This window comes from Dendropsophus ebraccatus, chromosome 1 (assembly GCF_027789765.1).
Source record: "Dendropsophus ebraccatus isolate aDenEbr1 chromosome 1, aDenEbr1.pat, whole genome shotgun sequence".
In the NCBI taxonomy this organism is placed as follows: domain Eukaryota; kingdom Metazoa; phylum Chordata; class Amphibia; order Anura; family Hylidae; genus Dendropsophus; species Dendropsophus ebraccatus.
Window position 1 is genome coordinate 84,781,994 of NC_091454.1, and position 144,179 is coordinate 84,926,172.

General features: G+C 44.0%; 2 protein-coding genes across 3 annotated transcripts; both read right to left on the reverse strand.

Annotated features, from left to right (window-relative positions):
* Positions 1 to 23,248: 23,248 nt before the first annotated feature.
* EPYC (epiphycan) lies at positions 23,249 to 93,343 on the reverse strand. Of its 2 annotated transcripts, none has more exons than XM_069955744.1 (7): positions 93,285 to 93,343; positions 58,987 to 59,154; positions 33,266 to 33,431; positions 28,234 to 28,392; positions 27,030 to 27,232; positions 25,742 to 25,837; positions 23,249 to 23,822 (listed from the first exon to the last, which is right to left on the reverse strand). In XM_069955744.1, exons 2-7 carry the CDS (start codon positions 59,143 to 59,145, stop codon positions 23,652 to 23,654), a joined length of 954 nt encoding a protein of 317 aa, XP_069811845.1. In that variant the 5' UTR covers positions 59,146 to 59,154; positions 93,285 to 93,343; the 3' UTR covers positions 23,249 to 23,651. The 2 variants fall into 2 exon arrangements, with proteins under 2 accessions (XP_069811845.1, XP_069811842.1); XM_069955741.1 differs by lacking the exon at positions 93,285 to 93,343 and adding an exon at positions 60,774 to 60,839.
* A 5,723-nt stretch (positions 93,344 to 99,066) lies between these two features.
* Positions 99,067 to 110,092, reverse strand: KERA (keratocan). Its single transcript, XM_069955754.1, has 3 exons — positions 110,035 to 110,092; positions 107,799 to 108,691; positions 99,067 to 99,746 (listed from the first exon to the last, which is right to left on the reverse strand). Exons 2-3 carry the CDS (start codon positions 108,682 to 108,684, stop codon positions 99,577 to 99,579), a joined length of 1,056 nt encoding a protein of 351 aa, XP_069811855.1. The 5' UTR covers positions 108,685 to 108,691; positions 110,035 to 110,092; the 3' UTR covers positions 99,067 to 99,576.
* Positions 110,093 to 144,179: the final 34,087 nt, after the last annotated feature.

The following is a 144,179-nucleotide window of genomic DNA, read 5'->3' on the forward strand; positions in this document are numbered from 1 at the left end:
CATGAATGAGTTCATGGAACTCCTTAGTAATTTAAAATATTCCTATAAAACACTTGCCTAATATTGCATAGTATCTGCCTGTACCACCAGACTGAGGCATGGGATTCACTTGAACTTTGAAGGTATCCTGTGACAGGGGCATACAAGCAGGTCTCATACCATATTTGTTGTACTTTCCTTGATAGCTTTAAATCCTGGCATAACACTGTTTAATCCTTGGGGAGAACTGTGACTAGTCATTTGGGTGCTGTCCAGGGTGTGACTAGTCACAGCCTTTTGCCTGTTAGCATGCTCTTTGGGGGTGATTGACAGGCAAAAAGGGTGGTTAAAGGATGGGGGAGAAGATCTGCAGGCACTGTGAAGATCATAGCCTTTTGCCATGACCATCCATGGTGAATGTGCATCACTATACCCATCAACAAGCTTCTGAGGGTAGCAAGTATATTTACTGTATATACAGTGTATAGTTTTAGGCTATGTTCACACTGCGTAAAATAACAGCCGTTATTTTCAACGGACATTAATTTTGATTCCTAGCATGATTACAAATGGGATGAAACAGGTTATTTACTTTAAATACTGCGCCCAGCCCGAGAAACCACTCAAAATTTTTTGTACATCAAAATCAAGTTTAATTCAGCAGATATAAGTTTTACATTCGCTGCCGCATTGAAAGCCATGGCCGTTGTTGCAGTATTACTGTCCGGAAATAATTGACATCGGCCGCTATCTGATACGTAGTGTGAATTCCATGGCCGTAGTTACATTGCATTGCAGTCATTAAAGGAAACCTCAAAACAATGGCTATAGTTTTGTGGCACGGACAACGGCCGTTATTTTATGTAGTGTGAACATAGCCTTAATGTGTATTTGTATCATGTATGAATTTTGTATTTGTTATGTGCCCATGTGTTTAGTGTGTGTACAGAATGTTTTGGATTTGTATAATGTGTTTTTATGGCTGTGTTAGTCTGTGTGTGTGGTGTATTTATTAAGGACTAGAAAATGTACCCGGCGCTGCCCGGGTATAAAGTGTCAGTGTGTTAATTAGATTTGTTCTAAGGTGCCCAGGAGGCCAAGCTAAAGGTATTGTTTCATCTGAGTTAATCAGTGGAATTAGTTTATACCTGTAGTGCATAGTTGGAGGGGTTCTGTATACCCACAATGTATAGTTTTTAGGGGTCTCGCATATCTGTAGTGCATAATTGGGGGGCTGTATACCTATAGTGTATAGTTGAGGGAGGTCCTGTATACCTGCAGTGTACAGTTGGTGAAGGTCCTGTATACCTGTACTGTATAGTTCGGGGATCCTGTATACCTGTAGTATATAGTCAGGGCCGTATTTGCCACTAGGCACCCGTGGGCCGGTGCCTAGGGCGGCGCCCTGCGGGGGGCGGCACCCGCAGGACACATTTCTTTTTTTATTTATTTTTATTTTTTTTACCCCCTCCGCCGCCCCGCCGCTGACATCCGCGCCCGGGTGGTGCGGCGGGGGGGGGGGGCATGGTGGGTCTTGTGATCAGTCGGCCGGGGGATCAGTCGGGCGGCAGGAACAGAGGCAGGCTGGGAAGGAAGGTCCCCCTATGCAGGGCCGGCGTGAGCTTCCGGCACAGACTGTCACACAGGCCGGAAGCTCACAGTGCAGCCCCGCGATGCCCGAACTTCCCTGCTCAGCAGCGGAGTGATGACATCACACGCACGCTGATGAGCAGGGAAGTTTGGGCATCGCGGGGCTGCAATGTGAGCTTCCGGCCTGTGTGACAGTCTGTGCCGGAAGCTCACGCCGGCCCTGCATAGGGGGACCTTCCTTCCCAGCCTGCCTTTGTCCCTGCCGGCCGGCTAATCCACCGCCCCCCCCCCCCCCCGCTGGTCCCTCTGCCCCCCTCCAGCTGGTCCCTCTGCCATCCCCCCCCCCCGCTGGTCCCTCTGCATCCCCCCAGCTGGTCTCTCTGCACTGGTCCCTCTGGCCCCCCGGCTGTTCCCTCTGCCCCCCCCGGCTGCTCCCCTGCCACCCCAGCTGCCCTCCCATCTTCTCCCCCTGCTCCCCCTCCCCCTGTCGCCCCAGCTGCTCCCCCTGTTACCCAGCTTCTCCGCCTTTCCCTGCCACCCCTAGCTGCTCCCCCTCCCCCTGTCGCCCCAGCTTCTCCCCTTGTTCCCCAGCTTCTCCCCTCCCTGTTAACCCGACTGCCCCCCTGTCGCCCCAGCTGCTCCCCCTGTTCCCCAGCTTCTCCCCATTCCCCCCAGCTTCTCCCCCTGTTCCCCACCTTCTCCCCTCCCTGTTAACCCGACTGCCCCCCTGTCGCCCCAGCTGCTCCCCCTGTTCCCCAGCTTCTCCCCATTCCCCAGCTTCTCCCCCTGTCGCCCCAGGTTCTCCCCCTGTCACCCCAGCTTCTCCCCCTGCCACCCCAGCTGCCCTCCCATCTTCTCCCCCTGCCACCCCTAGCTGCTCCCCCTCCCCCTGTCGCCCCAGCTGCTCCCCCTGTTCCCCAGCTTCTCCCCCTCCCCCTGTCACCCCAGCTTATCCCCCTCCCCCTGCCACCCCATCTGCCACCCCATCTTCTCCCCCTGTCGCCCCAGCTTCTCCCCATTGCCCCAGCTGCCTTCATCGCCCCAGCTGCTCCCCCTGTTCCCCAGCTTCTCCTGCTCCCCCTGTCACTCCAGCTACTCCCCAGCTTCTCCCCCTCCCCCTATCACCCCAGCTGTTCCTCCTGCCATCCCCAGCTGCCTCCTTTCCCCAGTTACCCCCAGCTGCCTCCCTTCCCCAGTCACCCTGCTCTGCCCGCCTGCAGACGAGTTGTGGTCGGAGAAGTCATCATGATGGCTGCACCAGATGGAGAAGAAAGAAAAAAGTGAGCAACGGCAATCGGAGAAGACGTCACCTGTGAGTCATTAGTAACTGCACTGTAATCACTTCTATAGTGTGCAGAGCCTGTGTACCATTGGGGTCTAAATGGGTCAGTGTATGGTTTGCGGTAGTGTACTGACAGCCCTGCGGTCACTACAGTACACTAGCACAAACTTTTAAACTAGAATGCAACTACAACAGCTGCAGGTACTAAAACTCCCAGCATATCCTGAGGGCTGCAGACTTTCAGTACATGCTGGGAGTTGTAGTGCCTGCAGCTGTTGTAGTTGGGTCCTATACACTAGGTGCTTTGTGGGAGATCAGAATACATAGATTTGTGGGGGCTCAGTGCAGGGAAGTGACCCCAGAACATCACTAATGGGGGATAGAACAAAAACATCTCCCCCTATCCCCTATTAGTGATGTTCTGGGGTCACTTCCCTACACTGAGCCCCCACAGATCTATGTATTCTGATCTCCCACAAAGCATCCAGTGTATGATGCACCTAGGACCCAACTACAACAGCTGCAGGCACTACAACTCCCAGCATGTACTGAGTCTGCAGCCCTCGGGATATGCTGGGAGTTGTAGTGCCTGCAGCTGTTCTAGTTGGGTCCTAGGTGCATTATACGACATATACATAGATCTGTGGGGGCTCAGTGCAGGGAAGTGACCCCAGAACATCACTAATAGGGGATAGGAGTAGATGTTTTTGTTCTATCCCCTATTAGTGATGTTCTGGGGTCACTTTCCTGCACTGAGCCCCCACAGATCTATGTATTCTGATCTTCCACCAAGCCTCCTAGGACCTAACAGCTGCATGCACTACAACTCCCAGCATGTACTGACAGTCTGCAGCCCTCAGGATATGCTGGGAGTTGTAGTAAAGTAGTACAATCCTATGATAACTGCGGCTGTAGACAGATGTATTGCTGGACCTTCAGGGCTGATGGTTGTCACCCACAGATTGCAGCCACCAGGAGACTCTGCACACAGTGATTTATTAAAGGGTTGTCCTCTCAGAGACTACAAATCCCAGCATACCCTGAGAGCTGTATAAATGGAGGGTGTTCTGAGATTTGTCACAGATACAGATAAATCCAGGAAAGGAGCGGGTCAGCATGTCGCGTTTCACTGGTTCTATATTGGTGGGCCCCAGGTGCCCCAGTCCGACACTGGACAGAAGCTGTCCCCAAATTAAGTCCCCGCCCTCCTTCCTTCCTCCATCACGTCTGATGATGAGAAGAGCGGGCATCAAGCAAAAGGGCACCCCAGTACTACTGACAGTCGGGGGGTGCCGCTCAGTAGTACTGGGTGCTGGAGTGCCGGCCTGCCAGCTGTGCCAGGGTATACACCATGCATGTAACCTGCCAGTGCCGAGGGGAAGGGGGCACTAGTTCGCCGGGGGGGGGGGGGCGCCTCGGCATGCAAAGTGCCTAGGGCAGCATGAACTCTAAATACAGGCCTGCATATAGTTGGTGCTGTATACCTGTAATGTATAGTTGGTGGAGGTCTTGTATACCTGTAGTTTATAGCTTGAGGGTCCTGGATACCCGTAGTGTATAATTGGTGGAGGTCTTGTATACCTGTAGTATATAGTTTGGGGGTCCTGTATACCTGTAGTAAATAGTTTGAGAGTCCTGTATAACTATAGTATAGAGTTGATGGAGGTCCTGTATACCTGTAGTGTATAGTTTGGGGTCCTATATACCTGTAGTATATAGCTGGTGGAGTTCCTGTATACTTGTAGTATATTTGGGGTCCTGTATACTTGTAGTATAGAGTTGGTGTAGGTCCTGTATACCTGTAGTGTATGGTTTTGAGGTCCTGTATACCTGTAGTGTATAGTTTGGGGTCCTATATACCTGTAGTATATAGTTGGTGGAGTTCCTGTATACCTGTAGTGTATAGTTTTGGGGTCCTGTATACCTGTAGTGTATAGTTTGGGGTTCTGTATACCTGTAGTATATAGTTGGTGGAGGTCCTGTATACCTGAAGTATATAGTTGGTGGAGGTCCTGTATACCTGTAGTATATAGTTTTGGGGTCCTGTATACCTGTAGTATATAGTTTTGTGGAGGTCCCGTGCACTTGTAGTGTATAGTTTTAGGGTCCTGTATACCTGTAATGTCCTGTATACCTGCAGGGTTGTATTTACGTATGGCAGTGTTATTCAGTCACAGTGTGTCGGTATTGGTCATGTCTCGTATTTGGGTGTTATCCAGTCATAGTATAGCGGTATTGGTCAGGTCTGGTGTGGCGGTGTTATCCAGTCACGGTATGGTGGTATTGGTCAGGTCTGGTATAGCGGTGTTATCCAGTCACAGTATGGCATTATTGGTCAGGTCTGATATGATGGTGTTATCCAGTCACAGTATGGTGGTATTGGCCAGGACTGGTGTGGCAGTGTTACCCAGTCACAGTTTGCCGGTATTGGTCAGGTCTGGTATGGCAGTGTTATCCAGTCACAGTATGGCGGTATTGGTCAGGTCTGGTATGACAGTGTTATCCAGCACAGTATGGCGGTATTGGTCAGGTCTGGTATGGCAGTGTTATCCAGTCACAGTATGGCGGTATTGGTCAGGTCTGGTATGACAGTGTTATCCAGCAAAGTATAGCGGTATTGGTCAGGTCTGGTGTGGCGGTGTTATCCATTCACAGTATGGCGGTATTGGTCAGGTCTTATATGACAGTGTTATGCAGTCACAGTATGGCGGTATTGGTCAGGTCTGGTATGACAGTGTTATACAGTCACAGTATGGCGGTATTGGTCAGGTCTGGTGTGGCAGTGTTATCCAGTCACAGTATGGCGGTATTGTTCAGGTCTGGTATGGCAGTGTTATCCAGTCACAGTATGTTGGTATCAGGTCTGGTATAGCAGTGTTATCCAGTCACAGTGTGGCGGTATTGGTCAGGTCTGGTATGGCAGTTTTATCCATTCACAGTATGGTGGTATTGGTCAGGTCTGGTGTGGCGGTGTTATCCAGTCACAGTATGGCGGTATTGTTCAGGTCTGGTATGGAGGTGTTATCCAGTCACAGTATGGCGGTATTGGTCAGGTCTGGTATGGAGGTGTTATCCAGTCACAGTATGGCGGTATTGGTCAGGTCTGGTGTGGCAGTGTTATCCAGTCACAGTATGGCGGTATTGGTCAGGTCTGGTATGACAGTGTTATCCAGCACAGTATGGCGGTATTGGTCAGGTCTGGTATGGCGGTGTTATCCAGTCACAGTATGTTGGTATCAGGTCTGGTATAGCAGTGTTATCCAATCACAGTGTAGCGGTATTGGTCAGGTCTGGTGTGGCAGTGTTACCCAGTCACAGTATGGCGGTATTGGTCAGGTCTGGCATGGAGGTGTTATCCAGCACAGTATGGCGGTATTGGTCAGGTCTGGTATGGAGGTGTTATCCAGTCACAGTATGGCGGTATTGGTCAGGTCTGGCAGTGTTATCCAGTCACAGTATGGCGGTATTGGTCAGGTCTGGTATGACAGTGTTATCCAGCACAGTATGGCGGTATTGGTCAGGTCTGGTGTAGCAGTGTTACCCAGTCACAGTTTGGTATACCTGTTGTGCCCTGTATATACATGTACTGTATGGATGGAGTAGGGAGTCCTATATATACATGTACTGTATAGATGGAGTAGGGGGTCCTGTATATACATGTACTGTATAGATGGAGTAGTGGGTCCTGTATATACATGTACTGTATAGATGGAGTAGGGGGTCCTGTATATACATGTACTGTATAGATGGAGTAGGGGCTCCTGTATATACATGGAGTAGGGGGTCCTGTATATACATGTACTGTATAGATGGAGTAGGGGGTCCTGTATATACATGTACTGTGTAGATGGAGTAGGGGGTCCTGTATATACATGTACTGTATAGATGGAGTAGGGGCTCCTGTATATACATGTACTGTATAGTTGGAGTAGGGGGTCTACCAGTTATTACTGTGGATGTTGTGAGGCAGCTTCCCTAGCAACTATTGCTCCCTGTGAAAATGAAAGCAGTAATCCTATTGGTTGCTAAGGCTCCAACTGCTGTGTCTGCTGCAGCTAATTATATCACCTGTGTTTGCAGTGAGGAGATTTTCCCATTCATCTCTATGGGGCGCCTCTCTTTCCCCTCCCCCTCCCCTCCTGTACATCTGGCGGGGACGGGACCTTTGCAATAACCTTCCCGGGCACCCAATGTATCTGTGTGCCAAATTTGGGGTCAAACGGTTCAGGCGTTTGGAAGTCTATAAAGGACAGACAGACAGACAGAAGGACAGACAAACAGACAGACTTTGATTTTTATGATATAGATGAGCAAAGCAAATCCAGCAAAGCTTTGGTCAGCCGCAACAACTACAGTGTCAATAATGTCATCCCCCTGCTTTATGTCATGGAGACCCCACTGAGGAACATTATAGCCGACTGGACTTAGAGCAGTGTTATGGTCTATAAAGTCAACCTGAGACCAGAGATGGACAAATGGGGGTCGAGGAGGAGGCGTTATATGGCATCTCTGGCCTGGTTGAATAGAATCACCCCAGAAACCAGTCAGCCCCAAACTCAGGTCTCAGTCTGTCAGCAGATGAAGTTCCAGGTGAAGTCATACTTGGAGTTACTCTTGCACCTATATGTTTCTGTGCAGTTCTGGGAAGAGAAGGTCAACATCTGGCTGCAGTTTGAAGAGTTCGCTCTCATCTTGCTGTCAATTGTGACACCCAGGAGGATGAGGCTGTCTTGCACTAGTGTGGAGAGGTTTACACTTATCAAGTTGAACCAAGCCTGGATAGGACTGTATTTCTCCACCCAGTGCCTGATGTTATTGACTGAAACATCAGGCTGCAGTCAGCACTCAGGCACATGACAGTGTCCATGCATGAAAAGTCCCCATTAAAATATCTGCCCACCATAAGTAACCTTTTTCTTTTTAATAAGTAATGTTCCCCCCTTACACCCCAATAAATATGATGATTCCGTGGCAATTACTCATAGTCAATTTGAATACATTTTAAGTTAGTTAGATGGCGCACAGTGGTTCCCGATAGCTTGATTTTTAACCACCCTTAGTCCTACAGGGCTGGCAGAAAATACAAAGTTCATCACTGAATTACCTAGTCCCACACTGAAACTGCGTATTTTCGAAAGGCAACATAGTACTGAAGGGCATAAAGATCCACACACGTTACCTTGCACTTTGTTGGCATATTAAATGGTTTCAATATGTATGCATTAGAGATAAGCGAGTAGTGAAATATTCGACTTTCGAGAATTCGAATCGAATAGGCATTGATATTTGACTATTCAAACGAATATTCAATTCCATTATAGTCTATGGGAAAAAAATTCTCGGCACTTGGAAATCCAAATTCGACCAGTTGGAGGTCACCAAGTCCCCCATGAAACCTCCCTAAATGATGCCAACACCTCCGGAATGACAATGTGACATCAGGGGGAGCATGCCTGGGTGCACCCAACACCCCAAAATCACATTATAATGCCACTCTCCGCAGTTGTGAAGGAAAAATATTTGCGAACGCTTTACGAATGTTTACAGCAATGTTCACACATTTTCTTCGTATTTTGTGCGCAGCGTTTCATACAAGATTCCAATGTGCGTCCATAGAGCATCACGTTATTCGCACGTATCACACATTACACTGTACGAACGCTAGGCCGCAGCAGAGCAGAGATTAGGAGAGAAAAAAATGTCCAGGCGATCGTCCCCTTTTGGCGATGAACAGCTGAAGCTCATGGTCCAAATCATGGATCGAATGGATTATGGCCTAGAACGTGTCCCTGTCACTAACCCCAACACACATAAAAGGCGGATAATAAAAAAAGGTGGTACGTGCCCTCCAGCAGGATCTCAACAAGAGAAGGACCCCCGCCCAAATCCAAAAAAAATGGTCGGACCTAAAATAAAAGAGTCCCCGGAAACTTGCAGAGATACGACACGGTGAGTAATATGCTGTGAGCCTGATCGTGGGATGTGTAATATACCGAAGTTGTGATACTAGGATGTGTAATATACTGGATTCCTGAGAATGGATCTGCTATTGGAGTGTGTAATATACTGGGGACTTTCACGACCTTTTTACTTTGTACTCACAGAACCCCCAACCGATTGCCAACACATAGGCCCACATATCATATGTTCCCTCCACCTGTCATGTGCAGCCCACAGCATATGGCCCTCCTCTCATAATATAAGTATTGAGCTTTTTAGGAATAAAACAGCTTACGATGCTGCTGCTGCTGATGACTTCTATACCTTTTTCTTTTTTTTAAAGATCCAATGGAAGAACGAAGGCGGCGGCTGTTCGGCCCACAGCGGATGAAAGTCGGGAGTTAGGACCGTCTAGTAAGTGAAAACATTTGCATGTGTATATATACGCTATGTTCACACAATGTAACAGGACTTGCAGCCGGTGTCGGACTGGGGTACCTTGGGCCCACCAGGGAATATTTTATTCTAGGTGCCCACTCTACATACACCAGATATACCCAACGCCAAACCTTTTACATTACTATAGTGACTTTGCACAGTGCTGTGTATGTGACCGGCAATTCTCGCTCACCGTTACTAACTGGTCAGACACCCCAGGGAAGGGGACCTGGACAGCCGAAGGCTGTTGAAGTTTTGCCACAGCTGGAAGGCCGAAAGTTCCCCATCCTTGTTCTAGTGTATAGGAGCTGTCCAGGCATTATGGGAGTTGTCGTTTTGCCACAGCTTTAAGGCTGAAGGTTCCCCATCCCTGTTCTAGTGTATAGGAGCTGCCCAGGCATGATGGGAGTTGTAGTTTTGCAATTGATGTAGGGTCGAAGGTTACCCATCCCTGCTCTATGCAAAAAGCACAGCCATCCACTTAATTTTCTTGAAAGGTGAAGTCCAATGAAACTAACTGGGGGATTATATGTCATCCTGAAGCTGCTAAACAGGGATACAGACCTCCTGCTCAGGGGCCCACAAATGGGTAGGGCCCACCGGGGGATTCCCATGCTCCCCTGTGGGCCAGTCCGAGCCTGATTGCAGCGCAGGCCGAGTGCGTTACACACCACATGTGCTCGGAGGGAGAAAGGGAGAACCGCCGATACGGGGGAGCGTGTGGCAGGTCTTTGTTTTTATTTATTTGTTTTGGATAGTTCACACAACACCAAGCCCAGCCCCTCTGAACCCATCGCCAGCAAGGACCCCATCTCCCCAGAGGACACCTCAAGCATTGAGCTCGTCTTCAAATGGTAGGTAAAGTAACATGTGATACAGATTGAATTTCTTTCTAGAAAACAAAACATTGGCTAATTTGCGCTTTTATTTTTTAGCTCCGACCCTCGGGGACTGTCCGGGGTGTTTTTCCCCAGAGCCAATGGAAGCAAGGCCCTTATCAGCGAGCTGTAAGAACCTTCCCCTAGTCCTCCAAACTCCTCTAGCATATAGTAAGGGAAGAAACTTGAGAAACTACAGGAGGGAAATGATCGCTTTCCATCACCTGTATAAGTTTTCTAATCGTCATATAAATCTTTTCTACCTCAACAGTAATAGAGACTCTCAACCAGCTGGCGGAGGAGACAGACAACAGGCAGCAGAAATCTGAAGGGCCAGATCGACAAGTTGCGCCAAAGGTGTTGATGTGGTTTTTTGTTCTGTTTATTTCTGTTTTCATTATTTGTTTTCCTAATTTTATAATTAACCCCTTAAGGACAGAGCTTGAAATGGCCTTAATGACAGAGACAAATTTTATGAATATGACCTGTGTCACTTTATTCATTAATAACTTCGGGATGCTTTTACCTATCCGGCTGATTCTGAGACTGTTTTCTCGTGACATATTGTACTTTGCATTTCTGGTAAGTTGGAGTCGATACTCATAATGAATCTTTATGAAAAAAACCCAAATAATGTGAAAAAATGTGAAAAACTGCATTTTTACAACTTTGAAACTTTTTTGCGTATACAGAAATTGGCTATACCACATAAATTATATATTAAATAGCATTAGCAACATGTCTACTTTATGTTGGCAGCATTTATTAAACGATCTTTCATTTTTTTTAGACGATAGGAAGCTTAAAACATTAGCAGCAAATTTCCAAATTTTCAGTAAAATTTCAAAATCAGATATTTTTAGGGACCTGTTCAGGTTTAAAGTGTATTTGAGGGGCCTGTATCTTAGAAAGCCCCACAAAGCACCCCATTTTAGAAACTGCACCCCCCACACTCTGCAAAAGCATATCCAGAAAGTGTTTTAACCCTTTAGGGGAGTCACAGAAATAAAAGCTAAGTGTGTAAGAAATTTGAAAATTTTAATTTTCTGTGCAGAGATTTTATTGTAATCCAATATTTTTCATAATTATGAACCTATTACCAGAGAAATGCACCCCAATAATTATTGCCCCGTTTCTGCAGTTTATAGAAATACCCCATATGTGGCCCTATTGCGCTATTTGACGCAACCACAAGCCTCAGATACAAAGGAGCGCCTAGTGAATTTCAATGCCTCCGTTATATTTGGTCATTTCTGACTGTACCACTTCAGGTTGGCAGAGGCTCTGGGGTGCCAAAACGTAAAAAACACCCCTAATGGGACACCATTTAGAAAACTACACCCCTCAAGGAATGTAACAAGGGGTGCAGTGAGCATTTGGACCCCACAGGTGCTTCACAGATTTTCCGAACAATATGGCGTGAAAAAAGAAAAAAAAAAATTTTACACTAAAATGTTGTTCTAGCCTTCAATTTTTCATTTTCTTAAAGGGATAAGAGGCAAAAAAAGACACAAAATGTGTAGCGCAGTTTCTCCCGAGTACGGAAATACCCCACATGTGGCGATAAAGTGCCAAGGGGGCGCAGGACGAGCCTCCAAAGGGAAGGAGCGCCAATTGGCTTTTGGAAGCTGAATTTCACTGGAAAGGATTTCAAGGGCCATGTCGCATTTACAGAGCCCTCGTGCTGCCAAGACACTGGAAACCCCCCACAAGTGACCCCATTCTGGAAACTACACCCCTCAAGGAATCTAACAAGGGGCACAGTGAGCATATGGACCCCACTGGTGACGGGCACAAATGTGGAACAATGTGACGTAAAAGTAAAAAATTTTATTTTTTCACTTTCATGGCACAAATGTGCCCGTCATCAAGGGGTCCATATCCTCAGTGCACCCCTTGTTAGATTCCCTGAGGGGTGTAGTTTCCAGAATGGGGTCACTTGTGGGGGGTTTCCAGTGTTTTGGCAGCACGAGGGCTCTGTAAATGCGACATGGCGTTCATCATCCATTCTAGCCAAATCCAACCTCCAAAATCCAAATGGCGCTCCTTCCCTTCGGAGGCTTGCCCTGCGCCCACATTGCGCTTTATGTCCACATGTGGGGTATTTCCAGACTCGGGGGAAATTGCTCTACACATATTGTCTGTTTTTTTCTCTTTTAACCCCTTGTGAAAATGATAAATTCAAGGCTAAACCAACATTATAGTGTAAAAAATGTAATATTTCATTTTCACGCCACATTGTTCCATATTTGTGCCAGTCACCAGTGGGGTTTATATGCTCACTACACCCCTTGTTACATTCCTTGAGGGGTGTAGTTTCCATAATGGGGTCACTTGTGGGGGGTTTCAACTGTCTTGGCAACACAGAGGCCTTTTAAATGCAACATGGCCCCTCGAAATCCATTCCATTCAAATCCAGCCTTCAAAAACGAAATGGCGCTCCTTCCCTTCGGAGGCTTACCCTGCACCCGCATGGCGCTTTATGTCCACATGTGGGGTATTTCCGTACTCAGGGGAAATTGCTCTACACATTTATTGGTTTTTTTATCTTTTAGCCCCTTGTGAAAATGAAAAAATCATGACAAGATTAATAATTTAGAGTAAAAACTTTACAAAAATTACACTAAATGTTGGTCTAGCCTTAATTTTTTCCATTTCCACAAGGGGTTAAAAAAGAAAATGAACACAAAACGTGTAGGGTAGTTTCCCCTGAGTACGAAAATACCCCACATGTGGGCATAATGTGCCATATGGGCACAGGGCAAGCCACCAAAGGGACAAAGCGCCATTTAGAGGCTGGAATGGAGGATGGAGGCCATGTCGCAATTACAAAGCTCCTGTGCTGCCAGGTCAGTAGAAACCCCCGACAAGTGACCCCATTCTGGAAACTACACCCCATAAGGAATCTAACAAGGGGTGCAGTGAGGATATGGACCCCACTGGTGACAGTCACTTACGTAGAACATATGCCGAGAAAATAAAAAATACCATTTTTTTTCATTTTCACGTCCCAAATGTGGCCGTCACCAGGGGGCTATATCCCCGCTGCCCCCCTTGTTAGATTCCTTATGGGGTGTAGTTTTCAGAATGGGGTCACTTGTGGGGGGTTTCTACTGTCCTGGCCGCACAGAGGCTTTGTAATTGCATCATGGCATCCTCTAATGGGAATGGCGGCCATACCTATTTAGCTGGGAAAAGGGACAATTCTAATTTATTTGGGGGTATTAGGGCAATTATTAGTTTATAAGGTTGGAAATGACAGGTGTCCATCAAATTCAACCTGTGTTGATCCAGAGGAAGGCAAAAAAACCCTCGTGAGGCAGACGACAGTAGCCTCATCACAGGGAAAAAATTCCTTCCCGACTCCATAATGGCGATCAGAATAATCCCTGGATCAACGTGACCCCTGAAATAGGAATAAGGGACAGAATTTAGATAATGTAGAACCCCAATGACGTGTAGTGCGCCTTGAAGCGATCCAGTATGCAGAGGCCGGGGTGATCAGGACAGGTGTCACACTGGAAAATTGTGTCCTTACTGATCCCCCTGTTACGCCACACTCTGCACTTCTTCTGGGGTCTCCCTTTCTCCAGTGTGGGGGACGTCACCTGGAAAATGTTGCCCTGGTGCGATCCGGGGTCCTTCATATCCAGAAGCGCTGGGTCCGCTCCATGGCTGCTAAATATTAGGGCGCTATTACTACTTCTGATATGTTCGGATCGTGCCGCAAGCTACAGTAGCTCGGGCAGCGAGGGACCGGAAGAGGGGGTGCTGGTATAAAAGTTATCCCCGTACGGGTGGTAACCTTTATCCAGCAGTGGGAAGATCAGTTCCCGGATGATCTTCCCACTTGTTCCGAGGATGGGGGGGGGGGGAGGGGGCATCTGGGGGCTGGATTCGGGTGTCCCTTCCTACATACACTCTAAGGGTACGTGCACACTGCGGAATCGCGACAGATAACCCTTCGTGCATTCCGCAGTTGGCACCCGCCGGCGGACTGATGCAGGCGCACGTCTCCATCCGTGTCATAGACTCCATTCTATGCACGGGCGGATTCCGCTCTCCGTCCAACGTATTCATTCTTTGGATGGACGACGGAATCCGCCTGTGCATAACATGGAGTCTATGACACGGGTATAGACATGCGCCCGCATCAGTCCGCCGGCGGGTGCCAGCTGCGGAATGCACAAAGGGTTATCCTTCGCCATTCCGCAGTGTGCACGTACCCTAAATCTGTAAGAATACCCTGAGGTACGCTCACAGAGTTTGGAGAATTTCACGCCATACCGTCATCTCTTATTGGGGCGGTACTGGAGGAAAAGACGTGTCTGGGGGGCAGCGTACGCTACGCTACCCCCAGACACGTCACTGGATGATGAGGATGAATGGAGGAAAGAAGGATCCCCCCATTCATCCTCACTGGCTGTTTCGGTGTCGGAGGCAATAATAACGTATGCGTCCGATACCGAAAACACCCTGGGGGCCATCTTTATACGGGGATTGGTATATGGGGTATGTAGTGGTGTAGTGTCAAACTTAATTCAATGTAGTGTGGTGTAATGTAGTGTTTTTTACGTGTTTATTTTACAGTAAGTATAAAAAAAAAACCTACGCCAACAAAGGAGTTGCTGATAAATGCCGCACTTATGTGCGGCACTTATCAGCAGACCGTGGCAGTAGAATATAGAAAAAAAACACCCTACGCCAAAAAGGAGGAGTTGCTGATTAGCAGCGCACTTTCTTGTGATGCTGATCAACACTCAGCGGCGATAGGGTGCAGAAAATAGAAAAAAAAAAATTTGGAAAAAAAAAAAACAACTTTTTCTACATTCTGAACATCCCTATAGTGGCTGATACGTGTATTACACATATCAGCCGCTAGAGGGCAGCAGAGCGCAAATTCCGGAAAATGACGAGGCTGGAGCCGAAAATAGCCGAGAGAAGACGACGGGGACCGCCGGAAAGATCCCAAGACCGAACGGAAAGATGGAGGACGCCGCGAACCCGGAAGACGCCGATCAGGAGCCCGGGACAGGTGAGTAATGTACAAATACCTGCTCTGGACCCCTCCGCTACCTAGCTGAGGGGTCCAGGGCAGGTATTTATTATTTTGTGGGACTCTGATCGCCGTCCTCGGACAGCACCGACCGCCATTTTTTTCCGGGTCATCGGGTCACCGATGACCCGGAAAGGTTCCGATCGCCGCTATTGGCTGATCAATTCAGATCAGCCAATAGCGGCGATCATAAGCACGGGGGGTGTTAACCACCCCCCGTGCCGAGAAGCTAAGATGGCCTGCTATGATTTATAGCAGGCCATCTTCCCCGATCGCTGTGTGCGAACACGCAGCGATCGGGGAAACATCGGGCGTAAATTTACGCCCTGATGCGCCAAGTACCAGGGCGCGAGGGCGTAAGTTTACGCCCGATGTCGTTAAGGGGTTAAAATTTGTTATTATTAAGATCTCGTTTGTATTGATTTCTTCCATTTGTTTTTGAATACACTATACTCAAAGTCAGGCACTTCAGCTCAGCCTTCCAAGAACAAGGTAGCAGGCAGGCACTTCAGCTCAGCCTTCCAAAAATTAGGTTGAGGACCATCAAGCAAGCCGTGGAAAAATGAGGTTGAAGCCCATCAGGTGAGCCCTGGAAAAATGAGGTTTAAGCCCATCAGGTGAGCCCTGGAAAAATTAGGTTGAAGCCCATCAGGTGAGCCCTGGAAAAATTAGGTTGAAGCCCATTGGGTGAGCCCTGGAAAAATTAGGTTGGGGCCCATCAGGTGAGCCCTGTAAAAATTAGGTTGAAGCTCATCAGATGAGCCCTGGAAAATGAGGTTCAGGCCCATCAGTTGAGCCCTGGAAAAATTAGATGGGGGGCCCTTGAGATGAGCCCCAGAAAACATTGGCCATAGTAGGCCCTAAAGGTTTTTCCTTTTGAAAGTCACTTGGGGGCCCTTGAACTGAGCCGCAGAAAAATTGGGTCTAGTAGGCCCTACAGGTGCAGTCAGTGGTTAAGGAGGAAGTAGGAGGTTTAGGAGGAGTACTAGGAGGTAATGTGAGAGGGAAGTGCACAAGGTACTTCCCTTTTGGCTGCTTTGCTGTGGAGTTCAGAACTCTGGGTCTATCAAGTTGTTGTTCATCTTTATAAGTGTCAGCTGGTCAGGTATCACTTGCCTTTTACTGGGCAACTGGCACAATAGGTATCACTTGCCTTTTACTGGGCAACTGGCCCAATAGGTATCACTTGCCCTTTACTAAGCAACTGGCACTATAGGTATCACTTTCCTTTTACTGGGCAACTGGCACAATAGGTATCACTTGCCTTTTACTGGGCAACTGGCACAATAGGTATCACTTGCCCTTTACTGGGAAACTGGCACAATAGGTATCACTTGCCTTTTACTGGGCAACTGGCACAATAGGTATCACTTGCCTTTTACTGGGCAACTGGCACAATAGGTATCACTTGCCTTTTACTGGGCAACTGGCCCAATAGGTATCACTTGCCTTTTACTAGGCAACTGGAACAATAGGTATCACTTGCTTTTACTGGGCTACTGGCACAATAGGTATCACTTGCCTTTTACTGGGCAACTGGCCCAATAGGTATCACTTGCCTTTTACTGGGCAACTGGCACAATAGGTATCACTTGCCTTTTACTGGGCAACTGGCACAATGGGTATCACTTGCCTTTTAATGGGCAACTAGCACAATACCGTTTACGTGCCCTTAGTGGGCTAAACCAGGGACACTATAAGTCACTTGTACTCACAGAGTACTGGAATGAATACAGCTGCTGATGCTGCTGCTGTTATATTATCTATGTCTTAGCACTGAGAAGTGCTTTGGATTTAAAGATGACTTTTTTCGCTGGATATTAGCCTTGACAAGGACTTTTGGGTTTAGTAGTAATCCTGCCTAACCAAAACGCTACTAAAACCTATCTCTCCCTGCTCGAAGATCTCTCCCTGGCTAGGTCGAAAGCGCATCTGCAGCCAGCCAATGAGGGTAGACACCGTTTTGGATCTGTGTGCGTACTCCCAGGGTCCCTCACGGCCTCCCTGCATGGTAATTGGATTAAAAAAAGCGCCAAGTGCGATAGGAGGGCTTACGAATGTTTTCCGCGTATTCATCACACTACACGATTGAATTTGAATCTTTTGAATACCGCAATATTCGATTGAATACCCTCTCGATTGAATCGTATTTGTTCATCTCTAGCATGCATCTTTTGGAAAAAAACCATAGGCCCAGATTCAAAGAGGTTTTTTTCCACATTAATTTGGACATATTTTTTAAACTAGTTTCAGTACAGCAGCAAGCAATTTGGGCCTTTGGGCCAGTTCACACAGAGTAAAAGAGGCGGAATTCTGCGATATAATTCTCAGCTGTTGGATTTACCCTTCAGCCTCTTGGGTTGTCTCTGCTAAAGTTGCTAAAGAGCTATTTTGTACCCTTAAGGGTAGTTAGACCAATACGAGATTTCCAAAAAGAGGGCAAAGCACTTAGGAATAAAACATAACTTTTAATTAGATATTGAGATATTGATTAAAAACTTATACAATGCCACAAGACCAGACACATGGTCTACAATGCCGTCCTAGATATGGTTGTGCGATATGAGAGGGAACGAAGTAGATAACAGGGTACACAGAGGGACACAGTGCATACTGTCCACTCCTAATAGGTTAATTCTGTCCCTGCCTTTTGGGGTGACCCACCTCCTTAACAGGGTGGCCCCAACCACAGTGACGTTCCCTTCTCTATTCTAAGTGCGGAACAAATGACATACAAACATGAAACTGTGACAAAAAATGAACAACACACCACCAATTTCAACAAAATCCAACGCATTTCACCTGTATAATACTAACAGGATCATCAGGGATACCAAGGTGCAAAAACATATAAATACATATACGTAGTGAGATAAGCAATTATGCAAAACCACTTGCACTACCTCAAGTGGATTGCCAACCAATATGTACTACCTAGATAGCACGCAATGATCCACAACATAACATGACCAGAACGATGCCCATTCAGTCCATAAGATCCTGTGGTGATTTATGATAGACACCACTGGGTACACTCTCACGGCTGGTTAAAGTGAGAGATACCTGGGCATAAAGCAAATCCCGAACATCGTGGCATAGATCCCCACAAGCCCACACCTTGGTCCTGCAGGATGATACCGCACAGACCTCTGTGATATATCTGATAAGTATCATTGGTTATCTTATGGTCAGAGCATGATTAATCAGTTTGAGCGATATTACTATACATCTTATGTCTGTTGAGCTATATGGCTATATTGCTATGTTGCTATACCACTGAGCTATATTGCTGTACATCCTATATTTGTTGAGCTCCATAACATATACGGTCTTGTTTGTTTCATGCCTGAGTTCGGGATTAGGAGTGGACAGTATGCACTGTGTCCCTCTGTGTACCCTGTTATCTACTTGGTTCCCTCTCATATCACACAACCATATCTAGGACGGCTATGTAGACCATGTGTCTGGTCTTGTGGCATTGTATAAGTTTTTAATCAATATCTAATTAAAAGTTATGTTTTATTCCTAAGTGCTTTGCCCTCTTTTTGGAAATCTCGTGTTAGGTTTTGTAAGCAGCACAGGAAGAATTGTACCACTCACGTAGGATGTGACCTCCTCTAGTATATATCAGGGTCTCTGTGGAATTTGTAGTTAGAGCAATAGCCACCAAAAGAGACATGGCAGCAGCCTCAAAAACCACCCCAGCATCAAGTCTTGTCCTTTTACCCACTCAGGTTCAACCCATGTATGAAATTGGAGAACCCAAAAGGTCCACCCCTTACAATATAATGACAAATTTGACTTTTTAGATATGAGATCACATGTTGGTCAATTTATGTAATTTATCCAGGTTACAGAAGCAGTGTTCAAGGCTGCATCCTTCTTGCCTGAAGTCAGATATACAGTATCTTCAATATCCTCTGATGCATAACTGAACCACATTTGTGTCTGCTCCCTTACTACAAAAACATGACCACTTTCTTTCAGAGACAGCACCACTCTTGTCTCCAGCTTGGACGGGTTTTTGCTGCTTAGTTCTATTGAAGTGAATGGAGTCTAATTGCAAACCACACCAGAACTGGAGACAAGAGTCATGTTGTCTCTGAAAGAAAGTTGCCATGTTTTTGTAGCACTGGATAACCCCTTAAAGTCTGTGTCATGCCCACCTTCACACAGACTTCTGCTACCCCTTGCCCACCTGTCCACTTCTAGTTCCTTATTGAATTTTCCTATCAAAGATAAGCAACTTTAGATTACAGGGTCACTAGTAAGTCAGAATGGCAGCGGAGGGAATCACAGAAAGTGAATGTGAACTTACTGGTTTCTCTCGGCTTCTCTGTTTCCCCCCTCCCTTCTGAGAACAAAGTCACATGATCTCTTGTCTCTCCTGTTGCCATCTGTAACTCTGCCCACCACTGACATCACACCAAAGAGTGAACACCTGGCCAAAAGGCAGGGAAACAACAGAACAGTGACAACCTCCTGAGCAGTATAGGGTAAAGGAAACTGTTGTTTCAACTGGAGCTGTGTTCCCAGAAGAGACTTCTAACCTACAGATGGATAACCCTGTATCTGAACTGACTGTATTCTAGGAGACTCTACAGGTATGTAATATTTCTGTGAACTTTCATTTGTGCCTTTTGAAGGACTTATTTCTGCTGAAGAAAGCTGTATTTTGTTTGTGGACCCTCTATACTTGGAAATAAAGCTGCTAACACATCAGGGTGACAAGAAACCTGCGTTTAGAGTGTCTTTTTGCTTGAGCTCACCCCCCAAACTGCTACACTATGTAGATGGAAAGATAGTTTTATGAACCGTCAGGACAAGTGAGCCCTGACTGGCACCCCACCTGTGTCTCTGACTGCTTATCTGAGACTGCCCTATATAGCAGCGGGTAACTTGGCGATGGTACCTACACTGGGTAGGTGATACACATGACAATACAAGACAGACTGTAGTGTCCCAGCACAGGTGTGCTACTAAGTTTTATACACCTGTCTAAAGTAACTATCTCAGGTTCACACAAAAGGGCATGAAGGATATTGTAGTGTATTTTTTTCCCACTAGGTGTCACGGTTGTATTTATTATATGTACTGTACTATGCAGAGCTTAAAGTCTAAAGGTTAACTGCTTTATGTCACCTGCTGTGTCTTCTACAATCACAAGTGCAGGCTTGTTTCCCTCACTTTTCTGCCTATCCTATCTTTTCTCTCTTACCCACACACAGCCCCACAAATCACAGGCTAACTAAGGCACCCCTATAAAAAGAGCTAGTTCCTGGTGGAACGGTCTTTGTCTGGAAAATCTTGTCCACGTCAGGGATACCTTCTATAAGATGTAGGGCAGTCACCTGAAGTTAGGTACTGGCCCCAGTAGGACAAATAGCTTTGAGAAAGCTGACGTTTCCTATTGTAACACGCTGCTCTTCTGGGAAGTCTTGGAAAGTCTGCTCAACCCAGCGCAGGGTCCTGGGACCTCATATTACCCCAGCAAGATGGGAAGCTGACACTATAGGGCAAGAGGCAGTCAGATTAGCAAATCTGTACGTGAGTACGAGTATCTTCTACCTTTTCTACTTCTGTTCTCCACTACGCTATACTGGCTGAGTACATTGCTACATTGGACAGGGCCCTCAAGGTGCTCCTCTACTCTACCCTGTTTTTACAGCTCTTGCTACTACCTCCTGCCTGCAGCTGCAGTTGTCCTGGTTAAGCTACTGGACGCTAGTCTATTTTTGAACCTGCACCTATACACCTGTTCACACTTGGGTTATCCAAACCTCAAACGCAGTGCCCGTTTTCCGGAAGTGGGTTCCAACACCACTTCTGGCCAGCATGACAATTGTCTAAGGGACCCTATACACACTCAACTGCCACAACACTGCCAAAGCTACCCTGGCTTACAGCAAGACAAAACACAGTAAAGCAATCCAATAGTCCGAGTCATACACTGACAGGTAGCAAGGGTACTGAATCGCAAAACCAAAAACCGAGTCAAAGTCAGGCAAGAAGGTCAGGGCAGGCAGCAGACTTAAGAGTTAGGAACAGAGGTAGAATTCTCCCTTAGTTCTTCACTACAGATGTTGCGATTGCACTGACCTCAGCATCTATCGGGTTAACTGCAGGGATCTAAGCATGGCAGTTGTCCAACTATCACTGATGGCCAGCACCCACTATAAATAGCATAGGCACAGCTACTGTGCCAGTTTCATCTGCAGATTTAACTGTATGTACTTGAGCGGGAATGCCCACAAAAATGGACGTATAGTCACATCCGTGGTCCTAAAAGGATTAAAAGAGATAGCTGGACAACCCAGTTTAATAAACAACTTGTAAAAAAAGGTGGCCTCCTTCATTCTGGATGTCCTCCGGGACTGGCACAAGTTTGTGTCAGGAGCTTCAGCTCCTTTAGGACCAATTATAAAACAGTCCATGGACCTGCTGTTTTTTGTTTGTAATAAAAATGAGGTATCGCTGTTAGTCTCACAGAGTAGACATATATCAATAGTATTCTGCAATTCTTTGCCACTGTTATAATGTTGGAAATAACAAGTAGGTGATTTGATTGGGCAGGTGCCAGGGTTCTTTTTGGAACCAGTCAGACATAATAGATAATGTCATACCATCACAAAATTAGAACGTTTGTAGTTTAACTGGAAGGCTTGTCTATGAGATGTATATTCATTTCTGTTTCTGAGTAGGTGGTTTATGTAGTTAGGTCAGTGATCATGGATCGGTGATCATGGACAATTTTATAGCCCATTGCCTTCTATTTGGCTATTCACATGTTCCGTTTTTCATGGATCCACAATCCGTTCCAAGAATAAATAGGACATGTCATAACTTGGATGAGATCAGTACACAGATACCCCCATAGAAGTCTATGAGATCCGTGTTTTTCATGGATTGCACGGATCTGACATCTGTGTACATCCGTGCAATCCGTGGAAAAACATGGATGTTATGTAGTCAGTGTAATTAAAAAAGCTTTAGGCCATCGGCAACAACAGCCGTACTTTGTACGGTGTGGAACAGTGCCTATTCTTCTATATTCTCCCATGCGGTGCAGCAAAGAACTGACATGTCAGTTTTCTGCGGCCACAATTCAGTAAATAGCGGCCACAGAAAGACCTGTCAGTTCATACAATAAAGTGAGCGGCTCCGGCTCCAAGTGTCATTGTGTGCTGTGAGAGTTCTGATGCGGGCGCGCGCTGATGCACCCCACATCAGAACACTGCGGCTGCAAAGATCATTTGGCCGGTACTGCAGTACCGGCTGGGATGATCTTTGCAGAGACCGGCCTTTCTGTGACCTGGCCAGGTCACGGAACGGCTAGTCTCTTAGGTAATGTGAACATAGCCTTAAACAGGTCCTTGAAAAACACGAACATGGATGCAAAACAGATACAAAACGGATGTAAAACAGATGGTTTTTCACAGATCACAGAGGTAGATAGCGGACTTCATTCACGGACCTTGAAAATCATTGAACGTGTGAATTCAGCCCTATACACCTAAGCGTGACGCTATACTTTTAACTTCGACATTTTAACTAGGAAAAAAAATCTGTTAACCAATACATTTATACGTTTACTTTGTAAAGTACATAGAACACACTCACATATTCTCTATTTGACAGACAGTACTGCACTGGTTACTGATTTACTGTTAGCATCGATTAAAAAAAGTTTAAAAGTATAAAATCAACAAATCCAGTGAATTCTATTTAAAAACAACACAATTTATGGAGCTAACCCAGTTTTAATGATAATGGCCAGGTGGTGGCAGCAAAGGCAAACTAAACTTTTATATGTGCAGGATCCAGTACATGCAAAACCACTTTTTCTCAATGTTCAATTAAACTATCTTTGAAAGATACTGGGCCCCATAAATATTATTCTAAGGGTTCTAGTACTAGGTTCTAGTACATGCCTGTATCATATAGAGCTATTACAGGGTTGCCAAAATGCTTATTCAAAAGTGGTGATCTTTTCAAGACAATCAGGCTGGGAATGTGGACTATGTTTTAGGGAACGGCACTATATACATTATCTTCATAAAGTTATTTCTTTAAAAGTAAAAAAGCATGATTATAGTGAGATAAAAGAGATCGGGATCAGGGTACAATAAAATAACATACAACCTTTATGTACATATTTAGTCCAGCTGTAACACATTTCACATATACTCCAATTAAAATGAAGTAATTTACCTAGAAATTATTAGGTAGCATATACCAAAAATAGACAAATTCAAGATTACGTACTTTAGTTACAATGTTAGTCAGAAGAGAGTACTTTCTGTACATTCATGAGCATATTATTTTCCAGTTTTTAGTATATTTAATTTCAAACGTCTTTAAGATTGCATTTTATTTAGTGAAAACACAGTAGAAATTGTCATTGGACGTTACATTGTATTTATGTGTTTTATAAAGCCATGTATATATCTTATTTGTAGGTGATTTATGGAGTGTGTGGTCTTCTGACTTAAACAAGTCTGCCAACTGGTATACGAGGTAGACACATAAAGGCCTGTGGTGTTCTACTGAGGTTGATAGGATTTCCATCAAGCCTGATGTCTTCAAGAGCTCTTCTTGCATATGAAAAATCTTTCATGTTACAGAAGGTATCTTCATGCATTTCTTGAATGTTGTTATCCTAAAACAATATGGAAAGATAAGTAAATATAAGATAAGAAAGATAAGTTAATCATTTTAATTGAAGTACCAAACATTAAAGGGGTATTCCGGGAAAAAAATAACTTTTCCCCTATCCACAGGATAGGAAAAAGTAGGAGAGCACCGAGGGGTCTGACCCCCGACCCCTGGCGATCTCCGTATTGGACCCCACCATCTCTATTATGAATAGAGCCTGGGGTCGGCACGTGACCCACGCTCTATTCATTCCTATGGAGCGATGGAAAGAGCCGAGTACAGCACTCTTCTGCCGTAGTTGGCTTTTTCTGTCGCTCCATTCATAATAGAGCTGGTGGGGTCTGATACGGAGTTCATCAGGAGGTTCAGGGGTCGGACCCCCTGCGATCTCTTACTTTTCACCTGTCCTGTGCAATACAGACTGCATTTGCTGAAGTACCTCTTTGTTAAAATGAGAAGAAGTGCTACCTGTCAATCAGTGGCATAGCAAGAGAAGCTTCCTGTGATAGTGCTGTGATAGGCTTATTCCACTGGGAAACTTAAAGGGGTTACCCATGGAGCAGGAAACATACATTATTACCTTTTCTCACTCTCCAGGCAGCAGAGAGTCGGATATATTATCATGATTATTGGTAACCAATGGCCAAATTCATTGACCAATGGCTGCACAATGTTGCCAATGTTGTGGCAACATCATGCGACCATTGACTATACAAAAGAAAGCAAGCTTAGTAAGAAACAAAAACCTGCCAATGAATGTGGCCCCTCTTGTAATTTCCTCACTATATACTATACATGTATACAAATACAAATACAAAAAGCAACCACATGCTGCAACATGAATACATCTATAGGGCAAGTAAAAGGAGTACATAATAACAATAACACATCCTATAATATGCAACATGCTAGAACGTAATACTGTACAATGGAGAAGGAAAAATCATTCAAGCAATCCCAACCATAACCCTACCCAACACGTCAGTGGGTACTGAGTTCTTCAGAGGTGTCCATAGACATCATGTGATGACTTGTGTGGGTGTGGTTTTGCTTGCACTCAATAATTGGGTAGGAGATAATGGCTATGGGTATGTTTGAAAGCTCCATAGAAAATTAATTGAACAGTGGCGCTCACTGTATCATACGGCTTTATTTCAAAATACAACTTGGGTCCCCATTCTCTGCATTCCAGTGGGCACCAGTGGTTAGACCCCTGCAAACCGAAGGGGAGTAGAAAGCCACCATTGGTGGCAACTTGTCTGCATGAGAACAAACCAATTGGGAAGTTGAAATAAGCATTTCCTTATATTTATATTCACACAAAACCCTATCCTGTGGAACTTGAAATATTCTTTTAACAAAGGTTTTCGTACCAAAAGGAACAGATTACACATTTCTTTTTTTTTGTTTCCATACAAGTGTTTGGCAAAAAAAAACTGCATCAGAGCGAAAATTGCATGTGTGATTCCAGGCTTATTCAGATATGGATATCATTTGTGAAAACTAATAATCACTAAATCTGTCCATAACCATAAAATAACTGTCAGCCAAAAGAACATTTGGTTAAAAACTGTTTCCCATACACATACACTTTCAGCCAAACATGCTCAGTGGAATAGGGAGTAGAAAGCCGCAACTGGTGGCAACTTGTCTGCATGAGAACAAACCGATTGAGAAGCTGAAATAAGCATTTCCTTATATTTATATTCACACAGAATATATTGTAGAGAAAGATCTGGGAAGCGCCGACACTTTAAGTGGTTGGATGGTCCTGCTGACATTGTCTAGTTTAACTGACCATTAGCGACTGTGTGTGGTCAGCTTAACTGCCATACATGATCCATCAAAATCTACGTGATGCTTTACTGCTGTTTCTTCAGACAGATAAAATTAGCAACTTAATATTTAAGTATGAATAGTTACCTGAAGATGAAGAGCCTGCAAAGAATCAGGAAGAGGTATTGGGATATGGTCTAAGCTGTTGTCATTCAAATACAAAATACGAAGATCTTTCAGGTCCTGATAAAATAAAAAAAAATAATGGAAATATAATTGGAGATATTTAGGTGAAATAAAAGGGGACATTTTAGTCTTTGGGTTTTCTAAGGTTTTCCTATTTTCCCAGCAGGTTATTCAATTTATTCAGTGGAACTAAGTATACAGTCCATGTATGGAGCTGCAATTTAGAAGTCAGTAACAAAATTATATTTCACTAGCTTATAGTTAGGAGCTGATGCTATTGATCTATCGATCCAGAAGTGCACTCTTCACCAAGTTTACTGGACAGGCATGAAGAAGTATGATCTATGAAGTATGATGAAGTATGATCTATGAAGTATGATCTAGAAGTGATCTATGGGGCCTCTATGATTCTTAGTTCTGGCTTCAGTATAAAAATAAATTCCCTATTTTTTTTCAAAACCCTTTGTATATTTCAAGGGTTATTCCCACCTTCCAATAATTCAGATTGGCACAGGGAGGTTCAGTGCTGGTGCCAAGCTGAATCAGCTCGTCTGCTATGTCTACCACTGAGGTTATACATGCCTCCAGCCCTGGAGATATGTGTGGGCTCAGTAGGAGACTCTGGAGGGGAGTAAATCTATACTTAGGGTGCCTTCACACACACCGAATCTGCAGCAGATCCGCAGCAGATTTAATGGTGCAGATTTAATGCTGGGTTCAATTATTTAGATCAAATCAGCTGCGGATCTTCTGCGGATCCGCAGCAGAAAATCGTTTGTGATACGGTGTGTGTGAAGCTAACCTTACTGCTTCTATGATGTCCCAACCACCAGTCTGTCGTTTCAACCTGGCCACCACTCTCATAGTTTAGAGAGGTGGTCGGGTACCTAGGGAAGGAGCTATCATCAGTATGGAGGAAGAAAGGCCCCAAATTTAAAAAAGAAAGCAATTTTGCCTAATGCAAAGAATGTGCAAAATTAATTTCTTTTGCATTTTTCATCACCTAACAAAAGTTTAGGTGAAAGGAATGGGCCTTTAATACACAAGGGCCAATTTTTTCTTTTACAGAACCAATGTATATTAACAAGGTGTATGCAAAAAATACTCTTTTGTCGAAATTCTTCTTAATAAAAGTCTATGTGAGCATTATAAATATACTCTGAGATAATTTATTGAGATATATAAGACATATATTGACCCTAAAATGTGGTGCGAAGCTAGCCTTTCTTGCTTGACTTTATTTACATACTTTGAATGCCTCCTGTTTAATTCCTTTGCGTCCAAGTCTATTCTTGCTGACATCAAGAACGCTCACAGAGCTTGGCAATTCTGGAAGCTGTCTTATCCTGTTATCCAAAAGTGAAAGCTCACTAAGCTGTTGCAATCCCCTAAATGCATCTTCATCAATTTCTGTTATGATATTTGATGTCAGATCAATCTTCTGTAATTTGTCTGAAAGAAAATAAAACCTATTACTGAAGTAAAACGCGAAGCAAACGCGAATATGTGCAAAGCTTTATTATTAGAATTTATAATGATAAAAAGCTGCCCAATTTTACTGTTGTTCATGTACATTACCGGTTTCACATGCTGTATTTTATTGCTATACATTTCTTATGTAAATTGTTAAGAAACTAATAAAATTTAAGTAAAAAAAAAAAGATAAAACAATTTGTAGTAATTGTGAACAATAGGTAGATTAAAAATGGGTTTCCACCTTAAACTAATTTGTCCCCTATCCACAAGATAGGGGACAAATTAGTTTTCCCATAGACTGCTCTATAGCACCCTAAAAATTCCTGAGGTAAAAAAAAACAAAAGAACAAAAACATTTTGAAACATAGCTGTACTTTTAAGTAACTTTTCAGATTAGGCTGTCATGTGTGTACATCAGCAACAGCCATAATTATGACCATTATATAACTTGAATAAGGCATTTTTCACCAGTTCCCTACTTTGTAAACTCTATTTCTAAATTTCAGCTCTCCCTGAGCTAGTTGTTGGAGACTAGCTGCTATGATGGCTTCCACACACTGCACACAGACAGAAGATCCTAAATCTCTATATCTCCATAGCACACCCATAGAGGCATTATGGAGGACATTATGAAGCAACACTGAGCAGTGTAGCTGTAAATCAAACACTGGTGTGACATATAACACTTTCTAGAGCTTTTAACTATGCCTTTGCCTCTATCCATACATTGCTCCCCTCTTTATTGACTTCTATAGAAATCAGGAAAACCTGGGCTCTGTTATATCTCAAGAAGGTTTTTAGCATTTTGAGGAGTGTTGGAGGGGGATAAAACATATTACACAGTTTCTAACATTTACTTGTACTACTGATTTATTCAACCTTCCAGGTCTCTGGTGCCCCACTTCTCAGGTTCAATTAGAGCAGCACAAGCCCTTTAAGTACATTGTTTATTTATAATGCTCATCAATAATACGTACTTAGGTATGAAAAATCATTCTTGTTTATCTTGCTTATCTTATTGAAACGCAGAAAGACATGAGTAGTGTCTTTGGGAAGTGGTGGAACTGAATCGAGGTTGTGGTCATCACAGTAAACGGTAGTGCGAATGCATGCACAGAGGATACAAGTTGAGATTCCTGAAAGACAAAGACAGCAGATTGCAAAAGTAATTCTGGAAGCCTCAAGGTTCAGCATGCTCTTCCTATCTTTTAGCATCACATATAGCCTCAAGGTTCAGCATATTCATCCTATCTTTAAAAATCACATATAATGTATGACTGATTTCTGTAATACCACTTGTCCATTAACAGGAACACTAAACATGGATTTTCCCAGAAAAAAAACTTATTAAATCAATTTTGAACCTAGTATGCCTGATATTCTAATTAAAACTGAGGATTATAGTTAAAAAATATAATTATGTTATATGTATCCCAGGAGACCAGCCATCGACCCTTCCTCACAAGCCTGTATCTTACTGTAAGACAACTCCAACCCTGTTCAGCAGAAAGTTTACTATTGTTAAAACTAACCCTTGCAAGAAATCTACATGCAAAATAAGCAGGATGTAATGAAAGAGTGGTGTTTTAACTAAAAAGTTCTTACAAAATTTGTAAACACACCAGACTGATATCAATAAAAACTTAAAGAGGTACTACTTTACTTAAAATGTTTTGTTATAGTGCTGCCTATATATAAAACATAATAAACATCCTATCCGTACCTGCACACCCCCACCAGTTTCCTCCTGTGGCATCTCCGGGTCCCCCGCTGCCACCACTATTTATGAGAGGATTTGGTCTTGGCAGTGACAGCCCACTCAGCCAATCACTGACTGAGATAGGGCAGCGTAGCAGCAGCCACCAGTGGGGGGCCCAGAGACACCACAGGATGACACCAGAGGAGCAATAAGAGTTTAGGATAAGATGTTTATTATGTCGTACATAAGGGTAGCACTATGTCAAAAGTTTTTAAGTGTCAGAGTACCCCTTTAATGTGTACCTGCAGTGATGTATGCTGACCAGATCAGTGTGAAATTCATTCTGGCACTGGAAGTTCGCGTATCCATGGATAATACCACGTCAGGTTGGTACTGTGCATGAGGCTTATTCTGCTCTACTATGGCTTGTGCACGGAATCAACCCTGAGTGAATTTTACACTGATCAGCTTAGCGTACTTCATGACAGGTACACTGCACTGCAGTACCAACTGAATGATCTTTACTTCTGGTGAATTTAGATGCGGGTGTACCCGTGTGCGCCTGCATCCCAATTTACCGCTACACACAATGGAGAATAGCGGCTGCAAAAAACTGACAAGTCAGTTTTTCATGCGGCTGGATGGAATTCCGACCGAAGAGTATACTATGTGTATACACTCCAGCTGGGATCCCATTCATTCATTCCCATACAACGTATGTGTTGTATAATTCACAGCCGTTGTTGAAAATTGCAATTACAGCCATGATTTATACAACACATAAGGTTGTGTGAACATGGCTTAAAAAAAAAAAAAAAAAAAAAAAAGCCCTAACACACATTCAACAAGAATTAAAATAACAAAAATAGGCTGGACCTTAAGGCTATGGTATCCCATACAGGAACATGGCCTAAGGGGTTAAAAACATTTGCTATGTCATTATAAGTCAAGGACATCTGCCCTTTGTTCTAGTGCTCAGTGGAAATCTTGGCATCCCTCCATCAGCTATAACTTCTGACATGTCTTTATTAAAATGCAGAATTATATTAAGCAATACTCATAAAAGCATTCAGTCTCATATCCCCTAATTTTGATGCATCATACATATAAAATTCTGTATGAGTTCATATTAGTCACTTATTAGCAGAAATAATAGTAACATTTTGAACTTTATAGGTCAATGTTAATAATGTGTCTAAATAAGAGCCATCTTTACAACATACTACAGATTGAATTCATTTACATCTGTACTGAGATATTTTTGTGATTTAACATGTTGCTCACATATGTGGAGTGAGATTTATAAAATAAACCTACATGGTCCCTCAAAGTGTACTATGGACACCCACTGATTTTAACAACTTCCTGCCAAATCTGAAAGCAATGGATCTTCAAAGAAGACAAACACTGGTGCTGCAAATTTCCTATAGCCAGCAGATATTCATTGAAACAAGCTCCTACCATGTAAGGAGGTAAAGAGTCACAACTATTTTCACGTATGAAGACTATTCATTTTGTTTATTTCATTTTAACAGATTGATTGCCTGAGAGATTGGGTGGCTGAGTAAAGAGAACCCTCATCTGGAGAGGCCACAGCTTATTTCCTGTAATGCTGCATTCCCCTTTCTGCCCACTTGTCAAACAGAGCACAGACCAGTGAAAAAGCACAACGAAAACAGCACACACTTCACTACTAAAGATATCTATCCAGGTTCCATCAGAGTACAGGGCTACATTGGGTTGGGGCTCCTCTGGCAAACTCCTCTACTCTACTCTCTACAAGCACTACTACAACTACTTCTTCAACTTCTCTCAAGCACCTACCTTAAGCACTAAGTTCAGCACTAAAGTCTGTATCAAGATTTTTGTCTGTAAAACGTGTAGTGTACAACTGCAACAGTCTTACAGTGAAGCTATTCTATTTTTATAACCGCACAGGACTATCTCTACTCACAACTGCACCTATACACACACCACCACACACTTTGGGTTATTTTTCCCCCTTCTGTGAGTGGTGGTACCGACAATCTGGGTGGGTCAGTTTTCACTCGAGGTTGACGTGACAAGAGCCCGAAGGACCCACAACAACCCGGAAGGTTACCGACAATTTTGGGGAATACAGCCAGCCACAAACAACAAAGCAGATATCAACATCACACCTGTGTGCTGGACAATGGCGTCCCGACAAATACAATCTCTGGCTGAGCTCACAACAGACTCGACCACCACATAGTCACTTAAAAAAAAAATTCTGTATCTGTATCTAACTACAGTGGTACCTTGGTTAAAGAGCAACTTGGTTTAAGAGTGTTTTGGTTTAAGAGCTCACAGTTTTTCAAAATTGTGACTTGGTTTAAGAGCATCGCTTTAGTTTAAGATCTCCCTGTACTGGGTGGGAGCCCGAGTGGAGGAGGGGCATGGTCTGCATAGCGGGGTCAACAGCCCTGTACTCTGACCCAGGAAGTCTCCCTCACCTTCCAAATCATAGCAGATCCACTTCAGGCTGGGACTTATATCAGGGGACACTACTGTGGAGGTAAGCTCTTCATAGCTGTAACCCCTCTCTCCCCGGACAGAGAGCGCTACTATACTGTGCCCACATATGCCCTGCCCATTCCTTCATGCTCCCTGCAGTCTTTATCAGCCCTTGTGTTTCCCATCCTCTCCATTACTGTACGGTAACTTATGATATCACATATTCTGCTGTTTTTGAATGTTTGTTTCATTAGTTTTACATGTTATTCAGAATAATAAATCATTATTTTTGGGGTGTGGAACCAATTGTCTGCATTTCTATGATTTCTTATGGGAAAATTTTTTTAAGAGTGGATTTAGATTACAAGCCAGAACGAATTATGCTCGTAATCCAAGGCACCACGTTTATTTTCTGTCGACTGTAGTCCATAACTTTCCAAGTTCCAACTTAACAAAAAAAATACCAAACATGCATATTGAAACAAGACCCATAGACATCTATACACCTCATGTTCCTGACATGTGGCAGACACAAAGAGAGCTTTTTACTGTTGGGTTTCATATGAAGATGGTGTATCTGTTTACCTTTAAAATTAAAGAATATCTTTGTAAAACAACAATATAAAGAGACACCATATGGTAGCCTAAATATAGCTCACTGCTATAATAAGAGAATAATTGCTTTGGAGAGATTACCAAACAGCCCAGGCAAAACAGTTGACTAAACCGACAGGAGGAAGCTTACTACATTTTTACAATAGAGTAGAGGGCCATTGTAAGCTGTAAAATTGGCTGGCTAAAAAGATATACTTTTCAGCAAGTCCTTGGACATCAATTTGCTAAACTGTACACTGTGGTAGGAGCATAATAAAGAAGCTATACTTACCCATCTTGGTGCTCCCCCCAGCGCAGCATCACTGCTTACAGTCACCCACAGGGCTTCTGAAGCTCCTGATCCTGTGATGTCATGACCCTTGCTCATCCAATCAGTGACTGAGACAGGACACCTCTGGAGTCACTGGCTGGCTGAGCAGGTAGTTTCTGTGGTGCTGTATTGAAACACCAACTCTGGAGATTTAAGAGTCTGCTGGTTGACAGGGATCAGTGACACTGCGGCTGTAGGTAATCTCTCCAAAGCAATTAGTCCCACATTATAGCAGTTAGCAATATTTAGGCTACCATATGGTGTCTCTTTATATTGTTGTTTTACAAAGATATGCTTTAATATCTTTTCTTTTCTGTATGCTAAAAAAAGAAGAAAAAGAAAAACACATCTGTTTTGATCCATATTTTTTATAATAGAAATCATTATTTTTTTTCCATCCATTTTTTCCATCATTTTTTTCCTAAAACGTATACGTGAAACGGACTGCAAAAATGCAGTGTGAGTAGTTCATGATGGCATTAGCCATTAACCAGCATGGATTTCCCCTTGGATTTTTGCTATGATGCCTCTTCTGCTCTATGTATATCACCCCACTATAGGCACAAGAAAATAGGATACTGCAGTCTTACTGTCATATGAGAAGGGAAACAATTACAATCACAAAAAAAAAAAAAAAAAAAAGCTTAAGGCGCTAATTAAAATTGCTGATACAAAACCATGTACAGTATCTGACCCGAAATTAACATCCAAAAAACATTATAGCAAAATTAAACAGAAGCAGAACAGAAAAGTTAAACTCTGTATAAACATAAAGTATATAAAATATTAAGCTTGTAATATTCAATTCAAATAGCTGTAGTTCATTTACAGGTCACTCTCAACTATTTCTTTGAAAAGTAAATTACATCTGTGTGCTTAGCTCATGTAACTGAATACTAATGACACAAACCTCCACTTGCTTCCGGAGTTTGGACTCCAGGAGACAAGGGCCCCTGTGGTGAGGATCCATCAATTAACTTTGGTGTAGATTCCTCTTCTTCCTCTATTTCTTCTTGAACTGGTTCTGGAGATAGAATGGGTCTATTCACAATAGGCAGTACAGTTCCAATTTCTATCTAGAGGAGGAAAATTACATTTATTGATTAGAAAACAAGTAGTTCTCCAATACATTCACTATCAGAAGGAAGGAGTAAAGTGATATAAAGTTGGTCACTAGGTGTCACTGTATAACAAATTCTTATTTACTTACCTACAGAATGTTTTTACATAGACGATAGGCTGTAGCTCGTGCTACAGTTACCTTTTCAAGCAGACAAAGCTGTACAGTTGAGGCTGCATTTTCTCCGATACAGCACAAAAAGCCTACTATGTCGATCTTAACAATAAGGAGAAAACTTAAAGTGGCAGGACGCTTTTTTTATATATATAAATTGTTTATTTAAGCAAAACTGAACAATACTTTTAAAGAATCAAATTATTGGTGACAACTCGGTTGAGTACAAATTCTCTTAACTACAAGAGTTACCACCACTCCTTCCTTAAGAATTTAAACTAGAGCAGTGATTTTCAACCTTTTTTGAGCCGCGGCACACTTTTTATACTTAAAAAATCCCGGGGCACACCACCAACCAAAATGGCACAAAATGACACTAAAACAGTACATATTATACACATAGTTAATAATATAGATTCTAAATGTATTTATACTCTCAGTGTGAAACCTGGGCCTGTTTTCTTCTCCTCCCTGTGCTTCTCTCCCCCATGCTTCTCTCCTGTGCTTCTCTCCCCCATGCTTCTCTCCTGTGCTTCTCTCCCACATGCTTCTCTCCTGTGCTTCTCTCCCCCATGCTTCTCCCCACCATACTTCTCCCCCCTGCTTCTCTCATGTGCTTCTCTACACCATACTTCTCCCCTCTGCTTCTCTCTTGTGCATCTCTCCCCCATGCTTCTCTCCTGTGCTTCTCTCCACCACACTTCTCCCCCCTGCTTCTCTCCTGTGCTTCTCTCCCCCATGCTTCTCTCCTGAGCTTCTCTCCACCATACTTCTCCCCCCCCCCGATTCTCTCCTGTGCTTCTCTCCCCCATGCTTCTCTCCTGAGCTTCTCTCCACCATACTTCTCCCCCCCTATTGTCTCCTGTGCTTCTCTCCCCCATGCTTCTCTCCTGTGCTTCTCTCCACCATACTTCTCCCTCTTGCTTCTCTCCTGTGCTTCTCTCCCCCATGCTTCTCTCCTGTGCTTCTCTCCACCATACTTCTCCCCCCCCCTGCTTCTCTCCTGTGCTTCTCACCACCATACTTCTCCCCCCTGCTTTTCTCCTGTGCTTCTCTCCCCCATGCTTCTCTCCTGTTCTTCTCTCCCCCATGCTTTTCTCCTGTGCTTCTCTCCACCATACTTCTCCCCCCTGCTTCTCTCCTGTGCTTCTCTCCCCCATGCTTCTCTCCTGTGCTTCTCTCCTGTGCTTCTCTCCACCATACTTCTCTCCCCACCGCTTCTCTCCCCCCCGCTTCTCTCCGCTGTTTCTCTCCCCCATCCCCAGGTTTCTCTCCCCCCCCCCCCTTCCTCCTCACCTCCTCCGAGATGGTCGCCACTGCTGTCCGCCTCACCTACTAGCCGGCCGTAGGGCCCGGACGTGCTCCTCCAATCATCGGAGACCGGAAGCGTGGTGCACTGCGGCGGGCCGTAGTGCACACGTTGATTGGATGCATGCATCACAGCCTGTCGCAGCGCACCACGCAACTGCCCACATTATGATCCGCCACTGATCGCTGCGTATTGCCGGGGAACAAAACACAGGGGCACCATAGTTTGGGGAACTTTCCCCGCGGCACACCTGACCATGTGTCGCGGCACACTAGTTGAAAATCACTGAACTAGAGAACTTACAGCAAAACTCCCTTGGTAGAAAGACAACATTACAGTATATACTGATTGTATGCCCTGTTTATTACCCTAATAGACTGGAAATTGACCTAGGAGTAGAAACTGATCTCAAAGACTGGAATGATGTAGATACAAATGCACAAAAAAAAAAACAAAGTAAAAACAAAACCTGTTTAAAAAGGCATATCCTTCTATTTCCATAAACAGTTAATAGTCCTTCCCAAATTTTAGTAGATTATTTTAATTAAATTATATTCTGCTGCTTTGTCTTGTACTTGAATGGTGTTGTATGAGTTTTAATTTATCTTTATAACAACATATGCCATGTTTGTAGTCTCCAGTCCATGTAACTGCTATGTAACCACCTACTCTGTTCTCTGCTTTTGCAGTGTAGTAAATTGGTCATCTTCCTTACTATTGTTGTTGTTGTTATTATTATTATTATTATTATTATTATTATTATTATTATTTACTGATTCATGAGCAGAATAATGAGAAGGAATAGGGAGTGTCAAAAAGACCATTACATAATCAAAAGACGTTATATGAATAAGGTAAAAGGCAGACTGGTACATAGGGATAGAGGACCCTGCCAGTGAGGGCTTACAATCTACAAGGGGAGGGGAAGGAGACAGTAGGTAAGTGAGAAAATAGTCATACTGTGGTGCAGAATTGTTGTAGATTGTAGCCTAGTTTAAAAAAGTGTTTTCAGGTGACTTTTGAAGGTCTTGATGCTGGGTGAGAGCCACGTGTGAAGGGTAGTGAGTTCCAGAATATGGTGGATGCTCGGGCAAAAACTTGGAGGTAGTTGTGTAAAGTACTGTACAAACAAGGAGGGAGTGCAAAAGAAGGTAATTGGAAGATCAAAGGTTGCGTGAAAAATGGTAGCATGCCAAGGAGACAAGTTGTAGACAACTTTGTAAAATAATTCTGCTTAGCATAGGTAAGATGGGTAAAATTGTTTTGTGTGTAGTATAAGTAAGTGTACTTGTGGTGTCCCTCTAGGGGTGTTACAAAAGTCTGTACTTTTTGTGGTCTCAATATGGTAAAAGTACTATTAAGAGTTGGACACTAGATGTCCCTGTATTGTGTATTAGTGTGTGGAAGCTGCACAGCTGAAGGATTGTAAAGGGTTATTGTGTTCATGTGTTACCAGAATCTGTAGACCAGTAAGATTTCTGCTTTCTTCTTTCCTATAACCTCTCCTCTCCTCTTCTATTGCACTCTTTTCCCCCAATCACAGCGCACCCTACATGCAGTAGAGGAAGTTAGTCCCATGGGTGAGGGAGGAGCAAGAGTCTTCTGTTCGGGACGGTGTGGAGAAAGGACGCAAATTAGACAGCTCTCCACAGTGGTCCTATCTTGGCCCTGGCCCTCTGCCAGGTCCCCAAGTAGTCAGTACCCCGCATGGGTAGGACGCAAGACAGTACACTGTTACCAACCTTCTCACAAGTACCTACACCAAGCACTATGCAGTGTTAAGTCTCTCAAGAGAGGTCTAGCCAAAAGATAATCTCAACCCATGCCTTGGACAAGGAGAAGTCACAGAGCAGGACAGTATCCACTATACAGCCACAGAGCCAGGAACTGATCCGGATAGAGCAAAGTTGCAGTAAGCCTAGGAACTCTGTCTCGCAGCACGGGTGTTAGCAGCAAACCCCCAGCATTCCCCTCAACCCAGGTAACAAGGTCTGGGGCCTGTGTCACTCATTAGTATGGTTCAGCCAAAGCTAGCGGGCATAAGGTGGTGTAAAGACTGAAGTCAATGGTCAATACACAGGCACAAGTGTTCTTCTTATTCTTCTAAGTATTCTACCTCATCCTCCAACATCCCGGCAGAGCACATTACTACATGGGTTGAGACTCTCGCGGCATCCTCCTCTCTGCTACTCTACCTCAATGCAACTCTACCAACACGACTATATCCTACACTGCACTTATCCTACAGATCAAGGAACTTTATATTGTTGCATCTGTATTACCTGCTGCACATTTACAAGTAGTAAACTAACTCAAGGTTACTCCAAGAGTCTGTGGTTATTCATCCCCACCTGCACAGCATGCACACCGCAACCTTGGGACACTTCCCCTTTCTGTGGGTGGCAGGTCATACTATACAGGAGGGTCATTATACCGCTCTTGCCATCTGTGACTACATAATCTGTGACACTATCCCAAGGGACCTGGTTGCAACCCGGCAGGACACTGACCACAGGGGAAAAGGGTACAACCTGCCTTACACACTAAAAGCAGGTGTGTCACACTACAACACTTAGCAAGTGACCGGCCATCCCACCGCTAAAACACCTCCGGGTGTACACCACATACTCACTGCACTTGCTGACATCAGCTCCCTATGTACCTCATAGAGCTAAAATCAGCCTCCCCTCCTCCAGGCTGTGCTGCCCTGCTCTTTGGTGATGAGTCTATCCATAAGAAGGCCGACAAGGAGGAGCATGTGACCATGCTCACCCCCCAGTGTACACCACTGAACCTGTATATGCCTATGGAGGACACTGAGGGTGGGACCATCTTATGGACTGAAACACCACAGAGCAGGACAGCACAGCCTGGAGGAGGGGAGTCTGATTTTAGCTTTATGAGGTACACAGGGAGCTGCTGTCAGTAAGGGCTGTGAATACACTTACTTACTGTATACTACACACAAAACAATTTTACTATAAAATAGCAAACCCCTTTAAAGTGACACTGTCACCCCCTATTTGCATTTAGACTGCTCTCCAAAGGTGTAAAGGGTAAATGTTACAGCTTTCATTACTTATTTTATATCACACCTCATGGTGCTTGTTCTGGTAAAAAGTCATTTTTACCACCTGTGGATTGGTATATGTGGGCGGGGCCTCACAGCCTATGTGCCACATTGCTCCGCCCCTAGCACCACTTAGCCCCACCTCCATCCGTGAAGTCATCACCGCGTAGGGGGGTGGGGCCTAGAGCTTTAGGCTGGCCCCTCCAATGGCTGCTAAGGGGGCAGGGCCTATGTGGCGATGATGTCACGGATGGGGGCGGGGCTAGGTGGTGCTAGGGGCGGAGCGATGTGGCACGTAGACAGCGAGGCCTCGCCAACATATACCAATCAACAGGTGATAAAAACAACTTTAGACCAGAACAAGCAGCATGAGGTGTGATATAAAATAAGTAATGAAAGTTGTAACATTTACCCTTTACACCTGTGGAGAGCAGTAAAAATGCAAAAAAGGGGTGACAGTCTCACTTTAAGTGAATGGAGCCAAGTTTTAATACCACACACAAATAGTGTGGTTCTGGAAGAAAATGACTATGCTGTGCTAATCCTGGATAAACCCTTTAAAGGGGTATTCTCATCTAAGAAACTTTTTCTTTTCTTTTGTTTAATGCAAAAGTAAACAATTTTGCAAATGATTTTCATTATTTAGATTTTTTTTTACTTTATTATTATTGCTTACTTTTGCATTTTGGCCCTATCCCCTAACCTTGTTGTTGACAGCTTGTTGCCTAGGTTAACAAGCACCACTCTCTGCTCTGTGAGATCCTTGGTGGTCAGAACCTCAGGAGCTGGTAAGTTTACTTTTTACAGTTTCTCTGTGTCATTTTAATATCACAGATGGCTTTAGGGCTTCTGGATTGTCCTTGGAGAGGTCTGTGATCTTTGTGGGGGACACAGAAATGCACAGCTTATTCAGCTCAGCATCACTGCATCACTCCCTCTGCCAAACCAGGAAGTAAGAGCAGGACACAACAATGCCAGGATAATTCACTAAGGTAAGAAAATCCCTCTTAGTGATTACAGTTCAGTTACATCCAGTAACTCACAGGAGTCACTCACTTTTTCATTTTCTTCTCCATCTAGCCTGGCCATGATGAAGAACTCTCCTGGTTATGCCTTGTCTCTGCAAAACCTTAGTGTTTAAACACTTAAGTATTCAAACCACATTTCCCCCTGAAATTTTGTTTGGTACTTGAACTAAATCAGAGGGGATAACTATCAGCTCAACAATTGTTTAGCTGACAGTTATTGAGGTGTTTGGACACCAAGGTTACAGGAGCGAGGATTCCATTCATAATGACGACAATCCCCACTTTAAGGGCCCTATTACGCCAACAGATTATCTTACATATTTTTTTAAGCCAATGTCAGGAATGGATTTTAAAGGGGGGAAATCTCAGTCTTTCCTTTATTACTTGTTCTCTGTTAATAGTCTGTTCCTGGATTTGGCTCAAAAAAATCTGCCAGATAATCTGTTGGTGTAATAAGGCCCTTAATGGTGGTTGTCCTCCCTCCCCAGACGGCTGGCACACTCAGCTGCATAGAAAACAAGCCAGCTGCCTAGGCAGGGAGAATGTCACTGTGCACAAAGCTCGGGTTACCCCAATGCACAACCCAACAGTCCCCTGGCAGCTTGCTGGCCCCCAACACCAAGCAGATCTTCAAAATACTGTACCAGCAGTCCAGTGGAGGACAAGAAGGAATGCAGCTCTGGAGCTTCTGCACAGTGACGTTTTCCCTCTCCAGGCATCCGGCATGCCCAGCTGCATAGAAGACACACCAGCTACCAGGAGAGGGAGGACATCACCATGCAGGAGCTCCAGGGCTGCTCTCCTGCACTAAAATGCCCGACAGGAGCCCTTCTCTGGCCGCTTCCCCCGTTTAGAGTGGGGATTCCTGTGATTTTAATAGGAATACCCACTCCTTTACAGTAAGTAGTGGTGCACAATGCACCACTACTTATTGCTCTTCCAGAGGAGGTTAGTGGTGCTGTTATTGCATTACCACTTAACTCCTTACACTCTGTAGGCCAGGTGCTCTGCACCTGACCCATGTAGTGTAATAAGCAATTAAACACATTTACATTTTTCCCTATGGTAACACACAGCTAAGTCCTCGAACTGCTTGGGTCGGGAACAGCCTTTCAGAATGGATTGTGTTTGAGAACAGAGGCTTTACTGTAGTTAGATAGGCTTTGAGACCCTATATAGTAGAAATGTCCACACAATAGTATCAGGCCATAGTTTAGGCCCCTCTTTGCAGTCCCCATATACTGCCAGGCCCTTTTTTATAATCTACATAGTATAGACCCCTAGATGCAGTCTCTATATAGTATAAGGCCCCTTTGTGTAGTCCCCATATAGTATAGCCCCCTTTGTGCAGACCCTATATAATATAGACCTCTATGTGCAGCCCCATATATTTAGTACATGCCCCTTCTATTTAGCCCTTTTGTAGTATAGGTCCCACTGTGCAGCCCCCTAAGTAGTATAGGTCCCCTCTGTGCAGCATCCCATATATTATAGCCCCCTCGGGCATCCCCCACTATAATATAGGCCCCTTCTGTGCAGTCCCTAATATTTTAAAGGCCATTCTGTGTACCTCCCCATGTAGTATAGGCCCCCTTTCCTCCCAAATATTGTGTAGGCCCCCTCTGTGCAGGCTTTTCCCATACAGTACAGGTCTTCTCTATGAAGGATCCTCCATATATTATAGGCTCCCACTGTGCTGGCTCCCTCCATACAGTATTGGCCCCCTCTGTGCAGGCTCCCCATATACAGTATAGGCCCCCTCTGTGCAGGCTCCGCTCCTCTGCGCGGCTCCAATGACAATAAAAAAAATAAACACAATACTCACCTTTGTTCCCTCTCAACTCTTCTCCTTTTCTCTCAGATGTGACTGCAAGGATCGGATCCCCAGGCAGGAACAATGACATCATATCATTGCACAGGCCAAAACCAGAAAATTGTGTACCTGCTTCTCATAGGTTGCAGGACAGAGGTCCATGTAGTCTATGAGAGTTAAACTTCTCCACCTACTCCATTATTGTGGGTCAATGTATCTGCATTTGGAAGATCCAATAAATGTACGCGTGGCTGGGTGTGAGCTAAAATTAAAAAATAAAAATAAAATAGACCTTTACCCACCTGCTCTTTTGCCCCTGCAGTTACCATGCTGATGCTCTTGGTCCCCAGGCCTATCAACCACTTCCTGGTCACTAATTACCCATTATCCCCACAGAAACTACCCTGCTCAGCCAATCATTGACTTAAGTGGGACACTGCTGCAGCCAATAATAAGCTAAGTGGGGAAGTTCCTGCAGGAGCAGCACATTATCAGCATCCAGTAAACAGCAAAGAGGACCAAGGACCAGAAGCATTGGCATGACAGTTCTGGGGAATTGGGGCAGTTGAATATAGTTTTCTTTTTTTTTTTTTTTTTCTTTTTTTACAGTATTGTATTTATAGCACTAAAGAAATACCCTTTTCATATTTTTTTTTTTTTTTACTTCCATGTGTCCTCATGATCCTACTGCTAATATGGGCTGCTAGGGGCAGGCTTAGGGCTTAATCAGTCTCCCCCCCCCCCCCCTTCAGACAGACTTTTCAACTAAACTACATTAAGCTGTCAAGACTTTGATTCTTTGAACAGTAAATGGCAAAATATTATATAAGTAAATGTCATAACTGTTTACTGGATAATTTCTGACAGCAAATAAATGTAAAGAATTGTACAATGTATATTCTATACTAGAGGTTCTAAAACTTTTTGGTTTGCTAGCTACTTACAAATGTGATAGATAGTGTTGAGCTACATTACACTCACCACCACGAGGAATACTCGGATATCATGAAAGTTAAAGCTTAGTGGTGTGATTCTTAAAGGGGAACTATCAGCAGATTTGTGCAGCTGCAGCTCTGTACCTGCCCACCTCCTCCTTCAGTGATGCCTTCCTTATGCATATTCATGCATGTACAGTATGCATAATCGGGCTGGTCATTGACGCTCTTCCTGACCAGTCTGATTATGCATACATGAATATGCATAGGAAAGACGTCACTGAAGGAGCCAGAGGGGGGGTGCTCAGACGGGCCGAGGAGGGTGCTCAATGGGGCTGAGAAACACCCCCAGTGCTCTTAGTGAGCACATTTTAACTTAATAGTGAACAAAAAACAGCACGGCTGCCAGAAACAACAATCACAGTTGTGGTGTGCCACCATGGGTGTTACTAGTAAATACACCCTTTGCAAAAGCGTAAGTGTAAGTGGTGATGTAAGTGGTGATGTAGTCGTACCTAAGTTTTGCCACTAGATGTCGCTAGTATGTATGTCTTGTACCTTGTAGGTGTTGCACAGCTGTAGTACTTAGGGGTTATTATTGTTTGTGACTTTGTCTACTTCTAAAGTTCCGCCAGAGCAAAGTACTACATTGGGTTGGGACTCTCTCATTATCCTCCACTCTACTTCTCTGAACTCGCTCTACTTCTCCACACACAACCAAGTCAGCACAACTGTTCTACCTCTCAAGCTCTCAGTACAAGTCTTGTCAGTCAAGTCCAGAGTTTATTGTCAAGTCAGAAGTCTATTGTATGCTACTGTATCAACTATTCCTGCAGTAAAGAAGAGTTTATTTATTATAACAGGACTTTTATCCAAGCACCTACACAGTAACAACATCTACCTTGAGTTATCTCCCCTTTCTGTGGGTGGCGATACCAATAGTCCGGGTGGGTCACAACTCCACTGCGGACAAACGTGATGAACGCACAAGGGACCTTCTCACAACCCGGCAGGTCACAGACCACAGTGGAAAAGGGTATAGCCAGCCTCTCTAAAATAAAAGCGAGTGTGCCACCATACCTGTGTGACCAACAGGCACTGGTGTCACGACAACCTAACATCTGGCTGATCTATTGCCCGACCAACCACTACCACTACTGCAGTGGAGTCACGCTTCACCATCTAGCAAGTGACCAGTTGAGCCCCACACCAGGGCTACACCACACAGTGGTGCAATCATCAGGAACGGAGTTGCAAGGGGATATCAGCAGGTTCGTTTGCATGAACCTGCTGACAGTTCCCCTTTAACCTAATATTAAATGCAAATGTTATAGTTTTTGTCCAGAATGGTGACCGGACTCGACCTTACAACCCTGTGGGTCCGTGTCCTTCCGTCCTCCGGCCCAACTTATGGGGATAGGATTCTTTCATTAGAGGAAGGTTCTTCTCTTCTGTGCTCTTCTTTCTACTTTTCCGGGGTTGTCTAGGTTACACCATGGGTAAATAACTAGTAGGGGATAATTAGGGGAGTGGGGGGGGGGGGCTCCGAAACAGTCTCTGGTAGGTTGTACAGTGTTATGGTAATTGAGTATAGGAATGGACCAATGAAAGATCAACTCACTGTCTTTGTAGTGGGAGTCAATGGCAGAGAGAAAATCTGAGAGGATAATGTCTAGAAAGAAAAATGGAAGATATTCAAAGTGTAAATTTTTGTGGTTTGGATTTTGCCTCCTTTATATACTTATTTTATTTATTATTTATTATTTTTTTTTGGGGGGGGAGGTGGAGGGGGGAAGGGAGAGGTAATTTTGTTGTAATATATTGTGATATGGCGTTTTTCTTGCCTTGAAATGTAAGTAAGGATAAAATATTTAAATAAAGATTTACAAAAAAAAAAAAAAAAAAAAAAAAGCACATCCTAAAGATGCTCAGATTAAGATTTGTGGAATTTCGAGGGCAAGGCAACATGTGCATCTCTTGGGCATGATTCTCATACTTTCCAGATTAACTTTTCAGGAAATAATGTAAGCATGAAGGGAATACAGATGTAACACATGCAAACAGTACTGTGGCAGCATGACATCTTAATAAAACAGCACACTGTGTCTCTTTGAAGCACAGCAGGCCTACGGCTGTTGGCTTAAAGTGGTAGTGTCATGAGATAAAGAAGGTAAAATGAGATGTGTACCATATACATATATGTACAGGCGAACAAATGTGATGTTTTTAGTAAAAGTAACTGACATCTCTGTTCCATTCTTCTTCCCAATTAATCTATTCATTCATGGTTTCCTTTCTGAACTGTTACCCTGCTGTGTCTATGCAGCAGTGCAGACACTTTCACACCATCCCCCTTGCTTGTATGTAAAGTGAAAATCAACTGTCAGTACTAATGAAACAGATCAGGTTACTGCGATTAAACTGAGCATGAGTGACCTAATGTAGTGGATGCCTGGTGGACCCCCTAGTTGTGAGGTACCAGTTCTAGGTGGGTAATATGAGCCCCAGTTGTCGGTTATCTGGGAGTAGCAGACTTCCAAGGTTTCCTAGTTGTCCTACGCTGCGCAGTAGGATACGTAGACCTTGCCCGGTAGCTTTGTCCTATTGAGGTCAGTTTGTCTTGCACTTTTTAGAGAGGTTCCTGGCATGGGCAAGGATTATCATAGGTGGCTGCTCTCCTCTAACTTGAGTTTAGCACTGCATACTAGCTTTAGGGTGCTATAATACGGAACGTTAATTGGCCGAATCAGCCAGATTCGGCTGATTATCGTTCTGTGTAATAAAGACAACGATCAATTGTCATTGTCGAGCGGCCAGTGATTGGCTGAGTGGCCTGTCAGATGAGACAGGCCGCTCTGAAGCTGGAGCGCGCAGACCCAGGGAGAAGCACAGAGGAAGAGGAGCCCTGCCACCTGGACAGGTAATGTATAACGTTTAAACAAGGGCTGCAAGGACACCGGTAACAATTTTCCTGCAGCCCTTGTTAAACGATTATCGGGCCGTTTAATAGGCCCAGTAAACGAGCGCTGATCTAGCAGATCGGTGCTCATTTACATTTACTATCTTTGGTCCCTGTCTGGGCTCCTGGCAAAGCCAGGCCACTGGCTTAACATCTGCAGGAACTGGTTTGATTATGTCCTCTCACACTGGAAACTAAGTAAGAACTCCCACTTCCTCCACCGAGACTAACTCCTCCTCCAGGGGCTAAAACTTAATCCTCCTGTAAGTAATGGGGCTGAGAGTGTGTGTGAAAGAAAAGAGCAGAGAAAAGACAAGAGAGAACAAGCAACTCTGATTGGTCAGCATAACACACTTGGCATAACACAATTAACCCCTTGGTAACTTCAGCTGTGCAACAAGTCAGACAAAGCAGTAGTGACATCTAGTGGGGAAAACACAGTACTACATCTACTACTCTTGCGAACCTGAGGGAAAGACTTACTTAGGACTTCTACTACAACTACACTGATCTCTTATACAGATCTATGCAGTACATATGTACTGCATAGATCCATGGGACCAGTATTGTATTGCTCTGGGATGCCAGAGCCCAGAGCAATGGAGTATCGAGCAGGGATCACTGCTCCGCAATGTTTCTAAGTGACATAGGAGAAGGTTTGGTAGGTAAGGTTTTCCTTTTTGCTGATGACACAATAGTGTGATATAGAGACAATATTTTTGCAGCTGTCAGTAATATGGAGAATTATTTAGCCTTACTTGATAATTGATTAAAACACTGGAAACTGCTGTTCAGTTTCCAAATGTAAAATAATGCACTTGGGGAAAGGAATCCTCAATCTGAGTATTGTATTAGCAGTTCTGTGTTAGCAAAGACTTCAGAAGAGAAGGATTTAAGGGTACTGATTTTTGACAGCCTCAAAATGAGTCAACATTGCAACCAGGCAATAGGAAAAGCTATTTGAATTCTGGTCTGTATAGCTAAAGGTATAACCAGCAAAGGATATAAGCAATGCACTTGTAGAAAATATGAATAGGGCAGACAAGTTCTAGACTAGGAACCAGGTTTAGGTAGTAGGTAGATACTCCACAGCACTGCATATTAAGTGAAAAAGTTAAATGGTAATTTATTCAATCATGGCAAAGCTTTCACATCAAACATGGAGCACACAAAATACACAACAATTCGGTGATATCTAACCTTCTGCTAGCTCCCTAATGCACAGATGTCGAGGATGAAGGTATGTCACTTACCTTCATTCTCAGCGCCGTTCCATTGAAGTTAGCAGTTTGCTCAATGGTGCGAAAAGACTGTTAGGAGCACTGGGGCACCATTAGGAGCAATGCCCCGCCCCCATATTGCTGATCTGGCCGGCCCTGGCTGGCCTACTCCATTAAATATAAATAGAAAGGGGAGGGCTGGCTGGGGGGTGAGCAGTGCTCCTTGCGAGTGCCCCAGTGTTCCTACGTTCTTACTGGACCATGGAGCAAACTACTAACTGCATCGGAACAGCACGGAGGATGAAGGTAAGAGACATACCTTCATCCACAGCATCTCTTGCACAATAGGGGGCAATCAGAAAGTTCTATTTATCTAACCTGCATATAGTGTCCCTTTACCTTATTTGGTATGATTACATGCATATTTGCCTGATCTATTAACCCTTTGAGGACCAAGCCCACTTTTTTTTCTCCTCCCCTTCTAAGAGCTCTAGCACTTTAGTTTTTCTATCTACAGGACCAAGGGTAAGGGCTTATTTTTTTATGCAACATAAACATGAACATATATGATGGAACCTCCAAAATATTATTGCACTATACGGTAAAAGCGACATGACACCATTTTTCTATAGGTCTATCCGAACACAACCATATGCAGGTTTACACAGATTTTTTAATGGTTTAATTTATTTTTATTTTTTTTCTGAAATCCTTTTTTTTTTTTTTTTTTTTTTTTTTGCAATAATTTATTAATAAAAATGGCCCTATTTTGACTCTTATAATGGTTTTAGTTTTTGGCATCATTTTTTGCACCATGATCTGTAGTTTTTATTAATACTATATTTGTATAGATGGGACCTTTCGATTGCTTTTTAATTTTATATATATATATATATATATATATATATATATATATATATATAAAATGAAACAAAAAATCTGTAATCCTGGCATTTTTTCCGCCTCTTTTTGTGTACCCCGTTTGCCGTACGGGATGACAATTGTTATATTTTAATAGATCGGACAATGACACACATTATGGTATATAATTGTTAAGAACTCACCTGCCAGGGCTCCTGCGGCGTCATCTTCTCTCCCGGCTCCGTCGGTCGGCGCTAGGACTCAGCGCCGACGCGCCGCGCCAGCCGGGTGACGTCACGGAAACCCGACGGCGTCCCTGGTTACCAGGGACGCCGCGGCTCCGAGTCACTCACGTCCCCACTCAGTCCGTAGCATGACAGCTGCTGTGTGTTTGGGATCAGGGGGTCGGGCCAATGATGTGCTGGTCCGGCCCCCTGACCCAGTATAAGTATGATTCACTGACCAGCTCACTTCGCTGGCTATTAGTTGTCTCTGATCCCAGCTTCCCAGTTCCCTGCATTCTGCCCTATCCTTTCTCTATTGTCTTGCCTGGATTCTGACCTTTTGCCTGTCCCCTGACTCTCCGTTTGCTTCTGATTTTGTACTGCGTTGCTCGTTCGGTTTCTGACTCGGCTAGTTGACTTCCCGCATTGTGTTTGTCTGTCTGTCTGCATTTTATGTTGTGCACGTATACAGTATAGGGATTGTCTTCGTGGTTGTCCGCGACCGCTTAGGGTCGACCGAGGCAAGTAGGCAGGTGACAGTGGGTGGGATCAGATTCAGGGCCCACTGTCTGGTGTCTTGTCTTCACCTGCTATTCCTGACAGAATAGCCAGCCCCATAATTTTTATACGTCTTCCGAGGATCACCATGGATCCCATTAAGACATTGGTGGAGCAGATGCAAAACCTGAACACGTTGGTACAGGGTCTTGCGGAACGTGTTCAGGAACAGGAGGCTGCTCCACGCCAGGTGACTATGACGACCCCCTCCCCTCCCGAACCACCAGTACAGCTCCCGGAGAAATTTAAGGAAGATAGAAAGGATTTTCGGGCTTTTAAGGAGGGGTGTAAATTATTCTTTCGGTTGCGTCCACGCTCTTCTGGGGACGAAAGTCAAAAGGTGGGAATTATAATGTCCCTTCTGCAAGGTCCCCCACAAGAATGGGCATTTTCCCTACCCCCCAACGCCATTGAGTTAAGTTCTGTGGACTATTTTTTTTCAGCTCTTGGCCTGTTGTATGACGATCCTGATAGGACCGCAGTGGCTGAGCGCCAATTGATCTCGTTACAACAGGGAAAGAGACCAGTAGAGGACTATTGCGCTAAATTTCGTCAGTGGTGTATTCCATCCGGTTGGAATGACTCTGCACTACGGTATCAGTTCCGTGTAGGTCTTTCCGATCAATTAAAAGATTTATTAGTGGCTTACCCGCCTCCTGAGTCTTTAGAAGAGATTATGACCTTAGCGATAAGGGTAGATAGACGCATGCGGGAGAGACGGAGAAAGAGAGCAACCACTAGTCCTTATAAGTCCTCACCCTCTGTTTTCTCTCCTCCTAAACCTTCTTCTTCTCTGTCATTACCACAAGAAAAACCTATGCAGATTGGAGCCACTGATGCTAAGACAAGACCCGCCTATCGATTGCAACATAATCTGTGTCTATACTGTGGCAAATCGGGACATCGTATTCGGGAGTGTACCTCCAGAATTGGATCACCGCCGGAAAACTCCAGTGCCTGAGTGACTATCGAGGGGGTCACTCAGGCGCACAGGTACCGCTCGATAAAAAGAATAAATTGATGGTGCCTATTGCACTTTCTTTAGGGGAAAAAAGTATTTCAGGATCAGCCCATATTGATTCTGGGGCATCCGCTAATTTTATTAATTCTGGTTTCTGGTCCAGTCTGGGGGTATGCCCACTTCAGCTTAAGTGCCCGCTGAGTATCACTGGGGCGGATTTTACGCCACTGGCGCAAGGTAAGGTGAGGTATATTACTCCTCACCTCAAGGTAAACATAGGCTCTATTCATTCTGAGTTTCTTGATTTTTTGATTATGGATAATTTGTCATCCGACATTATTTTGGGGTTGCCCTGGTTGGCCCAGCATAACCCAGTGTTTGATTGGCCAAACAGGGAACTCATTCAATGGGGACCAGGATGTGCTTCTCATTGTATTTCTTTGCATCTTACTGAATGTTCCTCCTTGGAAGAGGAGGTCCCCGAATTCTTATGGGATTTTGTTGATGTATTTGACGAAAGATCAGTGGACGAGTTACCTCCTCATCGTCCATACGATTGTGCCATTGATTTATTTCCGGAGTCTAAATATCCTAAAGGTCGGATATTTAATTTGTCTAGGCCGGAAAGGGAGGTTATGCGTGAATATATCAAAGATAGTTTACGCAAAGGTCACATTCGTCCTTCCTGCTCTTCACTAGGGGCAGGGTTTTTCTTTGTTGGTAAAAAAGATGGCGGTCTACGTCCGTGCATAGACTATCGAGAATTAAATAAAATCACTATAAAGAACCAACATCCTCTTCCGTTAATTCCAGATTTATTTAATCAGATTGTAGGGGCTCAATGGTTCTCTAAGATTGATCTGCGTGGAGCCTATAATCTGATCAGGATAAAGGAAGGGGATGAGTGGAAGACCGCCTTTAATACCCCTGAGGGACACTTCGAATATCTTGTGATGCCCTTTGGGCTATGCAACGCGCCTGCAGTATTCCAACATTTTGTCAATGATATTTTTCGTGAATATCTGGGTCGTTTCTTGGTGGTATACTTGGATGATATATTAATTTTCTCCCCTGATTGGTCCTCACACGTATACCATGTTCGTAAGGTTATGGAACTGTTGCGGTTGAATCGATTGTTTGCTAAGTTGTCGAAGTGCCAGTTCGGTGTTCAGGAGGTTTCATTTTTGGGATACAAAGTCACCTCCAATTCTTTTGAGATGGATCCTCTTAAAATAACGGCCATTGAAAAATGGGAGCGCCCCAACAGTCTTAAAGCGTTACAAAGATTTTTGGGGTTCGCTAATTATTATAGAAAGTTTATTAAAGGTTTTTCCGTAATTGCCAAACCTCTTACTGACATGACCAGGCAAGGAGCTGATTTGGTAAACTGGACTCCTGAAGCTGTTCTGGCATTCAACAAACTTAAAAAATGTTTTTCTGTCGCTCCGGTGTTGACTCAACCAGATTTCGAACAACCGTTCATTGTTGAGGTGGATGCCTCAGAGGTGGGAGTGGGAGCTGTTCTCTCACAGGGATCGGAGACGCTCACTAATCTCAAACCCATAGCTTATTTTTCTCGGAAGTTCTCTAGAGCTGAATGTAACTATGATATAGGCAATAGAGAACTTCTCGCCATAAAATGGGCTTTTGACGAATGGAGGCATTTTTTAGAAGGAGCTAGACACAAGATTAAGGTTTTGACTGATCACAAGAATCTTGTTTATCTAGATAAAGCTAAACGTCTTACTCCCCGGCAAGCCAGATGGGCTCTCTTTTTCTCACGATTTGATTTTGAGATAACCTTCAGGCCTGGCTCCAAGAATGTAAAAGCAGACGCTTTATCATGTAGTTTTGACATCAGTAGCACTCCCACAAAGAATACTGAAACCATCTTATCCCCCGGGGTGGTGGTAGCCATATTGCAGCCCGATCTGGCTGCCCAAGTAGTAAACTCACAAGCTATGGCTCCTAGGGACACCCCAGAAAACAAACTCTTCGTTCCCCCCAATCTTCGTCTTAAAGTTCTGGAAGAGATTCATTGCTCTGTGTTAGCGGGTCATCCAGGCATTGCTGGAACAAAGTATCTTTTAGCTCGTCATTATTGGTGGCCATCTTGGGCCAGAGATGCTAAATTATTTGTGGAAGCATGTGAGACTTGTGCTAGGTCGAAGGTGTCTCGTAGATTGCCAGAGGGACTCCTTCGACCTTTGCCAGTGCCTACTCGACCCTGGACCCATATCTCTATGGACTTCATTACTGACCTACCACTCTCCAAGGGTAAGACAGTGATTTGGGTGGTCATCGATAGATTTTCTAAAATGTGTCACCTTACTCCTCTTAGTAAACTCCCTACTGCACGTAGCTTGGCTTTCCTGTTTATTAATCATATTCTGCGCCTGCATGGGGTTCCCGAAAATATTGTTTCTGATAGGGGGGTACAGTTTGTATCTAAATTCTGGAGAGAATTCTGTAGTCGTCTAGGTATATCTTTGTCTTTTTCATCCGCTTTTCATCCTCAGTCTAACAGACAAACTGAGAGAGTAAACCAGTCATTGGAACAATTTTTTAGATGTTTTGTTGCAGGTTCTCAAGACAAATGGAAGGAATATTTACCTTTAGCTGAGTTTGCCCTAAATAATCGAGAGAATCAATCTCTCAAGATGTCGCCTTTTTTTTGCAACTTCGGATTTAATCCTAGGTACTCTTCCATTCATGCCGCTGAGTCAATTAACCCATCTGCCGAAAGGATTTACAAAAGACTGTGCACAGTCTGGGCCCAGGCTCTGCAGAACCTGGTTAAAGCCCAAGAAAGTTAAAAAAAAACAATCAGACAAAAGACGCATATCTGGCCCAGAATACAAGGTGGGGGATAAGGTATGGCTCTCTACCAGAAATCTAAAATTAAGAACCCCATCTAGTAAACTGTCACCGAAATTCATCGGTCCCTATGTAATTCTTAAGATCATTAATCCTGTCTCTTTTAAGTTACAATTGCCTAAGAGTATGAAGATCCATGATGTGTTCCATAAATCACTGTTAAAAAGATATGTTAATCCGGTGTTGCCATCTGTTCTCCCTGCTCCCTTGGTCATCCAGGGGGAGCTGGAGTACGAGGTGGAGAGAATTCTGGATTCCCGTTGGGTCCAGAGGTCCTTGCAGTATCTGGTTCACTGGAGAGGATTTGGCCCTGAAGAACGCACTTGGGTCGCTAGTAGGGATATGCATGCGCCTCGCCTTGTTCAGGAATATCATTCATGTAACCCTTTCAAGCCGGGTCCTTTTGATAAGGGTCCTGAGGCCCCTCATAAAGGGAGGGATAATGTTAAAAACTCACCTGCCAGGGCTCCTGCGGCGTCTTCGCTGGCTATTAGTTGTCTCTGATCCCAGCTCCCCAGTTCCCTGCATTCTGCCCTATCCTTTCTCTATTGTCTTGCCTGGATTCTGACCTTTTGCCTGTCCCCTGACTCTCCATTTGCTTCTGATTTTGTACTGCGTTGCTCGTTCGGTTTCTGACTCGGCTAGTTGACTTCCCGCATTGTGTTTGTCTGTCTGTCTGCGTTTTATGTTGTGCACGTATACAGTATAGGGATTGTCTTCGTGGTTGTCCGCGACCGCTTAGGGTCGACAGAGGCAAGTAGGCAGGTGACAGTGGGTGGGGTCAGATTCAGGGCCCACTGTCTGGTGTCTTGTCTTCACCTGCTATTCCTGACAATAATATGTTTATTTATTTAATTATTTTTATATGTTTTATTTATATTATGAGATAGGAGGGCGATTGTCATTTTTATTTTGGGGGGGGCCCTTTGGGGTATTTTTAAAAACATTTTTATTTTTTTTTAAACACATTTTAAGTCCCCTTGGGACACTTTTACATGCATGCCATAGGCTTTTACATGCATGCCATAGGCATAGCATTGATCAGTGTAAAAGGCGCTCTGCTCATTGAGCCTGCCTCTGGCAGACTATATGAGCAGAGCGCTGATCGGACCGCACGGAGGAAAGTAAGAGACACTGTTACACTGCAGGGGTCCCAATCGGTTAGTGACAGTAATCAGTGTACCCGCAACTCTATTCATAGCAGGGCTGTTGGGGCCCAATATGGAGATCGGTGGGGGAGTACAGAGATCGTATCCCCTGCAATCACCTACTTTTCCCCTATCCTGTAGATAGGGTAAAAGTTAACTTTTCCTGGAATACCGCTTTAATGGGAACCTGTCACCCCCTGTCCCGGGGTGTCAGGCTCCCGACTCCCCGCTAGAGCCCCCTAAACTTGATCGCCCTATACTTACCTGATTCCTGAGATTTCAGTGTCCGAAGCCCGGCGCGCGCGCTCCTAAGATGAGTCAGACGCTCATAGAGAATAAATGGAGCGTCGGACCCACCATTTATTCTCTATGGGCATCAGACTCATCTCAGGAGTGCGCGCGCTGGGCTTTGGGGTCGGGAGCCTGTCACCCCGGCACGGGGGTGACAGGTCCTCTTTAAATTTTTAGCAGTTTGTGCTACAGTAGCTCTTCTGTGGGATTGGACCAGATGTGTCTAGTCTTAACTCCCCACACGGACCAATGAGTCTTAGACACTCAGACCCTGTTGCCAATGGCCAGTTTTACTACTTTGGCGGACTTTTGATAAGTGATGAATCATTGTATACTGTAAACATTTCATAACACTTGTGAATTTTGAGGTAATCCACCCCGGTTATCAAGCCTCTCAATTTCAGTCCAACTTTTCTACACTCCAACATACAGAATTAAATTGTAGTTCACCATCTTGGTTATAAAGCTAAAACTCCTCTCATGTACTAAAGATCTTTGGTATGGAAAACTGGAAGTCACTGGTAGAAAGAATATCACTGAAGTACAGAGTTATGAAAGTAGACAAAAGGAAAACAACGTCTTCCAAATGCAGGAAATACTATACTGTTTGCTATATATAAACATGTGTCTGCAATGTTTCTGCAATCATTATACAGGGAATTTGAATAGTGTTTATTTTTAAAACTAGACTACAACTCACTCTGGGGAGTTTATGACTATTGTTTGCATCAGGACATAAATGCAGAGACAAAAGTGCATAGTTTTAAAAAGTATTTTTTAAGCAGTGGTTTGAAAGTGGCAGGAGTTTGGAAACAGCAGCCAGTAATTACTGCCATTCAGCCCTGTAAACAGCCATCACTTTCTCAAAGACCTCTGAGGTGAAGGGCTATTTGGACAACAGCTGATACAGGAAGATTAAAAGTGGTGAAGCAAATACAAAATATTTTTATGTATATAATTCTTATAGTGCTCTTGCTGATTCAGATAGTGATGTTGTTGCAGATATTAACACTGCCCAGATGCATGATAATGCTATTATATGCTGTAGGTAGATGCAGATGGTAGTTTAGTGTCCCAGCACAGGTGTGCCACTAAATTTCTTATGCACCTGGGCAAAGTAACTCTGTATTTTCTATTTATTGTGTAAAGCACAGATAAGGGAAACATTGGGTTAACTGTATTTGTAATGTTTGTTCTCATCCAATCAAAGGTGCAGGTATTTTCCCTCCTTTCTTTCTCCTATCCTAGCGCTTCTTTCTCTCACACATACAGCCCCACCAATCACCAGTATGTTTATTTCGCTCCCTATAAAAGGAGGTTAGTTCCTGGTAAAAGGGGATTCTCTAGACAGTTCAGTGAGAGAGCAACGTACACAGAGGGACAGTTACTGCTGCAGTGAAGCCAAGTCCTGGATCAGGCCAGGACGCTTGTCAGGGACCAAGAGACTTACTCTTGTTATGCAAGTAAATTTCAATAGCATGCAGTGCTAGACTCTTGAGTAGGTAAGACGTCCTCAGAGGATCAGCTTGTCCACATCAGGGATACTCTCTAAACAACACAGGGCAGTAAACCTGAGTTAGGTATTGTCCCCAGTAGGACAAAGCTGCAGATAACCCCGCATATGCTACTGCAATGCACAACTATTCTGGGAAATCCTGGAAAGTCTGCTCAACCCAGCACAGGGACCTGGGACCTCGTATTACCAAAACAGGACAGGTATCCCAACACTATAGGGCATAAAACGGTCACATCAAAGATATCTATACGTGAGTACGAGTATCTTCTTCTTTTTCTCTGTTCTTCACTATGCTATCCCAGCAGAGTACACAGCTACATTGGACAGGGCCCTCATGACACTCGTCTACTCCACTTTCTGCTTGTCTACCAAGTGTATAGTTGGTGGAGTTCCTGTATACCTGTAGTGTATAGTTTGGGGTCCTATATACCTGTAGTATAGAGTTGGTGGGGGTGCTGTATACCGGTATTATAGAGTTGGTGGAGGTCCTGTATACCTGTTGTGTTTACTTTTGGGTTCCTGTAAACCTGTAGTGTATAGTTTGGGGTCCTCTATACCTGTAGTATATAGTTGGTGGAGGCCCTGTATACCTGTAGTGTAAAGTTTGGGGGTCCTGTATACCTGTAGTATAGAGTTGGTGGGGGGCGCTGTTTACCTGTAGTATAGAGTTGGTGGAGGTCCTGTATAACTGTAGTGTATAGTTTTGAGGTCCTGTATACCTGTAGTGTATAGTTTGGGGTCCTATATACTTGTTGTATATAGTTGGTGGAGTTCCTGTATACCTGTAGTGTATAGTTTTGGGGTCCTGTATACCTGTAGTGTATAGTTTGGGGTCCTGTATACCTGTAGTATATAGTTGGTGGAGGTTCTGTATACCTGAAGTATATAGTTGGTGGAGGTCCTGTATACCTGTAGTGTATAGTTTTAGGGTCCTGTATACCTTTAGTGTAAAGTTTTGGGTCCTGTTTACCTGTAGTATATAGTTGGTGGAGGTCCCGTGCACCTGTAGTGTATAGTTTTGGGTTCCTGTATACCTGTAGTGTCCTGTATACCTGCAGAGTCGTATTTACCCACGGTCTGGTGCCTAGGGTAGCAACTTGCAGAGGGGCAGTACCCTCCTGTTCAGACTTGCAAGAAAATCTGGTGTCTTTTCGAGGGGGGGGTATGGCGGTATTGGTCAGGTCTGGTATAGCGGTGTTATCCAGTCACAGTATGGCGGTATTGGTCAGGTATGGCAGTGTTATTCAGTCACAGTGTGTCGGTATTGGTCAGGTCTGGTATAGTGGTGTTATCCAGTCATAATATGGCGGTATTGGTCAGGTCTGGTTTGGCAGTGTTATCCAGTCACAGTAAGGCGGTATTGGTCAGGCCTGGTGTGGCGGTGTTATCCAGTCACAGTAAGGCGGTATTGGTTAGGTCTAGTATGGCGGTGTTATCCAGTCACAGTATAGCGGTATTGGTCAGGTCTGGTATGGTGGTGTTATCCAGTCACAGTATGGTGGTATTGGTCAGGTCTGGTATGGCAGTGTTATCCAGTCACAGTATGGCGGTATTGGTCAGGTCTGGTATGACAGTGTTATACAGTCAAAGTATGGTGTTATTGGTCAGGTCTGGTGTGGCGGTGTTATCCAGTCACAGTATGGTGGCATTGGTCAGGTCTGGTATGGCGGTGTTATCCAGTCACAGTAAGGTGGTATTGGTCAGGCCTGGTATGGTGGTGTTAAATGTGACGTCTGGAGCTATTATCTACCAATCTATCATGATGCTAATTAGTGAGTGAAGATGGGGCGTCCTCAGGTTTAGTGCTTAGGGCAGCAGCAGCTGGTAATACTGCCCTGTATACATGTACTCTATAGATAGAGTAGGGGGCCTTGTATACATGTACTGTATAGATTGAGTAGGGGGTCCTGTATACATGTACTGTATAGATGGAGTAGGGGGCCCTGTATACATTTACTGTATAGATGGAGTAGGGGGTCCTGTATACCTGTACTGTATAGATGGAGTAGGGGGTCTACCAGTTATTTCTGTGGATCTGTTGTGAGGCAGCTGGCCCTAGCAACCATTCAGATTCCACCTCCCTATGAAAATGAAAGTAGTAATCCTATTTGTTGCTAAGGCTCCCAACTGCCGTTTACTGCTGGGCAGCACTGCAGCTCATTATGTCACCTGTGTGTGCAGTGTGGAGATTTTCCCATTCATTTCTATGGGGCGCCGCTCTTCCCCCTCCCTCCCCCCCTCCTGTACATCTGTCGAGGACGGGACCTTTGCTCTAACCTTTCCGGGCACCCAATGTATCTGTGTGCCAAATTTGGGATCAAACGGTTCAGGCGTTTGGAAGTCTATACGAGACAGACAGACAGACTTTCATTTTTATTATATAGATAGGCCACTAATTTAAATATCTTAGCAAACCCCTTTGAGATGATATCTTCAAACTAAAGTAGTATCTCCAGGTGCCCTTTGTGTACTTTGGGTTTACTAGTGATAACCCTTATTACACAGGCAAACTAGAACTAGACAGACAAAAACTGCTTTCTTAAAAGATTTTCAAAAAATAATCTATTGTATAAATAATGTTTCTGTCTTAAGCATATTTTTTGGGTAATTTTTTTTTCTGATTTTGTTTTATACTACTTATAGTTTAAAACGATCCCAGTTTGGCCACTAGCCTAAAACTAACACATCCTTAAAGCGACTCTTTTACCACAATCTGACCCTCTCAAACCACTTGAACCTTTGGATAGCTGCTTTTAATCCAAGATCTATCCTGAGATCCGTTTGGCAGGTGATGCAGTTATTGTCCTAAAAACAACTTTTAAACTTGCAGCCCTGTGTCAAATTGGAATGGCCTAGAGTACCCATGCCCTAAGATTGTGACACCCCTCTGTCCCTCCTCCCCGCCCTCTTCATTATTAGGAATGCCCCTAGAACAAATTATCCTATTAATCACCTGTGTGAACACTGCACAGGTGCTGGATCATTAAGGCACCTGTGCAGTGTTCAGAAAGGTGATAAATAGGAGAAACCCTGCCTGGGACATTCCTAATGATGAGGACGGCGGGGAGGAGGGATGGAGGGGAGGTGCAGGCCTAGGGCATGGGTACTTTAGGCCACATCAATTTGACACAGGGCTGCAAGTTCAATAGTTGTTTTTTTAGGACAATAACTGCATCACCTGCTGAACGGACACCTGGACAGTTCTTGGAGTAAAAGCAGCTATCTGACGGTATGAGCGGTTGGAGGGGGGGGGGTCAGATTGTGGGTACAAAGTTGCTTTAAATTTCTTTATATAGGCTTATGAGACCTCTGCACAGGTCACAGACCATGCCTGGAACACTCTCCCATATACAGTATGTGAATAGTCTGGGCCAGTCTATTGTGCCTATTTCTATAGAGATTGCTGTCAAGTATATCTCTAAGTGCTGTTAAAATAGCTCAGTCAATATGGCTGCCCCATAATTGTGTACAGACAATTAAATTGCAGCTTAAAAACGAACAAACAAACATGTTTCAGTATCTGTTTCTAATCAGTAAAATAAAAAAAGCTAGGTGATATGTTTCCCTTAAAAACTATAAACCCTTTAATTAACTTCTGCTAAGCACAATCCTGTGACTGGCTGTAAGACAGCTATGTGCAAGACCAACTCTTCCCCCTTCTGCTTGTTAAGCATGTGATATTTTGTATATTTAGAGAAGCCATTATAATATGGCGCTGACCTTCTAAACAAGTAGAGATTTTTATATTCCTTAAAGCTTACGTAAGTAAACACTAGCGCTACGTAACTAACTATTCTTGTAACTCAGCCAATACTGACACAAACCTTAGTAGAAGATCACACACCCCAGGATATATAAACTGGCTGCAATCTTTGAATAAAGGAGATCCACCTTAATCATGATGTTGGGGGAAACAGTATGTACTGTAGCAAATTTTTAAACTCCCCCTACTGATGCCTACATATAGTAACATATAGATCTATCATTTAACCATTATCAATTAATTTTATGCTTAGCCAAGGGTTTAAGAGCTCTGTAAAAGAAGGTGAAACCATTCAAGGGGTGTTCCCATTTTCAGACTAACAATTCATTCCATACTTTCCCTTCCAAAACAACTGATGTAAACACGTTTCTATCTGCAGCTCTGTAATGCTGGAAGGGATAATCACAGTGAGTTCATCAGCAACTTGACCTCAGATTAACCCTCCCAGCATTACACAGAAGCTACAAAGTTGCAGATACAGCGTGCCAGGGACTTGTTTACATCAGACCTCTCGGAAGGAAGGGGAGAGGAGGGGAGAAAGGAGAGAAAAGCTCACACACAGTTTTTTGTGTCTGCATCAGAAAAAAGCCGCTGAGAACTGGGAGAAGGAGACTGAATTGATAATAACAAGTATGAAATGAATTGTTAGTCTCACCATGGACAGCCATATATGGAAAGGATGTTTTCGTTGAATATCCTTTTAAGACATTATTCATCACATTCATATTACAAACAATGAATGGTACTCAAATGGTGTGATTTTCTTTACAGTTGAATACCAATACATTTACATTCAAGCATGCAGAAAACTAGATACTTTCAACATCATTTTCATAACATAAAATAATGAATGAAAGCAGATACCTCTCCTTGATCAATATTATTGTTTTCATCATAATCGTAATTGCTATATAGATCCACTTCATATGTATCTGTATCATAATTAATGGCATCCGTTGGAGGAGCAGCTACTGCCACTTTAAGCATAAAAAGTCCAAAGAAAATATTTGCAAATGTCTTCATTATTCAAAGCTTTGGAAAGAAACAAAAATATGGAAAGAGTTATCTAATTGCAACTATGATCACTGGTACATGATAGCAAAAACTAGTAAATCTCAAATGCTAAAAATTTCTGAGCAAGCAACATAACCTGAGTAGCTCTATCCTTTACAGTCTAATGAGTGCAACAACATTGCTAGAATCACACAGTCACACAGTAGCATTAATTCAATGACTTTCCTCTCTGCATATAAATAGGAGTACTCATAGATTTTGGAGTGATGCCATAAAATCTTCAAGTCAACATCTCCAAGCAGGGCAACTGACATTTATGGATACATTTACAGATACTAATACCACTTATCCTAATATTTGGATTCATTGCACAGTGTACACTATAGTTACAGAATCATTTGTGAATTTTTACATAAAGTACTAGTTTAGCTCAACTACAACACTATTGTAACATATTTTGTTAATTTTAAGGAATACTATTCATGAAGTATAATTCAACTGGCCCAGCAGGAACGTAGTACATAGTGCTCTATTTAACCATATTAGGTTTTTTTTTTGGTTACATAAAATAACAGACTGTTATTATATCCCACTCTAGTGGCTAATTTCTTATGAAAAAACATTCACATCAATGGTGTCTTAATTAGGCTTTACTCTCACATTGTAATTTAATTTTTAATTTGAGAAAAATTGAGAAAAATGTTCTAAAAAATTGCTGTTTAAATTTAAAACTTCTCTAACTAGTTCTTTGGATATGTGGTTATAACACACCAACACTAGATAAACAGAGAACAGATTTGCCACATATATACTCCGCCTGCTTGGGTAAATAAGCATGTGACATGTGGTGTCTTCTAGAATGACAGTTCTCTTTAAGATGCTAAGAGTTGCATAGTCTCAAACACTTGTTCTATTCATATACTGTTCCTAGTACCTCTAGTCCAGATATATTACCAATTCATGTGCCAGTATGATCTGACACACAAGCTAAATTTCAGTAAGTTAAAAGAAAGAAAGCTTTTAAGAAGCAGCTTTAGGCATGTGGATATGAAATTCCACTGGGAAAGAGAGCAGTACAAAGCTCTCATTTATGTCAGATTCTCAAAGATACTTTATGTAGTGCACCCATCAGGAGAACTCTGCTTGAGTTACCTATTTTCATAGCAAACAGTTGAAACAGTAGCTTCAGTATGAAATCTGCATGGTTTGCAAAAATTATAGGCAACCAGAAAAGAAAATCAGTAAATGAAACAACCTACAATAGATAGATAGATAGATAGATAGATAGATAGATAGATAGATAGATGCAACCACATTTAATATTTTTCATTACATTATTAACCAAAAAAATAAACATTTGCCAATAAGTAAACCATTGCTGATGAATTATTCTTAGCCAATGCAAAATCGTTTTAATAGGTTTAAACTTGCAGAAATTAAGATATAATTTAATGTAGTGTAAAACTACTATCTTACATTAATTTAGTTTCTTATCACTATCTGTGCATGCATTTTAAACAAATTTAATTGTTTGTGAGCTTGCTATCATTTTTGGGTGGCATTTAAAGAATTTCCTGAATAAAAAAAATCTAATCCAAAAACAATTTATGTAAGGAGACAGCAAGAAGGAAACTTACCTTGGCTCCTGTTTTTTGGAATGGCAGCAGGTTAGATGGTGTACAGTGCAAGTGGGATGTGACCTGACCAATTACAAGCCATATCTCTGAAGGAGGGTGGTACACTGACTGCTAAATATCATCTTGGAGTTCACAGATCTCTTTTAGTTTTTTTATGCTAGAATCAGCAGAATCAATGGTTTAAATGTCTAAATGTGATATCCACTATGCATTGACATTGGTTTATAAAAACATCACTCAGGGTCTAGAAGTTTCTTTTACTACATGAATACCTTCATTGTTGCTACCTAATTTGGAGACTTTGTATTGATGTCAATAGGTTATAGAAACAACCTCTTAAAATAGCATGGTAGCAGCAAGATTCTGCATCTTGGAATTACAATGTTTTAGATTAAGTATTTCTAAACATAATTTAATGTACAATGCTAAAAATAAAAGAAATCTTTAAAGGGGTTGTCCGGGATAATTATAAAAATTGCTATGCTGCTGGAGGTGCGGAGAACATTACCGTGATGTATACTTACCTGTCCTGCTCTGACACAGCTGCTGGTTCCCAGGCCAACCATTTTCAGCCACTGTGAGCCTTTTCACATTATGGGCTGAACTGCTGCTGTCACCGGAAAACGACGTTTAGCATAGACAGTATAGAGCAGGGGTGGGGAACCTTTTTCCTGACGGGGGCCATTTGGAAATTTACTAAATAGTTTGAGGGCCGTACAAAATAACGTTATAAAAAATGAAAATAAACTCACCATTAATGTGATGGCTGGAAATGCTTTTCCTTAGCGATGTGTTTTACGTGGACTGGTACTGATTACAGTCAGGGGTACGGCATGTGGCAGAATTACAGTTAGGGGTACGGCATGTGGCAGCATTATATTCAAGGGCACAGCATGTGGCAGCATTATATACAAGTGCACAGCATGTGGCAGCATTATATTCAAAGGCACGACATGTGGCAGCATGATATACAGGGGGCACATGTGGCAGCATTAGCCAGGGCACAGCATGTGGCAGCATGATATACAGGGGGCACATGTGGCAGCATTAGTCAGGGGCACGGCATGTGGCAGCATGATATACAGGGGGCACATGTGGCAGCATTACAGCCAGGGGCACAGAGTAATGCTGCCACACGTGCCCCCTGTATATCATGCTGCCACAGCTGTGCCTTCCGTGATTCCCCGCACTCCCGCTCCTGCGTCCCCCGCACTCCCGCTCCTGAGTCCCCCACACTCCTGCTCCTGATTCTCCCGCTCCTGAGTCCCCTGCTGCTGATTCCCTGGCACTCCTGTTCCTGAGTCCCCTGCATTCACGCACCTGATTCCCCCCTAGCTCTCCCCCGGAACCTCCACCTGTCGGACACAGCATGTGGCAGAGGATGGCACGGAGGACAGTCGCTGGTGTGGGTGTGGACACGTGCGTAGCGCCGCAGCGGACGGACGCTGTGGCGTACGCAACCAATAAGCGGGAGTGACAGGGGATGTGGCCTATCGCACGGCGGCCTTGTGCCCGCTCACCTCCACCTATCCCTGCTGACTAGTGATGAGCGAACGTGCTCGTCCGAGCTTGGTACTCGATCAAGTATTAGGGTACTTGATGGTACTCGTTACTCGGACGAGCATCTCGCGATACTCAAGGAAATCTCATCACCCGTTTCCTGTAAGTTTGCGCGCTTTTTCACAGACAATAAACATGCAGGAGACTCTTTGTTACATCCTGCGATGACGTGGGACCCATACATGTTGATAGCAGTGATTGGTTGGCCGGATCAGATGACCCTGCCATATAAAACTCGGTGCTGGCAGTGCTCGCTTCAGACGCATGCTGTGAGAGATTAGGGACAGAGCTGCTGCTGGTCAGGGAGAGCGTCAGTGTAGGATTTAGCGTTCCAGTAGGCAGGGTATATACTAGCAATATAAACAAACAGCCCTTTTCAGGGCTTAAAAGCTTTTATTAATACTATTACTACAGACTGCTGGCTGGGACTTGCAGTGCTGCTACCGCGATTTAACCAGTACACTGTGGTGACCGGCTGCTGGCAGAAAGGGGGCATAAGGTGTTGCATACACACCCCTAAGAAGTGCTCAGTGTACTCCTTTTTGATTTGGGGGCTGGTGGTCCTGGTGTACTGCACTGTATAGCTGGGAGTTGTAGTGCATCTCGCATAGAACTTACTTCACTGCTCATATTGTATTGGGGTGACAAAGCGTGTGTACAGTTGTTGCCCATACCAGATAGCACCACCTAAACTAGTGTGTACTGCACTGTATAGCTGGGAGTTGTAGTGCACCCTGCATAGAACTTACTTCACTGCTCATTGTATTGAGGTGGACAAAGTGTGTGCAGTGTCCCAGAACAGGCTGTTTGTTTCTCACTTTAAGTTTACTTTTACTACAATAGCCATGCCTGTCCTGGAAACTATATGCACTGCAACTGTTTACTGTGTAGTCCCTATTACTCTCAGGTTCATGTGTATATCTTGTGTGCAAAACTATGTCCAGTGGTATGCAAAGGCTGGTGATCACATGACCGTGCCCCGTAACCATGGTTCCTCCAATGGCCGTCTAGCTTTGGCCAGGGGTACCATGTGACTTCCCCTTGCAACGCAGTTCCGGCCCCTGCTCCCAAGTAAAGAGGTTGTGTGTGTGTGTCCCTCTTCACCTTCAGAAGGGTGGACTCGGTGCTCTGCTGTAGCAGTTCCTGGCTGTCCGCCTGCTCAAGTGCCTGGAGTATCCTCTCATCTGGGTGTCGTTCCTGCTCTCTATATCCTCATCAACTCAAGATATTCACCACAAGTACTATAATCCACCCAGCCTCTCTATTCCTCTATCACTACTACTCCCATCATCCGGCACACTTCACCTCAGCCTATGCAGCACCACCTTTGCTCTGGCTGTTTAAACCTGCTATATACCCGGTTGCATCCGGAAGAGACTGTTGCTACCAGTTACCTCAGTTACAATGTAACCACCGCTGTTACTGAACCCTGGCATTGGTATCCCTTATCTGGTGCCCCGACTAGGTACAACGATGAATCGCATGCCCAGTATTCCGCATAGTACCGCAGACTGGCCTACAGCTGTGCCACCCTCGTGCCAGTACCGTGACAACTCTATACCCTGCCCCGGTATCTGCCTGCTAGTAACACCTGCACTGCGGAGTGGCCCTCACGGGTCAGGGCATCGCATGTCTACAGTTGTTGCCCATACCAGATAGCACCACCTAAACTAGTGTGTATTGCACTGTATAGCTGGGAGTTGTAGTGCATAGAACTTACTTCACTGCTCATTGTATTGAGTAGACAGAAAGTGTGTACAATTGTTGCACATACCAGATAGCACCATCAAGCCCCCCCCCCCCCCCTAAACTAGTGTGTACTGCACTGTATAGCTGGGATTTGTAGTGCATAGAACTTACTTCACTACTCATTGTATTGGGGTGACAAAGTGTGTACAGTTGTTGCCCATACCAGATAGCACCGTCAAGCCCCCCCCCTAAACTAGTATGTACTGCACTGTATAGCTGGGATATGTAGTGCATCCTGCATAGAACTTACTTCACTGCTCATTGTATTGGGGTGACAAAGTGTGTACAGTTGTTGCCCATACCAGATAGCACTGTCAAGCCCCCTAAACTAGTATGTACTGCACTGTATAGCTGGGATATGTAGTGCATCCTGCATAGAACTTACTTCACTGCTCATTGTATTGGGGTGGACAAAATGTGTACAGTTGTTGCCCATACCAGATAACACCGTCAAGCCCCCCCCTAAACTAGTGTGTACTGCATTGTATAGCTGGGATATGTAGTGCATCCTGCATAGAACTTGCTTCACTGCTTATTGTATTGGGGTGACAAAGTGTGTACAGTTGTTGCCCATACCAGATAGCACCGTCAAGCCCCCCCTAAACTAGAATGTACTGCACTATATAGCTGGGATATGTAGTGCATCCTGCATAGAACTTCACTGCTCATTGTAAGGGGGTGTCACAGCGTGTGTGTATAGTTCCGGCCAATACCAGATTGTACCGTACAGCCCCCCCTAAACTAGTGGGTACTACACTGTATTGCTGGGATTTGTAGTACACCTGCATAAAACTTCACTGCTCATTGTAAGGGGGTATCCCAGCGTGTGTCTAGGTCCAGCCACTACCAGATTGTACCATACAGCCCTCCCTAAACTAGTGGGTACTACACTGTATTGCTGGGATTTGTAGTACACTACCCCTCAAGTGATGATCCCTTTGCATGAGACAATTGCCAGATCCTCAAGGATGAAAGTCAAATTCAAAATCAAAACAACGGTGCGGGGAGAGGTGGTGAGTCACATTATGCAGGAAATGCAGTCAAATTGAAATTCGAAAGGGTGGTGGCGGGGGTAGAAGTGAGTAGTTACATTATGCAGGGAATATTACCCCAACTGCTGCAGTCAAATTGAAAATCGAAAGGGTGGTGGTGGGGGTAGAAGTCAGTAGTTACATTATGCAGGGAATGTTACCCCAACTGCTACAGTCAAATTGAAAATCGAAAGGGTGCTGGGGGTTGTTGGCTACTTTTTGGCTACTGCTGGGCCTTAACTGGCACCCATGTAGCCTACTGGTGTGCCTGCCCTTGCCTCGCTGTTACTAGGCCTTAACTGGCACCCATGTAGCCTACTGGTGTGCCTGCCCTTGTCTCGTTGTTGCTGGGCCTTAACTGGCACCCATGTAGCCTACTGGTGTGTCTGCCCTTGCCTCGTTGTTGCTGGGCCTTTACTGGCACCCATGTAGACTACTGGTGTGCCTGCCCTTGCCGGTAATGGCCACTTACTTTTTTTTTTATTTTCTAACCTTCAATTTAAATTTTAAAATCAAATCGAGTTCAATTAAAGTGCAATTTTCACTGTTCAAAGGAACAGACAGTGATAATGGTGGATCCTAATTTAGCATCCTTTTGTTAACCATTTCAAACCATATGACCTGTGGATGTGAACTTGCGGGGATTCTCTGCTGTCCTTTCATTTTTTAGCTCGGGGCCTCTTAAGAAGTCTATATTGTTATTCTTCGGCCCTACCTCCAAAGAGAGGCCTATCACGCACAACTGCATGAGGGTGTGAGGCTAAATCTAGCCATAATACGGCTATTTTACTTTTAGGCGCAGCAGCACTACCGTGGGTAAGCGCCAACAGGCGGTGCTCAAATTGCTGAACAGCACCTTCTACCTTCCTTGGATGTTTTAGCCATTTTGAAGGCAGGATTGACCAGGCTTTTTACCAGTAGCTTCTTTCCTTTCTTGGATGTTGTAGTAGCCTTTTTGAAGGCAGGATTGACCAGGTCTTTTTAATACACAGGCTACTGCACTTGCAGTCTCTTAGAGACTCTTTAAAGGATTGAAATTGTATTTGATCAAATTCCGTGGCCTCTTAAGCAGACTGTGTTGTTCTCTGTGTCCTCACTGCCATGCTCTGATGTCACACTACGTCTGCGGAGGAGCGGGACTGGTTGCCGGGGGCCCGCCGATCGCGCCCCCGCCAACCAGCCAGCTGTTTTATTTTAGTTTTTTTGGTCTAGCTGTGGTTGGGGCCTCTCGGGGCTGTCAGCACTTGGGTTCGTGTGTAATTAGCAGTGAGCTTGGTTGCGTGTGACAAGGGGCGGAACCTGGTGGCGTCTCTGCTACTCGGCAGCCTCACACATGTACCATGCCTGGCCCACGTCTTCAACCTAATGTTGCTGCGGTTCCTTAAAGCTTACCCCAATGTGGCTGACTTGCTCAACAAGGTGCACCGCATCTGTGCGCATTTCCGCAAGTCAACTGGCATCCATGTTGACTACTGGTGTGCCTGCCCTTGCATCCTTGTTGCTGGTCTTTAACTGGCATCCATGTTGACTACTGGTGTGCCTGCCCTTGCATTTTTGTTGTTGGTCCTTAACTGGCATCCATGTGGACTACTGCTGGGCCTTAACTGGCATCCATATTGACTACTGGTTTTGGACAGCACAGATTACTGGGTGTTCACTCTCCTGGACCCTTGGTAGAAACCGAACTTTTCCACTGTCATTCCTGCCGAGGAACGCAGTATGAGAGTGAATCAATATCAACAGGCCCTGGTACAGAAGCTGAAAATGTACTTCCCATCTGACACCACTAGCGCCAGAGGACGTAGTTCTGTGGGCCAAAGAGCGGGGGAGAGGAGCGGTGGACCAGGCAGCTTGTCAAGGGGCAGGGGAACATTCTCCAAGGCCTTTGACAGTTTCATGGCACCCCAGCAAGACTATGTCAACCGTCCCCAGTCTAGACAGAGTAGGGGTGAAGCCTTCATGAAGATGGTGAGGGAGTACCTTGCTGACCATACCACTGTCCTTCACGATCACTCTGCTACCTACAACTACTGGGTTTCAAAGCTAGATACATGGCCCCAACTGGCGCTTTACGTCTTGGAGATGCTGGCCTTCCCTGCTGCTAGCGTGTTGTCAGAGCGGGTCTTCAGTGCAGCTGGTGCCATCATCACTGATGAGCGCACCCGCCTGTCCACTGAAAGTGCTGACAGGCTGAAGTTTATAATAATGAACAAAGCCTGGATTTCACCTGAATCCAACTGTCCACCCGGGGAAAGCATGAAGATTCTTGGTATCTCCTCTCCTCCTCCTCTTCCTACAATTCTCAGCCAACTGCCAAGTCTTCTTCCGCCATGCAGGGTCTGGCCTAATTATTGGGAGGCTCAATTGCTTCCTCACTCCTAAAGGTTCTCTGTGTCCTCACTGCCATGCTCTGACGTCACACTACGTCTGCGGAGTAGCGGGACTGGTTGACGGGGGCCTGCCAAATGCGCCCCCGCCAACCAGCCTGCTGTTTTTTGGTTTTTTTTTGTCTAGCCGTGGCCGGGGCCTCACCACCCCCGGTTGAGAGGCATCAAGTGTAACCTTGATGGTGAGTGCTGACTGACAACTGGCCTAGCCAGTTAGCTGTCAGCACCCGGGTTCATGTCCACTACATATCCTAGCCCCTGGACTCACTCCAATTTTTGGGTGGACTCTCTTTGTCTGGCCTAATTTTTGGGAGGCTCACTAGCTTCCTCACTCACTTGTAATGGTTCTCTGTGTGTTCAAGGCCCTGCACTGTCGACCTAGTTTTGGGGAGCCTCACTAGCTTCCTCACTCACTTGTAATGGCTCTCTGTGTGCTGAATGCCATGCTGTGTCTGGCCTAGTTTTGGGGAGCCTCACTAGATTCCTCACTCACTTGAAATGGCTCTCTGTGTGTTCAAGGCTCTGCAGTGTCTGGCCTAGTTATAGGGAGCCTCACTAGGTGTGCCTGCCCTTGCCTCCTTTTTGCTGGCCCTTAACTGGCATCCATGTTGACTATTGCTGGGCCTTTACTGGCATCCATGTTGACTACTGCTGGGCCTTTACTGGCATCCATGTTGACTACTGCTTGGCCTGCCCTTGCCTCCTTTTTTGCTGGGCCTTAACTGGCATCCATGTTGACTATTGCTGGACCTTTACTCGCATCCATGTTGACTACTGCTCTGCCTGCACTTTTTTGTTTTTTTTAAATTATTTGTATAGCGCACACAGATTCCGCAGGTTTCACCTATCTGTATGTTTTGGGCGTGGGAGGAAACCGGAGTACCCGGAGGAAACCCACGCAAACATGGAGAGAACATACAAACTTTTTACAGATGTTGTCCTTGGTCGTCTTTAAAGCCAGGACTCCAGCGCTGCAAGGCTACAGTGCTAACCACTGAGCCACCGTGCTGCCTTTGCCTCCATGTTGGCTACTACTGGGCTTTTACTGGCATCCATGTTGACTACTGATGACTACTGTGGTGCCTGCCCTTGCCTCCGTGTTGGCTACTGCTGGGCCTTAACTGGCATCCATGTAGACTACTGCTGGGCCTTTACTGGCATCCATGTTGACTACTGCTGACTACTGTGGTGCCTGCCCTTGCCTCCATGCTGGCTACTGCTAGGCCTTAACTGGCATCCATGTTGACTACTGCTGACTACTGGTGTGCCTGCCCTTGCCTCCATGTTGGCTACTGCTGGGCCTTAACTGGCATCCATGTAGACTACTGCTGGGCCTTTAATGGCATCCATGTTGACTACTGCTGACTACTGGTGTGCCTGCCCTTGCCTCCATGTTGGCTACTGTTGATCCTGCCTGGCCTCCATGTTAACTACTGTTGCTCCTGCCTGGCCTCCATGTTGGTTACTGTTGCTCCTGCCTGGCCTCCATGTTGGCTACTGTTTCTCCTGCCTGGCCTCCATGTTAGCTACTGCTGATCCCGGCAGTTCTCTGTGTGCTCAATGCCTTGCAGTGTTTGGCCTTATTTTGGGGAGACTCACTTTCTTCCTCACTCACTTTTAATGGTTCTCTGTGAGCTCACTGCCATGCTAGGTCTGGTATAATTTTTGAAGGCTGACTGGCTACCGCTTTTACCTTGTTCACTCTGTCCTCACCGCCATGCTGTGTCAGGCTGAATTTTTGGTTCATGATAAGCTACCTCTGTTTTAATGGTTCCCTGTGTTCTCAATGCCATGCTGTGTCAGGCTGAGTTTTTGGGTGGTCCCTATGCTTCCTCTGTTTTAACCAGGCTGTTGCACAGAATTAGGCATAATGGTGCCATTAGGAAGCCTCAGAGGCATGCATACATGCTGCCCCTGCTGTTTCCTGTCCACTTCCGTTGTGTTTCCATCAATTTCTGAGGTTGATGGGTTTTCACACGACCTTCTCTCTACCGAACTTGAGTCCCCTCAAAAAATGCTCGAGTCTCCCATTGATTTCAATGGGGTTCGTTACTCGAAACGAGCACTCGAGTGTCAGCAAATACTCGGCTCTAGTAACGAGCACCCGAGCATTTTAGTACTCGCTCATCACTACTGCTGACTTCTTCACCGCGCTCCTAAGCAGTCAGGGAGCACGGTGAAGAAGTCAGCAGGGATATTTTACTAATAGCTGGGGGTCCGGGGTCCGGATCAAAGGACCTTGCGGACCGGATCCACCCAGCGGGCCGGACGTTCCCCACCCCTGTTAAGTACACTGCTCAAAAAAAGGGAACACTCAAACAACACATCCTAGATCTGAATGAGTGAAATATTTTCATTGAATAGTTTGTTCTGTACAAAGTTGAATGTGCTGACAACAAAAAAACCAACTCCAGGCTGATCCAACTTTGATGTAATGTCCTTAAAACAAGTCAAAATGAGGCTCTGTATTGTGTGTGGCCTCCACGTGCCTGTATGACCTCCCTATGCTTCTTATGAGGTGGCGGATGATCTCCTGAGGGATCTCCTCCCAGACTTGGACTAAAGAATCCGCCAACTCCTGAACAGTCTGTGGTGCAATGTGATGTTGGTGGATGGAGCGAGACATGATGTCCCAGATGTGGGCAATCAGATTCAGGTCTGGGGAACGGACGGGCAAGTCCAAAGCTTTAATGCCTTCATCTTGCAGGAACTGCTGACACACTCCAGCCACATAAGGTCTAGTATTGTCCTGCATTAGGAGGAACCCAGGGCCAAACGTACCAGCATATGGTCTCACAAGGGGTCTGAGGATATCATCTAGGTACATCATGGCAGTCATACTACTTCTGGCAAGCACATGGAGGGCTATGTGGCCCTCTAAAGAAATGCCACCCCACACCCCGCACAAATTACTGACCCACTGACAAAGCGGTCATGCTGAAGGATGGTGCAGGCAGCAGATTGCTCTCACATGTGGTCAGTGTAAACCTGCTTTCATCTGTGAAGAGCACAGGGCATCAGTGGCAAATTTTCCAATCCTGGTGATCTCTGGCAACTGCCAAGCATCCAGCACAGTGTTGGGCTGTGAGCACAACCCCCTTCTGTGGGCGTTGGGTCCTCATACTATCCTCATGGAGTCGGTTTCTGACCGTTTGAGTAGACACATGAACATTTGCATTGACTTCTAGTACTTATTAGTGTTGTATGTTGTGCAGGAAGTGGTGTATTATTATCACTGTGAAACAGTTCTCTCTGCTGCCACCTCTGTCCCTGTCGGGAATTGTCCAAAGAAATAGCAAATCCCCACAGAAAACCTCTCCCGCTCTGAGATTTTTAACAGAAGTAAATTAAAAATCTCTGGCACTTTCTGGCACCATGTAAGCACCATTTGTGCATTATGCACTTTATTACTCAGTAACCCCATTCTAACTTTTTTTGTAGTCTTTACTTCTTGGCTGAGTTGCTGTTCCTAAAAACTTCCACTTTTCAGTAAGATCACTTACATTTGACTGTAAAAAATCTAAGAGGAAGAAAACTTCATAAATTCACTTGTGGCCGTGGTGGCATCCTTTTGCAGTACCATGCTAAAATTCATTGAGCTACTGTATTTAGAATGACACATTCTTTCACAAATATTTGTAAAGGCAGACTGTATTGGTAGATGCTTGACATTTTACAACTGTAACAACAAGACTGATTGAAATACCTGAATTTATTGAATAGGAGACAGGGCCAGTTTTAGGCAAAGTGTGGTCCCGGGCAAAATTAAAAGTGAGTCCCCAAATTCTGAAAAATATTGCACCAGAAACACCTTCACACTCGTGCCGTTCTGTGGCATGCCATGGGTGTTATTACGGTCCTCAAGCACTAAACCCATGACATATATCCTATATACACACAATTATGTGTAAACTGTACATACAAAAAAAATCCACTATACCAAGAGCAAATTACACTGCCATATAGTAATTAATTTTTAACTCCATACTGTCCAGGGCGTAGCTGGAGTTCAAGGGGCCCCATAGCAAGAAACTGTATGGGGCCCCATGAATCCTGTGTCCCGCGGCGTTCTCTTCTGTAAAACCCCCGACACACTGCCACTCCTTGGAGGTGGGAGAACGGAAAGAAAAGGGACTGCGCCGGCCACTGGGTCCTGTGAGTATGCGCATTGCGCATGGGGGTGGGAGAGTGATGGGAATGCCGCCTGGTTAGCCAGATTCAGTACAAAGGTCCTGAATCGCTAGCCAGGGTCATTAAAGCGCTAAGCAAGGCACTGGGCCCCCTGATGTGGCTGCTGCAGCGCTAGTTTTGTCCCTGATACTGTCACTGAACAAAACACACTATACAGAGACCAATGATGGAGCCAACCAAGGGACAGATAAAACCACTGGATCAGGATCATTAATAGGTAATACCACTAGACCAGTCCCATAGTAACCATGAGTGGTGGCAAGAGGTGGGCAGGATTCTATATACTGCTGAGCAAGCTGTTCTATGCTTTTTCTGTAGCTTCCATTAATGTCTATTATATCTGTGTACAGATATAATACTGTATATGCCAGATATACTGTGTTGTCTAGAAATATACATCACATGGAAATACAAGGTGATACAGGAGATAGATAAACAGATATTGGGGCTGGGTGACCTGATGATCAGAGGGGGTAAGCCAGCTGTCAGAGGAGATGATGTGATCCCCTACTGGTAACATGAGCTGCCAATCTTGCCAGTCTGCAGCAGCTGAACTATGGGGTAAGTTCTGCTGTAGGCTGCTGGCGCAGTGAGTTTATGCAGTGCAGAAGTGACATAGGGGAAGAGGTGGCTGCTACACAAAGTGCAGCAGTTCATTGTCCCATACAGGGCCGCCATCAGGAATTTCGGGGCCCCATACAACCAAAGTGTCTGGGCCCCCCACATTAATAAAAAAAAAATTCTGTGTTCGCCCCACGCCTTGCTGGGAGGTATAATTTGGTTCAGATCAATTCTAGAGAACTGGCTCATATACCCCATTTTCCCCAGTGGCTTAAAATGTAACCTCTGTTATACAGTTATAAAATTGTAGAACCTAAATGTGAACAAGGTGCAATTCAAACAGACACTTACTTGTATAGCTGCCTCTTGTGCTCTGTATGCAGTGCATTATATTCACCCCTGCAACGTACAATTTATAGCGTGTCTACAAGCCCAGCGGGGCTCATTATGATGGAGACTAAAACTTATACAAGAGTGGGGTAGGGGTTCCCCTGTATCCAGAATGCTGTTGAGTACTAGGCAATGCCCCGTTTGGGGTTATTGAATTTCGAGGGTCTGGGGGGCGGTGTGATTTGTATATGTTCACCAATATCCCCCCCCCCCCCGGTATGCTCACTAACATAGAATATGTTGATAAGGCTAATATAATGAGGCTGTTCCATGTTAGTGAGCATATACAAATCACACACACCCCCAGGCAGACTAGTTTAGCTCACCCAAGACAGTGATAGCGAATACATGGCGGTGAGAACGCTTTCTAGCAGATCCTGTTTGTGCAGCAGAGGTGTCTTTATCCTGCTCTGCATAGACCCTCGAAATTCAATAATCCCAGACGGGGCATTGCCTAGCACTCAACAGCATTCTGAATACAGGGGAACCCCTACCCCACTCTTGTATAAGTTTTAGTCTCCATCATAATGAGCCCCGCTGGGCTTGTAGACACGCTATAAATTGTACGTTGCAGGGGTGAATATAATGCACTGCATACAGAGCACAAGAGGCAGCTATACAAGTAAGTGTCTATTTGAATTGCACCTTGTTCACATTTAGTTTCTACAATTTTATAACTGTATAACAGAGGTTACATTTTAAGCAACTAGGGAAAATGGGATATATGAGCCAGTTCTCTAGAATTGATCTCACACACAGACACCAGCACACATGTATACAGACACCAGCACACATGTATACAGACATACAGACACCAGCACACATGTATACAGACATACAGACACCAGCACACCAGGGCACGATGACGTTTGAACTTCTGCAACCTGGAGAAATCACCTGATATCACCTGCAGTCCTATGTAACACCACATAACACAGTGGTATCTCTGAGTACAGATAATGTAGTAGATTTCACCTGCAGTCCTATGTAACAGCACAGATAACACAGTGATATCTCTGAGTATAGATCATGTAGTAGATGTCACCTGCAGTCCTATGTAACAGCACAGATAACACAGTGATATATCTGAGTACAGATAATGTAGTAGCTGTCACCTGCAGTCCTATGTAACACCACAGATAACACAGCGATATCTCTGAGTACAGATAATGTAGTAGTCACCTGCAGTCCTATGTAACACAACAGATAACACAGTGATATCTCTGAGTACAGATAATGTAGTAGCTGTCACCTCGGGGCGCCCCTACTAAATGATGTTCTACAAAATAAGAAAAGCGTCATACAGTGACTCACAGGTGATGTCTTCTTTGATCTGAGGCGTCACTTTCCCTTTTCCTCTCCATCCGGCCCAGACCTCCATGATGATTCCTTCCAGATACGTTTCATCCCCTTAGAACCTGCGAGACAAACAATTTAGGCTCCGCACATTTCTAGCAACTTCCTTTCCTTTCTCCCCCCTGTAGGCTCCCATAGTAACTGCGCTGTGTGGGATCCCCTGCTGTGCCCCCTGTATGTAGGATTCCCAGCTGTGCCCCCATGAGCTAATAATGCCCCTAGAGGTGGCCCCCATGAACTAATAATGCCCCCAGAGGTACCCCCATGCACTAATAATGCCCCCAGAGGTGCCCCATGAACTAATAATGCCCCCAGAGATGCCCCCATATACTAATAATGCCCCCAGAGATGCCCCCATAAGCTATTAATGCCCCCAGAGATGCCCCCATGAGCTAATAATGCCCCCAGAGGTGCCCCCATGAGCTAATAATGCCCCCAGAGGTGCCCCCATGAGCTAATAATGCCCCCAGAGGTGCCCCCATATACTAATAATGCCCCCAGAGGTGCCCCCATACACTAATAATGCCCCCAGAGGTGCCCCCATACACTAATAATGCCCCCAGAGGTGCCCCCATACACTAATAATGCCCCCAGAGGTACCCCCATACACTAATAATGCCCCCAGAGGTGCCCCCATGAACTAATAATGCCCCCAGAGGTGCCCCCATGAACTAATAATGCCCCCAGAGGTGCCCCCATGAACTAATAATGCCCCCAGAGGTGCCCCCATGAACTAATGCCCCCATGAACTAATAATGCCCCCAGAGGTGCCCCCCATACACTAATAATGCCCCCAGAGGTGCCCCCATATACTAATAATGCCCCCAGAGGTGCCCCCATATACTAATAATGCCCCCAGAGGTGCCCCCATATACTAATAATGCCCCCAGAGGTGCCCCCATATACTAATAATGCCCCCAGAGGTGCCCCCATATACTAATAATGCCCCCAGAGGTGCCCCCCATATACTAATAATGCCCCCAGAGGTGCCCCCATATACTAATAATGCCCCCAGAGGTGCCCCCATATACTCATAATGCCCCCAGAGGTGCCCCCATATACTAATAATGCCCCCAGAGGTGCCCCCATATACTAATAATGCCCCCAGAGGTGCCCCCATACACTAATAATGCCCCCAGAGGTGCCCCCATACACTAATAATGCCCCCAGAGGTGCCCCCATATACTAATAATGCCCCCAGAGGTGCCCCCATACACTAATAATGCCCCCAGAGGTGCCCCCATACACTAATAATGCCCCCAGAGGTGCCCCCAATCACTAATAATGCCCCCAGAGGTGCCCCCATATACTAATAATGCCCCCAGAGGTGCCCCCATATACTAATAATGCCCCCAGAGGTGCCCCCATATACTAATAATGCCCCCAGAGGTGCCCCCATACACTAATAATGCCCCCAGAGGTGCCCCCATACACTAATAATGCCCCCAGAGGTGCCCCCATACACTAATAATGCCCCCAGAGGTGCCCCCATACACTAATAATGCCCCCAGAGGTGCCCCCCATGAACTAATAATGCCCCCAGAGGTGCCCCCATACACTAATAACGCCCCCAGAGGTGCCCCTAAAAAAAACAAACATCTTACTCACCTAATCCGCGCTGTGCAGGCAGCAGCTCTTCCTCCTCCTCTTCGGGCTCCATCTTGCGAGCCGCAGGGACGGGACTTCCGGCAGACGTGATGACGTCACATCATCACGCCTGCCGGAGGGGCACATGATCACGTCCCGGGCCTCCCATAGGCTGCTGGTATGAAGTGTCGGCAGCCTATGGGAGAGAATACAGGAGGAGGACGCTGACAGGTCCTTCTCCTGTATTCTGATCGCTTTGATGTTCCGCCCGCTGTGCGGGCGGAACATTAACCCCTTAACGACATCGGGCGTAAACTTACGCCCTCGCGCCCTGGTACTTGGCGCATCAGGGCGTAAATTTACGCCCGATGTTTCCCTGATCGCTGCGTGTTCACACACAGCGGTCGGGGAAGATGGCCTGCTATAAATCATAGCAGGCCATCTTAGCTTCACGGCACGGGGGGTGGTTAACACCCCCCGTGCTTACGATCGCCGCTATTGGCTGATCAATTCAGATCAGCCAATAGCGGCGATCGGAACCTTTCCGGGTCATCGGCGACCCGATGACCCGGAAAAAAAATGGCGGTCGGTGCTGTCCGAGGACGGCACCGACCGCCATTACTGTAAAAAGTAATGGTGATCGCCGTGCCACCGGCCCGATCGCCGTGAACGGCCGGCCGGCCGTTCACGGCGATCGGGCCGGTGGCACGGCGATCAGAGTCCCACAAAATAGTAAATACCTGCTCTGGACCCCTCGGCTACCTAGCTGAGGGGTCCAGAGCAGGTATTTGTACATTACTCACCTGTCCCGGGCTCCTGATCGGCGTCTTCCGGGTTCGCGGCGTTCTCGTCTTCGTTCGGGTCTTCGGCTTCTTCCGTGACGTCACGTTCGGCTTCTCTCGGCTATTTTCGGCTCCAGCGTCGGCTCTTTCCGTATTTTGCGCTCTGCTGCCCCCTAGCGGCTGATATGTGTAATACACTTATCAGCAGCTACAGGGAAATTCAGAATGTAGAATTTTTTTATTTTTTTTTTTTCAAATTTTTTTTTTTCTATTTTCCGCACCCTATCGCCGCTGAGTGTTGATCAGCATCGCACGAAAGTGCGCTGCTAATCAGCAACTCCTCCTTTTTGGCGTAGGGTGTTTTTTTTCTATATCCTACTGCCACGGTCTGCTTATAAGTGCCGCACATAAGTGCGGCATTTAGCAGCAACTCCTTTGTTGGCGTAGGTTTTTTTTTTATACTTACTGTAAAAAAACACGTAAAAAACACTACATTACACCACACTACATTGAATAAAGTTTGACACTACACCACTACATACCCCATATACCAATCCCCGTATAAAGATGACCCCCAGGGTGTTTTCGGCGTCAGAGGGATACGCTATTATTGCCTCCGACACCGAAACAGCCAGTGAGGATGAATGGGGGGATCCTTCTTTCCTCCATTCATCCTCATCATCCTCATCATCCAGTGACATGTCTGGGGGGTAGCATAGCGTACGCTGCCCCCCAGACACGTCTTTTCCGCCAGAACCGTCCCAATAAGAGATGACGGCATGGTGTGAAATTCTACAAACTGTGTGAGCGTACCTCTGGGTACACTTACAGATTTAGGGTACGTGCACACTGCAGAATGGAGAAGGATAACCCTTTGTGCATTCCGCAGCTGGCACCCACCGGCGGACTGATGGAGGCGCATGTCTCTACCCGTGTCATAGACTCCATTCTATGCACGGGCGGAATCCGTCGTCCATCCAAAGAATGAACACATTGGACGGAGAGCGGAATCCGCCCGTGCATAGAATGGAGTCTATGACACGTGTGGAGACGTGCGCCTGCATCAGTCCGCCGGTGGGTGCCAGCTGCGGAATGCACGAAGGGTTATCTGTTGCGATTCCGCAGTGTGCACGTACCCTTAGAGTGTATGAAGGAAGGGACACTCGAATCCAGCCCCCAGATGCCCCCGCCCCCCCCCATCCTCCGAGTTAGTGGGGAGATCGTCCGGGAACTGATCTTCCCACTGCTGGATAAAGGTCACCACCTGTACGGGGATAACTTTTATACCAGCACCCCCTCTTCCGGTCCCTCGCTGCCCGAGCTACTGTAGCTTGCGGCACGATCCGTAAATATCAGAAGCAGTAATAGAGCCCTAATATTTAGCAGCCATGGAGCGGACCCAGCGCTTCTGGATATGAAGGACCCCGTATCGCACCAGGACAACATTTTCCAGGTGACGTCCCCCACACTGGAGAAAGGGAGACCCCAGAAGAAGTGGAGAGTGTGGCGTAACAGGGGGATCAGGAAGGACACCATTTCCAGTGTGACGCCTGTCCTGATCACCCCGGCCTCTGCATACTGGATCGCTTCAAGGCGCACCACACGTCACTGGGGTTCTACATTATCTAAATTCTGTCCCTTATTCCTATTTCAGGGGTCACGTTGGTCCAGGGATTATTCTGATCGCCATTATGGAGTCAGGAAGGAATTTTTCCCCTGTGATGAGGCTACTGTCGTCTGCATTACGAGGGTTTTTTGCCTTCCTCTGGATCAACACAGGTTGAGTTTGATGGACACCTGTCATTTCCAACCTTATAAACTAATAATTGCCCTAATACCCCCAAATAAATTAGAATTGTCCCTTTTCCCCAGCTAAATAGGTATGGCCGCCATTCCCATTAGAGGATGCCATGATGCAATTACAAACCCTCTGTGCGGCCAGGACAGTAGAAACCCCCCACAAGTGACCCCATTCTGGAAACTACACCCCATAAGGAATCTAACAAGGGGGGCAGCGGGGATATGGCCCCCTGGTGACGGCCACATTTGGGACGTGAAAATGAAAAAAATTGTATTTTTTATTTTCTCGGCACATGTTCTACGTAAGTGCCCGTCACCAGTGGGGTCCATATGCTCACTGCACCCCTTGTTAGATTCCTTATGGGGTGTAGTTTCCAGAATGGGGTCACTTGTCGGGGGTTTCTACTGTCCTGGCAGCACAGGAGCTTTGTAATTGCGACATGGCCTCCATCCTCCATTCCAGCCTCTAAATGGCGCTCTGTCCCTTTGGTGACTTGCCCTGTGCCCATATGGCACATTATGCCCACATGTGGGGTATTTTCGTACTCAGGGGACACTACCCTACACGTTTTGTGTTCATTTTCTTTTTTAACCCCTTGTGGAAATGGAAAAAAATCAAGGCTAGACCAACATTTAGTGTAATTTTTGTAAAATTTTTACTCTAAATCATTAATCTTGTCATGTTTTTTCATTTTCACAAGGGGTTAAAAGATAAAAAAAAACATTTAATGTGTAGAGCAATTTCCCCTGAGTACGGAAATACCCCACATGTGGACATAAAGCGCCATGCGGGTGCAGGGTAAGCCTCCAAAGGGAAGAAGCGCCATTTGGTTTTTGAAGGCTGGATTTGGATGGAATGGATTTCGAGGGGCCATGTTGCATTCAAAAGGCCCCTGTGTTGCCAAGACAGTTGAAACCCCCCACAAGTGACCCCATTATGGAAACTACACCCCTCAAGGAATGTAACAAGGGGTGTAGTGAGCATATGGACCCCACTGGTGACGGGCACAAATGTGGAACAATGTGGCGTGAAAATGAAATATTACATTTTTTACACTATAATGTTGGTTTAGCCTTGAATTTATCATTTTCACAAGGGGTTAAAAGAGAAAAAAACACACAATATGTGTAGAGCAATTTCCCCCGAGTCCGTAAATACCCCACATGTGGACATAAAGCGCCATGTGGGCGCAGGGCAAGCCTCCGAAGGGAAGGAGCGCCATTTGGATTTTGGAGGTTGGATTTGGCTAGAATGGATGATGAACGCCATGTCTCATTTACAGAGCCCTTGTGCTGCCAAAACACTGGAAACCCCCCACAAGTGACCCCATTCTGGAAACTACACCCCTCAAGGAATCTAACAAGGGGTGCAGTGAGGATATGGACCCCTTGATGACGGGCACATTTGTGCCATGAAAGTGAAAAAATGAAATTTTTCCCTTTCACGTCACATTGTTCCACATTTGTGCCCGTCACCAGTGGGGTCCATATGCTCACTGCACCCCTTGTTAGATTCCTTGAGGGGTGTAGTTTCCAGAATGGAATCACTTGTGGGGGGTTTCCAGTGTCTTGGCAGCACGAGGGCTCTGTAAATGCGACATGGCCCTTGAAATCCTTTTCAGTGAAATTCAGCTTCCAAAAGCCAATTGGCGCTCCTTCCCTTTGGAGGCTCGTCCTGCGCCCCCCTGGCACTCTATCGCCACATGTGGGGTATTTCTGTACTCGGGAGAAACTGCGCTACACGTTTTGTGTCTTTTTTTGCCTCTTATCCCTTTAAGAAAATGAAAAATTGAAGGCTAGAACAACGTTTTAGTGTAAAAAATAAATTTTTCTTTTTTCACGCCATATTGTTCGGAAAATCTGTGAAGCACCTGTGGGGTCCAGATGCTCACCGCACCCCTTGTTACATTCCTTGAGGGGTGTAGTTTTCTAAATGGTGTCACTTTAGGGGTGTTTTTTAGGTTTTGGCACCCCAGAGCCTCTGCCAACCTGAAGTGGTACAGTCAAAAATGACCAAATATAACGGAGGCGTTGAAATTCACTAGGCGCTCCCTTATATCTGAGGCTTGTGGTTGCGTCAAATAGCGCAATAGGGCCACATATGGGGTATTTCTATAAACTGCAGAAACGGGGCAATAATTATTGGGGTGCATTTCTCTGGTAATAGGTTTATAATTATGAAAAATATTGGATTACAATAAAATCTCTGCACAGAAAATTAAAATTTTCAAATTCCTTACACACTTAGCTTTTATTTCTGTGACTCCCCTAAAGGGTTAAAACACTTTCTGGATATGCTTTTGCAGAGTTTGGGGGGTGCAGTTTCTGAAATGGGGTGCTTTGTGGGGCTTTCTAACATACAGGCCCCTCAAATACACTTTAAACCTGAACAGGTCCCTAAAAATATCTGATTTTGAAATTTTACTGAAAATTTGGAAATTTGCTGCTAATGTTTTAAGCTTCCTATCGTCTAAAAAAAATGAAAGATAGTTTAATAAATGCCGCCAACATAAAGTAGACATGTTGCTAATGCTATTTAATATATAATTTATGTGGTATAACCACTTTCTGTATACGCAAAAAAGTTTCAAAGTTGGAAAAATGCATTTTTTCACATTTTTTCACATTATTTGGGTTTTTTTCATAAAGATTTGTTATGAGTATCGACTCCAATTTACCAGAAATGTAAAGTACAATATGTCACGAGAAAACAATCTCAGAATCAGCCGGATAGGTAAAAGCATCCCGAAGTTATTAATGACTAAAGTGACACTGGTCATATTCATAAAATTTGTCTCTGTCATTAAGGCCATTTCAGGCTCTGTCCTTAAGGGGTTAAAGCGATCAGTGCATCCCGAGAAGCTGCGTGGCCGCAGCTTTTCGGGATGCTCAAAAACAGGTGGCAAGGGGGGCCGTGCGGACCCCCCTAGCGTAGCGGGCGGGGGGCGGCGGGCCCGCCGGGCCCCCCCCCGTGTCTCTTAGGGTCCGGGCCCCATACGGCAGTACCACTTGTACTGCCCTATCGGCGGCCCTGGTCCCATACACTGCCCCCTACCTTGTTTCAGTTTATCTGCAGGCTTTGTACTTCATCTTCATCTTGTAGAAGCACTGGAAGCTGCTTACCTCAAGGGACATGCTGCACAGCACAAAATAAAGGAGCAGCTCACAGCCAGGGGTATCAGCTCAGTGTGGCAAGGGGGCTATCATTCAACTAGATTTTGGGGCACACAGCTGAGCTTCAAGTGTAAGGCCTCTTAAAAATACCAGGAAGTAAATTATTAGTAGAAAGTTGTAGTGTCTATGGCTTTTACTGTATGATCTATGTGCAAGCCGCACAGGCACTGAATAAAGCTGCACAGGAGGTGTGTATTACTGATACCGACCAGTCTCACTGTGTGTGTGGATTGTACATAGATCAGATGAGCAAAGCACTAGGTTTCCATTACACAGAGAGATTAATCTGACAGATTTTTGAAGCCAAAGCCAGGAATGGATTAGTAAAGAGGAGAAATCTCTGTCTTTTCTTTATGACCTGTTCTCTGTTTATAGTCTGTTCCTTGTTTTGGCTTAAAAAAAAAAATCTCAGCTCAATCTCTCTGTGTAAGGTTCACACTACTGAATCCGTGCGGATAAATTCCGGCGGATTCTGGCGCTAGTGCGCACTCACGGCCGCGACATGTCAGTTCTTTCGGCGGAACATGAAACCGGCCCAGTCATGGAATGGTGTCTATGGTACGGGCGCATAGGCGCGCCGCCGCAAACAGGTACGAGCCATGGAATCCACCGGAAGTTATCCATGCGGATTCCGTAGTCTGAACCTACCCTAAGGGCACAATTAGAGTGTGTGGTCCTCAACCAGCAGCTGCAGCCAAAGTCTCTCTTCTGCAGGGATCTGCTCTGTACTCCAGCCTCTGACCTAACGCTGGCCCTAATAGGTGACATGTCAAAATACTTTTTTCTCCGCCTGGAGAAAAAAAGGTTCAATCTCTGAAGGCGGCAAGCCTTCTTTACCATGAGAACTGTGAATCTGTGGAACAGTCTACCACAGGATCTGGTCACAGCAACAACAGTAGAGGGCTTCAAAACCGGCCTAGACAAGTTCTTAGAGCAAAATAATATAAATGCATATGTATAGAACCTATCACCCCTCCCCCTTCCCTGTATCCATCCCCTCCTTGGTTGAACTTGATGGACATGTGTCTTTTTTCAACCGTATTAACTATGTAACTATGTAACTATGTAATAAAGCATGTTTTCATTACTGGTTAGCATAGGGATTAATGAAAGTCATCAAAAAGTCAGCATATGCAGGATGGTGACAGGAAAGTAGTTATTCAATGCAAGAAGAACTATCTTACAATTAGTATATAGAGGTAATAATGGCCTGTCCCACAAAGAATGCACACTAACCCTGTGCCCATTATCCTGGCATCTAATGGGAAGCCCAGCTGTTGAAGCAGTTTAACTTGACATTTAATGTGTTACAAACCACGGTTTAGCAAAATTTTAATTAAAGGGGAACTCCGGATAAGAAAAACTTGTTTTCTATTAAAAGTACATTAAAAATTATATAGATGTGTCTATACATTGTATTACTGTATCTGTACAGTTTTGCCACACTGGAAGCTGATTCACATTGTGTCCTGCTCTTTCTGCTGTCCCCCCTTAGGAGACAAATATCCCATGCCTTTGTCTCACATTGTGTGTGTCTGCTAGTCTCAGTCTGCTCGTCTCAGCAGGTGTTTCAACTTTCGCTGATTGTGCAAAAGTCTACAGAGAAATTAGGGCTGTGTTCACATATGTTGGAGTGTCATTGCAGTACTGCAGTATCTACACAAAAATGATGCAGTAACACAAATAGATAATGTTAAACAGCAGAGAGGATCAGAGCCGGCACTGCCAATCCCACCTGCACAAAAAACAAGGCATAAACAGTATATCCCATGTAAGATAATATCGGATAAAGCCCTTATTGTGGGAAACAACTTCAAAGATAAAAGATGCTTGATCATAATATGTGAGTGGAGATGAAAAGAAAAAAAAAATTTAAAAAATTCTTTGCTTTATTCCAATATCAGCATTACAGGTAGAGAATACAGCGCTGTGCGAGTGGGACCACAATGACATGATAAAGTACTGCAAATAATTCAGTAACACAATGAAACAATGCAATGTGTGAACACAGCCTAGATGTTCTGCAACAGCTTTGGGCGGGAAATGTGCAGGGTGGAGGACTGTGATGGAATAGCTGAGGGAAAGCATTGCATTCTGGAACCTGTAGTACTGAGTACATCTGCTCAACCAGGAAGTACAGAAACACAAAACAGAACAACCCCCCCCAAACAAATGGATTTTTGGTAGTTTCAAAGCTGGGATAGATAGGTAAGTATTGTTATATGCTTCTGCAGAAGTTTCATTTTTTTAACCTCTACCCGGAGTTCCCCTTTAACATTTAGCACATCACATCCTTCATAAAGTTTGCTATACATGCACTTAAAGGAGAAGTCTGGCGATTTAAAAAAAAATTCAATTGAAATCATTACCTACCCGTGCCTTTGCAGCAACTTCATGACCCGGTTGAGGGACTGCCTACTCAGCCAGTCAGTGACTGGGGCTGGACACCACTGCAGTCACTGATTGGCTGAGATCATTTTGGCCTTAAGAACTACAACCCATTTTTTAAATCTGACCTGTCTCGCTTTAGGCAGTTGTAGCTCTGTGATGCTATAACTTAACCATGTGATTCTGAGATTGTTTTCTCTTGACATATACTTTAGGATAGTGGAAATGGACAATTTCCATACAATTTTTTTTGTGAAAAATGCAATTCTTTAAAGAAAAAAAATGACAAAATTAACATTTTTCTAATTTAAAATTTTCTGTGGTCAACTTGTGGGTTTAATCACGAGATGTTATTGACAGCATCAGTAAATACACACAGTGATATTAAATATTTGTACTTCCCCCCCCCCCCCCTACATTTATTATTGCATTAGGGGCTATGGGGATTAATTATATACTGTATTTTCTGGCATATAAGACAACTTTTTAAACCCCAAAAATCTACTGTAAAATTAGGGGCCATCTTATATGCCGAAGCTCAAGAACATCCTTGGCCGCATCTTCACTGTATGCAGCAACTGTATGACAGTATGACTATCAGCACCTGGGGACCACGAGCATTAGCTGGGCACTGTTCTTATTAACACTTAAAGTATATGTATACTTCAATGATCTATTGAGAAATCAGTAAAGTGTATGTTGGCGCCCGCTAGTGTAGCTATAAGTTATTACAGTTAAAAAAAAAAGTCTTTTTAATTATAAAAATCCTATAGCATATTAAAAGTGTAAATCCCCCCTCCCGCTTTCCTATTTTATAAATAAAATTAAACATATTTGATATTGCCACGAGCGGAATCGACCAGAACAATTTAATTATGGCATTCCTGATCTTGCACGGTAAATGGCGTGAGTGCGTAAAAATTCCAAAGTGCAAAATTGCACATTTTTGGTCACATCATAAAAAGAATTGTACTGTACTACAAAGAGACCAAAAAGTCGCATACACCAAGCAAGGTACTGGTGGAAAGTGAACTTGGCCTGGGTCTTGGCAGTTGCGGCGGGTGTCTGGCTATCATTGACAGCCGGAACCCATCGCAGGTCCTGTGAAAAGGGACGTACAGTTACGACACAGGTCCTGAATGGGTTAAAGTGATACTGTCACACCCTTTATGTATGAAGAAATCTCTACAGTATCAAAGCCTAAATTCTGCAGTTTTCATACCTTACTTTATAATTGAGGTGGATTGTGCCACCTGGACGGGGTTTCACAGATGCTGTGCAACGTCGCCCCGCCCACATCAGTGTCATAGGCCACACCCCTCCATGATGTCATCACTGTCTAGGCCCCACCCCCAGGGCCAAGGGAATGGGCCAGCCTAGAGGTCTAGGCCCCACACCCTTTAGGGCGACACATTCCGATGACCACCGGGGGGGCCTTCACGCAGATGATGTTAATCTATATATTATCAAATTCTTATAGAAAAAAATATCCTATCTACAAAAGAGATAACTTATTGCCATATATTAATCAATACAAAAATTATTATTGAAGAATTTGTAACATGATAAAAAAAAATTGTGATGAATCACACAAAAAGCAGCACACCCGACTGGCATGGATCACAAAAATATAAATAGACTAGTGCTCCCTGACAATAATGGGATATACATACTGTCCTTACAGCTAGTGCACAGTTCCTGTGTTTCTAAGTTTGAATGTTCATATTCTTATAGAACCTTATGTATTCCTATAAGATTTTATCTGGTGATGTCACCCTTTTCCTATTAGATGTTTGGATGGCAGGAATGAATGTACAGGACGAATTATAATATCTTCACTAGTAGTTTGCCTGGTTTGTTGCCTTACTTTTCAAAGCGGTCTTTCCAATAGTGTAACTGTCTTGCAACCCCTTCCTTAATGTATCATAGGTAGATTTAGCTTATAAATATGCCTTCCTAGTTGATGCTGAGGGTTGCGCAATAAAGGTAGAAAGAGCAAATCTGTCATGCTATAAATTCAATGATTTCACCAAGAACTACCCTTAGCTGCTGGTCAAAAAATTAGGGGTGTGACACTTTGATCCAAATTGTCATTTGCATATGTCTCCCATTCGGTAACTAGCTACTTTGTAAATCATTTTTACTTATTCAATTCCCAATTAGGAATCTCCACTAAACGTTGTATTGTTTCTGGTGTTGCCTATGTTGATTAACTATTATAGGGGTATGATTTAATATGCCAATGTTGTAAATCCTGCTATTAGTCTCCCTTAAAACCCTTTGAAAGGAAAAAATAATCTCACTCCACCATCAATGAACTGTAGCTGGGAAGAGAAAAGTTGCAGTAGAGTGAGATGTGTGGGCAGGGAGTGAGCACCTCTCAGATGCTGTCTGCTGTTTACTGTCTGATGAAATAAAGGTGAAATTTTTTAAGGTGAAGTGCCGTTCTACTGCTTCTTCTATATTGTATATTCATGGACTTCTGTCAAGAACAGAGCACCACCAGGACCACCTAAGGTGAAGGTAATACCTATCTGACAACGTGGGGCAGCCGTGATCCCGTAGTGCCGGTGTAATCTCTGTGTGTGTGTGAGAGTGAGATGTTTGCTTCCTCTTCTTGGAGGTCTCAATGTTTGGTCTACGACTGGATTCACAACTGAGTTGCGGTCTTCACCCACTATCAAGGGCCCTCAGATCAATAATTAAAGCTAGTAAATAATTATTGGAACTTATTTGATGAGTATTGGGAGCATATTAATAGATTCAGACATTCTCTCCCCACAGTATTACTTTAAGGAATAAATATTTGCCCTCAGGGTCACCTACCTAATGCAACACTTCTATTTAAATACTCTTACTAAATTGTTTCACTGTGCCCTTTTTGAGGATGAATAAGAAGCCAGTTCTCACAGTAATCTTGTGTACTTTCCCTGCGGTCTCTCTTTGGCTCTGTCTCTCTGCAATCATAGCCCTCCCATTTCCCTCCCTACCCCACCTCTATGCCCTCTGTAGACTTATGTGGGCAGTGTGGTGTCCCACTAGGGGTGTTGCTGTTACATACACCCTTCCCAAAAGTCTGTACTTTTTGTGGTCTTATCATGGTGAAAGTAGTATTAACCCCTTAACGACCGCGGGCGTATATTTACGGGTCCCGGGTGCCGCTTGTAGCCCAGGACCGCAGGTATTAGCGGACACGGTCCGATCGCCGTGCCTGCTAATACAGTAATCGGATGCAGCTGTCAAAGTTGACAGCTGCATCCGATTATCGTTTGCAGCGTCATCCCTGGTGTCTAGTGGGGAGATCGCTCCTCGCGATCTCCGTTTCTGAAGCTGGCTGGGGACCGCTCCAAGATACACAGCAACCTTGGGACATTCTCCCCTCTCTGTGGGTGGCGGGTCCGATCATCCGGGAGGGTCATTCCACTACTCTGGTCATACGTGACTATACAACCCCAAGGAACCCAGTAGCATCCTGGCAGGACACTGACCACAGGGGAAAAGGGTACAACATGCCTTACAAAAAAAAGCAGGTGTACATTACACCTGTGTGCCCTCCAGGCATGGCGTCACATGAAAACACCTTAAGGTCCGTCTGTATCTCGGTCATCCAACACAACACCTACCAAGTGACCAGCCGCCCCTCTGATATAACATCACACCAGGGGTACACCACAGCAGCCTGTAACTGATTCCTCAGTGAGTTGCTGTACTTTTTGTGGTCTTATGATGGTGAAAGTAGTATTAACCCCTTAACGACCGCGGGCGTATATTTACGGGTCCCGGGTGCCGCTTGTAGCCCAGGACCGCAGGTATTAGCGGACACGGTCCGATCGCCGTGCCTGCTAATACAGTAATCGGATGCAGCTGTCAAAGTTGACAGCTGCATCCGATTACCGTTTGCAGCGTCATCCCTGGTGTCTAGTGGGGAGATCGCTCCTCGCGATCTCCGTTTCTGAAGCTGGCTGGGGACCGCTCCAAGATGGCGCCGTCCCCGGCTCGGCACTCGTTTACTTCCGGCTGCAGCAGCCGGAAGTAAACGAGTGCCTATCTCATGGATCTCTGCAGCATATCTATGCTGCAGAAATCTCTATGAGAGATCAAAGCACTTATACTAGAAGTCTCCTAGGGGGGCTTCTAGTATAAGTGTAAAAGTAAAAAAAAAAGTGTTGTTATTAATAAAAAGCCCCCTCCCCTAATAAAAGTCTGAATCACCCCCCTTTTACCAGGTTATTAATAAAAGTAAATAAATAAATAAATAAACAAACATGTTTGGTATCGCCGCATGCGTAATCGCCCAAACTATTAATTAATCACATTCCTGATCTCGCACGGTAAACTGCGTAAGCGCAAAAAAAATCCAAAGTGCAAAATTGCGCATTTTTGGTCGCATCAAATCCAGAAAAATGTTAATAAAAAGCGATCAAAAAGTCGTATATGCGCAATCAAGGTACCAATAGAAAGAACACATTATGGCACCAAAAAATGATACCTCACAAAGCCCCATAGACCAAAGGATAAAAGTGCCTGGGAATAAGCCTGGGAATGGAGCGATTTTAAGGAACGTATATTTGTAAACAATGGTTTTAATTTTTTACAGGCCATCAGATACAAGAAAAGTTATACAAGTTATATATCGTTTTAATTGTAATGACTTGTGGAACATATATCACAAGTCAGTTTTACCCCAGGGCCAACGGCGTAAAAACACATATCCACTAAAAACACAAAATGTGTTTTTTTTTTAAATTTCACCACACATTGAATTTTTTCTTGCTTTTGCAGTGTACTTTATGCAAAAATTCAGCGCAATTAGTGGCGCAAAAATAAGGGCTCATGTGGGTTTCTAGGTGAAAAAATGCAACTGCTATGGCCTTTTATGCACAAGGAGGAAAAAACAAAAACGCAAAAATCAAAATTGCCCCGGTCCTTAAGGGGTTAAGATTTGGCTACTAGATGTCGCTGTATTGTGTATTAGTGTATGGAAGCTGCACAGCTGAAGGACTGCAAAAGGCTTAATGTGTTCATGTGTTACCAGAATCTGTAGACCAGTAGGATTTCTGCTTTCTTCTTTCCTATCATCTCTCCTCTCTGTTCTTCTATTGCACTCTGTTCACCCAATCACAGCGCACCCTACATGCTGAAGAGGAAGTTAGTCCCATGGGTGAGGGAGGAGCAAGAGTCTTCTGTTCAGGACGGTGTGGAGAAAGGATGCAAACTAGACAGCTCTCCACAGCGGTTCTATCTGGGCCCTGGCCCGTTGCTAGGCCCCCAAGTAGTCAGTCTTAGTCAGTACCCCACATGGGTAGGACACAAGACAGTACACTGATACCAACCTTCTCACAAGTACCCACACCAAGCACTATGTAGTGTTAAACCTCTCAAGGGGAGGACTAGCCAAAAAATAACCTCAACCCATGCCGTGGACAAGGTGAAGTCTCAGAGCAGGACAGTATCCACTATAGAGCCACAGAGCCAGGAACTCATTCGGGCAAAGTTGCATAAGCCTATGAACTCTGCCTCGCAGCGCGGGTGTCAGCAGGGAACCCTCAGCATTCCGCTCAACCTAGGTAACAAGGTCTGGGGCCTGTGTCACCTATTAGTACGGTTCGTCCAACACTAGTGGGCATAAGGTGGTGTAAAGACTGAAGTTAAAGGTCAAAACATGGGCACAGATGTTCTTCTCATTCTTATTCTTCTACAAGTTCGGTATTCTCACTCATCCTCCAACATCCTGACAGAGCACATTACTACATGGGTTGAGACTCTCACGGCATCCTCCTCTTTGCTACTCTACCTCAACACAACTATATCCTACACTGCACTGTTTATTGGAACTTTGTCAAGTCTATCTCAAGGGCTTCCTGTATCACCTGCTACACTTTTACTAATAGTAAACCAATTCAACTTTATTTCAAGAGTCTGTGATTATTCGCCACCACCGACACAGCAAACACACAGCAACCTTGGGACATTCTCCCCTCTCTGTGGGTGGCGGGTCCGATCATCCGGGAGGGTCATTCCACTACTCTGGTCATACGTGACTATACAACCCCAAGGAACCCAGTAGCATCCTGGCAGGACACTGACCACAGGGGAAAAGGGTACAACATGCCTTACAAAAAAAAGCAGGTGTACATTACACCTGTGTGCCCTCCAGGCATGGCGTCACATGAAAACACCTTAAGGTCCGTCTGTATCTCGGTCATCCAACACAACACCTACCAAGTGACCAGCCGCCCCTCTGATATAACATCACACCAGGGGTACACCACAGCAGCCTGTAACTGATTCCTCAGTGAGTTGCTATTCTCTCTTGTAAAGAAAAGCTTAGGCAACAAAGGAGCATAATAACAGAAGGGGGGAAAAAAACTTTTTTTTCTAAAAAGATATATTAAAAGTTTCTCCTATAGATCTCCTGCTTAATTTGTGTATATTTACTAATTACAACATGTTTACATACCAATGTTGCTGTTGGAAACGAAAAACAGCAAGATTGGAATGAAAAACATGCTGTAAGTAAAAATACATAATACAAGCTCACGGGTTAGAAAGCAACCAGCATACATGAGGATTGGGTCCTCTGCTATCTACCCTGCCAGCTTGTTTTCTGTGTGTGTGTATATATATATATATATATATATATATATATATATATATATATATATATATTTTTTTTTTTTTTTTTTTTTTTTATGTATATATATAATTTTTTTCTTATCACAGCATATTTTCGTTCCAGTGTTTCCAACAGAAACACTGAAATGAGAACAGTAAAAGGAATTCAGACAATCGATGAACAGTGTGAGTGAGTAGTATCCTCAAAGGATTAGCCTATATAGTTGTTTGATGGGGTTTGCGAGTATAAGGTCTGTAAACCGGCACACCGTCTGTGTATATTAAGTGTTATATCCAACAGATGCTCAGTAACGTCTTGATGAAAATGCTCGTTGTCCCCAGGGGGTGCTCATTGTCTTCAAGGGGACAAGACACAAAACAGATAGTAAGTGCTAGTGCTCCTCAAATCATTCCACTACAATAGTATTCTTGAATAGCGTAAATAAAAAAAAGCTCCATGATTACTGATTTTTGTTACAATATATTTTAGGGAAAAAAATAATAAAGATCGATCAAAATATTTTAATAGCCAGTTGAAAAATAAAAGCGCTATGATTCTTAGAAGGGGAAAAAACAAGAATGCAAAAATGAAAATTGGTGTGGTCCTTAAGGCCAAAATCCACTGTGTCCACTGTCCACTGTTTGCTCATCTCTACTAGTAACTAGGGATAAATATATACAAGTATTCTGTGCAATATTGAAATTGTTTCCCTCTTCTTTAGATACTTCAAAGTAACTGGAAAAAAGCATCTTCATCTCTTGTCAGATGGAAGATAAGATCAAGATGAAGGTAAAACATGAGAAAAAGACTATCCATTGTTTTAGTTATGTATTGAGTCAACTGAAACTTGACTACAATTCAATTATTGTGGCAGATTTTTCCATTTTTGCATATGCCTTCACCTAACATTCACCATGTTTACTGCTTTACTCTCTTCATTTTGGTAAATATAATAAACATGGTATGCTTACCTCTCTTCACTGCCCCGAAGTCCCAATGTGACCTCTCCAGTGTTCCCCGCTAACTGCAGCTCCACTACTTCGCCACTACACCACTCCGGATTGACAACCTCTTCAGCCAATCACTGGCTGCCATAGGACAGTGCTGTGGCCAGTGATTGGCTGAGCAGGCTGTCACTCCAGAGACGAGTCAGCAAGGGACACTGGAGAGCCAACATCGGGACACCAGGGGAGTGTAGACAGGTAGGCATAAGAAGTTTATTATGTTGAGGGAAGTAGTAAATAAAAACCACAAATCTGCCGTTACTGCCGATAATCGTCCCATGGAATAGGAGGCAACGATCAGCCGGCATCGTTCATGTCGGCCGATCGTTGAAGTCGTTTGTATTTCAACATGTTGAAAGACAAATGACTTATAAAGCAGCGATCTGCTGCTGCCGCCCCGTGGGACAGGAGCAGCGGCAGCAGACCTATATTCTATGGGCTGCCCAGATGATCAACGGTCACCGGTGCAGCCCCCCCCCCCCCGCGCAGCTTCCCTCGGCCCTCCCCGGACTCGCTGCCGCCGCGTGTATAAGATACTCACATAAATCAGTTAAACCATCCACTGTCTCTCTTTGTTCTCTTGCTATTAGCTGCAGGGGAGATCTCTCCTAATCACAGTCTACCTTCTTTTACTGCTAACTGCAAATCTGACTAACATTCCTTGTACTGTATGTCCTCTCCTAAGGGTCCTTTACCATTAATCAATCCTCGGCAGTCTGCAGCCGCAAACAAGTGCCAATCAACAAAATCAGCTCTTGCTTGCAGGGCCTTTAGAAAGCACAATCAATCGAGCAGCAGGCCAAACAGACGATCACTGTATTATTTATGGAGCCAATTAAATCTATTGCTATCGGCCACATATTCCCTGTTCACACGGAGATCTGCAGCTGATAGGGATAAATTTTAAACCCCACACAAAAGATGCAATCAGCCGAGGATTGGGTGTTTTCCCATTCCTCATCTGATCCCACTTCTCAGCCTGTGGCTTTATCCATGTTTTCAATGCAGCCATTTGGCTGCATTTACTTTATGCAGCCACCGCTAATCAAATACAACACACTTGGCTTGGGACGGACTCAAGCATGCCGGAGACTCTCGAATGCCTATACCTCCACCATTCCTTATCAAAGGTCTGGGGGTATTGTGTAAGATAACCTAAGATTGATAACACAATTTCTTCATTCATCTCCTCATTCTTTCTATGGCCTCCATCTTTTACCACATCTTTTACCACACTGCAACATTACAGTTCCTTAGTGAGAGTGGGTCAAGCCACAGAAAAAGATGTTTTTTTTTTTCTCTCCAGGCCTTCATACCACTCAAGTCTGCCATAAATGCAAGAAGGTCAATTCCAAAGTAAAGAATACTTCGGTTCCCTACACTACACTTCTGTGGGAATCCTCTACTGCAGAACTAAAGTTGAAGGGGTACTCCTTATTGGGTGAAATTACTTCCTGTTTTTGGTAAGTGAAGCACCCATGTGTCCAGGAGTCCTCCACTATATTGAGGAAACATGGCAAGGGTTGTGTTCTACTATCTTTATTTCCGGCTCTAGGTAGGGACATTGGTTGTGGTCACTGGTTATTGTGCTGTCATTCTACATGTGTAACAAGAAACGTTGAACAATACTTGCATATTAAGTGCAATTTTCCATCTTAGCTGGCGACACTTGGTATTACATTCCTGTCCCTCTTCAGAGGTGATGTGGCTGACATATGACTCTGTATGTTAATGTCAGAGTTTATTGACATAACCTGGACTTCATTTTACTCCATTATTCAATTGTTACAGTTGTCGCTTATTAGAGGCGCAGCTAGCTTTTCCTGCACCCAGGGCAAAGATTCATACACATATACATGCACATATACAGACACATATGCACATATACAGACACATACACATGACAGATACACAAATGCACATATACAGACTCACTTGTTAGGAGGAAGTGGGAGGTCACATGGTTGCCCCTGGCCAGAGCTAGTCGGCCATTGTCACGTGATCAGCAGCCTTGCATACCACTGTACAATGTAATAATACACAGGAATATATAAGAATATGCATGAGAATACACATAACCAGAGAATACCAGGGGAATACTAGCAGCAGTTGCAGTGCAAACAATTACCAGAACAGGCATTGACATAGCAATAGAAATGAGCATAATAGGAGTAGTAGTCTGCATGTTCTGGGACACTGCATACCTCCCTAGCAAATTTGAGCCGACCTTGGCGAATCTAGAAGGTAGCATCTCGATGATCGAACATAAAACAACGGGACGGTTAAACAACAGGAATGAATTTGGAGGATGAATGTGATGAGGTGTGTGTTTCCCACGCCCAAGGCACAGGTAAGAAGAGAGAGAGAACAAGAAACCCTAGTGGCAGGACTTCACCTAGGGGGTGCCTAACGTACTCTGGCGACCAGGTAGCTAGTGCGTGAACCATCTGAAGTGTAAGCCAGGACAACTTTACTGCTGGCGGGTGACCCTCCATGTTCCAGCCAGTTAGACAGTAGGTTTTCTGTTAAATGTGTTAACCCTACTGGAGAAAAAACGTGTAGACCTGTGTACTTCCTTGGCATGTTTGTGTAGTGTCTTGGATACCTGGAAGAGAAAGAGGAAAAACAATAAAAGCAAACATACAGTTGAGGCCTCCATACATACCACTCAATCACACGACACAATCATTCCGTAGGCCAGACATACGAAAAGATATCCAAGGTGCAAAGTGTATGGACAAGTGTAAATGTTAGAAATGACTATGTGTGGTAACTAACGTGTGGAGACAAAACAGGGCAACCAACACTAGAGACACAAGAAAGGGAAGTACAAAGGACGACATATACAACGAGGTCTTTGATGAGAACTGGCCCAAGTGAATCTGAAGGAAACCTGAGAGAAACCTAATTACAAACTGGCTCAACTAAATCTTTCCAGCTATAGATACAATATAGACAATAAGGAAAATGTGAGACTGGATGAGAAAATACACTCCTGTATAAACTAGACTTTCTCTGAGGTATATATAGACTAACTTCCCTTACTCAGAGGAGGAGCTATCTGACTCTGACTAGAAAATTATACTGTTTTACAAAAGAGGCACTCTACTCTGAGGCTATCCAAGTAACCCCTTTGCTTACTCAGAGGAGGAAATACAAATGACTTTGACAACCCTGAAATATGATAGCAGAATAAGTGTAACACTAGAAATAAGTGCAACAATGAATAAGTGCAATAATACCCTGTGTGGAACACACAATCACAGGAAAGTGCATTAGGAAGGAATGGATTAAGTGTCTCTGTTAGGGAGAGTCTCTTTTAGGCAATAAAACTATCGTCCATGCAAAAGGCTCTGGGACAGGCACTAGAGAACAGTTTGGTTATGGTGAGTGTCCATCAGCTCATGGCTGGTTGGTACAGGAAACTTGGTCAGGAGGACCAGGCACGAACCTTGAACGTTGCAGAGAACTGCTTCAAACCTGGAACAAAACAGTTAGATGAAGAGTCACAGTGAGAACAGTTAGGACGGCCATGTCGGCCTAGCTTCCCAGAGGAAGCTTACTCTTGCCCAGGGTGTGGAGGATCAGTCGACTGCCAGATAGCAACCGAGGCTTCCCTGTTAGCAGCCATGACCTCTGCCCGATGATGCTCCTAGAGGGCTTGGACCTGGCGACGCCAGGCATGAAGAATGGCAGCCTTTTGGACCTCCTCTGGATCCGGGGTGCCCTCCGGGGACACCGGAGCGGTGTCCATCTCATCTGGGGAGTCCTCCTCGGCCTGGGTGAGCTGCGAGTCCAGAGGCTCTTCCTTATAGCCGGAGAGACAGGAGAGACCGATGAGGAACGGCGCCCCTGTGGCAGCTGCGGGCACAGGAACAGTACCAACAGGGTTGGAGTGACCGGGTCCCGGAGAGATGCGGGTCTCAGGTATGGGCCCCTCATTCTGATCAGCGGAGGCCGGGATGGAGGCCCGGCGAAGACTTCCGTCGTCCGATGGGGCAGCGCCCCAGCTGGTGTCGCTGTAGGATGGGAGCGGCGCTAGCAGGCAGGCAGGATTGCTCTCCATCAGCTCCGGTATCACGGGAGCCGCGGCTGCAGGAAAATGTTTCTCGTGGGCTGCCATCTAGCGTTCCACTGGCCGGAACTTGTAGCAGGAAGGGGAGGATTGCCGGGCCGGAGGATCAGGTTCCAGAGTCTGCCCAGCAACAGGGACATCGGCGGAGTCAGCCGGCCAATCAGCAGGGACACAGTTATTAGTACTGGCGCCAAGCAATTCCTGCTTCTCGGCCGCTTGGCGATTAACCCCCTCCTCACCGGGGAATGGCGCAGATAACCATAACAGCAGGAAACGGACATTTTGTGTACAGTCCAAGCCGCGTCTCAGTGGTCACAACTCCCATAGCAACTTTTAGCAGAGTCTCTGAGAGGATAATAAAGGACAGTGATGGAACACCACGTGATATAAGAATCCTGTTTGTGACGCCAAATGCCATGCCCTGGCCCCTGGGGGCCACTTCCGCAGTGCTGTTGTTATGAGTGGGCAATAACCGGGGCAGCTGCAGGGTGTATACTTGTCACGGTATAGGCCTGAGGGCGGCACAGCTGTAGGGCCGGTCTGTGGAATCTGCGAGTGATGATGAGCATGCGATTCCTCGCTGCACCTAGTCAGGGCACCAGTTAGTAGACACCAATGCCAGGGTTTAGTAACAGCGGTTTTATTATAGATGAGGTAACTAGTAGCAACAGTTCTGTCTGGTTGCAACCGGGTATATAGCAGGCTTTGACAAACAAGGCAGGAGTGATGCTGCATAGGCTGGGAGAACACGTGCCGGATGATGGGAGTAGGAGTATGAGAGAAAGTAGCGTTGCTGGGTGAATTAGCTTGAGAATAATACTTGCTGTGAATACTTGAAACGATGATGAGAGATAACGGAATGACACCCAGATGAGAGAAGGAACTCCGGACACTTGAGCAGGAAGATACAGCCGAAGACTTGAATACAGCAAAGCACCTGATCCACACCTCTAGTGGTGAAGTGGGACCTGCGATATGTCCAACTCCTGTGAGGTAGGAGAGAGACGACACACACCCTCCTTGCTTGGAAGCAGGGGGAAGACTCATTTGTTAGGAGGAAGTGGGAGGTCACATGGTTGCCCCTGGCCAGAGCTAGTCGGCCATTGGAGGAACCATGGTTACAGGGCACTGGCACGGTCACGTGATCAGCAGCCTTGCATACCACTGTACAATGTAATAATACACAGGAATATATAAGAATATGCATGAGAATACACATAACCAGAGAATACCAGGGGAATACTAGCAGCAGTTGCAGTGCAAACAATTACCAGAACAGGCATTGACATAGCAATAGAAATGAGCATAATAGGAGTAGTAGTCTGCATGTTCTGGGACACTGCACATACACATAACAGATACATATATACAGACAGATACACATATCCACATATACAGAATCATGACATAAATACAGACAGATGAACATACAGACACAAGAAGGTTCCCTTTCAATGTAGGGAAGATGCATACCTCCTCCTTCATGGTATCTAGCACCAGCAGCTTCTCCCGCCCTTTCCCCTGCTGCTCCGACATCAGAAGGTCCCAGGAAGAGGCCTGAACTCCTAGTGAGGGGGTGCGGGAGGGGCCCGGGGTGCAGGGGAAGGGGACTCTCCTCTCTCTCCTGCCTGCTGTATGAGCGGAATGACAGGCAGGAATACAGTGAGTGGCAGAGAATATTCTGTACAGGCAGGCTGGAGCTGCAGGCTCAGAGGACACAGGAACTCAAAGGAATCTTCAGGTGTCCCCACTGTTTCCTCACCCTGAAGTGCAGAGCTGATGTCCAGGGAGCTAGAGGCCACTAATAGGCTTTAACGGCGTAAGCATCGGAATGAATTGCCGCCCGGTGACGGCGGCAGTGCGGGGGATCAGCGGTCAGTGTGACAGGTCGGCGCTCGCTGGCTCCAGCTGATTGCCCCGTGTAATAGGGGCTTTAGGCAGAAGAAGCACAGCCATAAAAATAAAATATGTCCCTGTCGTATGTTTTTGGGTGACCACAGTAAGCCTCCAGACCTTCCTACAAGGGGGATAAACATTACCTTAATTCCTGTCTTGTGAACAAGATTACTAGTATAACCACACAACACCTTTTTTAAACCGTTTCACAGCTGTTTATTCGGACTGCCATTATTTTGAGCCTAAATAATGTCCGTTGTCTCAAAACAATGGCTGTTATTCCACAAATACTGGCTGTTGGTTTAAAATAACAGCCATTATTTGGGAGTGCAATGATGTCCATCCCTAAAAAAAACTTTGTGTGGTTGGGGCCTTAAATTGACATGGTTTCTTTTAGCTTTCTAGTCATGTATGCAAATATAGTACTGCACAATGTAGGACCACAAGGCTTACAGAAATCTCATTATACAGTATGTCAGTGGTAATTTTGTCTTATGTACATTTGGAAATCTACAGCATTTATTTTTAAGTCTATCCTAGCTCCTCCTTCTGCTTGGTCCTTTCACTTACCATATTTCCTCTTATCTTTTTATACATGTGTATGCTCTAATTTGTTACATTTTATATTTTTGGTAAATATTCTGGGTAGCTTCTTTTCAGGAAGCTAATTATAACTATGATTACTATAACAATTCTGTAGCATCTTTTCCTATGGCTCGGTTATGTGAAGTTCCTCTGTTATTCTTACTAGAAACGTTTGACTAAATAAACAACTAGATGTTACCAGTTGAAGGCATGTTCCCAAAAATACTTGGCACTGTCTAATCAGAGCTGACACTACCAGAGCTATAAGAAGAGTTCCAGAATTATTATTTCATGGGTCTTGAATGTATTTGCTAAAACAGACTAACCAGGAGTGGTGACAGATCCTCTTTAAAGTGTATCTGCTGTTTCAGATAACTTTTAAGATGTTGAGTAAAAATGAGGAGTAGCACAATTTCTGGCTATTATATAACTTGTATATTACATTGTTCACCAGTTTTCGCTCTGCAGGTTCCAGCTCTAATTTACAGCTTTCCATGAGCTCGATGCTATGATGTCTCTCAAACACTCGACACATAGAAGAGGATATCCTACTCCTCTACAGCAAACCAGCAGCAGCATGGAAGCATACACTCAGTCAAACACTCAAATTAGATATAATACTCACTATAAACTGCTGACTTGTCTCTATGTCTCTCTTTAGTCACCTCTCAGCCTGCATAGATTTATATCAGTAAGTTGTAAATAGATTCCATGGGGGAATTAGCTAAAACTGGCATCTCACATGATGGTGTGATCTTGCCCAAGCATGTGACTTTTTCATGCCAAACTAAAGCTGTCAAGGGATGATAAATTCCCCCAGATTCTTTGAGCGGAGAGCGGCAGAGGCGCGTGAGGCATCGCATTGACACACTGAGGCAGGCGGGATTCCAATCAGAGTCTGCGATGGGGGTTCCGCTCGGAATTCCATCACTTTTGCTCAGTGTGAACATATAAGATATATTAGCCATATGATATATTATAAGATATATTGACTGATGCATATTTTGATTTACATTTCTGTGTACATTTGCTTTTGTATTACAAAGCTTAAAAGGAACAAGAGAAAATATTAATTTTATCTTTTGTTACTTTAATTTTTTTTTTTACAGATTTACATTTTATTTGACACCATTTACACAAATAAAAAAGAGCAGAGGAACATAAACATTAATCTAGTATTAAATTACTGAGGTGCATACTTTCCATGTACAGTATCATGGTTAAACCCCTAGTCAGTTAGATGTATAGCCTATCTACTAACATCTGTATTTAATTCATGGCTTCACTACATGAATATTGTAAAGATTCCTGTAAGGAAATGTTAAAATATCACTATATCATCAATATCATCAATACATTACTTGAGACATATCAAGATTAATCTAAGTAACAGTACACAATGAACCAATATGGGCAATACCCTTGGAACCCCACTGTTATAGCATAACTGGCTAAAGCTCACACTTTTGGGAACTACCTGGAACATACGGATCCAGAAAAGGTGATTCTTCAGCTGTTTTAAATATGTTAATATATGTTTACCCAAAAATAAGTAGACCCTACCCCAATAAACAAAAAAAAACAAAAAAAAACCTTGAGAGATGATTATGAACTTAAAATGATCTTTGTTAATCCTGTTATCTTGGATTGGTTTATTGCAATTGTAGATACCTAAATAACTATGGCCTGAAGAAGTCTAAAGCAAATGAGAAGATCTAAGGGTATTGGTGGCTGAACCTCATTTCCATCCAGACGTAAATAACGAAGACGGGGTCCATGTGGAAAATGTGGGTCATGTTCTTCTTTGACTACATTTGGGCATCTTACTGATCCATTTATGTCTGAAAAACATAAAATTAAACAAATAAAACATGAGAAAATTCTCAGTATACAAGGTACTGTATATGATGGTACTAAAATAAAATACAGGACATACTGTTTATATTTTTCATGTGTTTTCCAGTCAAAACAGACTTTAAGCTATTCACAGGATAGCTCATCAGTCATTGATCGACGGCGAGCCAACACCTAGCATTCATGAAGATTAGCTGTTTAGAGCCCACACTATCCCACATGGGCAAGTGGGTTGCCAAGACAATGCCGGATGCCAAACTATTCAATTCTTCCATCTTTGACTCAGACTCATTTTAGGTAAATTGACATTCCCAAAAATCAGATATCCAGATAAGTAAAGGTTTAAATTTGATAGAAAAGGACAGATTGAAGCCCTTTAAAAATTGTAAACAGTTCAAAGGAAAGTCTTAACATTTTATACTTTTTGGATGAAATCCAATTTGGCTAGAATAAAATCAAAGAAAACCTGTATTAAGTTTCAACTGTGCAAACAATGACTAGGTATATTTGTTGTTTTTATGACTTTGGGTCTGATTTTTTAGATTAAACTACTAGGTAAAACTTCTAAATTAGAAAACTTGGGAAAAAAAACACTGACTAAAGAAGACCAAAACAGCTTTTATTTAAATCTTAAAGGGGTTATCCAGTGCTACAAAAACATGGCCACTTTCTTCCAGAGACAACACGACTCTTGTCTGCAGTTCAGGTGTTATTTGAAATTAAGCTCCATTCACTTCAATGGAACAGAGAAGCAAAATCAGACAAGAGTGGGCCTGTCTCTGGAAGAACATGGCCTTGTAGCACTGGATAACCCCTTTAACAGCACACAGGCCCAGATTTATCAAACTTTGTAAAATAGACACTGGTTTAAACTGCCCATAGCAACCAATCACAGAGCAGCTTTTTGCTTTGGTAAAATGAAATTTGAGATGTAATCGGACGCTGTGGGCAGTTTACACCATCTGGTTTTACAGCCTTTGATAAATCTGGAATCTTTATCTTTCCTTACAGTTCACATTTCATTTCAACAAACTTCTGACATTTTATAGCTACATGTCAAAAGTTTGTCTCAATGGGGGTCCGGGTGCTGAGACCCCCACCAATCGCTAGAATGAAAGGGCAGGTACGCTTAGCAGCATGGGCTCTGTCCCTTCATCTCTGCTCTCACTTCAAATGTGGCAGTCAACAGAATTATAATGGAGCCTATAAAACTTCCTGAAAGGAAATCTGTCATCACCTGGGCCCTACCTGGAGTGTTGACATTGTGTGAGTTGTTTCTGCCACACTCTGGCACACCTCACCTTCTCTTCCTCCTTCTTTTTCTTCATGAATAATTAATGCTGCCCGGCCTCCTGCTCCCTTGTGTGCCAAGGGAAAAAAGTGTGATACTACTCTTTTGCGCGCTGTGCGCAACATAAAAAAGTTGAACGCCACAATCCCACACTCCCTTATGTGTAATAAGGGCATATGGAAGTGGTAGATGACTTTGAAAATTTAAAGAGGACGTGTCTGACCGCATCACACACACACACTATGACAGCGGTGGGTGCTATTTGACTTCCCTCTTGTCTATGCCATCTGTGGTTGTCATAGGCAACGTGATTTAAGGGGGTTCATGAAAATGTTTCTTTGACTTAAAACGTGTCTTTCTGTCCATACTACTGTAAAGAAAAGAAGGTTTCCTTGTATTTTTTCTACTTTACATAGAGGTTATATTGTGTTTGGAGTGTATAGTTGATAGGCTGTGATAGTGGCGTAATGATGCGACTTTGGCGTGTTAGATACACCCAGACATGCTTCCCCTGCTGTCTTAATTGCATTCCAGAGGTGTTAGCATCATTTCCTAAGGTGTCATTGTGGACTTGGTGACCTCTAAGTGGTCGAATTCTGATTTCCAAGTGTCGAGCATTTTTCTTATAGACTTTAATGGAATTCGATTGAATAGTTGAGCATTGGGGTCTACTTGACTTTATATTCGAAAATTTGAATATTTCACTACTCGATCATCTCTACCGCTGAACTGAATTTTTTGAAAAGTTTGCTGATCTCTACTTACCACAGTACCACCTTGCTGCTCTATGGTAACCATGTTGAAACCAAAACTCTTCTAATTCTTGAGTTTACTAAAAGGTTTTAACTGACAGTCTATATAAACTCCTTCATTTGTAAGCTTACATTTCTTGTAACATAAGAACTAGCGGTTCCTTTACAACTGCAATTTATCAGCTGAACGAGCACTTATTGTAACATTTGTTCCTAATTACTGCCCCATGTAAAAGTCCAATTAACAAGCTAACACCTGTTAGTTGCTTGCATCTTTTATGTGTGAGTAAAAAAACCTTTTTCTCTATAGCAGGTAACCTCCTGTTAATATGAGATGTGTTTCTGACAATAATGGAAAGGAGCAGCCATTCAAGCATTTGAGCAATAATTTGCATAGCCATTTACTCTCAGTACTTAGGCTATGTAAATTGTCCTTTTGTTGAGTTGATCGTTTTGTATAGTCAATTGGCACTTGTATCGTATGTAACTGTATTAAAGGGGTTGTCCAGCGAAAATCTTTTTCTTTCAAATCAACTGGTGTCACAAAGCTATATAGATTTGTACTTTATTTCTATTACAAAATCTCAGGTCTTCCCATACTTATTAGCTACTATATGTCATGCAGGAAGTGGTGTTTTATTTTCAGTCTGACACTGCTGACATCTCCGGCTGAGACAGGAACTTTGTCTAGTTTTTTTTATGAATCCCCACAGAAAACCTCTCCTGCTCTAGACAGTTCCTGTCTCGTCCAGAGATGTCAGCAGAGGGCACTGTGTCAGACTTAAAATAAAGCATTTCCTGCAGACATATAGTAGCTTATAAGTATGGGAAAACTTCAGATTTTCTTTATAGAAGTTATAAATCTATATAGCTTTCTGACACCAGTAGATTTGAAAGAAAAAGATTTTCGCTGCACAACCCCTTTAAGCAGCATGGTCCAGTAGGAAAGCATGATTTTAAGGTGAATATCACCTATATGGGTTGCATACATGTGTAAAATACTGCAACAGAAGGTGCATACAAACCAAACATGATGTATACTTTTGTTTACAAGCCTAGTGCTCCATAAATGTTTGTACTTTGACTCTACACATGAGATTTTTCTTAGTTTATCAATTAGTTTATCCATTGTGTTTTTTAAGCATTTTCACATTACTTAAGTGGACCAAAACAGAACATTAGGTTTAGTTTGGTGAAACTCTCTGAGAAGTGAAGTCCTCATATTCTTCTTTGTAAAAAAGCTTTTGGAAAGATGATGCTATTATTCTTCACTATATACATACCCTAACAAGGTCAAATTATCTTGCTTAGTATTTGACATGTCCAGCTCAAGTCACATTTTCCAGCTAAGTCTTAAATGAGTGCCCCTTAGACATACTTAAACTAGGTTTGTGTTAGTTCGAATTCATTTCAATGTTTAAGCTATCTATTGGGACTTACTGTGTACATTTTTCTTTTAACTCTCTCTGAACAGGTGGTGTTTTTCTTTAAGAAAGTATGAATAAAAGCCTGGAGGACATGAGTAATGAAAGAGAAAATCTCCCGTTCTGCCTTGTCAGACATGAAAAGATGAGGGAAAAAATGTCATTTTTCTGTGTCTGAATCTGACAAAGGTTGCTGCTGATGAGTTACTAGAGATATCTTCTTCTTTCCCTGGGGTATGTTTGCAGGTGGTTTTGTTAAGGACTTGTTGAAAGGTGTAAATTAAAACAAAAAATAAAACCTTTTAGCCTAAGGCAATCAATGTTGAGAGGAATGAGTCAATAAACAAATGTTTTCTATGCCTATTGCACAGCAAAATTTTGAGAGTCCCTAACTAGAGAAGCTTAACAAGATTTAATATACAACCAAAGAAATGATAGATGTAGGATGTTGCTATCTTGATATACAGTAATACCTCAGTTTGAACACTTCAGTGTTTGAACAAAATCTCCCCCTGAAGTTTTATTCGGTATCCGAACAAAATCAGGGGAAATAACTGTCAACTGAACTATTGTTCAGCTGACAGTTTTTGGAGTGTTTGGAACACCAAGGTTACAGGAGTGGGAATTCCCCTCATTATGAGGGGAATCCCCACTCTGAACTGTTGTTTCCTGCAGCTGAGGCAGAGAGAGGCAGTAACGGGCAGCTAGTTGAACTTGCCGCGCCTATCTTGCTTCTCCCCGCTGTGGGGAACAGCTCCTCCAGCACCTGGACCCTTTTCACGCTCCTGCCGGCCTCCACTAACTGGTCCGGCAGCTGCCGGCCAGAGCATACACCAGCAGTGGCTGCTGCTTCTCCCTGGGCTCACCTCTGCCAGCCTTTTCGACCTCATGGGACCCTTCTCCAGGCCACTGCCATCCCCCTCCAATGCCCAGCAGGCGGCGTCAAGTTCGTGCCGAGTTTAAACAGCCACCATCCTGCCTCTCTTTGCCTTGCTGCGGGAAACAACCATTTAGAGCAGGGATTCCCCTCAGGGAATCCTCAATCTAAAATGGTGTACCCCTCATCAGAGGCAGTGAGAGAGACAGGAGCATGGCAAGTTCAAACAGCCACCCGCTCCTTCCTCTTTCTCTGCCTTGGCTGTGGGGAACAGCCATTGAGAGAGAGAGGCAAGAGTGGTAGTTGTTAAAACTCTGCGCCAAATACTTGAATTTGGTGCCTCCTCGGGGGCATTGGAGGGGGATGAGAGCAGCCTGGTTAGGGGTCCCAGGAGTTCGGGATGGCTGGCAGAGGTAAGCCCAGGGATAAGCAGCAGCCGTGGCCGCTGTATGCTCTGGCCAGCAGCTGCCGGACCAGTGAGTGCTGGCCGGCTAGGGCTTGAGAAGAGTCCAGGGTCTGGGGGAGCTCATCCTTTCACGAGGAGAAGCAATAGCGCCATGGCAAGTTCATATAGCTGCTGCCTCTCTCTGCCTCCCCTGCAGAGAACACAATAATAGTGAGGGGAATCCCCGCTACTTTACAGTAAATAGTGGTGCAAGATGCACCACTACTCACTAATAGTCTTTACTCGGTGGGACAGCTGCTTTGTACCGTTACTCTGTGGGACAGCTGCTCTGCACTTGATCCATGGAGTGTAAAAAACTATTAAATACATTTACATTGTTCCCTACTGTTCAGTTCGAACTGCTCGGTATTGGAACAGCCTTCTAGAACCGATTAAGTTTGAGAACAGAGGTATTACTGTACATGGTTTACATGGCACAGATATGCAGCATGAATGTCACAGCATAAAATCTGCAGCTCATTAACTACTTGTGAAAATACCCTAAGCCGTTAAATGATTAAAGGGGTACTCTGGGCAAGGGCCTATTTTTTTTTTTTTTTAGTTATGCCTACAGTAGATAAGAGTTGTGTGACAATAATAAAGCACATTTACCTGTCTGGCTCCCACACCACTGACGTTATCTTACAGCTGACACTGCAGGCCTGCCCAGCTAATCACTGACTGGGCAGGACACCGTTGCAGCCGCTTATTGAATAGGCAGGCCTGTATCATTGACTAATAGAGGGACGGAGCAATAATACAGTGGCGGCATGGGAGCCAGCTACATATGTAGGTATGCTTTATGATTTTCACACAACTCATGTCCAGACATATCGAGAATTTTTTTTCTTGCCTGGAGTACCCCTTAATGCTATGTTCTTATTTCTTGCAAGATAGATTCCAATGAATTTTACTGGGAACTATTAGGGCTTTAACCTTGAATACATTGTTCTATAGAATTAGAAAAACATAGGTGCTTTCTTTTAAAAAAAAAAGTATCACCATGTGGTAGATCTGCCATTTTAGTCTGAAACCTTGACAGAGGCCTTAGAATAAGGGCAAAATTGATTGAACTTTGCCTGATTTGGTCATATCAGAATATAATTATATAAAGCATCATGCTGATACTTATGGTATCAGTATTGCTTAAATTAGGACCTCATAGTAGGTCTTTACAATTTGGCCTTGCAAAAATATTGCAACATTTTTTCTAAATTGTTGAAACAAAGTAACAGGCAGGCTATCAGCCTTCCACATTTTCATGCCTATTCATATTGTTTTATAACCTTTTGGGTCCTGGCTTTTAATACACAAGCATGTCTTTTATTTGGCATTTTGTTATTAAGTAAATAAGGAAATATTGCTGTACTCAGAGCACACAGCCAGGTGACTTGGTGGTCAGTGTTGTTGCCTTACACCGCTGCAAAACAAAGATAGCGGGAGGAATTTAATAAGCATATACGAATGACTGTGTTTTTCAACTTCTTGCAAATTTGTGCACAGTTGCTTTAATGCTCAAAAATTAGAAATGTTATGTTTCTTTACAAATTACAGTGAATGCTGAAATGAGAGCCCTACATGTAAGAATTTATTGGCCACCTTTTAAAAGCCTCATAATTTTTGTGAAATGTAGCTTCAACTCGAAGCACACTTAGGTAGATTTGCCCCTTCTCCCTGGTGTACGCTTGCTGTATCACCCGCTCGGCTGATGGAAAGGCCGGGGTGGGGGTGGATTGGAGTGCCGAGAGGAGTAAATCATGATACCAGGCGTAAATCATGAGGCATGCTCCTCTCCATGAATCCCGCCAGGGGAAAGGGGGCGCAGTCTAATTTAGGACCAGTGTATGAGTACGCTGATCTTCCTAAATGCCCCTCCCCCTTAATGTCAATATAGAAAATCATGCTCTTGTTGCCCTAGTTACGCATATACTTATTTATAAATAATTCACTAAATAAATATTTTGTGACTGATAGATTGGTTGCAGTCAAGAACAATGACTGTACAAAGTAAGCAAGTGATAAAATCTTCCCCGCCCCAACACTGCAAATTTTTGTGCAATATTCTAATTTTTTTCCACAAACTAAAGAAAGAGTTTAAATTTTTTTTTTATGTTCTCCTCATATTTTCTTCTGTCTCCTTTGGTTTCTTCCCATAGTACAAAAACATAAATAGATAGCGAAATTAGATTCTGAGCTTACGTGGGACATCAGCTGGTAAGTGATTATTTTTGTACACCCCTATGGAATATGATGCACTACATAGGCAACATTAGTACAAATATAAAAGCTGTCTGTGTTTTATATCTCAGACATTCTTGACAATTATCTATACATGCTTTGTTAAGTTGTCTGTCCAGAAAGTAAATTCTGAGATTCGAAAATGTTTACAGATATATTTAAAAAAAAAAGACCATATAAGCATAGACTTTTCTAAATATACAGTAATACCTCGGTTTTCGAACGCTTTGGAACTCAAACTGCTTGGTATTTGAACGAAAATTTACCCAGAAGTAGTGTTTGGAATTCGAACTTTGCTCGGTTTTCGAACGTTTTTCGAACGTTTTTGCGAGCGTGGATGGTGGGTTGTACCTGGTGAGTTAATCAGTGGTGAGGCTTCACATACAGTACAGTGCTGTATAAGACTGCTGGAGTGCATATACAGTGCAGTAGTAGTACAGGCAGTGCACCACCATCTCCCATACATTACAGTGCTTGGATGGGGGGGACGCTATACAGTAAAGGATGGGTGAGGAGTTGGTGACTACTGTACTATAATTGCTGGTTCTGATGAACATTTCTTATGTTTAATGTCCTGTACAGTATAGTGCTGTTCTGTACTGTACTGTAGTGATTATACTGAGTATTGGAGGTAATTATTGGTGGCTGCTGGAACCAATTAATCACATTTACATTATTTCCTATGGGAATAAGGGTTTTCAAACTGCTTGGTTCTCAAACTGCCTTCCGGAACCAATTAAGTTCGAGAACCGAGGTACCACTGTATAACAAATAAGCTCCTTGACCTGACATAACTTCCTTATAAAGAAATTATTTTTTAACACATCATTGTTTAGCTTGCTATATATGTAACAGAGAACATTAATGTCTCGTCTCATTGTCTCATTCATTGGCCTAGAGCATTGCACCTGTCTCCATATATTTTATCGGCCTACTGTTGGTTTCCTTTACATCTCATACTATTGAAGACTCATCTTCAAGTACCATTACCATACATTGAAAATATACTTACTTTTAATCTTGTTGTTATTAAGATACAGACGCTCCAGATGTCCATTAACAATAGGCACAGTTGATAATTCGTTGTGTGCCAACTGCAAGTCTAGGATGGAAGTTACATTAAATACATTTGCTGGTACGCCAGTGTCAGATAACTTGTTGTAGTTTAGCCTAATGAAAGAGATTTTTGGTACGTTAATAAAGTATTCATTAGGTATTGACTCAATGTTGTTGTTGTCTAAATACAATTGCACAGTATTAGAAGGAAGGCCTGTCGGCATTTTCTTAAGGCCATTTTGGGCCACGTTGAGTTGCACTAGATTTTTGAGTCCAGCAAATGCATCAGCTTGAAATGAACCATCTGTGAGCTTGTTGTGATGTAAATCCAGTAAAGTTAGGTTTTCTAAGTTGCTAAAAACACCTTCAGGAATCTTTGAGATCTTATTTCTTGATAAACGAAGTTGTTCCAGGCTGCTTGGTAATGGTGCAGGCACTCCATCTAATTCATTGTCCTCTATAAAAAGGTAAAGTAAATTGTTCATAGTGCGAAATACATTTTTTTCAATACTTTGACTTGTGATTTTATTTTTGTTTAAGTTGATCCACCTAAGTTGTGTAGCGTTAGAAAATTGCTTTTCGTTAAGTTTCTCAATTTCATTGTTTTGCAGGTACAAGTACCAGATTCTTGATGGGATGTGAGGAACCTCTTTCAAACCCTTGTTTTCACAATATAGAGCACGTGGAAAGCTATGAGGACAAGTGCACTCTTTAGGACAGTCATTGGAAAGCAAATAAGAAGGTTCCAGGTCAAAATAGTCATAAACTTGACTTTCAACAATTGTAAAGATGATAGTCGTCACAAAAAGTATAGCAGTTTTACCAATAATATGTTGCTTCATTGTTGACCTTAAGAAATGATAATAAAGTTATTAAGATTATGACAGTAGAAGTTTACATTTGTATAATAACATTCCCAGCTGTCAACTAGCTTTACATTCTCATGTCATCATCCCATTTGGTATTATATGTAGGCCTTACTTTATATGGTTGTCATATTGTCCTGTAAAATGTCTAGTGTAATATGAATTTTAAACCCCATACAGAGGACCAGATGTTGTAGCCTTTACATCACAGTCAACTCAAGCTAGAATGAACTCACTACATCATCTAATTCCTTCTCTTCCATAGTCCCACATGGTTTAGAATACAATGCTCTGTACTGTTTTAGATTTCCATGAATTCATGTGTTGTGTGGGTAGTAAAATTGGTGTAATGGGAATATAGACAACACAGATTAACTTGTGTAAATCAGGTATGATTTCTCAAGTGTAGCTGTAACCATTCTCTAATATCAAAATTCATCTGGATAGAATTTTGAATAAGTATGTTGTGCTCAAGTATAAAGGATCAAAGGGCATTCAAACAGCTGTTTCTGGTGTGTAGTTCTGAAACCTGGAGAAGACTATGTGAATCCTTGCCCCTAAGCTATATGAATACCATCAGACAATCATTTTTAATCATATCTTTGAACATGCTGTTTCACTTAAATTTTCATTGTTAATAATTAATTGTTACATTTTAATACTGAAGAAATAATTGTTAATATATGCCTACCTATGCAAACATGCAATATTTCTTATTTATTTCATTTTTTTATACTTTTAGAATTTTTTATGAAATTACAGCTTTGTTCACAAGGCTTGTAAATACTTGAGATTATTAGCACACTATCTATCTATCTATCTATCTATCTATCTATCTATCTATCTATCTATCGCTATCCTATCTATCTAACTATCTCTTTATCTATCTATATTCATTTTTCAAAGATACCACATTGCACAGTGCAAAATGTTATGTATTTTAGAGAACATTGGCATACTAGCATCCTTTGTACACAACTTTAGCTACCAGGCTGAATATCCTGTTCTTTTTCTGTAACAGAAGCTCAAAGTTTCAATGACAATTTAGACGTATCTGCTGTTACATAAATAATACATAACTATTAAACATCTCTCTAAGTAAATTACACAACCAGTGTCACGTGAATAACAGTTCTACCTATCATTACACATTACAAATATTTCTAAACCTGGACCCTCTCCAAAAACAACCACAGAGGCAGCAAGTACAAACTTCAGTTACTATATAGATACCACAAGAACAAACCTCAGCTTCTATACTAAAACTAATGAGGGTTGTAATTCAAAATATTTCAGTACTAATTAAAACATTGTGAAAAAATGTACCTTGTATTTGTGGAATGTAGATGTTCTTCCCCACACTATCTGATGCCTCCTAGGATTCACCTTAAAGTGGGAACTCTTGGCTCTCAGCAGAATGTTTTGATCCTGTCCTTTGAGGTTTAACTGCCTCTTACATCAACTCTACTCTTGTTACACTCAAGCAGCTCCTAAAGTTCCTTGAATAATATAATCCTAGCCATTAGCCAGTGTGCCTAATCAGCTGATGTTTTAGGCTTACCTTATAGTTTCTGACTGCTCAGTGGTCTTTTCCTGCTCCCTGGTCAGACTATGACAGAAGTAAAATGCCTTAGTTTATGAATGCACACTGCCTAATATATATGCACCAGTGACTACAACGGTTAACCCATAAAGCAGCCTAAGATATTTCAGCACCTAAAATGACATCCTGGGCTCTTAAATAAATAGCTGCAGGGAATCATGTACTAATGTGCTCTATCATCAAAAATAGCTAAATTTTGATCTTGCTACCATAGTACTGTATATTACTTGTTTCTACACTTGTAACGACAGAAAACATTTCTAAATGACAAAAAGTTATAAACAAATAAAAAAAGCACTATACTGGACACACACACATTCACTCTATAATAGATATATATATCAACCCGAACATTTAGACGATGACAGGTGAAGTGAATAACAGTGATTTATTTAGTCAAAAGGTGAGTACCTGTAAAAGGCAACAAGTATAAAAAAAAATTATGGTCAAGCATAAGGATCTGACGTGACAAGGAATAGTGATAGCTGTTGTGTCAGTTATCTCCAAAACTGCACATATTGTGGGTTTCATCAATGGGTGGTATTCACATAAAGTGCTCCAAGGAACGACAACTGGAAGGCTAATTCATATGGTCCAATGTCAAAGAAGAGCTACTATAGCACAAATCACTGAAAAGAACTTAAAGGGATTATCTGGGTAACAAAAACAATATTATAAACGATCTCCCTTCCCAATACCACCCTATGTCAAATATACATGTATATCTTATTTTGCATCTTTTCCCTGTTTTTTTTTCTTATATTTACTCGCTCTGGACTTCAAAATTCATCTTCACTGTGTCTACTCTGACAACACGCTGCTCCCTCTTCCCCCTCCCTTTGTAGACAAAAGACATGTCCTCTCTGGGAGCCCAGGTCTGGGGGGCCAGGTTATCTGTCTATTGACTTGATAACCCAACCCCCCAAGGAGACATCATCTGCATCATCTCCACTTGTTCACTAGTGAAAGTGCTGCTCCAATAGACTTAAATGTGTCCCTGAGCCTAGGTTTCTTTGATATGAAATGTTATAGTTATATCTCTGCTTATTGTCAGTGAATGCAACCATATGTACCTGTCTTTGTGTCACAGTTCTGTATATTGTAAGTGTTATGGATTAAAGATAAGCGAACCGGGTTCGGGTTCGAGTCCATCTGAACCCGAACGTTCGGCATTTGATTAGCGGGGGCTGCTGAACTTGGATAAAGCTCTAAGGTTGTCTGGAAAACATGGATACAGCCAATGACTATATGCATGATTTCCACATAGCCTTAGGGCTTTATCCAAGTTCAGCAGCCACCGCTAATCAAATGCTGAAAGTTCGCGTTCGGATCGACTCAAGCATGCTCCAGGTTCGCTCATCTCTATTATGGATGTTCTTAGAGTGTGGTTGGAACTGGAATGTTTTCATTTACAGTCAGAAAGCAGAGGTCTAAACCTACAGTACACCACCACCCTCGGTAAACAAATGCCCGTTATGCAGCACATAGCTACACCATGTGTGCGTGAGCTCTGCTACATCATTAGCTATTATGGAATACTGGTCTAATAATTTTCTTATATAAAATGGATGACTGAGAGCATAAATTCCCTGGAGAAGCCAAGCCAGCAGTTGAAATGTGCTACTCTGGAAAAGCTTTGTTCTTGGCATTCACTTGGGCATTATTTTGACATGTGCCAAATACCTAAACATTTTGTAGGAAAAAAAAATAAACCCCAGGTATTTTCCCTGCTGGCAATGGCCTTTTCCAGAAGCATTATGTGCACTGCCACATTATATGGTTTATAAGGGTAAATTCACACGGGCGTCTCGCATAAAAAAAACCGCAGCTAATCCGCACCTAATCCGCAATACACGTATTAATAATAATAATAATAATAATAATAATAATAATAATAATAATAAATGTATTGCGGATTAGCTGCGGATTAGCTGCGTTTTTTTTATGCGAGACGCCCGTGTGAATTTACCCTAAGGGATTTTTTGCCTTCCTCTGAAACAACACAGTAAGGTTATAGACTGAACATAATGGACTGATGGTGACACAAAAACATGGCCTGATGAGATGGAAAGGCAAAGGGGCTAAATGTTTTAAGACAGACTAACACAATAGCATGTAGATTCCTGTCCCCTCTGACAATCAAAAACACATCAACATAATGGCTCCTAATGGCTTTCCTGCCTTCTACTGTTGTGCAACTCTGTTACATGCAGAGAGCGTAGGACAAATGAAGTTTATTGTACTGAGCAAAATGTTCTAAATGCTTTAAAAAATAATTTGCAATTAGAGATGAGCGAGTACTAAAATGCTCGGGTGCTCGATACTTGAGATAAACATTTGCCGATTCTCAGGTGCTCAATTAGAGTAACAAACCCTATTGAAGTCAAAGCTCTGCACAGGGAAAGTTGTGTGAAAACCTGGAAACCTCAGAAAATGATGGAAACAACACGGAAATGGACAGGAAACAGCAGGGGCGGCATGCATGGATGCCTCTTGGGCTGGCTTATCGCAACATTACGCCAAATTATGGGCAACAGCAGGGTGGTGGCCCTCAATACAATTTTGCTGACCCAGACCAAGATGGGCAAGGCACATGTGCTGGCACATGTTAGGAAAGCACCCAACTAGGTGCAATCGGCCGGGGGCGACACTGCAGAAGACGAAAGCCGCGGTGGGGGAGCGAGCTGTTAGGTGAGTTATGTGTTTGTTTGTTTTTTCCAATCTGCACAAAGGGGGGGCCAATCTATAAGGGGGGGGGGTAATCTATAAAGGGGTCAGACAACATAATGGGGGCAATCTATAAGTGGGCAGACAACATAAGGGGGCAATCTATAAGGGGTAAGACAACATAAAGGGGTCAGACAACATAAGGGGCAATCTATAAGGGGTCAGACAACATAAGGGGGCAATCTATAAGGGGTCAGACAAAATAAGGGGGGCAATCTATAAGGGGGGCAATAAAAGGGGACAGACAACATAAGGAGGCAATCTATAAGGTGACAGACAACATAAGGGGGCAATCTATAAGGGGACAACATAAGGGGGCAATCTAAGGGGGCTAACTATAAGAGGGGGCAACATAAGGAGGCTGTCTATAAGGGGGGACAACATAAGGGGGCTATCTATAAGGGGGACAACATAAGGGGGCCATCTGTAAGCGCGACAATACGGGGACCATCTATAAGGGAATGGACAACATTGGGGCCATTTATAAGGGGGACAACACAGGGGGGCCATTTGTAAGAGGGGCAGAGGGGACAACATGGGGGGCATCTGTAAAGGGGACTACAAAGAGGGGGCCATCTATAAGGGAGGGCTACAGAGAGAGTGGCATATACTTTAGGGGGACTACATAGAGCGGAGTTCTCAAGGAGATGCACATAGGGCCATATATAGGGAAGACTGAATAAGGGGCCATCTATAAGGTGGCTGCACAGAGGGGGGCATATACTATAAAGGGGGTCACATAGAGTCAGCCTACTCACTAAATGAGTGACTAGATGAGAATGGTGCCAGAGTTAGGAGCTTAATACATTTGTCTGGCAGATTCTGTGGATGCGTGGCTCAGAGAAGTTCTCATAATGGCCCGTGGTCAACAGTACTGTACTCTGACCATGAAAGTCTCCTTCACCTTCCTAGCATGCTTGAGATAGGTCTCTGCATGAGACAGAAACGTTGCACTAGCTGATGTATTTTTTTGAATAAACACTAAAAAAATTTTTTAACTTTATCGAAGTGCCGCAATTTCTTGAACTTATTTATTGTATTTAATGTATAAGAGACTGATTCATCAAGGCTCAGCCATAGAATTTACATTATTTCCAATGGTAGCTATTATAAAGGTCTGACTCTATGGTTTGGTTTTATTTTTTATTTTTTTGCCCTGGAAATTTGAAGTTGTATGGGTATATATTCATGTCTATATTGTTAGTTGGGAGTTAGTGCTGCATTAATAAACATACATGATGGCAAAAAACAAGACAGTGACACACTGTGCACAGCAGGGGCGCAACCTTAGAGTAAAGATTAAAATGGGCACTATTACGTTGCTATTACTATTACGTCTTTTCCTACTCATCATTTCCACCAAACTTGGGCCAATTCTCCACCCTCATTTTTGTATAAACTTGTTCCTTTTGAGAATGAAGTCCATGACAGGTTGTTAACATCTAATAGCAACCAAGGGAGTAAAGGCCAATCTTCCACCATATGTCATTGTATCATTGCAGAAACTTTCCTGGCAAATTTGGTAAGATGTGGCATATCTGCCTTTTCATAAATGCTACTATCTTACCATGATTGTTCCAAATTTAAAAGCACAGTAATTGTGGACTCAGGTACTACAGATATGTTCAGAGCAGTTGTAAATATTTTACATTAAATTGATAGAAATAATATTCTTACTCAGATAGACAAGACACAAGTCATCAGGTGCTGGTCGCAAAGGGATCTTTGCAAAGGGAATAGTAGATAGATTTCTTCTCTGAATATTTCATGTTAATTTTAAAGGGCTGAAGTTTTCTTGTTGCTTTTTGAGACATTACACAACCATAAACAATATGTGTCTGGCACTGGAGGAAATGATAGGTCATTGTTGGCACTAACTTAAAGTCTTTAGTAAAAAGTACACAATTTTATAAACAGTGCTACCAGTGGAAGAAGGCAATGAAGAAAAACTACAGTACTGGGTAAGTCTAATTGCTTTTGTTCAAAAAGTCACTAGTAAAGGTAATTTAATCTACAAGTCTATAAATCATTTTTTATGAGACGCTTGTGCAGGATCTGTATTTGTATGACATCAACTATAGCAATGAAAGTATCTCTGTTACTTGTAAATTCCAAGTAAATGTTACAGTGACTAAGAAATTCCCAGAACTGACATCTACACAATTTAAGCTATAGGTCTAAAAAAAAAAGTAATATGGAAACAAAAAAATCTGTAATTAGATTTATTAGGGTTTACATACATATTGATAATAAATCTGTTTTAATAATGTAATGACACAGTTATATTTCTTTTTCCATTCCTGTTATACCTTATCAAAAAGAGTTGAAAAAAAGGCACAGGGCTTATGAAAAGGGGCAAAGAGGAGAAAACAAACATCATAGCCACCCAGTATATAGAACAGTACATGTACCGTGCTTGTGATCATTTGACCAACCGAAGAAGTCACTACTGCATTATTTAAGACTGAATATGTGTTCCTTCTGTATCTAATCTGGTATTACTAATCTTCGGTTTTTCCAGACAATGTTTAGCTTGACTACATATCTGCTTGTACTGTATTTGGCTACTCTAGTTATCTGCATGGTTGTGCTTTATCCTTTAGTGCCACATCTATATGATTCATACTGACCTGGCTTAACTATGAGGATTCTGATTTTAATTCTAAGAGCAAAAAGTCTCTCTGACAGATTATCTTATATTTCTCTGCATAGCTAAATGGTAGGAAATTTTTAATGACGACCATTGAGAAAGTTGCTTCATCCTTTAGGATACAAATTAATAATAATAAAAAAAGTACCAGTTTTGCTACAGGAGTGTCAGACCATACCCCCTGCACCCTGCACTAGTCATGGATAAATACTTTTCCAGGACTAAAGATGTAATTACCTGCTCAATGATACAATATAATAACTCTACAAGTAGGACACAAAACAGGGCAAAAGAACACATCAAAGGACAGTAGGGGCCAAACAAAGTCATCAGTAAAATCAGTAAAAGTTAGAGATGGAAGAGACAATTAAATTTGTAAATGAGAGTATTATATATGCTGTATAATATACTGTATCAGTCACTGCTACAACATGTATCCAGTAAACTAGAAATATTCTTAGGTGGTGTGGGGCATAGGGGCGAGCCTTTATGTAAGACAAGTACACCAGTCTTGATAAATTCCCCCCGTAATACATTATTTTTATGTTTTAGTTATGTCACAAATACAACATTTAGCAGCAAATTTTTAAACACAAACATTAAAAATTTAAAGCAGTGCACCAATTGGCTGAGAGAGACACCAGAGAGCTGGGAGTCTGAGCATCAAGCAGGAGCGCAGCCAGATAATGTATTAGGGAAATCCTCTGCGATCCTGTGCGTGTGAAGGTTCCCTAAAAGTGAGACCATGAAGGAGCAGAACTGGGTGCAGGGCACATATGGGGGGAAGGCAGGGGACACTTATTATGCCCAGTGTGACCTCAAGTTTTCATAAGTTCTTTTTAGTCACTTCTTAGGTTATCTGCATCTGGAAAAGCCAGTTGTCAACAAACAATTGCTACATAATCAGCAAGGGCTCTGGGTGGGTGAGAAGAGTGGCGAAGTTGACATTCACACAGCTTTATCATACTCAGCTTTACCATACACTGAGATATGACAGGGCACATATAGACAAGAGCAGGGCACATATGGCGGATATAGCAGGAAACATAGGGAGAAGTGGAGCAAGGCACAAGAACACAAGGCCACGTTTCCGCATTTTTATGCACTCACCCTGAGACTGGTGGCTGACCTTTTCCAGTGTGACAGTATTTTCTCCTCTGCTTCCTGTCACAGAGTGCCATGCAGAGAAGAAGCTGCTGCTTTTTTTGTATACCAGGCTCATCTCCGCACCTGCTGAGTCTGTCTTAATGACAGCCCAGTCTAGGGTGTCTCAGTACCCTGTTAAATTTTGATCTGTCAAGTGTGTGAAGGGGCCAGGGGGACGGGGAATCAAACCACATGGCTGCCCTACACATAGAAAGGGGCAGGCAGAAAGTTCAGTGAATGCATTATGCTACTTAACAGGAGCAGGGCAGCCCACTATGACAGCAGACATCATGGCCGAAAATCTGCCCATCTCAGAAACTTTTTTGTCTGGGCTTGCACAGGAGGCTCTGCAAATGCAAATGGTGTCCAAAAACACTTCTAGAAAAATATGTGCTATATATTCAAAATGGTTCTCTTTTGCTTTTTTAGCCCTGCCATATACCCAAATAGGAGTTTATGATTAATTTTAGGCCATTTTCACACATCGGCTGCAGGGAACCACGGCCGTAGTGTATAAAGTGTGTATACACTACAGCCTATGCCCACACTGGCAATCTGGCACACCAGGCAAATCATAATCATAATCATATTTATTTGTATAACACCAACAGATTCCGCATTTAATGCCCGGTGGGCTGCCAGATTGCCAGACCATGGGCCGCCCGTGCTGCCTAATCAGTAGACAATGTAAGGGCCGCTGCCAGACATTAACCTCACTGTGTCTGTTCTGCAAGATGGCCCGACACTGTGACTTCAGGGCGGGGGCCGGCATCAGCAACAGAGAGGGGGGCCCACTTGGCCACCTGCTGCTGCATCCGGTGCTTTTGCTTGATCTGCGGCCCTGACTGATCCCCGCTCCCCGCTTTACCAATCACTCAAGCAGCTTCTCTTTGCAGCGCACAAGGGGCATCACTTGTGCACCTTCAGTGTGAGGATGTGGACAGAAGGCCGGGGGCCCTCGGGCGAGTGGGTCGTAAATAAGGTATACGCCAGGAAGAAAGTGCAAATCTGCACCTTCTCCCTGGCGAACTTCTCCTCTTCTTCTTCTTTTCTTCTTCTCTTCTTCTCAGCCCAAGCCTGCTCCAGCCCCCTAAAACGGACCCGCCCAGCACCCTTCCCAGCCCAGGCCCGCCCCAGTCTTCCTCTTCCTCCTCTTCTTCTCCTCTTCTTCCCAGGCCTGCCCCAGCCCCATAGCATGGGCCCTCCCAGCGCCCTTTGTAGCCCAAGCCTGCCCCAGCCCCCTAACACGGACCCTCCCGGCGCCCTTCCCAGCCCAGGCCCATCCCAGCCTCCTAACACGGACCATCCCGGTGCCCTTCCCAGCCCAGGCCCATCCCAGCCTCCTAACACGGACCATCCCGGTGCCCTTCCCAGCCCAGGCCTATCCCAGTCTTCATCCTCCTCTTCTTTTTCTTCTCCTCTTCTTTCCATCCCAGGCCCGCCCCAGCCCAGCCCCCTAACACGAACCCTTCAGGCGCCCTTCCCAGCCCATGCCCGCCCCAGCCCCCTAACGCGGACATTCCCGACACCCTTCCCAGTCCAGGCAGCCCCAGCCCCCTAGCGCAGACCCTTCAGGCGCCCACCCCAGCCCCCTAATTTGGATCCCTGTTGCCCATAGCAACCAATCACAGCTCATCTTTCAGTTTACTAGAGCTCATGAAAACTTTAAAACTAAGCTGTGATTGGTTGCTATGGGCAACAGAGAATACTGCTACTGTAAGACTGCTTGATAAATCTACCCCTACACATTCTAATATCCAGTTTGTGTAGAGCAGCACAATCTGTCATTGAGGAGGCTGCAGACATCCCCATATTACCCCGATCTATGTATGATCTGAATGGCAGCAGCCTGTATCCTTTAGTGTTATATGGCAGCAGCTCTAGCTAAGAAGCAGCGCACAATAAATTACCATATTACATGTGTAGCGACACACAGGTGTCGCTACACTATACATTATACCATGTTATATAGTTATCAAGTTTATCAAATTTTCTGTGAGAGGTCCCCCCTCTTTTCCATAACCAGCATGGAAAAAAAAAAAAAAAAAAAAACAATCATCAGCAGCCTAGTAACATCAGGGTAAGGAGGTCCCTGTAACTAGGCCCTGTATAAAAGCATATATATATTTCCCAGTGATATGCAATCCCATTTTGCAATATATTTGTTGGGTCCATGGTGTTTTTTCACAAAGCAGAATGCTGTAGGTATATGATATATTATGGGTGTTAATTTACTATTTTTAAGCCATGGACTGATGAGTCGTCCACAGTATAGTTCCATCAGTCTCTGATCGTAGAGTAGGCCATAGATTGTATCCACATTTTCCAGGGATCCCTAGGGCTGAATACAACCAGTCACCAGTATTCAAATGTCAAGTGATCGCACTTAAGCATGCTCCAGTCACGTTCATCTTTATTGGGTGCCTCTACACAGGGACAAACTGCTTCCAGCCTTATTTTCTTTGTAGTTTGGACGGGGCTGATATGTGAGCACTAGAGATCAGCGAACCTCGAGCATGCACGAGTCCATCCGAACCCGATCGTTTGGCATTTGATTAGCGGTGGCTGCTGAAGTTGGATAAAGCTCTAAGGTTGTATGGAAAACATGGATACAGCCAATGACTATATCCATGTTTTCCACATAGCCTTTGAGCTTTATCCAAGTTCAGCAGACACCGCTAATCAAATGCCAAACAATCGGGTTCGGATGTACTCGAGCATGCTCGAAGTTCACTCATCTTTAGTTAGCACCCTTCTGTTTTGTCGCTCGATTCTTTTTGACACCTCCATAGAGAATCAATAGAGCTGCAGGTCACGTACCAACCTACGGCTCCATTCATAACAAAGGAGCCAGGCGAAGATCTAAAAAAACCTGTGGATAGGGGACAAGGTTAAATCTGAAAACCCCTTTAGGGTAGCTTCACACCTAGCGAATCCGCAGGGGATTTCACGCTGCGAGTTTGCAGCGAAATCCGATGCGGATTCTGTGGTGGGAAGCTGAATGGGTCCGCTGCCTGTATAGGACCCGGCCCCTTTAACCCCCCGCCACTGGCCACTCGCAGCCCGCAGCCCCGGCCCGAGCATACATCACCTGCTTGCCACCGCGGCTGTGTAAAGCTCCCAGCTCCCCTCGCTCCTCATCAGCCAATCAGTGCACGGCAGCACTGATTGGCTGATCGGGAGCAAAGGGAGTCGGGAGCGTCACACACAGCCATGGCGGTGATGCCGAGCAGGAAATGTATGCTCGGGGATGAGGGTGGTCAGCGGCGGGGGGTGGTCTAAGGGGCCGGATTCCATGCAGGCAGCGGATCCACTGCGTGTATGGGACCCATTCTGCTTCACACTACAGGATCCATAGCGGATTTTGCTGCAAACTCGCAGCATGAAATCCGCTGGGAATCCGGTATGTGTGAAGCTACCCTTAGGGTGCGTTCACATCTACCGAATCCACAGCTGATTTTCATGCTGCGAGTTTGCAGCGAAATCAGCTGCGGATCCTGTACTGTGAATCTCAATGGGAACCATACATTCGCTGCCTGCCTGGGACCCGGCCCCTTTAACCCCTGCACCGCCGCCGGCCGCCCGCAGCTTACAGCCTCGCCCCCCCTTAAACCCCCGCTCCCCCCGCACATCCGATCGCCGCCCCGCTCCCCCCGCTCCCCCCGCACGATCGCAATGCCAGGGCTTAATTTTATTCCCAGTCAGGCCCTTGCTAAGGCCATTGTTCCATACACTGTAATAATATTGATAGCTGTCATTAAACAATGGCCAGTGTTGCAGCCTGCAACAATGGCCATTGTTTAATGTAAAAGTACAGTGTGTGAACGTGGCCTTAGGGTACTACCATAATCAAAATGAACTAAGCAATCTGATTGGTTGTTATAAGAAATTGGTCCACTGCTCATTTGTACAAGGTTTAAAGGGGTAGTGCGGCAGTAAAGAATTATTCACAGACTAACACACATTACAAAGTTATACAACTTTGTAATGTATGTTATGTCTGTGAATGGCCCCCTTCCCCGTGTCCCCCCACCCCACCCGTGTACCCGGAAGTGTGGTTACTCACCTGCAACACCCGTCTCCGATCTTCAGCGAGTGACGTCTTCTTCCGGAGGCCAGCGAACAGCTCCGACTGTCCCAAATGCCGGCTGCCCTCTGCAGCGTCATCCGATGCTCAGACGCGGTTGGCTGAGCATAACTGTGCTCAGCCAATAGTGGCTGAGCACAGTTGTGACGCGGCGGAGGGGGGACGGGCGGCAGCGACTCGCCCGTCCGTCCGAAGATTACGTTTGGCACAAGATGGCGGACGGCCCTCGACACGGATCAGGTAATGTATAATGCACCAACACGGGTACACGGGTGTGGGGGGGTGGGACACGGGGAACGGGGCGATTCACAGACATAACATACATTACAAAGTTGTATAACTTTGTAATGTGTGTTATTCTGTGAATAATTTCTGAGCGCCGTACTACCCCTTTAATAAATCTCCTCCATAGTGTAGATTGATGAAATCTGGCACTCCAGCACCAAAAATAAAACCCCTTCAATAACTGTGCTCTTCTTATTTGTACCTCAATGGAATAGTTCAGAATGTAGAAATGTTATGGCTCCTGACACAGCAAACAATGAGATTCGGAAGTATTTTTTAAATTCTTTTAATGGCCTTGAATGAATCCTGAAGGATTAATCTCTTTCAATCACTTCATGACCTTGAGCACTGCACGTACATTTTTTTTCTCCTAATCATCCTGCTGCGCACGCATCCTGCAATGTTGCTGCATACCTCTCATAGGGACCATGACGTAATTTTATTACTGACTTTCTTCTTTGTCAACGGTTTTCTTTTAAGAGCTTTTGAAGATTTGTTTTTCTAGTCCTATGGTCCTTTTAGTGTCTACCACCTGAAAGATAATAGATGTAAGAAATTCATTACAAAGGCCTGTGGTGCAGTGAACAATGGTAGCGCCACTACCAGTTTGCATGTTATTTAGCTATTCTAGATCTCCCAAACTGAGTGGAGAATCAAATACCAAATCTGGCCTCAGCAGGGCAGGATCTGTCTGACAGCCAAGTGAGAGACCACTTCTACAACCAGACTTTATGGAATAAGGCACCTGTGGGCAGTCTGAGTAATGTAGTTTCACAGAGCTGTAGTTTCATGGTATGTTGGGACAGAGAGTAATGGCTATGAAATAGTCATGTTACACTAGGTTAACGGTAACAACACTTTTTTCATCCACATTTTCATGTCCCCTGACGTTTCCACAGTTCCCATTTGCGGGGTGTTGATGTTTGTAGGCTTTTTACCCTCTCTTACTTGATCAGGCCGGGCAAAAAGGCCCTCAAGTCCTGGATTGCAACAAGACTCTTGTAGCCACAGTGTTATCTTTGCTGACTAGTAGTACCTTGGTTCTCCTGACCAGGAGACTTAGGGTCCTATTACACAGGCAATTGCAGGCAACGATCGAAAAATCGTTCATATGTCGTTGATCGTTGATTTAGATCTGAACCTAAAATTATTGTTAATTTTTCGCTAATCGTTCGCTGTAATTCCGCATTTTTTTCACTAATCGTTCAGTGTAATAGCACATTGCCCATTGTTTAGCCCAGTATTTTGAGCCATCCCCCATCTTTCAAGATGCAGCCCTTCTTAAGTTAGAAGTTTTTCTAAAAGCTGGCTATATCCAAGATGGTGCCATGCAAAAAAACTACATTTCCCATTATGCAGTGCATCTCCCTGATTGGTCTGTTCGCATACCTGCCCCCTTGTTTTTTTTGTTGCCCATTGTTTGTCATTACTAAGTTGCACAGTAAACACAAAACTGTCGGACAGGACTTGGTTTAGTTCATTTCATGTGTGCAGCACCAGTGAATCCAACTATATAGCAGCAAAACAGTGCAAAAGCCATAATAAGTTGATTTTAGAAAGATATAAAGCTATGGGTGAACTATAACTTAATGCAAAAATGATTTGGGGGGGAATACCCCTTTAAAAGCTGAAAATAATGCTAGAGCTACCTTTCACCCATCTCCCAAGCTCTAGAAAATAATAAAGTATGAATTAAATAGATAATGTTGTTAAAATGGAGATAGTTGCAAACAGCAAAAAGACTGTGCAAATCATAGTTACTTTTGTGAAAACTGTCTCCCCAGCTGGGCCTCACCGACAACTAGGGGGCGCCTCACTAGTGAGACACACCTCACAGTTTGAGAAGCATTGATTTAAACACTATGTTGCCAAATAAATTAGATACAAAATCCATTGTTTTTGCATTGACACTTGCAGTACAATACAGAGCAACATCAATAAAATTCTGGTGTTGGAGGTTTGTGTCCAACAACTTAGACAAAACATGCTAAGGAACACAGTGGGCCACCGCATATGTTTTCTAATGGATTCAGATTTTTAACTGCGTCAGATAATTATTTGGTAAATGACCCCAGCTTTCTAACAATCTCCTTGTGCAGGCATGTTGTCCACCTAACTCTATTGGGAGTACACAGCCTAGTTGAATTTTGGGACTTCCTGCTGTAGTGTATGGACAAATGTTAAAACACCAGACTAGGATGCTCTCCCAGCACACTGGCCTGGTCGTTTGGATGGTCTCCTTGAGATCAGCGATATGTTTCTCTTATGGCTCTACTAGGCATTGCTCCCACCTAGCCAGAATCCTGCTCCAAACTGATGAGGGGCTTACTGATGTGTGTGGGACCTCTGCAGTGAGAGCGTCTCATTAACCCCTTAAACGCATCAATCTATAGCGATTGCTGCGTTTAAGGTACTCAGTGACAGATCAAGCATCTGTCACTGAGTGATCAGGACCCCCTGCAGCATGGTCCCGATCACATGTACCGACGGACAGGGCTAAGCCTCTTACCTCCGTCCTGTCGGTTCGGCGATCTGTGTATAGAGTCTGCTCTCAGGCAGGCTCTATGCACAGATCACTGATAACACTAATCTATGCTATGCTATGGCATAGCATAGATCAGTATATGCAATCTAATGATTGCATAATTTACAGTAAAAAAAAGGTGAAAAAAATTTAAAAGTTTAGTAGAGAAAGTTTTGAAAAGTATAAAAAAAAAAAACCTTATAAACCCCCGTCCAATAAAAGTTTAATGTACCCCCTTGCCCATTATAAAAATAAAAATATTTTAAAAAATTAAATGAATAAACATATTATATATCATAGCGTGCGGAATTGTCTGATCTATTAAGATATTACATTATTGTTCCTGCACAGTGAACAGTGATTGTGGATTTTTTATATTATATATCAGAAAAAAAATTATAAAAAGTGATAAAAAAATTTCTGCTACACCAATGTGATATTAATAAAAACTAGAGATCATGGCGCAAAACACTACTCCCCAACCAGCCCTGTACATGAAATAATAAAAGCGCTATGGCTCTTAGAAGGAGGGGAGGAACATTGCATAAATTTGACCCAGACTTTTGTGCATCAAAGGGCTCTGTCTTGAAGGGGTTAAATTGACAACCCACAGATAAACAAGGTGTCAAACAATGTTGTTGAAACATAAAAAAGTCATGGCTCTGTAGTGCAACTATGAAAGATTAAAAAAAAATTGCTACGTTCTAACGAGGTAAAGTTAACATTCTCCTCTGTAAGAGAAACTTAAAAGAGAAACTTGCAGCAGGTTAGGAGAATTTTACTGGGGCCAGTTTTATCTTCATCCACATCCTCCATTTCATTAACATGTTAGTTAGGCACTACCTGTCTGCTAAATATTTAGTTGGCGCTCTGCAGTGATGTCACTCTGGCTGCTCACCACTGCAGAGTACACAATACATATTCATAGATAGCAGAATCTGTACACCAACGGTTTTAATACTGCCCCCCACCCCACGCACCGAACTGTGTAATTTACATGTTAAATAAAACAGAGGATTTCTTTAAAATGGCAATGCAGATGAAGTCAAGAAGGTTAGAGACTTCTAACCTGCTGTCAGTTTCCCTTTAAGCAATTTTATGTTTGAAGCTGTGAGTCACAGAATAACTAAACATTAATCTCTTAAGTTGCCTTCCTGCATGCAGCTAAAGCCCCCATTACCCATGTGTTGTTAAAATAAATGGCCTAGTAGTAATGTTGTGAACAAAATGTCAGTTATTATACTCTATAGTTTTGGTGTCATTACATTTGAGTGTTCTGCTTCATATGTTTAAGTCATTAACCAGTATAAAAGTGCAATGGTACTACTTGAACATGAAATTCCATTTTTATGACAGGATTGTGTGGTTTTCTTTATTTTCTTGTGTCAGCAAAATCCCTCTTGACTGAAATCATCTAAAATGCTAAAGGCAACTTGTAATTTAAAGCACAAAGAGAATATACAAGAACCAATTGGGAAAAAAAGTTCTGAAGTTTGGAGATACAAGAAACTATAAATAAATTGTTTACGTCCAAGGTATGTTTTCACGTAGTAGATTTACCACAGATTTTCCATCTAGGTATATGGAAAGAAAATCTGCAGTCAAATACAAAAGAAGCAAAATAGATAAAAGTTAAAGGGGCATTCCACTCAAACGTAACTTTCTATATGTATGCTGTCCATACTTGTTATCTATTCAGTCTTTTTCTCCCAGTTCTGAGCTGCTGCTTTCTGCTGAAGACACAAAAAACTGTGTAAGCTTTTCTCTCTGTGTCTCCCCCTCCTCACCCTTCCTTCTAAGATGGCTGATGTAAACCTGAGTACCTGAGCACTGCTTGTGGCTATTTTTCACCTTTTCTAGGTAAAGTTTGAAAGATGCCTTAAGTGGGACTCTGCCGTCTCCTCCACCGCACTTGCACCTACATCTCACACCTCACCTTACTTCTAACCACGGTCTGGTTGCCCCGTGTTCGTTACCACTTCTGGCCACCGTGACAAGTAGTCTCCAAAACACCAGAACCCACCAGCAAACCCAACGTCAGTTGTGCAAATAGAAACCCCCTTAAAAGTGTATCAGAGACTGCCTTTACAGATTTTTGTGAAAATCTAGTGTTTTTACAACTTCTTGGTGATGTGCGTTTTTGGTGTGTTTTCAATGCAAAAACGTTCAACCAACTACTAAGAACCTATACAGTGCTTAATTTTTTCTTATTAGTGTGAAGACACCTGTAAAAATGCAAGAAAGTATATATTTTGCTGTGACTCGTTCCGAGCTGACCGCTTTACAGAGGCCTGGATTCAACTTATCCTATACCCAAGTGAGATTCTCTAAAGAGGGGGAGCTCCCTGTTCCTAAAGAAACTTTGCTCAAAATATTCTTCTAAAGATTCAGTCTGCAGAGACTTTGCCATGCCATCAAGAGTTAACAGATTGCCCAGGAAAAGAAGCACTGCAAAGCTACAAAAGCTCCCGCCAAAGTACGTTTCCTCCAAACTACCAAACTGTGACACAGAGGGAACCAAACAGTCAAAAAAGTTCCCCATGGGAGTCACATGCTTGCAAGATGGCGGAGGAGCAACAGCGAGTTGTGACAGTGTCAGCCCAGGCTTTGGCTGATATCGTGGCGGTGTTGGCCTGATGGTATACAGAGCTCAAGATAACTCCAAAGATCGGTCTGGCACCCGCAGTCATTGGTGGTCCCGCCACATCACCCAGCCATCCGAGTACTTCAGGACCCAAATGCCGCCATAGGTCCCATGTGGGGAGATATGTCTGACCCAGGAGAGGTAGAAGGAGCGACCTCACCTGTGTTCACACCATGTAATGTGTTCTATAGGAGCTCAAAATGGACTGTGTTTACTACCTGAACCCTTGTTGGACTCTTACATACCTACAGCCATGTTTGAAGGGACTCCCAGGCACCTACATCTAAAGTACTCTTTGTTTGCTGCACCCAGGATCTTAATCCACACTAGAGCCTCCACTGTGCAGTGTTGTGGGTCACTGTGCAGATGGACAAAGACACCTCCTCAAGGTGCCAAGTTGTTCACCTTATCAAGGACTGTGTACCACCATTCCCATTCCATTCATGGGATGGTGTTGTGGGCCACCATCTTAATGGAGAAAAACACCATGAGTACCTATAATGTTGGGTGGTTATTGTTGTGGTTTCTTGTTTTATTCAAGTCTGTGCCCTACTATGGACGATTCAAACATTGTCTAGTGGTGTTATTACCTGCATTATGGACGATTTTAGAATTGCCTATTGCATGGACTTCTGCCTTATTGTATATGGGTGTGTGTGTGTGTGTGTGTGTGTGTATATATATATATATATATATATATATATATATATATATATATATATATATAGGAAAAAAGGTTTTGCAAGATGGCACTGTGTAGGCTCAAAGGCTCAGGTGGGTGCACGAACTCTGGTAGCCAGACCCAGGCTTCCAAATCCACAGTAAGTCAAGCGAAGTGGCACTCTAGTATAAAGTGAAAAAAATGATTTTATTCACCCATCAATGTGCAACGTTTCGATCTCTCATTGAGATCTTTTTCAAGCATCAGTGTCAGTGTTACAATGGCTGGTTTTTAACATAGAAACCCCTCCCATCGTACATCCCTTCATTAGTGACATCATCATCATTACCATATGTAAACAGTGCCTAGTTCAGCGTGTTATAATACATTCATTGTATGTGCAACAATAATTCATATATATACAACGTGACATAAGTGCCTCATAAATATCCAGTCCTCTTGGTCTGTATAATAAAGTCCATGAACCTCAAAATAAATAAGTGATCATCCTATGACAAAGTCCAATCACATTGCGGTTATGGGAGGAGGCCGTCACTCACCACGTCTTGTTAACAATCAGCTGTTCGCCCCGTGGTCGTTCCACGGCGTCGGTGTTTGTACACAATACGACCACGCATGCGTCGGGTGAACGCAATAACTATGGGAAGGTCCGAACTACGTCACCAGATTCTTTTAAGCAGAGGAAAACCGCGCATGCGCATAGCGTTGTGGAAACCTTGTAGATACCGGTTGTGGAGGGAGGCTTTTACACTCACCTTTAGTATTTTGATTTGTTTTTGTTTAATGGATGGTCTCACGAACGTCTAGATGGAATAACGCATTGGAACCGCATCACCCATATGGACTAATCCACGGAATCGGTACTAGTGATTGTGATGTCAGAGGTTTGCACACCATGGTGGAGTTGAATACAGATGTTGGAAGACCCTGGGTGCCAGATGCAGGAATCTGCGTCTACAATAGGACCAGGAGTCAACCAGTCCAGCTGTTTCCTGTGAGACACCGTGCAGGTGCTGGGTTATACAGCAGGACAAACTGTCGGACTCCTTTATCCATGTCTGCCGCATTTAAGTGACAGCCGGAACATGATGGTGACGTCTGCGGTACCGGTGCGTTACCGGTGCAGCCTCTAATTCACCTCTGCATTAAGGGCATACTGTACCTGTTCCAAGATGGAGTCCGTGGGCTTTGACAACGCTGTGCGCATGCGCGGTTTTCCTCTGCTTAAAAGAATCTGGTGACGTAGTTCGGACCTTCCCATAGTTATTGCGTTCACCCGACGCATGCGTGGTCGTATTGTGTACAAACACCGACGCCGTGGAACGACCACGGGGCGAACAGCTGATTGTTAACAAGACGTGGTGAGTGACGGCCTCCTCCCATAACCGCAATGTGATTGGACTTTGTCATAGGATGATCACTTATTTATTTTGAGGTTCATGGACTTTATTATACAGACCAAGAGGACTGGATATTTATGAGGCACTTATGTCACGTTGTATATATATGAATTATTGTTGCACATACAATGAATGTATTATAACACGCTGAACTAGGCACTGTTTACATATGGTAATGATGATGATGTCACTAATGAAGGGATGTACGATGGGAGGGGTTTCTATGTTAAAAACCAGCCATTGTAACACTGACACTGATGCTTGAAAAAGATCTCAATGAGAGATCGAAACGTTGCACATTGATGGGTGAATAAAATCATTTTTTTCACTTTATACTGGAGTGCCACTTCGCTTGACTTACTATATATATATATATATATATATATATATATATATATATACTGTATATGTATATATAGTGGTACCTTGGTTTAAGATTAACTTGGGTTGAGAGTACTTTTCAAGCACAGTTTTTCAAAATTGGGACTTGGTTTAAGAGCATTGCTTTGGTTCAAGAGCTCCTTGAGGGTGTGGAACTAACTGCCTGCATTTTAATTATTTCTTATGGAAAAAATTGCTGTGGCTTAAGAGGGATTTGGATGGTTTGGAAGTATAGTTCCGGAACAAATTATGCACTCTATTATCCAAGGCACCACTGTGTATATATATTATATTATACTATATTGTGTATGCTAATCTTTGCTATGCAACTATCTCTCTCTCCTTTTGCTCAGGTGTTATGCTGGGGACATCTTCCTTCTAAGTGGGGGAGTATGTAGTGTCCCACTACATGTTTTTCTTTCCTTACACCTTGGTAAAAGTGTACCACTCTGTTCCTTAGTCAAACCACTAAATGCCACACTCTTACAGCACAGCTGCAGCTAACTCTAGGTATAGCTAAACACACATTTCCCTTTATAGTAACTACTTCCCTTTAGTTGTTAGTTAGCTAGTGCCTGACTAAAGGCCAGACAGGACATGTATATAGTTGTTCCTGCCACTAGCTACCCAACCACTATGGGTTGCTAGACTAGACTGCTAGCAAAACCGGAGATAAGGGAATCTCAACCCTTGCCTACGGTGTGAACATACTTGCTAAAACAGAACCGTCGACCACCTTAGAGAAAAAGCATGGATAACTCAAGGCTGGACCTGCAGTAGAGCACAGTGCCAGCAAGCCGCTTTCTACTGACAAGACGCTTAGCTTTGTAGGAAGGGTTTTACAAGCCAGCTACACCCAGAGCAAGGACTTGGGACTCATACTCCCTCATTAGGACAGAAACCTGACACAGAAAGTAAGGTGAGATAACTGGGACTCATCCATCATATGAGGATATCTTCAAACACAAGAGACACATCCCGGTAGAGATCAACTCACCTACTTTACTGTTGGATCAGTATCTTTTATTTTTGCACCTAAGTACCTGAGCACCGTTTGCCACTGTTTTGCGCTAAGTACCTGAGCACTGTTTGTGACTATTTTTGACCTTTTCTAAATAAAGTTTGAAAGTTGTGTAAGGTGGGACTCTGCTATCTCTGCTGCCACACTTGCACCTTTCCCTCGCACCTCACCTTACTTCTAACTAAGGTCTGGTTGTTGTGTGTCTGGGGGTGGGTGTTACCACTCCTGGCCAATGTGACAAGTAGATTCCAAAACACCAGAACCCACCAGCAGGCCTAACATCAGTTCAAGCAACCCAGGCCACAGCACTTTTACTGTTATATCATTATATAATGCCCCTCCTACTCATCACAAAACCTCAAGGTTTATTAAAACACCATTAGAAGTCTTATATTAGCATGATACTTTTCTAATATCCTCCTAATAGTTACTGCATCTTGTGGGTCATTCTAATTGCTACAGGTCAACAAGGTCCTGCCCCCAGAAGCAGGAACAAGAACCCAGTCCACTCACCAAACTAATAACCATTCTAACTTGGGCTTTGTAGGCAGACCTACAGTACCTCAACCATGGGGTCTAATATCCTGTCTACACACCAAGATACCTTCTCTCCCGTCGTACCTAAAGTACTCTCTAGTGATCTAGTGACACTGTTTTAGCCTATATAAAGTTTTGTAAAGCCTTTGTTTAACCCCTTAAGGATCGGGCCAATTTAGTTTTTTGCGTTTTCGTTTTTTCCTCCCTGTGCTTAAAAGGCTATAGCTCTTGCAATTTTTCACCTAGAAACCCAACCCACATGAGCCCTTATTTTTTGCGCCACTAATTGTACTTCGCAATGGTAGGCTGATTTTTTCATAAAGTACACTGCAAAACCAGGAAAAAAATAAATGTGTGGTGAAATTGAAAAAAACAAAAAAAACAAAACACATTTTGTTTATTTGGGGGATATTTGTTTTACGCCGTTTGCTCTGGGGTAAAACTGACTATATATATGTTCCTCAAGTCATTATGATTACAACGATATGTAACATGTATAACTTTTCTTTTTTGTGATTGCTTGTAAAAAATTCAAACCATTGTTAACAAAAATATGTTCATTAACCCCTTAGTGACCGCCGATACGGCTTTTTACGGCGGTCACTAAGGGTCCTTATTCTGCTGCCATCAGCTTTTTACGGCGATGGCAGAGAATAAGGCTGCGGGGCCGGGACAGCCCCCACCCCATCCCCCCAGCTACCGGAGGTAGCTGAGGGGTTGGGGCAGTGTGTGGTGTCCGTCCCGGCCTGCCCCCCCCCCCTTACCGATGATCGCCGCTATTAACGTTATAGCGGCGGCCGTCGGTAAAGGAGATTGCCGGTGCCGCCGCTGCTTTTCATCTCCCCCCCGCCGTGAATCCACGGCGGGGGGAGATGAAATAAGTGTCCCCTCAGACCCCAGATCAGCCCCCCTTAGTAGGGAATCACTAACCCCCCTCCCCCGGCGCAGGGATGGAAAAGTTTAAATGAATGAAAGCCCCATGCTCTCCGCCACCGGAGGTAGCGGAGAGCATGGGGCAGTCATCGGGGACCCCCCTGTGGGGTCCCGGTACAAGCGATCAGCGGTATATACTATATACCATGTGCCGCCGGCACTTTTTATCCCCTGTCACCATGAATGATTGGTGACAGGGGATAAAAAGTGATGTCCCCCCACCCCCCCTGTCACCCCCCCTGTCACCCCCGTCCCCCTGTCACCCCCCCCCCCCCCTTCCCCATATACTCACCTGATCCTGGAGCTCCGTCCTCCTCGACGTCCTGGCTGGTTATGAAGTGCGCATTCGCTTCACAACCAGCCAACTCTGGAAAATTTAAAGTGACAGAGACCAATTTGGTCTCTGTCACTGAACTATGATTACTGAGATAGAAAATATCACAGTAATCATAGTAATACAGTGAAAATGAATGTATAAAGTACAAAAAGTGACAAACATACAAAAAAATAAAACACACACTTTTTATTATAGTAATAATTGCAGTTTACTCCCAAATTACCCCTAACCCCCCCCAGATTACCCGTAACCACTGCACGTTGGCCATAACCACCGCACGTTGCCCGTAACCACCGCACATTGCCCGTAACCACCGCACGTTGCCCGTAACCACCGCACGTTGCCTGTAACCACTGCACATTGCCCGTAAACACCCCAAATTGCCAGTGACCCCCTCCAGATTGCCCGTAACCACCCCAAATTACATTTACCAACCTCAGATTACCTATAAGCACTTCAGTTTATCAGTAACAATCCCAGATTGTCTGTAACCCTTCCAGGTTGCACATAACCCCCGCAGGTTTCCCGTAATCACGCCAGATTACATGTAACCCCCCAGATTGCACGTAACCACCGCACGTTGCCTCTGACCACGCCACGATGCCTCTGACCACCGCACGTCGCCTCTGACCACCGCACATTGCCTCTGACCACCGCACGTTGTCTTTGACCACCGCACGTTTCCTCTGACCATGCCACGATGCCTCTGACCACGCCACGATGCCTCTGGCCACGCCACGGCGCCTCTGACCACCCCAAATTGCCAATGACCCCCTCCAGATTGCGGTGCCCATGCCAGATTACAGGTATCCACCCCAGATTGCCTATAAGAACTTCAGTTTATCCGTAACCACCGCACGTTGCCCGTATCCACCCCAGATTGTCTGTAAACACTGCAGGTTGCCCGTAACCACCCCACGTTGCCCGTATCCACCCCAGATTGTCTGTAAGCACAGCAGGTTGCCCGTAACCAGCCCACGTTGCCCGTAACCACCCCACGTTGCCTCTGACCACCTCACGTCGCCTCTGACCACGCCACATCGCCTCTGACCACGCCACGTCGCCTCTGACCACCGCAGGTTGCCTCTGACCACCGCAGGTTTCCTCCGACCACCGCAGGTTGCCTCTGACCACTGCATGTTGCCTCTGACCACCCCAAACTGCCAATGACCCCCTCCAGATTGCGGTAACCATGCCAGATTACAGGTACCCTACCGAGATTACCTATAAGCACTTCAGTTTATCCGTAACCACCCCACATTGCCCGTAACCACCCCACGTTGCCCGTAACCACCCCAGATTCTCTGTAAGCACTGTAGGTTGCCCGTAACCACCCCAGGTTGCCGTAACCACAGCAGGTTGCCCGTGACCACCCCATGTTGTCCGTAACCACCCCAGATTACCTGTAACCACCTCAGGTTGCCCATAACCACCCCAGGTTGCCCGTAACCACCCCACATTACCTGTAATCTCATTTTTTTATTTTATTTTAGTAACTGCGCTATTCTAATAACCATTACTAGCTGCGGTTTTGCTCCAGTAAATTGGCACTCCTTCCCTTCTGAGCCCTGCTGTGTGCCCATACAGTGGTTTATGCCCACATATGGGGTACCGTTTTACTCAGGAGAACCTGAGTTACAGATTTTGGGGTACGTTTTCTCTCCTGTTTCTCGTCAAATTGAGAAATTTCAAACTAAACCAACATATTATTGGAAAAATTCGAGTTTTTCATTTTTACTGGCCAATTTTGAATACTTTCCTCTAATACCTGTGGGGTAAAAATGGTCACCACACCCCAAAATGAATTCTCTGAGGGGTGTACTTTCCAAAATGGAGTGACTTATTGGGAGATTTTACTCTGCTGGCACTACAGGGGCGCTGCAAACGGACCTGGCGCTCAGAAACTTCTTCAGCAAAATCTGCATTGAAAAAGCTAATTGGCGCTCCTTTCCTTCTGAGCCCTCCCGTGTGCCCATGCAGTGGTTTATGCCCACATATGAGGTACCTTTTCACTCAGGAGAACCTGCGTTACAAATTTTGCGGTACTTTTTTTCTCTTGTTCCTCGTCAAATTGAGAAATTTCAAACTAAACCAACATATTATTGGAAAAATTCGAGTTTTTCATTTTTACTGTATAATTTTGAATACTTTCCTCTAATACCTATGGGGACAAAATGCTTACCACACCCCAAAATGAATTCTTTGAGGGGTGCACTTTCCAAAATGGCGAGATTTTACTCTAATGGCACTACAGGGGCACTGCAAACGCACCTGGCGCTCGGAAACTTCTGCAGCAAAATCTGCATTGAAAAAGCTAATTGGCGCTCCTTCCCTTCTGAGTCCTCCTGTGTGCCCATACAGTGGTTTACGCCCACATATGGGGTACCATTGTACTCAGGAGAACCTGCGTTACAAATTTTGGCATACTTTTTTTCTCTTGTTCCTCGTGAAATTGAGGAATTTCAAACTAAACAAACATATTATTGGAAGAATTCGAGTTTTTAATTTTTACTGTCTTCTTTTGAATACTTTCCTGTAATACCTGTGGGGTCAAAATGCTCACCTCACACCAAGATGAATTCTTTGAGGGGTGCACTTTCCAAAATGGGGTGACTTATGTTTTTTTTTTTTTCTGCTGACACTACAGGGGCACTGCAAACGCACCTGGCGCTGAGAAACTTCTTCAGCAAAATCTGCATTGGAAAAGCTAATTGGCGCTCCCTTCCTTCTGAGCCCTGCTGTGTGCCCATACAGTGGTTTACGCCAACATATGGGGTACCGTTGTACTCAAGAGAACCTGCGTTACAAATTTTGGGGTACTTTTTTTCTCTTATTCCTCGTGAAATTGAGAAATTTCAAACTAAACGAACATATTATTGGAAGAATTCGAGTTTTTCATTTTTACTGTCTTCTTTTGAATACTTTCCTGTAATACCTGTGGGGTCAAAATGGTCACCACACACCAAGATGAATTCTTTGAGGGATGCAATTTCCAAAATGGGGTGACTTATGGGGGTGTTTCTCTCTGCTGACACTACAGGGGCACTGCAAATGCACCTGGCGCTCAGAAACTTCTTCAGCAAAATCTGCATTGTAAAAGCTAATCGGCGCTCCCTTCCTTCTGAGCCCGGCTGTGTGCCCATACAGTGGTTTACGCCCACATATGGGGTACCGTTGTACTCAAGAGAACCTGCGTTACAAATTTTGGGGTGCTTTTTCTCTTATTTTCCTTTTGAAAATGAGAAACTTTAATCTAAACGTATATATTATTGGAAAATTTAAATTTTCCATTTTTTTTACTGCCTAATTGTGAATACTTTCCTCCAGCCCCTGTAGGGTTAAAATGCTCATTATACCCCTAGATTAATTCTTTAGGTTACAAACCCACTTGCCGGATCTGCAGCGAGTCTCCTTGCTGCGTTTTTGCAGGGAGACTCGCTGCAGATCCCGGCCCTATACTTTCAATAGCAGAGAAACTCGCAGCAGGGATGTACATCCCTGCTGCGATTTTGTCTGCAGCCCGCCCCATTAACCCTCCGGCCGCCGGACATTATACATTACCCGGTCCCCGTTCCTGCTTGCTTCGGGGATCCCGGTGTCTTCACGGCCCGCCCGGCCAATCAGTGCGCTGCGGCGGGGCAGCGCACTGATTGGCCGGGCGGAACGTGCCGGGAGCCGCTGAAGCAAGCAGGAGCCGGGATCAGGTAATTTATATCCTGCCTGCCCCCTGCAGCCCCGATCGCCCCCAGCCCCCGGCCGCACGATCGCCCCCAGCCCTGCAGCCCCCGGCCGCACGATCGCCCCCAGCCCCGCAGCCCCCGGCCGCACGATCGCCCGCAGCCCCCGGCAGCACGATCGCCTGCAGCCCTGCAGCCTCCGACCGCATGATCGCCCCCAGCGGGCGATCGTGCAGCCGGGGGCTGCGGGGCTGGGGGCTGCGGGCGATCATGCGGCCGGGGGCTGCGGGGCTGCAGGCGATCGTGCAGCCGGGGGCTGGAGGCGATCGTGCGGCCGGGGGCTGCGGAGCTGGGGGTGATCGTGTGGCCGGGGGCTGTGGGGCTGGGGGCAATCGCGCAGCCGGGGGCTGGGGACGATCGTGCGGCCGGGGGCTGCGGGCGATCGTGCGGCCGGGGGCTGCGGGGCTGGGGGCGATCGTGCGGCCGGGGGCTGCGGGGCTGGGGGTGATCGTGCGGCCGGGGGCGATCGGGGCTGCAGGGGGGCGGGCAGGATATACATTACCTGATCCCGGCTCCTGCTTGCTTCAGCGGCTCCCGGCATGTTCCGCCCGGCCAATCAGTGCGCTGCCCCACCGCAGCGCACTGATTGGCCGGGCGGGCCGTGAAGACACCGGGATCCCCGAAGCAAGCAGGAACGGGGACCGGGTAATGTATAATATCCGGCGGCCGGGGGGTTAATGGGGCGGGCTGCAGACAAAATCGCAGCAGGGATGTACATCCCTGCTGCGAGTTTCTCTGCTATTGAAAGTATAGGGCCGGGATCTGCAGCGAGTCTCCCTGCAAAAACGCAGCAAGGAGACTCGCTGCAGATCCGGCAAGTGGGTTTGTAACCTTAAGGTGTGTAGTTTCCAAAATGGGGTCACTTATGGGGGTTTTCAGGATACCAGACTTCTAAATCCATTTAAAAAAAGAACTGGTCCCTAAAAAAATCAGTTTTGGAAACTTTCACGAAAATGTGATAATTTGCTGATGAATTTCTAAGCCCCATAACACCCTAAAAAAGTAAAATATGTTTACCAAATTATGCCAGAATAAAGAAGACATATTGGTAATGTGACATAGTAACTAATTTATGTGCTACGACTTTCTTTTTTTAGAAGCAGAGAATTTCAAAGTTCATAAAATGCAATTTTTTTAATTTTTCATGATATTTTCATGTTTTTCACAAAAAACACACAAAGTAGTGACCAAATTTTGCCACTAACATAAAGTGCCATTTGTGACGAAAAAACAATCTCAGAATCGCTAGTAGCTCCCTTACCGACCGCAGGGTGTAAATATACGCCCGCGGTCCTTAAGAAGTTAACAAAAAACAGCAACCACTAAGTTCAGGGAGAACAGCGACAAAAAAATCTAATGGAGTACTCACTGAAGAGTCTCCATTGATACATTGCCCCCTATAAATTTAAATATGCAAAAGAGGGGTCTGTGGAGCCTCAGTTACAAGTCTCAAAACACAGCAATAGCCAGATATCCCTCCAGGGGAGGAAAGCCTATTGTGCAGCCATTCCCTTTTCTCTAGGTTTGCAGAAAAAGGGGCTCTGCTCAGAGGAGATTCTAGACAAATGTTGGGGCACACTCTGCTGTCACTCTGCTGTGCACCTGTCCCCATCACTGTCAGGCCTTTCCATGGACTTCCCCCTGTAAGCAAGCAGCTGAGATGCTTTTTTTATTTTTTTTCAGCTGCTGCGACCAAAAAGGTACACTCTGTACAGCATGGCCCACCTGACCCACCAGGGGTGTAAGTCATCATAAAATAAAACATCAGTGTATAACACATACACAGGACATTATATCTAAAATTCATACAATAACAATAAAGCAATGAACAGTTTGCAGCCACTCAGTTTGCAGATGAAATAAGTAATGCTGTTACCTAAGGGCCAGTTCACATGGAGTGAAACTGTAATCCCGCCAGCCTCCGTGTCATACTGGCAGTCTATGGGAGGGCTCGCGTCTCCTCTCTCCGTACGGAAGAATTAGCATTCTTCCGAGCGGAGAGGCGCAGAGAGAAGAGGTGCGTGAGCCATCCCATAGACTGCCAGTATGACATGGAGACTGGTGGAATTTAGCCAGTTTTACTCCGTGTGAACTGGCCCTAAGGGAATATATGTTTACCCATCTTACAGGTTTTGTTGTTTGAAGAGTTGGGGTGTGGTGGAGTACAGACACACAGGAAAGGAAAGCAGAACTGATCACAACTGAGGCACATATGTTTTAGAAATAAGTCGGGGTCTTAGTACATGAACCCATCATCCACAAACTGTGCACAATCACTTGAGACACCCCTAACATACACAAACACACATTATTGACACAGACACTGACTGACTGACAATGACCGACACTGACTGACACAGACACTGACTGAGTGACGGACACTGACTTACACAGACACTGACTGAAACAGTGACTGACGGACACTGACTGACATTGACTGAAACAGAAACTGACTGACACACTCAAACACACAGCATTTACAGCTCAGTCTTCTCCCTATTCCTCTCTGTCAGGCTGCTCGGGTCATGTGACCTTCGGGTCATGTGATCAGGTGCTTGACCCTTTTTTCTCTCTGTGCAGGTCCTGCTCCATCACCTGTGTCTTCTAATGTTCAGTTCTCACCCTGCACTACAGTGAGAGGGCTGAACATTAGAACACCAGACTCATCTCCCTCTCTGGACCTCAAGAGGTGCTGTGAGCCCAGACACTTGCCCAGGTAAGCCCTGTGCTCACGCCAGCCCTGCACAAACCCCCATCTGATTACAATTTTTGATGTATCACAATGACATGTAAGGAGCTTTTTAAATGGTAGTAACACTTTAGCTTATGAGTTGTAGGTCTGAAGATCTACTTTTTAAGATGTAAAGTCATGTAAAGTCAGATGTACTTTTCATGTAAAGTCAGACATATATCTATTCAAGTCTTTAAATGAATCTGTTCATATTCACATTAAACCTCACTGGGCTTGGATGTGTTATCCTGGCCTAAAGGTAAAGTCAAGAAGCAAATGTACATGTCCAGGTGCACATTGCAAATTGGCCTAAAGCTCTACAAAGATTTATTTCTTGGTTTATGGAGATGAACATGATTTACAGACATCACACATCAATATGCCAAAGCATATTATAAGTATGCATGTTGGTATTTTTTAACTTGTTAAAGTATACCTTCAGGGAAACTCTCCTGGCTCATCTAACATCTGGTGTGGAGACACATTTTTATGCTGAGTGGCATACAGTAGTCATACAACGCAAATGTCAGATCAACTGGAATACTCGCTCTGAAGGAGCATTTTAACTGTACTCTCTAATTTTTAAGAACCGTTGTCATCTGTATTTACTAACAAGTGGGTAAATATTTTGTATAGTCTTTACTCTTAAATAATAATTTTAAAAAATATGTTATATTTCAGATCTAAGAAAACTAGTGATGAGCGAATACTGTTCGTTCGAATAGATATTCGATCGAATAGTAAGGTATTCGATCTATCGAATATTATCGAATAGCAGAATATTCGATAAATATTTGATAACCGTTCAAATCCCCCAGCTTCCGTTTTTTACCTCCAAGTGGTCGAGTAGATGTTTTTCAATAATCGAATACTTGTTCCCATAGACTTTAATGGGATCGAATATTCGATCGAATATTCAAATATTCGGGAGATATTCGTACGAATATCGAATATTGGAAAATTTCACTATTCGCTCATTACTAAAGAAAAAGTAATTTGTAGCTAGATAAAATACATGGAGATAAAACTAGCCACAAATACAGCTTTAGGCCATGATTACTACGGAACTCACGTAGTAGTACCTTCTAAAGAATCCCGGCCAGAGTGTATAAATATAGGGGGGCATTTATGAAGTCCGGCGTTTTTTATGCTGGGCTTACAAATGTCCCCGCAGCTCCGGAGCTCAAAGGATTTATGTAGAGGCGCATTGCCTCTACATAAATCACGATCCCACGGAGCCTGCCGGCGCGAAATTTCTCAGAGCTGGCGTAGGTTTCAGTATCATTTTTCCACTGGAAAATTATAAGTGCAGCACATGCAGAGGCCACGCCCCCTCTGCGTGCAGCCGCACCACCGTAACGCCCCCTTTCCGCCCCACTGGCGAAGGTGGCACTGATGGGGCAGATGCAAAAAAAATATTCTCAAAAAAACCATTTGCAAATATTTTTACGCCGATCTGTCATCTAAGGAAGTTATCATTAGAGATGATCGAACAGGGCCGAGGTTCAGGTTCGTACGAACCCAAACCATTGGCATTTGACTCCCGCTGCCTTCCCGTTCTGTGGGGAAGACGGAGACAGCCCAAGTCACGCCTGGAATATAGGTATACAGCCTAGGTTCATGCTACATAGCTTCAATTATAACACAGAACTGACATACACTGTGTATGGCCTGGGCTCAGACCTTAACCCTTAACGACCGTGGTCGTACATTTACATCCCCGTAAATCCCAAAAAATGGGATTTATCAGATTTCCAAAAGTGAACACAGTATTCCAGATTTTATACAAAACCAGGACCAAATGTAATAACAAAGATCTTTATTCATCAATAACACTATTACTAATCAAGAATATTAAAAATTACATAACATGATGTTTTATGGCATTCCAGATAGACTAACACGGTGAGGTAGATAGCATAGGCTAGAACAGGCAACTGCTCCGAAAGTGCTCAGTGCAGTATCAACATAGGTTATGCACAGGGGCATGGGATAAGAACCAAGTCCAAGCTTCCCACAATGGGGACTATCTGCCTAGTAACCAAGTCAGCACTCACCCATGTCAGCGTCTCCCCAACGTACGTTTCACGTTTTGCGCTTCCTCAGGGGGCGTGTCTACAAGCTGTCATGTGCCACTTAAATATGCTGTAAAACGGAGCGTCATTTCCGGGGATACGCGGCACTTGTCCGAGAGAGAGGCAGGGTTGTAAACATCTTCCGGTTCCGGCAGACAGCGGTGGAACGCATATCCGCCGCGTGAACCGCAGGCGGACATGCGCACAACGCTTCTTGTCACCGGACTGGAAGATTCTTCTGCCAGTACATCACGGACATGCGCACAGCCGGAACTGAGACTATGTTTGATCTACTCCTATTCTACACTGATGGACTTGGTTTTAACCCTTACCAGGTACTCAACCCAATAAAAATAAGAGATAAATATACCATTATAATAAAGTGCAATAATATGAATCATAAAAACCCACAACTGACCATGATCAATAGTAATCTTAAACCTTATTAAAGATTTAATAAGAAGTGCATAATACATTATTGATTGAGTACCATATAAACTAATACTAAAGTGCAATAATAAATAAGTATAGAACTATAAGAACGGACAAGGCACTACCCCACAAAATAATGTATTCAATAGATAAGCACACTAAAAGCTACCTAGGGTGCTCAAACCGAATTGGCATGAATCAACTTGACTCAGAACCCACAAACAAAAGCATGCCAAATGTATCGGTGGCACATCCAAAATTGAATATTTACCAAGTAAGTCAATTAGAATATGACAAAAATAAATTTTATTGGTACAAAACGACAAATGGGACACACAGGTTAAAAACACTTAAAATGCACGACCAATCGAACATTGTGCCGTGTATGATAAACACGGTACAAAGACAAGCTGACATACAAAAGTATAGGAGATCCTCACTGGTGAAAATAATATGAAACAGAGTAGACACAAGTACAAAAAAGATGCAAGGTAAATGGAAAAAAGGCTGGAGCCAAACAGACGTATATTACCAGACAAGAGGATCTGTATCAGCGTCCACAGGGGGTTTTCCAGTGCGAGGGGGTGCAGGCGGTCTCCCATGTGCAGTGTTGGCTAAGGTACATAGATGATGTACTGTTCATTTGGCAAGGGTCAGAGTCACAACTGATAGAATTTATGAGGGGATTGAACAGGAATAATGCGAATATCAGGTTGACATATAAATACAGTTCGGAGCGGATTGAATTTTTGGACATCTTGGTTGAGAAAGATGCATGTGATCAGTTACAGACTGAAGTCTTTAGAAAGACCACATCGGTAAATTCATTATTGCACGCATCTTCATCCCATACACCTGCTACTATTAAGGCAGTGCCAACTGGCCAATTTTTACGTATGAGAAGGATTTGTTCCTTTGAAGAACGTTTTGAGATACAATGCTGTGACCTGACGCAACGGTTTGAAAATAGGGGGTACAGCAGGAGTATTGCGCAAGAATTCCAATAGATCAGTGATGCTACAAATGACGGAGAAAAAGAAAAAAAGTGATGGTCAGATTAGGTTTATTTCCACCTATAACTGTAACTGGGAACTGATGCGGGAAGCCATGCGAAAGCATTGGCGAGTGCTATGCACTGATCCAGTATTGGCTGCCAAAATCTCAGATGCCCTTTTAATGACTGCACGCAGGAGCAAAAATTTAAAGGATTTTCTGGTTCGGAGCCACTATGTGGCAAAACCAGCAAATCCCTTTGGCCTTAGGGGCCAGCCCAGGGTGGGGTGTTTCCCGTGCGGGGATTGCATAGCGTGCAATATTACGGTTAGAGCATCCTCGTTCAAATCCGCAAATGGCGAGAGAGAATACGCCATTAGAGACTTTATTTCGTTCAGCAGCCGTTGTGTCATTTATTATGCCACGTGTGGCAGTGGCATGATCTATATTGGATTGACATCCAGAAAACTTAAAATCAGGATAAGGGAACATGTAAGAGACATAGTGGCAGCAAAAGACACGGAAGATCTTGGACAGTTAAAGACCATTCCCAGACACTTTAAATTATTTCATGATTGCAATCCCAAAACCTTCCAAGTGAAAGGGATTGACAAAATACATTGTGGCATCAGAGGTGGCAACGTGAGGAGGGTTCTTGCCCAGAAGGAGTGCAGATGGATCACCACATTAGGTACTTTGGTTCCGAATGGATTAAATGAGCAGAGCGGGTTCTCTGCGTTCTTATGATCGAAGGTTATCAGTTTTTATAATCAGTTTTTAATGTGTCTTTTCTTTTCTGTTTTTTTAGTTTTTAATACTCACATACATATGCTGGAAAGTGAAGTTCGAGACGGAGATACATAAAAGGGGATTGACATCTATCATGAACAAGAAAAGGATCGGAGCTGGGACTCAAGATGGAATATATCATATAAGAATTTCTTTGGACTTTATGTAATGGCCGATATTAAATCATTATATTTTTTATTATATGGATTTTTTTCACATTGTGGTTCTTATTTTTTTTATTTTTTTTTTGTGCAGGGTTGTTTTTTGATCTAGCACATTTTAGCCTTTTTGGCAGATCACATTATTATAATTAATTATATTGATTATATATTTTCCATTTATAAGGTATAGAGATGTATATGAGTGGTAAATAATGCACTTGCACTTTGTAATTATGGCACGGTCACTTATTTATTATTGCACTTTAGTATTGGTTTATATGGTACTCAATCAATAATGTATTATGCCCTAGGCACTTAAATCTTTAATAAAGTTTAAGATTACTATTGATCATGGTCACTTGTGGTTATTTATGATTCATATTATTGCACTTTATTATAATGGTATATTTATCTCTTATTTTTATTGGGTTGAGTACCTGGTAAGGGTTAAAACCAAGTCCTTCAGTGTAGAATAGGAGTAGATCGAACATAGTCTCAGTTCCTGCTGTGCGCATGTCCGTGATGTACTGGCAGAAGAATCTTCCAGTCCGGTGACAAGAAGCGTTGTGCGCATGTCCGCCTGCAGTTCACGCGGCGGATATGCGTTCCACCACTGTCTGCCGGAACCGGAAGATGTTTACAACCCTGCCTCTCTCTCGGACAAGCGCCGTGTATCCCCGGAAATGACGCTCCGTTTTACAGCATATTTAAGTGGCACATGACAGCTTGTAGACACGCCCCCTGAGGAAGCGCGAAACGTGAAACGTACGTTGGGGAAACGCTGACATGGGTGAGTGCTGACTTGGTTACTGGCTTACAGGATTTATGGTTTTCTTGGGTGGAAGTTAGGAGGATAGTGGAAAGCTTGGACTTGGTTCTTATCCCATGCCCCCGTGCATAACCTATGTTGATACTACACTGAGCACTATCGGAGCAGTTGCCTGTTCTTGCCTATGCTATCTACCTCACCGTGTTAGTCTATCTGGAATGCCATAAAACATCATGTTATGTAATTTTTAATATTCTTGATTAGTAGTTGTGTTATTGATGAATAAAGATCTTTGTTATTACATTTGGTCCTTGTTTTGTATAAAAGGTGTCATTATGGACTAAAGTTTGATTAACTGGACATATAGTCAGTATTATACTGAGAAAGGGTTGTGCATGTCCAGTGGAATTTAAGTGTATAACAGTATTCCAGATGTGGTCTCACTAGAGCACATACATATCTCTCTATACAGCAGTATTGCTCTATACAGCTCTACACAATCTCCCTCTTCCTACTGTTAGCACACATGGGCTGAAACACGTTGCTATCCATATAATAAATATTCCTAAAGTACTTGGTTGGATTAGCCTCCGTGATTTACACCACGTCCGCGGCTAGATCCATATCCCACTGGAACTCCTGTCTCCTGCGCCCGCCATATAGGGGGATCCTCTGGTCACCATTGTGATCACCATTTGGAAGTCTTCCTACTGGTAATACCTCTAGCTGTACGTCCCAGCTTTCCTTACTGCCTGGTTGCACTGGTGACTCATTTTATAGCTGTCAGAAATCACTACCCCCAAATCCCTCTCTTCTGCAGTCTTTGC

What these genes read in the sequence shown, in the direction of transcription:
- KERA (XM_069955754.1), bottom strand. Translation starts at nt 108,684, where the DNA reads ATGAAGCAACATATTATTGGTAAAACTGCTATACTTTTTGTGACGACT. An exon ending in TAATAACAACAAGATTAAAA is followed by an intron (nt 99,747 to 107,798) that starts GTAAGTATATTT and finishes TATGTTTTTCAG; the next exon opens with ACATAAATGGATCAGTAAGA.
- EPYC (XM_069955744.1), bottom strand. Translation starts at nt 59,145, where the DNA reads ATGAAGACATTTGCAAATATTTTCTTTGGACTTTTTATGCTTAAAGTG. An exon ending in ATAATATTGATCAAGGAGAG is followed by an intron (nt 33,432 to 58,986) that starts GTATCTGCTTTC and finishes TTCCTCCTCTAG; the next exon opens with ATAGAAATTGGAACTGTACT. An exon ending in AACTCCGGAAGCAAGTGGAG is followed by an intron (nt 28,393 to 33,265) that starts GTTTGTGTCATT and finishes TTTGTCTTTCAG; the next exon opens with GAATCTCAACTTGTATCCTC.